Genomic DNA, 122,846 nt, shown 5'->3' with positions numbered 1-122,846 from the left:
TGTTTGACACTGGATTCAATGAGTTCAAACGGTTTGCTATGCAATGCTCCTCTTTGTCGGTATGTTTTACTTATCAAGTAAACAATGTTTCTGCTCATAACTTCATCCAGGAGCTCAAAGGTTGATATAATTCTTATTCTCGTGCCGCAAGCACATTCTTGATGTTGAAATGAAATCGCTAACTACGGTCATTCTGCCAAAAAAAAAACTGACTGAATTGTAATAAAGCCTATTTTATTTTAGTTAATTTATCTTTGTATTATAAATTTAATCCTTACATCTCAATCTTAATTTTATTAATAAAAGGTAATCTCCATTCCATCAACCTCAAAGTGTTTTTAAAGATTAAACCTATAATAGAGGTGTCGAATAATAAATACCGATAAATTTGATTTTTTTATTATTAATTTCCCTAAATATTGAAAAATTTTAGAATAATTCCAAAATAAATTGTATGTATGTATGCATTATTATTAATATTATCACTAATATATATTATGACATCACTATAATTTATTATTAATCTTGTCACTGTAGTTAGTTCTTTTTAATTATTATGAGGTTTGGTGATATTATTTTATTTTTATTCTCTCTCGGTTGCTATATATTTATTGTAGAAATTTCTCCATACCGGGGGAGCGGGTAATCTAGAGAGGAGAACATCATAAGTCTCTATTTACTTCTTTAGTCTTTATCCAGTGTCAGAATCCTCAAACTCTGAGATCTTTTTAGAAGATGTTCTTCTAGAATCTAGATGTCGACTATTTCTTCTCCTCTTAGATAGATTCAAGAATTATTTCTTCTTTTAATGCTTGAGGAACACTTTTATGTTATATATTAGAGCCTGGTCTCGTTTATCTCTATTTAATTTAACTATTTTTCTTATCTATTCTTCGGCCAAATGGTTGGTTAACAAAAACATAAGTAGATTAATCACAAATGATTCAAAGACGGAGTCCACAGTTCGAAGGATAAGGCTCGATTCTTAATTAATCCAAAAAGAAGTGTATAAAGTACTTAAAACATTTCTTTCCACCGGATTTTCTTTGGTTATTGTCAGTTCTTCATTTGCATGTTAAACAAGCATTAGCAAATTGCTATGACTATCAACAGAATTTTGAGATTGAAAAAATATAAAATAAAATTCTGATGATGGTAGAAGAACGTTGTCACAATACATCAAATAATTAATAGTATTTATATTCATAACAAAGTTTTTGGCAGTCATAAAAAACCCCAGTAGTTCTACATGTAAGATGCTACATTCTTTCCACATAACACTAATATACAAGTTATAGAAGCCATACCAGAGATGGGGCAATAAGCTAATATGCAAGGTATGAGCTTTTTATAAGCATTTGAAGGGAGGCAATCTGGAATTGTTAATCAGAACGTATCCCTCCCATGAAGGTCCGGGGATCTGGGCAGGTTCCAGTAAATTGCGCCTGGGAGAAGTCAAAACCTGGGTTCTGCAAATAAAATGAAAATTGTCGTCACAAGAAGGCGAGGGGGAAAAAAAGCTTTGAAAAATAAAACAAATAGGATAGTTGCCAAATGGCCCGTGAAAGAAAATGTCCTAAGACTCGATAAAAATAAAAGAAGTTGCGCTCGAGATGATATAGTAATAGAAGAAAAAGATCTAGTCTTCTAGAATGAAATAACATAAACAAACAATCTGTAAATTTAATGATTTTCGTGGTCACAGGGTTTAAGTTTGATAGGAATTTTCTCAACCTCCCATGGTCCGGTAAAAGCTTGTCCTCTCACAAATTTACCAACTTCTAGCAACTGCAAATTCAAAATCAGCCATTGAAACCATTATTCATTATTCATTATCAATATTGGACTAAGCGTGAGATTCTTATGAACCATTACATCTTGAATCCTTGTTACTAAATATATGCTACCCTTGGAATCACCTCCCACAGTGAAATGACATTTAATTGGATAATAGGTACATTCCATATCATACAATGCACTTCATTTAGAGCTACACTTCAAGGAGTAAACATGGAGAGCAAATTTACCCATTTAAGCATCCCAAAAGATTTAACTATCCCAAGTTTGGAGGAAGTTCCCACAAAAATTTAGCTTAGCATTCCATCAATGGGCTAAACTACTACTATATTTAATAACTTAGTTAATAGAAAAAATCTCGACACAACTTGATTGATAGGAAAATAAATAATAAAATACTTCAAATTCCTAAAGGATGTTGTCATGCTTCTTTTCATGCAAAGCTCATTTTCAAATCTCATTTGGTGCATCCAAAAGTGTTCAGAAGTATACTTATCTCTTAGTAAAATTTAAAATGCATCAGAAGTATTCAGTATTCAGAACTCAGAAGTACACAAAAAGAAAAGGCAATGACATTATCAATTTATTTGATTTGATATCATAATTTTTCAGCTTAAAAGGGAGCTTGTTCATCCGGAACATGAATGAGTAAAAATTTTCCATGCAAAGAACTTGAGACAAGAGCCTGCTAAAATCACTTTACTCTATTTGACATATATAATAATTCAACTTCTGAAGACATGGTAAACAAAAGATTGCATCCCTTATACCAGTTTATTGGATAAATGCAGGACTGGTTGTTAATGCAAAAGAAATATAATCATGATGTAAATTGATGAGCTACACGCGGAGGTCATAACTAATAATGTTTAGTAGAGAAGTAGACCACACCTCTTCTTGGAACCTTTGAAGCATAAGACGCTTCTGTTCAAGATCTGTTGCATAAGGATCCAAAACACCCTGGCCAAGAATTGGAGATGACCAAGTATTCCCTTTATCTCTTTTCTGAAGTGTAACATGCATTATCCCATCCTCTGTGATGCTTGAGAAAAGAAAATCTCAGATACCGCCAGTAATAATGACAGCACAGGAGGGGAATGAAACCCAAACTACTAAAAAAATATGTAAGACATATTCAATCTGCTGCGCTTCTTTCACATAAGATGAATCAATAAGAGATACCTAGTTACCTACATGATCTTCCTTTCAATGTTTGAAAAATTAGCAATTTCACTGGTTATTTTTTATCATATTTTTTGAATCATATGAGATAAACGGTTGATCTACACAAACTACCTTGAATAATCACCAACTTTATTAATTTTTTCTGATTTCTTTTGGTTATTTAAAATTTTGTTATATGTGAAAAGAACTAGAGCATAATGGCTAAATTGAGATGTATCTATAGTCTGTTGTAGTGTTGTTCACTTGTTTGATCATCATAATGCCCTTAAATAGCAATAATCCAACTTCATGCCTGTGATATCATTGGGGCATTAAACCACCAAAGTGGAATTCAACATGCCATGCCTATTTTTCTTTACCAATATAAATCAAATCTGTTTATCATACAAACAGGAAAGACAAAAGTAGCAAGCTGGGCTGGACCCTCAAGGATTTCAAACTTTTGTTTACTTCTCTATCTACAGTATGATGGCAACAATCTCTGTAGTTCCGTGACAAAATATAAATAAAATCTAGTCTAACAGATCTATTTCATGAAGATAATAATTTAACAAGAAATCATCTGAATATCCTGAAATAACAACATAAACCTAAAGACTGTTTGGGTTTGAAACTCATGAAAAGTTTGATCTTATCATCTCAGATCCACATTTGATGTCCCACAATAACCAATTATATATCTTCTTTTATCTATCATAGCATAGTTTAATGTTTATCTATTGATAACATTCCTTAGAAAAAAGTCATGAAAAGACTCAATGAAATGCAACAACAAGATCAAATTCCAATACTTCTCCCAGTTTTTTTCTTACAAAGATGCATGCAAAGATCTTACCAAATATGTTCACCATAAATGCAACTCACCCAGCTTATTTTAACGTTCTCAAATAGATATCATGAGTACCAAACTTATCACTATAAGATACAATTTGATACCTATAAACGCTCCCAAAATCCAAATATCTATTTCTTTTGGTTATGTCCTACCGTCCGTAAGATATCAAAAATTCCACATTAATCCCGAAGCTCAAGCTTCATAAACCAGAAGAAGAAGCATTACCAAGAGTCCAGAACGATGAATCGGTCTTCACAGGGGACGCAAGCTCATGCTGAGGAAGCAAAATGAATTTGAGAATAATAAGATGAACAATTCAATAACCAAACACGGAAACACAAAGAGACTCCAAGAAAGGGATCAGGATTACCGACGTTGAGATAAGGGGGGTTGCCTTTGATGCCAACTTCGATGTGCTTGGATTGGATCTTACAGTTGAAGAGTTTGGTGGGAACATTGGGTGGGAGATCGATGTAGAAGTTGACTTCCTCCAAGGTCTGATCCCATTCAAATACCTTCTGACCTACGAATTCGAACAAATTCCCAATCGAGAGAAGAGATCGAAGTCGGTCAGAGATTTGGAGATCCGAAACCGTATAAATTAAACAGGGGCACAAAGGATCTGAGAGTTACCGTTGTGGACGAAGCTATGTCGCTTTTCGGGTGCCAACTTCTCCGCCATCTCTTCCTAGGATTTCCTTCAAGCACCTTCAGGGCTTCTATTTTCTTCGAGAAGCTTTGCTCCGAAACTTAATAGTATGAAAAAGGGGGCTTTTTGTAAATAATCACAAACCTTTTTTTACATATATTTATAAATAACACCCTACATATAAGATAAATTCGCGGTTTTGCCCTTCTTTTTAACCACATAGATTTGCTTAAACCCAAACACCCGAATGCTCACTGCACTCCACAAGACATCTATCAAACACCTTCTCTCCACATGCAGATCTCCTCAAGCCCTATCCCAAATCCATGCCCTCATGCTCTTAAACGGATCCCTCTCCCACCCCAACTCCCCTGGCCGCCTGATCGCCGCCTACGCTCGCTTAAACGACATCGCCGCCGCGGAATCCGTGTTCCGGACGTCAGACAACCCAAACATCTCCGCTTGGAATGCCCTCATCATTGCCCACTCCAAGTGCAACTCCCCGGCCCATGTTCTCCGCCTCTACCGCCTCCTTACAGCTTCCGGTGGCCCTGCACGACCCGATAGCTCTACCTTCACGGTGGCCTTGAGAGCTTGCGCTCATTCTTCGGACCTCGAAGCAGGGGAGAAGATCAAGAACCATGCTTTACAAGTTGGGTATGGTCGTGATGTCTTCGTTTGCTCGTCGGTGCTCAATTTGTATGCGAAATGTGGGAAGATGGATGATGCGGCGGAGATGTTTGATGAAATGCCAATAAGGGACCTTGTTTCTTGGACAACGATGATCACGGGGTTTTTGAGTGCCGGGAAGCCATTAGAGGCCATTGGGGTTTATAGGAAAATGCAGTTGGAAGGAGTGGAGGGGGACGGAGTTGTGATGGTCGGATTGATACAGGCATGTGCGGGGATGGGGGATGTGGGGATGGGGCGTTCGGTTCATGGGTATGTTTTGCGGCATTGGGTGGAAATGGATGTTGTAGTCAAGACTAGCCTTGTCGACATGTACGCCAAGAATGGGTTCTTGGATGTTGCCCTTATTGTCTTTGAGAGGATGTCTAATAAGAATGTCGTGACATGGAGTGCCTTGATTTCTGGCTATGCTCAAAATGGGTATGCAAGCAATGCTTTATGGATGTTGATCAAGATGCAGAATTTTGGGGTGCAACCTGATTTGGTTGCACTTGTTAGTGCTATCTTAGCTTGCTCTCAGATTGGATTTCTGAAATTGGGTAAATCAATACATGGTTTCATTGAAAGGAGGCTTGAATTTGATCGTATCTCAGGTACTGCAGTTATTGATATGTATTCCAAGTGTGGTTCCCTTTCAAGTGCTCGTGCCCTATTTGATAGGATTAATTCAAGAGATTTGATCTCTTGGAATGCGATGATTGCTAGTTATGGTGCTCATGGTCGTGGCGGGGAAGCTCTTGCTCTTTTCGAAGAAATGAATGGAACTGAAATGAGACCTGATCATGCCACATTTGCTTCTCTTTTATCAGCTTTCAGTCATTCTGGTCTCGTTGAAGAAGGGCGACACTGGTTTGATCTTATGGTTAGAAAATTTGGGATCAAGCCAAGTGAGAGGCACTATGTTTGTATGGTTGATCTTTTTGCACGTGCAGGTCATGTCGAAGAAGCCCATGAACTAATTAAGTCGATGGAGGTTGAGCCAGGGATTGCAGTTTGGGTTGCTCTCCTTTCTGGTTGCCATAATCACAAGAAGTTGGAGCTTGGACAGTATGTTGCGGGAAAGGTTCTTGAGTTGAATCCAGATGACCTAGGGATACATGCATTGGTCTCTAATGTCTATGCAGCAGCAAAGAACTGGGACAAAGTAGTGGATGTAAGAAAAGTAATGAAAAACATTGGTATGAGGAAGGTTCCTGGCTATAGTTTGGTGGAAGTGCATGGTAAGCTTCATGCATTCTTAATGGAGGATAAGAGCCATCCCCAGTATGAAAAGATTGCCGACATGCTTGTGAAGCTGGATTGTGAGATGAGGAAAATGGGTTATGTTCCTAAAACAGAATTTGTATTCCATGACCTTGAGGAGGAGGTGAAGGAACGAATGCTGTGCAGCCACAGTGAAAGGTTGGCCATTGCCTTTGGGTTGTTGAACACCAGCCCAGGGACAAGAATTGTGATTATAAAGAACCTAAGGGTCTGTGGGGACTGTCACGAGGCAACCAAGTACATCTCGAGAATTGTGAACCGAGAGATTATAGTGAGAGATGTGAAACGATTCCACCATTTCAAAGATGGAATCTGCTCCTGTCAAGATTACTGGTAAAGATGTATGTTTCTAGCTCTTGAAATGATCAGACGAACCTCTCTAATCCTCGAACATGGCAAGCTCCGGTGGTAGAGCAGGTGGAAGCAGCTTCATGAAGGAGATACAATGGTCTTGAGGTGCTCGTTTATTTTCCTTTTAAGTATAAAGCTTGCCGGATTTAAATATTGATGCGGGATGCGACATAGCAGTAGTGGTCAACTTAGTAGAAACCAAATTTTTGGACCAAAATGCAACTGGAAGCTTGATTTTGACAAATACTGTAACTTAACAGATGGAAGGATTTTATTTTCTTGATGAGCTCTACACTAATAGAAAGCAGTAAAAAAGATGTTTCTTTATTGATATTTTCTTTATGTTTAGTGTGATGTTCTAAAACACAAGTATTCCCCCTCCAGATTCTCTGTATTTGGTTTCACATTGGTAGTGGATATTACCAGAGGCTACTTTAATACTTCCTTATGAAGGCTGTTCAGTTGATTAAAATTTATCTGGTACTAAACTATTATGCAATTGCATATTTTCTTTTTCCTTGAATAAAACAAAATATTTTTTCATTGTTTAATACTGAATGCTTTATCGATATCTCTCAGAGGAAAGATTGCTGTTCTGGCTGGAGCACTCTAGACTGATCTTGCTACAGCAATCTGCCGGTAGCTGAAGGTGAATATCAGTTCTTGCTGAAGGATGGGGGAAGCATTTCAGGGTTGGTGAGACACTTTCTAGGATTATGATTCAGATCAGACACATATGCCTTGCATGAGGAACATCATGGAATCTGGTGATTGGCATCAACGACATGGTAAGAGAGGGAGCTCAAATAGCTGGCTTCATGTTCTTTCTTCTTATTCTTGGAGATTAAAATGTAGATATCTGCTTTACTTCTGCTTTAAACAGGTGAAGAAACCATATTGTGGATAGTAATTCAAATGGTATTCCTATCAGAATTAGAATTAAACTTCAAATGGGAAAGAAAATGTTTCTGTCAAATGTAGGTGAATTTAAAAACTGTTAGCCCTGAAAAGTGGATAGTAATTCTTTCCCTGCTCTTTTAAGAACATTGTCTCTATTTTAGAGTGTCAATTGGGCGAATATATTATCTTAATTATTAGCATGAGGAGTAACCCTGCAACTTCACATTAAATTTCTTCATGAAAGGAAACCATGATTAGGTTTATATAATGTGATGTATCACTTGCAAAAGACATAATCTCTGTACATCCAGAAACGAAGGATGACAAGAGAAAATTAATGAAATGGCAAAAGGCAATCATGGCCCCAAATATCATTAGTCATTACCACTTTGCAAGGCCTTTAATTACATTCCATTAGCTACTTGGTAACTTAAAGGCTACTAGAACAACATTATACTCTTCCTTACTAGCACTTCTGAGGAAGTCAGGTGCACAGAACTAATATCAGGCAAATATAGGCTAGTCTTTATTAGATGCAGCGAAAGGGATCTCATGCAATAAAATGTTTCTTTCAATCACGATTAGTAGGGAAAGAATTAATAAGGCAAAACTGGAAAAGTCCGAGAACGAAGAGTTACTTGGATATACATATAGATCACTTGATCGGTTGATCATTTCGCATACGAAGCCTTGCTCGCCTCTTGGATTGCATTCATGATCTCTTCTGAATCAAATCCATTGCCAGTGTAGACAATGAAGGGGCTGTCTGCAGGAAAGGTATCTTCCTTCTTGTAGCTACCTGATGTCCTAAGTAAATCCTCTGAACCTTTTTCAACGACGCCTTTTAAGATTATCTTCTTGTGGAATCCTGATAAGAGTTCTTCATAATCTGTATCTCCCTTTTCTCCAGCAATCAGATAAATGTTTGCTAAACTTAGACCCCAACGAACAAACAAGTACCTTAATTCAGTAAAATAAAACTGTCAGTTGATTGTATCAATTTTCTGCTGGGGGAATTAACATCTACCTATTTATAGAGAGCAACAAAAGCTGGTAAAAAGCAAGCTATGGTTGAAGTTTTATTTTAATCATGTTTGTTAGCCGATAAGCTACTCATAATATGCTGATGGAAAGCAAAGAATAAGATGACACCATTTTACATGTCTAGGATAGAAGAAGCAAATCGATACATTGCAGTTATTGTAGTGCTCTTTTTCCTCGATGTGTTTTCAGTTTCTCGCGAGCATGAATAGTCAAGTACAAATATCTGTTAGATGACTGAATATTATCAATGCTATCTTTCAGGAGAATAACCTAGTATTCTGATATTGAATCATAAACCAGAGATTGAAATGAAAATTTACAATGAATTTTTTCCATACCTGAGTGCCTGAGACCTAGATGCTAAAAGAGGTATGACTTGTAGCCTTGTTGAATTCCTGCAATACATCAGATGGCAGCGAAGTCCACGCATTCTAAGCTTCTGCCTTAGATTGTCTACTGGCATTGCCTGAAGTTGATGTCAGAGAGAAAACTTCTTAAACATGAGCTTTTACTGGAGAAAATACTTATGTGGAAGTATTACCTCGGTTTGATCTTTAACCAAAAATGAGACACAATGTTCATTGTTTGATGTCATATCTTCCTCAACCACTCTTGAAGAATTCTCTGAATGATGTTCACCTTGACCTTCTTGATACTTCATTAATTTTGTTATTGTCCTTCTCACACCATCATGACCCCATCTATACTCGATGTGTTTGGCATAGTCGGAATCTAGACAGACATCCTCTTCAGAGCCCTGATAACTAACCGGGTAGTACATCTCACCGCCACTGCTACAGATCATAACATCAAAATCTTTGGCCTGGATATTTCCAGATTTCAATAGTTCTAAGGTCTCAGACACCGGCATGGCTGTCGAGAGCGCAAATCCTGAGACATTCGATATCTGAGAGTCTGATCTTACGGCTTTAAAGGTCTCTTGTATAACCTGCAGCCAAGTCACTTCAGGATCTCCCTGATCATTGTAGCAGTCAAGAGCTATGACAAACAATCGTCGTCGCTTTCTAAGAATCGGGTACTTGTTAGAAGAGCTCGATGAACTCTCAGTGACTTTGCTGCTATTAGCTGCATCTCGCGCTTCTGGCACTTGTCTCTTGATCTTGTGCATAATGTGCTCCACTTGATCATGTACCTGGGTATCACCCTTTGCTAGAGGATTCTTCTCTCCATCAATCGATAACCTGAGGGACGATTCCTGCACATCCTTTAGCGAGTCTCCAAGTGACTCCTCAGCGACCATGTCATCATCCATCACATTGTCCATCTGCCACTGAGGGTGCCTCATTCTGCATGCAGCTACCTTAGTAAGATATGTCCTGCAGTGCTCTGGCCAAGAGAAGAGATGTATGTTTCGCCACCCGTTTTTCCTGCAATCACTCCATAAGTTCTTGTCTCCGAGTAGGTTCAGCAGCGCATCAGCTATGGCGTTTTGGTCATGCGGATCTACAAGCAGTCCATTGTTCAGAGCCTGAAATATTGAAACAATGTCGAAAAGTAAGGAAAACTATCTAGCCATGAGAAAAGCTTGTCTTGATTTTAATCATACTAACAGGTCAAGTGATGGTACCCTATGAATGTCAACTGGTCCTCCATTCTTGGTAGCTACAGTTGGTAAGCCGTGTGCAGCTGCCTATGATGTTATCAAACTAGTAAGTTAGTTTCTTGATAAGGGTAATAGTTATGTGAGTAGGGATTTGTTGTAAGAAATTGAACCTCTATCAAAGTAAGACCAAAAGGTTCAACTAGAGCTGGATTTATGAAGACTCCCTGCCAGAAATGAGGAAATTAGGTGAAATGTTAGTTGCTTATCAAGAACATGAACAATTTACAATAAAAGTTTGAAGAAGAAGCAAGAGTTTATTAGACCTTTGTTTTAGCTGCAAGCCTGTATATATCTGGAACATCAGACTGCTTATGATGCTTTGGGTAGGCCACAAATCCATAGAGATCATACTTATCGATAAGCTTTAGAACCATCGTGAGAACATTCGCATTTCCAGAAGACATTTCATCGATGTTGTCTCTGTTCCCCATGATCAGTGTCTGCCAGAAGTAAAAGCATATTAAGCTACTGAATACTTCTCCCAAAGAATCGTTACCTACTAGATGAAGAGCAATTTATTACAAGATTTGCTAGCTCTCTTAGTGGGCGGCATTCTCCGAATGCCTTCAGAAGGGTGGTGATGTTCTTCTTGGGGTCTGGTCTTGATAAGGCCAAGATCATTGGCTTGTGAGGATTAGTGAAAAATCTCATCACCTGCAGGAATGACTCATTGTGTTAGAGAGAGTCATTAAATTTAAAACAAGGGATCAGAGACAGTGATTTCAGAAGTTTCTTACATCAGAACATATGGGGGAAACTGCCTTTGGAGAAATACCATCAGTAGTTGTTTCTCCATCCATATCCATCGTCTCGTCCTGGACAACGACACTGCTAAAATCCATACCAGGAGGAATAACCTGCAAATTTCATAGCTAGATTAAGATGTACAGAGAGAAACCTTTGTGCCTAATTCCTGGCCATCGATACTCAATAGTTATACATCAAAAATTACGGTACAAAACTGAGTGCAACATTGGCATGCATTAAAAGATAAAAAACCTCCATTCTCATACATGAAAGAAGCAAAATTATTAGTAGTTTTAGCAAATTCAAACTCACCGCCATCCTTGGCATATAACGGCCATGGCAGTTGACCCCCCTCCGGTTCCGTGCTCGCAAGACCCTCTCAAGCTTGACATCAAAACCATCATACAATCCCCATTGCTCTACAATCTCCTGCTGTGTGCTTGTAATTATAAGCTCAGCAGCATCCAGAGACAGCTCCTCCGCCTCGATACGCCTCATGATCTTATACGTGGCGTCAATGTCTTCCTTAGACTGGCGACCTTGCTTAAGAAGCTGTTCCAATTTGTTCCTCCCTAAGGAATGGCCTGTGAGAACCATAGGGACATTCAGAGCACCAGAAAGAAGAGCAGCAGCATCTCCTGCATCTGCGTAGTGTCCATGGATGACATAAGGCCAAACTGGACAACCCTCGCCGATCTGTTCTCCTAAAACTCTTGACATGTTAAGGATGTGAGCTAGAGCTCCATCGACGAATTCTTGGATGTAAGGCCACAGCATCTCCTTGCGAAAGTATTTGTCCCTTGGCCCACAGGGTATACGTATGATATAAGCTCCTGCGCTTTCACCAACTACTTCTTCTCTATCTGCTTCATTTGAACCTGAGGTTAACATCTCCGTCGGCTCTCCGTAGCTCCAGTCGATGTCGGAAGACGATATCTGACGTGTGAACAGATCGACCCTGTACACTCCTGGCATCATGGCTAATGCCCGAGAAAGTTCCACGACGTATTTCACCTGTTTATTAATCCATAATTCATGTCCTATTGCTTCGTTGATTGTGTTACATGTACAGAAAGAGTTAGATCAGGATAATTACCTGACCCCCAGTATCTGAATCACGGCCAAGCTCCATGTTTTCTCCACGAACAAGACCATGAAGGCTGGACAATAAGATGAAAAAGCACATCTCAGATCTAATGTTTTTCTACTTAACTGTTTATTAGCAAGCAAATCGATAATCATAGTAGCAATTCATATATCCTCAAGCTTACAAGTAAAAGAGCTAGAGGATAAGTTTTTGTTTACACTAAGTAGTACTTAAACGTAAAGATAGTTCATATAGCAAATTGCATGCCTTACCGTAGGTCCTATGATCATATACTTACCTCATTAAATAAAGCAAAGAAGAAATCAAATTTCTGTTCTCATATCAGCAGCTTTTCATTGAAATCATCTAAGAAAATTTGCATCTAACACCCTATCATTTAATGAAATTATGGTTTACACCCTATATTTTTATTATTTACAAATCCAACTCTATGATTTAGCGTATATGTGCAGAAAACACTCTGTCGTTAGATCGATTAGTTAAACTTAATTAAATATCTGAGCTAAGTTAATTATACTAAAAAAATTATGAAAGTACCCTCAACTAAGTCATACTAAGGGTATTTAAGTCATTTTAGACACAGGCATCTAAGTTATTTTGGAAATAAGGGAATTTAAGTCATTTTAGAAATAAGGGCATTTAAGTCATTTTAAAAATAAGGGCATTTAAGTAATTTTAGAAATAAGGGTATTTTAGTCATTTTAGAAATAAAATATCTCTATTTAATGGAATATTCTTAGGATGTTAGTTCAAATCTAACTCAGAATATTTTTTTACACATATTTGTTAAATCATAAGGTTGGATTTATAAATAGTAAAATTGTAGGGTGTGAACTACAATTATGTTACAAGCATGGCGTTATATATAATTTTTCCAAAAAGATCTATTCTTGATTGCATTCAATTTTTATTGAGAGAAAAGAGCAGCATCATTTGCCTGATAAGAACAATGTAGAGCTTCTTTCCCTTGTTATCATCAGACCAGGCTTGATCTGCTTGGAGATCGGAGAAGTTCCTCTGGAAGCTCTTCCGCGGCATCTGCACCAATTCTCCAAGCATGTCTCCCTTCTCTCCCTCCGACAAGTCTTCCGACATGTCCTCCGTCGCATCCCGCCTTCCCTGCTCTCGTTCCCACCTACGGTTCACCATCCTTTGAGCATCTTCTAGTTCCAACTGCTCATTTGTCAACACGATTTTTTTTCAATTTTAAATGTGTAAACTTTAACATTGCAGGATAACTATGGCTTCAATCAATATGAAGAAACGTAACACACAAGAAAAAGATATAAATCTAAACAATGACAAGTAATATCACAATCTCTTGAAATACCGACGTGTGATGATAATTTATAAACAATACCCAGAAGATCAAATCGTGATGCAGATAATATGAGAAAATAAACTATATTAATCCAGAATAAACCAACCTGCTTCTTCTTGCGAGTGAGGTGCCAAATCCTCCAGCACATGTTCTCAAGCCTAGTGCTCCTCTCCCGTGAGTTCCTCGTCGCGACCACCTTGATCCACGTTCGATAGAGGTCGCTCTCGTCAACCGTCATCACCACCTCCTCGACAAAATACTTGGTCGGATTGAAATGCCCCCTCTCCCCGAGATCGAGCTGCTGCTTCTGCTCGTCGGCGATCGCCGTGCCGCTATCTAGAATGGCCTCCAAGTATCCATTGATCCATTCGTTCCCAGCCATATCTGAAACGATTCAAATCAGCAAATGGGCAGTTGGGTCGATGGGATTTGCACTGTTTGCGAAACAAAAGTGGGATTTTTATGGGAATGATAGCAATATATAGTTCGTTGAAGAGGTCGGAGTGGGTAACTGGAATGGTGTTTTGGATCGAAATGGGTGATGGATTTGTCCATATTTTGGTACGTGAAGAAGTAATCGAAGGATGGAAGGCGGAGTCAAAAAAGGAATCCGAATTTTGCTGCTTTCATTTAGTTTATATCGTTAGGAATTAATGCCACTTGTCCATAGTGTTTGAAAGTGTTCATGAGAGGAGATCATCCGCAGAGCTGGATGTAGGAATTTGCTACAATAGACTTTTTTTAGCTTCTCATTGGGCCAAAACATGCATGTTAAAAGAAAGTGGCAGCCAATCATGTGATGACAAGTATCCCAACTAGAAAAAACTTTAGTTAGAGTTTGCTGCCCACTGTGACAAGGAACTCGGGATCCTTATTAAGTAATTGAAATCCAATTATCGACAGTAAATTAACAATTTGATATGAAATTATTTAATTAAGTATAAAATTTTAAAAGAGGCATTTTAGTGTCTTAAGCTTTTTTAAATTCTTTAAATTTAGAGTTTGGCTATTTTCTTAATTTAGAAAACCTCTTAGTTATTGTAATTCATATCAAATTCTTTATCCTATTTCCTTATATCATTTACATATTATTTATTATCATATTTATTATTTTAAAGTTTAGTAATCGAAAGCATCATAATTACCAAGTTAACGAGGAGAGAGAAAATAACTTTCCGAGACTATCTGAGCTTTTAGTTTAAATTGTTGGGGAAACTGCTGTGGGATACTTTTATTATTTTTATTATTTATTCTCTAAATTTTAGAGTAAAGATATGATAAAAAATCTTATTCTCTTAATTCTATATCTCAAAGTCCGTAAGTACTTTGGTGATAGAGTTGGGTCTACCATCATACTAAGTGGAACTCTTATTGAATATTTATAAATTTAATAACTAGTGAAAAAAAAATCCAAGAAAGAGGAGAGTGAATAGCAATAGTTTAGACTCTTTTCTCCCCTCTTAAGAGCCTCCTCGACTCCTCGTCGCTGCCATAGGCGGCAACTTGTCTCCTCTCCCTCTCTCCTCACCTAGTGGCTAGTGAGAGAGGAGATGTTTTTCCCTCCAATACTCTCTCTCTCTCCTCTCTCTTTTCTTCTCATCTCTCTTCCCTTCTTTGTCATCATCCCAGCTTGCCATCCTTGCTAGTATCTTTGTTGGATATGTGCATCTTTCTATACAAACCATTTTGCCACCATTGTCCTTTCATTTCTCGGCGTTGTCGGTTTTGACCCCTCCTTCCTTCGATTCCTTCTTCGCCAGTTCAATGTTGCTTTAGGCATTGTCATCTTTCTTTTACTGCCATATCATCGTCAATGTTCTTTCCTTTTGTCACAATCACTTCGGTCCCCTCCTTTCTTCTATCACATCCATCTCGGGGTTCTTTCTTTCTTCTTTTTTTTGTTGTAGGTGGGTAATCTTTGATTTTTCTACCTTTGGGGATTCATAACGCTATATCTTAGACCTATCAGATTGACAAAATTCACAGGCTAACTTAAGGCTATTTGCATGCTAAGGTTATTTTTTCTTATTTGTTTCTTTTGTACCCTTAGGTTTGATGCTTTATTTTTTTTTTATAGTGATGTATATTATTAGTCAAATTTGGAGCTTATGTTAAAAAGTCATTGCTCTATTCCCTCTCAATTGTACGTACGTATCTAACTATATTATTATAATTTCTAAATATTAATAAATTATTCTATCGCATGACTTTCCTTTAAAAGAAAAAGGAATCTATAGATTCACATTGGCTAAAAATAGTTAGCTATTTTCAATAAAAGGGACAACTAAACTCATACTTGTGTCGAGTTGTATAGTCAATTCTCTCTCTTAAAAAGAGTCGTAAATAGGTCAAATTTATAACGCATACATAATATTTTTTCTCATGCATTTTTCATCAATTTTTAAATTGATGACCTCTTGATCATCCGGTAGCTATTTTCAATAAAAGGGACAACTATACTCATACTTGTGTCGAGTTGTATAGTCAATTCTCTCTCTTAAAAAGAGTCGTAAATAGGTCAAATTTATAACGCATACATAATATTTTTTTCTCATACATTTTTCATCAAATTTTAAATTGATGACCTCTTGATCATCCGGTAAGAATATCTAACTATTTTATTTAAGAGATTCACTGTTATCATATTTTGAATGGGAGGGTGACATTTAGAAGACATGGGGTGGAAACCTCTTAACTTATTGTTGTTTTCTTGTCCAGGTTTTCTCATCCAATAGTTTTTATTTATTTATTTTAAAAAAGGTTCAACTTATTTGTACCCGATCCGTTTACTTACCTGAAGATTGGCGGGTCGGGTCAAAGATATCCAGCCCTAAATCTCGATAACTAAACCCTCCCCGCCGGCTAAGCCCTGGAGAAGAGAGAAAGGGAGGAGAGCAATGGCGAAGAGCAAAGCTAGAGAAGCGACGGAGGAGATCCTAGAAACCCTAGGCGACTTCACGAGCAAGGAGAACTGGGACAAGTTCTTCACCCTCCGCGGGGCCGGCGACTCGTTTGAGTGGTACGCCGAGTGGCCTGAACTCCGAGACACCCTCTTCTCTCAACTCCCTTCTTCCTCCTCCACCTCGCCGATCCAAATCCTTGTCCCCGGATGCGGCAGCTCACGCCTCTCAGAGCACGTATACGACGCCGGGTTCAAGCACATCACCAACGTTGACTTCTCCAAGGTCATCGTCTCCGACATGCTCCGCCGCTATGTCCGTTCTCGGCCCGAGATGCGGTGGAGGGTCATGGACATGACCGAGCTCCAGGTAAGCGAATTTTTAGTGGTTGGGTCTTGAGTTGATGGGTTCGCCGATTTGCTGGAAAAGAGGAAACTTTGTGTGCGTTGTGTAGTGGGGAATTTGTGTGGTTAACAAAATGTGCATTAGGTGGAAATGTGAGGGATAAGCATTATTAATGTTTCGATCAAAATTAGAAATTTTGAGGTGGATAGGAAGCAGTTGCTTCTGAACTCGTTGTTTTGTAATTTAAGGAAAAAGTTGAGAATTTTTTTGGGTTGCTAGTTATCACTTTGTTTCATTTAAATGTTGATAGCTGTTGACTAGCAGAAGTATACCGAGTTTCTGCTCCCATATTTTGTGGTTGTACTGTTTGTTCTTGAGTAGATGGGATTTTGTGGAAGGTGAGAACTTTCATGTGGGTGGACGTGTCCATTGAACACTCGTGATTGATAGAAGTGCTATGATTGGAGTTAAGCATCGATGCTGTTATTTTTATGAGTTTTTGACCAAACTACTCCTATAAGAATTCTTTTTAAGAAACTACTACATTGCTCAAACTTATTCCAAAACTACTACAACTTTTGCCAATTCCGCGCCACATGGAAAATCATTGTCCCGGACAACGATTCTTGTACTACCCTTTCTTTTCCTACATTCTAAAAATCATTCATTTTCATAAATATAAACTTCTGTAACATAGAGCAATTTACTTTATATATAAACCACAGTGGAGCTATTTACTTTATATATAAACCGTTGTCTTAGAGAGTGATTTATTTTATATATAAACCGCTGTTTGAGGTAGTGATTTACTTTATATATAAACCGCTGTTTGAGAGAGTGATTTATACAGGAAGCAACTCCATTATCTTGACAAATTGATAAATCTATTAAGAATTATTGTCTCAGATAATGATTTATCACATTGTACTAAGCTGACAAAAAGTGTAGTTGTTTTGGAATAAGTTTGAATAGTGTAATAGTTCAACAAATATGTTTCCTTGTAGCAGTAATTTGGTCGAAAACTCTTATTTTTATGCTCAAAATTTTAACTTATCAAATAGGTAGAAAGCATTTGAAATAATTTGCTGGCTGCTAGATTTCTCCATTTAGGAAATTATAACTTTGGCATGTTGCAAATTAGAACCTTGTTTTTTTTTTCTTTTTTGCCTTTAGATAACTGTTGGAAGCAGAATTAAGTGTTTATAGAATAGTATCATGGACATGACTGAGGTCTTGATTTAGTGGGATTTTGGAATTGTTGGAATATTTAAGTTTTAATGGGTTGTGCTCCAAGTAATCATGCTTCTGCCTCCAATAAAGTCTGCACAGCCTTGCCACCATTAAGGGATAGGTATTTGGAAGATAAGAGGTATCAGCAAAGTAAATTGATCGTGGAAATAAGTACAACTGTAAATATGTTAAAAGGAATTATCTAATATTGCTACTCACTCTCTATCTCTTTTTTTTTTGTATAATATTTTGTTCATAGCTTGATACTGTAAGGTGCAGTCCAAGTAGCCCAATGTTACGATTCCTTATGAGAGATTTACCCTTTGATGTTGCTATTATGCTTCTCGTAGGATGTTGCTAAGAATGTTGCCTGCATTCATGAATTTATAACTTAATCTACTCTATCGAATTAACCAGTTTGCAGATGAGTCTTTTGATGTCATTCTTGATAAGGGGGGATTGGATGCTCTAATGGAGCCAGAACTTGGGCCACAGTTGGGGAGTAAGTACCTGAAGGAGGTACAATCTTCAGTTCTCTTGCCTGGTTATCAAATCAAATTGTAAATAGATAAGTTACTTCATTTCCTATATACTTATGTTGAGTGTTAATGAACTAAGTCACACATGTTCCAGGTGAAGAGGGTTCTGAAATCAGGAGGAAAGTTCCTATGTCTTACCCTGGCTGAATCTCATGTTTTAGGTGAGTTTAGAGCAAACAGTAGAAATGAAGTCTCTTTATAATTGTTTATCTTGTCAAAATGAAAATAAAAGCATGAGCAGTTGTCTATTGTTATTGGTTATTCTTTTTCTAGGAATAATCACTTGTATACTTCTTCTTCTTGCATTGTTCCTTTTCTTTTTATATTTAAAATATCCAACCTGAACACATCTACATCTTTCGTAGGTTTACTTTTCTCTGAGTTCAGGTTTGGATGGGAAAGTAGTGTTCATGCTATACCCCACAAACCTTCTAATAACTCTTCCTTTCAAACCTTCATGGTGTCTATGGTAAAACAGAAGTTGGGAGCTATAAATTCAATCAAGGCATCATTTGATTGCTCTTCTGTAAATTGTAATGCAAAGCAGGTAATGGACTTGTGTCCTATGACAATCTTAAGACATTTTAGATCTTGGAAATTCTAAATCTAAGTTTCTCTATGTTCCTGTAGGTTTATGCCACTGTCAAGGCAGTTGAGAATGAGAATAACATCCGAAATCAATACTCTTCCGGTGATGATATATTGTACTCTTTGCAAGATCTACAGCTAGGGGCTGTAGGAAGTGTAAAGGAACTCCTTCCAGGACGTCGCTGTCATCTTATACTTGGTGAAGAAGGGACTTCAGTTTATGGCTATAAAGCTGTATTATTGGACGCCCGGCAGCAATCTGAACCATATTTGTATCATTGCGGCATTTTCCTTGTACCTAAGGTGGGTTGGCTTAATATTGTTTTTCTTCCATATCTCTTCTTCGTCCTCTCTCTTGAGTTATTGTTTATATTGCTATACACCTTGATTGTTTGGTTAGTGTAGAAGCTCCTGGTTAGACCTAAAGTATAAAATCATGGTACATATTGTTGGAATGATCTGGTGAAGTTGGCTCCTTTTTCAAAATAACATATTGATATTCAAAAGGCTAACTAGTTCACAAAATACTTGTGTTACTCTTCTAGGCAATGTCCTTTATTAATTATATGAAAATTTGTACCAGACAGTAGGAGTGTAAGAATATCTTGAAATAAGTCATCTCATCTTGCAAAGTCATGAATTTTGCCAATGAACAAGTGAAAAATTCTTTTCAATGAACTACTGATAATTTATTTTTATATTTATTTGTTTGGCAACACTTTCTAATTGTTACACGGGTACAATTGTGCATCTATTTTTCTTGGTTTTGGACCTTGGCTGACTTTTTTGTTGTTGTTGTTGTCGATGAATTTAACTGAGTAGAAATGGTTGTGCTGCTATGGAACATGTACACTTCATTGGGGTGCCATACACATCACTGTATCTGATACATATCAATAACGAATATGGTTCGATACAACACTGATGCATATTGGATATGGCTGAAAGAGTCTCAAAGTAAAAATTACTTTAATTGTTGAAATACGACATGGATACATCCCGATACCAACTGATACGGCGGGATTCAACTAAGTTACGTTTTTAAGTTAACTTTGGGTTTTTTAGGTCAGATTCAAAGTATAAATTGGTCTGCAACCATTAATCTATTTAACTACCCATTAAGGATTAAATAGAATAGAATTGTAGAGCCTTCCTTTCTCTCTTTCCCCTTTAGTATTCTCCCTTGCCTCTCTCTCTCTCTCTCTCTCTCTCTCTCTTGTTCTACAAGTCCTCTCCCCTTCGGCTGTGTTTGACAGCGGTTTTCTGCAAATATATATTTTTATTAATTTATTTATTGATGTATCCTTGTCGTATCCGTATCTTGTTTTTTAAGGATTTGTTGTATCCTCGTATCTATATCCTAATGTATCCATATCCCGTAGCCATATCCGTGCTTCACAATTGTGCTGTCAGACTTCTTTCTTCATGTACCTCCAATCTTGAGGTTTCTACATTCTTATAGACTCTTACGAGATAGTATGCTGGGCTCCTCAAGGTGGTTTGTAACTTTGGACCTAAATTATGGCACCAATACCACAATACTCTGCATGATATATGAATGAACGTTCTCCTTGAGATATATAACTTGTTTTAATATTGCAGACTCGAGCTCATGAATGGCTATTTACTTCAGAAGAAGGACAATGGTGTATTGTTGAAAGTTCAAAGGCAGCTCGTCTTATCCTGGTACCACCACTAGGGGATGATGATCTGGTTTAGATTTGTTTTATCACTCTAGGATAGAGAACTTTTAATTTGGTATTAATTCATAGTATTGTGTTAGGTATTCTTGGACTCGAGTCATGCCCTCGCTAGCATGGATGTTATCCAGGTAAATTTTCTATAAATAATGTAACTGCATGCAAGCTATATAAACTTGTTTGTTTTCATTTTCTGATGATTTTACTATTTTAATTTTTTCTTTCTCCCAGAAAGACCTTTCTCCACTTGTTAAGAATTTGGCACCCGGAGAAACTGAAGACACAGCTCAAATTCCGTATGTCCCTAATATTTTTCTTCTTGAAATAACCTCAAGCCCAATGGCTCATCATTATATGCTAGATATTAGGCTGTTAGATGCCTATATCATTTAGGGCTGTTTTGTTACTATCTTGATATAGCGAAGTTAAGAAACTTAGCTGCATAACATTAGAACATGATATAACAACTGTAGGCAGGTATGGGATTTTAGTAAGGAAGTTGGATGGACCCTAGGTTGAGATAGTTGCATTTGTTATGGCCTTTGGTTGGATGTATTTATATATGAACTGCTGATTAAAAAAATGCCAAGATTCATTTATAGTGGTGAAAATACCCTGTTGTTGGTGTAATCTTCTTTCCATGTCATTTTTCTAGCATTTCAGTCTTTCAGCTGAATTTAATGATATGAGCTATTATATATATATGCTATATACATCACCTAGAGAACATATTAGTGATATTGTGATATTTGGTTCTTGCAAGTGATTTAGGAACGTGGTAAGATGTTTGTTTCAGGCTTTCAGCTGATGTTTCTCCAATGTATTAAACTTCATGGAGATATGATTTCTTGCTTTGCTTCGTTGCATCTTTATTCACTTGCTTCTTATCTTGTTATGGCAAACTTCCATGATATTTGGTTTGAACATGGTTTTCTGTTGGCATCTTGCTGAAGTAGGAAAATGTTATAGCCTATTTGAACCTTTTCCAGAGTGGTATATTATTCATTTCCTTTCTCTCCTTTTCGATTCTTTTGTTGTAGTAGGTGTACTCTGTTTATACATACCTTATAGTTATTATGCAAGTTCTTAATTGGAGATTCATAAGTTAAATGTTTCATATGACTGCAGATTCATGATGGCTAATGATGGTATCAAGGAGAGAAACATCGTGCGAAAGGTATAGTATCTTATATTCAATTGCACCATTTTCTGCAATGTTATAGCCTTGGCTCTTTTAGACTCAATCTTCCAAGATCCATAGTTGGTCTTGAGCATACTATGAACCCCTAAAGAAGGTACTTGCCCACAATAGCCTAGCCATTGACTATTGTAGGCAATCTTCTCTCTTTTCCTCAGTTACAATGTAAACATTGAACATGTATAGAATAGTATGTTCGTTTAAGAGAGTAATAATAACTACTAGGGAGATGATCAAATCCTAGTATGATGTGGAAGCATTTATTGGTTTACTTTTTCATATATTTCAAAAAATCAGCTTACATCTGCCATGATATTCTAAGCAAAGATATACACTAGACTATACATTTTGTCTTAATATATGTCTTGAATATGGAATTAACAAGCTGTAAACATATGCAACATACATTTTCATAAACTAATCACATGCTTATTCAACACTTAAAGTTCTATAAAAAGAAGGGAACAACTAGTTAAAAATGACTCAAACGAGTCACAGTTTAATCCAAGAAGAACCTTGGAGCAGAAGGAAGTTACAGTTCCTATCCAACAGAAAGGAGAAGGACGCTACTATGATTTCCTCCATTATCTTTTTTTCTTTTCTTTTCTTTTCTTTTGTGGCTGCATCGTGATTAAAGGGGCTGGTGTGTGCGTGAGGGAAAGAGAACAAGAGGGATTCTTTTGCGGTTATAAGCCAATTAGGAAAGCATCCTAATAAATTAGGATCTTACTTGGAGGAAAGAGAGAGATTCAAGGGGTTATAACCCAATAGAAAACAAATGATGTTAATTAATTAGGAGATAGACCTGAAGGGTTTTAAAACCGTAAGGAAACCTATTAATTAGGACTTGCAATTTGGTGATATGCATTTTGATGTGAGTGTAAGGAAACCTATTAATTAGGATTTTAATTTGGTGATATGCATTTTGATGTGAGTGGGGACCAACGTGAGTTAGTTTCTAGGTTTTGGGTTGTTACATTGACCTTGAGTCAGTACTGTTATTTATATCCAAGTCTTTTCCCAACCAAATGGGTGCCAGCTAGAGAAAGTATAAAGGGATCCTTGAAACAGTTGAGCACTTCTGTAATCGGCTACGAAGCTGATTGAAACCCTCTCAGAGTCTGTCTCATGTTCCTGTTTGAAGCAAATAAGGCCACAGAGAAAGAAAGATCTCCAAATAGAAGTCCATTTGAGGTTCTGCTGGTTGGGTCAGTTGCTTAATATTGAATTAAAAGGTTATTCCTGTAAAGATGTGAGTGGGGATGGCAAATAAGTTGACCATTTAAAGTAGAATCTTGTGTTCGGATCAAAACTCATTTTGGACATGGGATACATGCACATATATATATAGTGTTTAGTGTATCAGTATATAGGGTATTAGGGTGGATAATTTATACGACCATAAGCCAAAGGTGCACATATGTTAAAGATATGGAATATAGTAAAATATTAATTCATTCATTTGGTTTAAGGGTTAATTACGTCTACACCCCTTAACTATATTCGATTTTCATGGGAACACCCTAAACGTTTTTAAGTTATAATATTCTCCATAAACTTTGGGGCAAAGTGAAACAGCTAACGACTATGACAAAAAATGTCAAATGATAATTATAAACCTAATAAATAATTGAGCTTATCACTTAGCTAGCAAAATTAAATGAAATTAGTAAATTATTGAAATAGCCTCAACTAATTTGTTAACACCTGATTGTTCCTCCTCTCAGACGCACTCAAACCAGAATCCCCTCACACCGTCAAAGAAGGCCAGTGCCTGAGCACGCCGCCATATTTCGTCAGGCGCCTCCATGCGGCCTCGAGCCGTTGGTTTGGTCTACCTTCCCATAGCTTCAATTCAAGTTCTACCATTTCGACCCAAACTAAGTCCGGAACCTCATCTCCACCTCGGTTTGTCATGTCGATTGGTAGATGTGCTACTTCAACACGAGGGTGATGGCGGCAGCGGTCTGGGTAGACCCGGCAGATTGAGTGGTGGATGGAGATCTAGAAGGCCGTACTACTCCCCCGTTTCTCCTACTTCGCAGCTGCTCCCATCACTCGACCTCGGGCTTCGCTATGGTGGGACGAAGGATCTGATTACCGCATTGGAGAAGTGGGCCGTTGATCGCCGCCGCAGGTTGGTGATGGACTAGTTTTGGATTCATTGTCGACTGGCGATGGATCGGTCTTCAAGGCGGCGGTCGACTCCGCCATTGCCCTTATTGCCTGTGGCCAATCTCGTTGGAGTTATGCCATCCTCGGTTGCTACAGATGGAAGCTCCTCCTCAAGGCTGGCGGAGGGATCCGCTACTTGCCCCTTGAGTTCCACACAACTGTCGATGCTGTCAACAATGAAGCCGGGAAAGGAGGGGAGTGTGGGGGGAGTCGGTGATGATGAAGGGGAGTAAATCATGATGGTGTGCAACGATTGAAGATGATAATAAGCAGTGTATTAAATGGCGGAAAAGACGGCCGCCATGGCAGGGCGACACATCGGCCGCCCCACTAAGCTGAAATGCGTCGGTGAATGGCGAGGGGGGACGCCTTGGTCAGGGTCGGCCCGAGAAGGCGGGCCAACACTTTAGCTTGCCAATAATTTAAGCGGATAGTTTAGTGGGTCGGATTTTTTAGTGGTTCGGGTTTAAAAACTAACCTATATATAAAAAAACCCAACACAATCACTCCTCTCTCTCTCTCTCAATAGCACATCGGTGAACCCTAAAAAAATTCCTTCCAGAGTCGGCGGCAACGAAGGCGGCGACCAGTCTCTCCTACAGCGAAGTCGCGAGCGGCTCTCTCTCTCTCTCTCAGTTTCTCTCCCACAACGGATGGTACTTCATTGTTCTTCTCTCTCTCTTTCACTCTCTTGCAAGTCTCTCTCACTCTCTTTCATTCTCTTTCAAGTCTCTCACTCCCTCTCTCATAATCTTTCTTTATTAGTCTCACATCAAATTATTTTTTTAATTTTTATTTTCCATTGATCAATTCTCTCTTAATATGTTAGTTTTTAACTTATTTCCTAATTGAAGTTGGTCACTATCTGTTGAAGTAATTATTTGTTGAAATAATTAATTGAAGTAATTATCTGTTGAAATAATTAATTGAAGTAATTATTTGTTGAAGTAATTAATTGAAGTAATTATCTGTTGAAGAAATTAATTGAAGTAAATCAGTAATTATCTATTAATCTGTATTATATATGTTTATTTATTATTTTTATATTAAAATGCTACACCGCCTTGTCACCTGCGGCGGTTGGGTGACCGCCTGTTACTTGCGGTCGCCTTTCAGAACATTGATAATAAAAAAAATTAAATTAAATTAATATATATCTGTTTACCCTAATTTAATTAAAGGGTCAAATGACATTAAATTTCCCTCCTATGAGGGCACCTATGTCATTTCAGATTAATTATGTCTAATATAATTGCTACATAAGTTGACTCACTTAATATTTTTGACAGTATAATAACAGACAGGTGACATTGAAACTTTTTTAAAGTTTAGGGAGAACATTATAATCTAAAAAAGTTTAGGGGGTCCTCATAAAAATCGGGTATAGTTCAGGGGGTGTAGACGTAATTAATCCGTGGTTTAATTATACCCCCACATTATGATTAATGAAGAATGTCTTGATGTAGGCCAGATTAGCAATGAGAGTTAAAGGTGTATGTGTATAAACCTTGGGGACCACATATATAGTTTATAGGGATCTTATAGAAGAGTGTTTCTCAGCAACTTTGAGTTCAAGTTGAGAAATAACAAGGCTTGAGCTAAGTAAGCTTGATAGTAGGAGCAAGATTTAGCTTGGCATGACATGGTGTGCTTATATTCGGGCTGTATAAACCTCTTGATTGGAGATATGATGCCTATCTATGATGTAAGTGAATACTTCATTTTGATTTTTAAACTAATATCAGGTGCTGCTAGACTATTAAACATATAATCATTTTGGTAGAAGGATTTTCCAGTTTTAATAAATTATTTTTCTATCTTAGTACTGCTAGGCATTTGTTTTTTATTTTATTTTCTTGTAAAGCATTGACAAGCACATTTACATAGTATACTATTTATATGTAGAGGTGATTAAATGACCCGATCCAACCAAGTCCGTTCCAAACCTCCTCAAATGGAATTGGGCTAAACTTGACTCCAGCCTGACTTGGGCCCAGCCCAACCCTAGCCCGATTTATTGATGGGTGATATGGGCTAGGCTTTTGCCCGCCTGGCCTAGCCTGAGAATCTGACCTATTTGAATAGCTTGCAGCCTGGCTAGACCAACCTGCAGCTGCCTGCAGCCCGACCCATGAGATATAACAAAGAATCAACAAAACCTAAGGCAATTCAAAGATCAACTGGTTACTAGAAAAGCTTCTCCTTCTCTTCGAAAATAAAACCAATAAATAACACTTAAAAAAAAACAAAACGCAACAGTAATAGTTCTCAGGCACAGTCCCAGATACCTTTAGAGATCTTTAGTTCCTCATGGAGCTAGACCTTAGTAATAACCTTTTCTCAAGGCCTTTTCCCATCACTGCACTCATCCCAAAACTCAAGTACCTTGACCTCAGGTTCAATGGCTTCTTTGGTGAGGTCCCAGAGGAGGTCTTTGAGAAGGAATTAAGCCTGATATGTCCTGGGCCTTGTGGGCAGTAATGGGCTGGAATTTTCTAGCCTGATCTGAATCTGGCCCAGCCCGACAAACTCGTGAGCATGCTGGCAAAATAGAGGCCTGCTTGGGCCAGCTTGAAAAGCTCGGCCCGAACCCAGCTTGGCTGGCCCAATCACCTCTTTATCTGAGATTGAGATCTCATATGCATGTATTAATAGTAGATCATCATCAGTCGTAATCAAAATATGTGTCATAATATATCTGGTTTTCCTTGATCTACACCTGATTGATTGCCATTACCATCTTATTGACTAGTTGTTTTTCTTTATCAGTTTCTCTCACAACTCTTCGATGTATATTTTGCACATTCTCATAGGTTACATCTCCAGTAATAGGATCAGTTATTGTTTTTTTTTCATCAGTTTCTCTTACAGCTTTTTTGTGTATGTGTTGCACATTCTCATAGGTTACATCTCCAGTAACAGGACCAATAGTTGTGGAAGATGTGATCTATGAAAATGCTAGTGGAGACGAAGCTAGCCTTGCACCATCAGACATTAAGATTTTTCGACGCCTTACTTTTGAGAGAAGTCTGGGCTTGGTACAATCGGAAGCATTGCTAACTAGAGATTCTGCCAGCAGTCCTAATAAAGACAAAAAGAAAAATAGCTCACTTCCAAAATCTAGTAAAAAGAGGGGCAAGAAAAAAAATGATTCCGGCACATTGCTTGATGGTAATCTATATCTTAACTGCTTTCTTGACCTTTATTTCTGGCATTACACATCATATTTTACCGCAGATTTATTATGCTTAGTTTCATTCCCTGCATGTCCTGATTATGATGATTTGACTTGTTCTGAAATCTATATTTCACTCTAGATGTGTCCTCTACTGCAAATTTACATTTTAGTTTGCAATCTAAGCAATACTAAAATGCATACTGTGGCTTCTCTTTTGTTATTACTTATTAGTAATTACTGTTGCCTTTTAAAGGTTAACCTAGTTATGGTAAATTTCCATGATACTGTCATGCAGCCAATGGTTTCTAGTAAAGAATGGTTTGATATGTTGCATCAGAAAAGAATCTTTCTCATCACATTCTCTGTACATGTATCTTTCGCAATCTTGAAGGATCATGCACAATATCTATCTGGATCAAAACTCGTTCAGGTCAATAGCTTCCTTACATGATTAACGCCTAATTTATGGATGGGGATTTTTGTAGTACCATTCTTGTAGGAAGAAGAAAGTCACTCTTGCTGTTATGTTATTATCCTCTTCTTACTTAATCTTATTCATCCTATATGAATTTCTTTTTCCTTGATTTGTGAATGTCTAAAAGATACACGATCCCTAAGTGTTCTAATTCTTCTAGAGGATTAGAAGCAGTATATTGAAAGGTGGCCACGGATTGCAGGCGATCACTTCATATACTATCGCATAGGCTGCCAAGGACGCCGAGATGGTCTAGAAATTTTAATATGTAAAAAATTATAAATAATTTTATATAATTTTATATAATTCTATATGATATATATATATACACTAATATAGCATTTATAAAATTTTAATAGTGCAATTCACAACCATTAAAATAATAGATTACAAATTTATAATTCACAAATATGTTACATATTTCATTAACATCTTAATAATATTTAATCAAAAAAATCTTAATAATAAATTACCATGATTCGAAATTAAATGAATTAATAGTTGGTGGTTGCCAATGTTGACATGAGCACATGGCCTCTCTTTTTCTCACTACTCTCTTTCCCACGTGACCTCTCTCTTTCCCACTAGGTTAACATTGGAAGAACATGGCCTCTCTCTTCCCCACTACTCTCTTTCCCACGTGGTCTCTCTCTTTCTCAACACTCTCTTTCCTACTAGTTAAAGCCCAAAGAAAGAAGACAAAACAAAAAGTTAGTGGTTTCCAATGTTAGAGAGAAAGAAAAGAAGAGGAGGAGATGAGGCAATCAACAATCCACGTGTCGCAACTCAAAATTGGAATCATAACCGGTTATATATTTCAATACACTTAGAGATACACAAAGCCTAATAATTTTTGAAATCCACAATGACAAGAATTTATATGAATATTTGACTACAACGAACACAATTCTAATAATAATAAAAATAACCAATGTCAATATTAACATGTCTCTGACCAAATTTAATTGACAGATAGTTTAAAATATACAAACTAATAGAATTGGAAGATATATAAAATGGGTAGATCCTAAGTAGAGGTAGATTTATGGTGCATCTTGCTCAGTCGCTACGTTGGTCATTATCTGAAATATTAGAAAAAGATTTCATGAGCTAACGACTATAGCTCAGTGAGTAGAATCTACTCGAAACCCAAATAAATTCGAATCCATAAGTATAACTTTGAATAAATCTAAGTCCAACAATATAAAAGACAATTTCACTAAGCATGCTTGTATTAACAATAAAAATACAGAACCTCTAAAAATAGTGAAAATCATATCTTATAACATACTTGGTACCAGTAACTAAATTTTTCTCAATAATGCCATTTGTCTCAATTGGATCAATGCCCTATAAATTCACATCAACTAAAAACCACCTTGATATGATGCTCAGATCTTTTCCTTATAGCTGATCTGGTTAGAGTCACCAGGGAGTGTCATTAGGTGATAAATGCACCCTGTCTATTCTCGTAAGGGTTACCAGAAGGTGTCACTATGTGATAAATGCACTCTGTTTCTTTCATTAATCATTGAGAGAGATTAGAGTCACCTTAAAAAATCATTCGATCTAACCTGATACTGTTTCCTAACCTCATTAGAGTCATCACAGTGATCTTAAATAAATTTTTTTCCCTAGACTTTCAAGTAGACTTGAGTCACCACGGAAAGTCGCAATCGATTTATGCCTAGACTGTTTTCTAAGTTATGCCCAATATTCATGATCATTAAAAATTGCTATTTGCACTCAGTATAGCAATGCACTAAGTTATATATTTCGCACATTGAATTATAATATTAAATTTGCACATAGAAATATAATGTTTAATTTGCACACAGAAATATGATGTTTAATTTGCACACAAAAATTTGATGTTTAATTTGCACAGAGGAAGATACATAATCATATTAATAAATATAAAATACAAGATGGATAAAATGTGAGTGAACTCACTCACTTGAGTTTAGGTGAAATGACTGAAATTTCTAGTCTACGTATTAAAATTCACCATCTTTAGTAATGAAAAAATAACAAAATTTTAATCTAACCAATATTATAGTTTCTAAAATTTAAACTAATTAATTTGTTGAAATAGGTTAATTTAAGCCCAAAGGTTTGGGTCGGCTGTGATTGGCCCGTAGCCAACATTTTCATAATAATCAGGCTAGGCCAAGGCCCAACCCAATACCAAATAAAGGATCGGGAGCCCACAACTTAACAAATATGGATTGCATCAGGTCCTTGGGTCCAAAACTAGATTCGAACCCGAGAGAAGAAAAAGATTGGCTCGGGTTGATCTTGACAAGAACGACGAGGGAGAAAATAAAAGAGAGAGGAAAGGGGAGGGAGAGAAACGAAGATCGTCAGCAATCATTGTTGCCAACAGTTCATTGATCGCGCCAACAGTACCCCTCGCAACCTCGACTACCTGAACGAGGGAAAGGAAGATTAGCCATGTGACTGGCGGTGGAAGATCTTCCATCCATGGCTGATCACGATCTGAGCCGCGAGTTCTCCAAAGGAGAACACCTATGACACGAGGCTAATGACGTGAAGTTTTCGATGACAAAGTGGCAACGATTCGAAATCGCCGGCTTGCATGATTTGCTAACGAAGCTGCAATCCAAAAATTAGGTATTTCTCTTCTAACCTATTAAACTTTAATTAACTTTAAGGGATGGGAGAGGACTGACCGAAGAAAGAAGTGGTGGTCTCTAATTGCTCCAGCGGTCTGATCCCACAGTGGGTGCTCCGATGGGTTTAGGAAAGAGAGAGAGAGAGAGATATCGACGTAGGGTGTGAAAAATAGGGTTAGAGTTTATATTTAGAGAGAGATCAAAATTTGATTTCGATTTGGATTCGGTCGAAAAGCTGGCATACCACTGTGTTGCGTATCGGTAAGGGAGAACGTGTACTCGCTTGTTGCCCTCGGAGATGATCAAAAGAGGGAAATGATTGAGCCTGCTTGTCCCGCTACTCGACTTGGTAGCTCGCCAAGTTCGCCTAGGCAGTTTGGACGCCAATGGGTGGCCGCCATTCGTGTTGGAGGGGTGACCAGCGTGCCGCCTCACATACAATTTTGCCTATTTTGTGATTCGTACCTCGTTTTTGGAGATTTTATAACGCAACTCCTTTTTCTTATCATGTTCATTTAATACCCTGTGTTAACTTAACCTAACCATAATCAAACAGAACAATACTAGAAAGAGAATATTTTGTTATAATCCACTATGTAATTTATAACATTCCTAAATTACTTTTGTACTCATCTCTAATTTTATTCATAACTTGAACTTCCATAACTTATTGCTTTTTTCCAAACCATGAGAACATCTCTTAAATGCTAAGCTAACCTGAGAGCTTCCAAACTCCAAACCGTGGAGATCTCAGAGCTTTCCAAACGCTAAGCCGACTTTGCTGCTTGCGACTTCAAAGACAGGGAAGAAGATTAAGAAAATTTGAGGAAAGATAGAAAAAAAAATTGGGTTTGAGCCGGAGAAATGGAGACAAATGGGTGAAGTTGGGGGAGCTTCTAAAGCTTGTATGTCGTAGGGATTTTGAGAGATTCGTATGGTTTTGTGGGAGTAGGGTTTAGTTTTAGAAAAAAAGATTTAGATTTTGTTGGATAGGGTTTAGTTTGGGAAAAATGATTTTGTGGGGATTTAGGTTAGGTCAGGAGGATCTTTTAAGAGTATTTTAGTAATCTTTAAACTAGAGTCTTATAAACCATATAACATAGTTAGCTAGAGTAATGTTAGGGTATTAAAATGAATATTATAGGAAAAATGAGGGGTCGCATTATAAAATTTCCCAAGACGGGTGCAAATCACAAAACAGGCAAAATAAATAGAATGTGATTTGTAAAAATCCTTATAAAATACGAGACAGATTAAATGTGAGCAAACCACTCACCTGAGTCTAGGTGAAAATGACTGAAAACTCTAGTCCACGTGCTAAAAGTCACCATCTTTAATAATAAATAAATAACAAAAATTTAATTTAACCCATATCATAATTTTTTAAATGGGTCAATATAAGCCCAAAAGGATTGGGCTGAGTTGCAGTTGGCCCGCAACTCACCTAGAAATCCACTTAAATGGATTGGGCTAAAGGCCTAATCCCCTAACACTAATTGGGTTTGGTCTGCTGGATCCGAAATTCAGACTTGAACCCAAATTTAAATTGATTGGCTCGGGCTTACTCGAGCTAGACTTCATCTATCTCAGAGGTCCCCTTCGCCACCGCCACGACCTTGCGACCTCACGTGGTGGAGCAAGATTGTTGGGGTAGCCACTCCTGATAGCCTTTCTCTCTCTATGGCTGGGGGCGATCCGAGCCATGAGAGCTCGAAAGAGAGTATCCACACATGAGGTTGGCGATGTGAAGGTTCCAGTGAAGGAGCAATAGTGACCCGAAGCCGCTGGTCAGCGCAATTCGTCGACAAAGCCACGAGCACCAATTTTAGGTATCTTCAAGCTACCTTATTAAATTTAAATTTAATTTGTAGGTTGAGAGAGGGCTCATCGACAAGTCACATGGTGATCTCCAATTGCTCCGGCAGTGCTCTGGTGGTTTGATCCCACGGCAAAAACTCTGACGAGGGTTGGGAAGAAGAGAGAGACAGATAATAGTGTAGTGTGTGAAATAATATGGTTAAGGTTTATATTTATAGGTTAGGTTTAAATCTTAATCCAAATTTGGATTTGATTTAGAGTGGTCGGAAATCCCACGACCACTCCTACTGCGTGACAGAGAAGGAGAGGGAAGGGGGTTACACGAGCTATGCACGTGCGCCCTCTTCTCTTTTTTTTTTTTTTCTTCTAGTTCTTATAGTTAAAGTTAACTTAGGGTGTTTTTGAGGCAAAAAAAAAAAAAAACAAAATGTAGGAGTAGAATGATAAATATACATATGGTAGGGTATAAATGATAATGAAAACATAACATGAAGTGTTTTTGATTAATTTTCTTAAAAATAAAAAACTGAACTTTTGCCATAGCTGGTGGACATCCAAAGGTTTGCTTGAGAAACAGGAAGATTTGTGAAAATATTGTGGCAACTGTGAGTTGATCAGTTCTGATATGGTTTTGTCCAAACTATTTGAAAGATTTATGATCCTTTTTCGGTTCAGACTTGAGACCTTATAGCCATTGCTCCAGTTGTGTTAGCCCTTAAATGATAACAATAAATATTTACTTGATTGCAGCAAGTTATTTATCTAGACATATGGGCCTTCAGATGTAGAACAAATCTATGGACCGATGGAGTGTGCAGAATGGAGACTGTTTGGATTCAATATACATGAACTATTTAAAACAGTTTATTATGTAAAATCCAAGAAACCAATGTTAAGTTTCATTACTAGTAATTTGTTTTGGTAGCATAAAATTAGAAAGGCTTTAAGGAGTAAGGATCGGGGTGTAATGGATGAGGCTTAAGCAAGGTCTGAATGGGACATTAGGATGGATGGCGTTAAGACAGTGGGATATGGAGCATTGATAGGTCTAGGTCCTCAATCTTCTATGTACTATGGTTGACAGTTTGCCACCTTCCCCTTAACCATCAGTTAATGAAACTTACCTTCTAGATCAACTTCTAATGCATTTAGGAAAATAGAAGGTGAAAGTTCCTAAATAGCTTTGTGAACATTGAACAATGTGAAACTTTAGAATGTCTGAGTTACTAATATGGTCTTTTGCTGAATTTAATGTTGCGAGAAATGTCTATATCATTTCAAATGCCTCCATTTATATCGAGACTAAAAGGCCCCAAAGGTCTCTATATAATATTAGCTTTAATAGGTGGTCTGAAAACATTTTCATGTCCAAGAGAAACCATTATTACTATGTTCTCAGTGTCTTGGTTTTTTGTTTCGTCCAAGATTATGGTGACTGATTTTACTTGAGTGAATAGTAGGTTTTCTCTAATTTGAGACACAAATCAGTTTTTGAGATATTATTGTAGAAGGTATTTCTGGTCTAGTATTTGCAATATTAATATTTTATTTTCATTTCTTTGTTAATTGAGGACCCAAAGGAGATCTGAAGATTAATCATAGCTCCCTTGCTAGTTCTTATCATAGTGGTATTATTTCTGGCTTTGCCTTGGTGGCCTCTTCTTTAGACATTGCTTCATTATCTGGAGAGAAGGTGAGAACTATCGGTGACACTTCATGAAAGAAATCTCTGAGCACTTCTTTTTTCTGTCTAATGGTTTGATTTCCAAGTGTAATATTGTACTGCAGGTTAAAACAATTATAATTGGTCTTGGAGCTGGCCTTCTCCCTATGTTTCTTCATAAATGTCTTCCTTTTCTTGAAATTGAAGTAAGTTGCATAAGCTGACCAGCTCAAATATATAGTGCAAAGTGTAGAAATGCTTATAGTCTGTCATTCACACAGGTGGCAGAGTTGGATCCCATAATTTTAGATCTTGCAAGGGAATATTTCAACTTTGCGGAGGATAAACAGTTGAAGGTGACTAGCAGCTCCTGCTAAATAAATAAAATAAAATAAAGAATGCCATCTTTTATTTGTTTAGCTTTATTTGCTCTTATCAATCTCTGCGGATGAATTAGTTGTTTCACTAAGTTTGCATTTTTGTGCCATTTAGAGAGTTGGTATAATTTTATGATTATTAAGCTGGGTACCTGCTATTTACTTTCTGATTCCCTTCTTCCTATGTTTTTTGGAAATGTCTCTCTGTTAAAATGACACTATTATCTTTCATCAACTAGCTTCAGCCAACCACTTAATAGATGAGAATATGAGATAAAACTTGCTGCTTGCTGTTTATGATTAGACCCCTTTTCCTGCTTTGAAGATTGCCAGATTAATAAAAGTCACCATTTTAAATCTGGCATTGTTTTTCCATGCGTTTTGTTTGCCAACATAATCTGGTATCATTCCTAAACTTGTTTTATTTTGGGACTTATTATAGGAATTGTAGATTTTGTTCTAGCTGTTATTGGGTTCTCCTTGAGGATGTTCCTCCAAATATTGTATGGAAAATTTTAAGGATTTTGCATGATCACTGGCTTCCTCAAAATAATCTTCAATCTGCTTCCAAAGATTGAGGGCAAGTATTTGACTTATTATTTGTTACCCTAGTTTTATTTGGAAGTGGCAGATTTGTCATGCTAGCTGATGGATCAGGTGGTAGCAAAGCCAACTCTGCAATTCATTTGATTCAAGTTCTTTGAGAAAATTTGTTGCCAAGATTTGTTTAGAATGTACATCATGCCTCCGAAGGCCTCTCCAAGTCTCAGCTCACCTTCCCAACCATCAAAATGATAGATGGCTTATCCAAGGAATTAGTGACATGGAAAGTAGACGAAACGGAAGCTCTGATACCAACTAATGGTAGAAATTCAAAGGGAAAATGGTGGCTATCGATGAAGTGATGGGATACATGATCACCGCTCCATAACATGCGAGATATAGAATGACTTCTCGATCGCCACTAAATGAAGAACACAGAAAGAGGTACAAATTGTCACTACTTGGAATATGGATCATGACCGACGTATCCCAATAGACTTAAGATATATGAAGCCTTAACTAAGTATCCATAATATAATGAAACTCAAAATTAATTTAATAACTCTAATTCAAAAACCTTCAAAGGTATAAAATATCTAACATTTACAATCAATGTCTTCTAAACATTTCAAAGACAACATTTAGCTTTTCAATTTGAAACTAAGAACCATTATTTAAAAGTGTTAGGGCCAATATTCTAAGTGGAGGTATCTCGGTGCCTATGTTTATTCGCTACATTGACAAGCATATGAAATATTAAAAGAGTTGAATGAGCTAACAACTTTAGCTCAGTGAATGAATCCACTCAAAAATTAGAGAATCATTCCTTATCTAATATGAGATATTAATCAAAGCTCAATAATTAATAACAATACCTAGCAAACTCATAATATGAATAATAAATATAAGCTACAAAGATGCAATTAGCAAGCTAATATCATGCTCTATTTTATTATTTAAACCTCAATCTCAATAGTGCCAACTATCTCAACTTGGGATTGTGCTAGTAGATTCATACCAATTAGAAGTCACCTTGAGATGCGCTCGAGGTTTTTACTCAATTGATCCGGTTTGGTACACTAAGAGATGTCACTATGCGATAAATGTGATTTGTCTTTTTCATTAACCATAGAGAGAGATTAAAATCACTTGAGGAAGATTTTTGATCTAACTTGGAACTGTTTTCTAACCGCATTAGAGTCATTTAAAGTTTTGAAGGATCATGTACTGATTATGATAGGTTTGCCTTAGACTTCAAGGTAGACTTGAGTCACCACAGGGAGATGCACGAAGAATATCTAGCATGTGTCTAATCTCAAAATCCTACCAACCCGTAGCCAATATTTTACTATTTGCACGAATAATAGTAATGCATGAAGATCATGTTACGAATCAGATTGATGAGGGATAGGATGAGTATTTGGATTGAAGGGAGTTCTTGATAGTGATGGAAAGGGTGGAAGAAGATGATATGTGGATAGGGATATTTGCGATTAAAGAAGGGAATAGAATAAGGGGAGAGAAGAGGTCGCTCCTAGAAAAAGTAGGGCTGCGACAGACGAGGAGGAAGATCTAACCAATGAAGGTTAGGGAACGATGAGAAATTAGGGGAAGAAGAAGAAGAAGAGAAAAAGAGAGATAGAAGAAGAAAATATGATTTCATAACATAACTCAACTAGGGTGTACTCTACAATACTTAGAGGCTACCTCTTAGACTCAAACAATAGAAATAAAACCCTAAAAACAAAGTGTTCTCGCCATGGTGCGTTCGAACTCGCCCGAGGCTGTTCGAACACAAATTTTCCGTTCTCTATATTTGCGAACGTGTGCAGGCGTTCGAACGGGCGCGTTCGAAAGGCATCAGGCTGTTCGAACGCACAAATCTCGTTCTCTGTATTTGTGAATGCCTGCAGGCATTCGCATAGTGCGTTTAAACGCGATTCCTGGCTTTCGAACGTCCCCCGATAGAAAGCTTTATTTTCTTTCAAAACAAATTTATTTCTTTCAATACAACTTGATCTAGGTCCAGTTGTATCAGATCAATATTTTACGAACTAAATTATTGCATGAAATGGAGTATGACAAAATATAAAAAGATGATAATGTATGGAGTATAATACTGCACGAATAATAATACAGAGGAATTATAGTATGAAAGACGAGACGATAATTATGTGAGTGAATTCACTCACTTAAGATCCATGTGGAAAAGCTAAATTCAATAATCCAAGTAAAAATTCTTCATATGAGATTTGTTTGGTATTATTCGCTTACTCCGGCGACTCCTTGATGACCAACTTAGACAATAATAGCTCCAACGAGATAAGAATGTAATAAAAAAATTTAGATGAGGAAGTAGGAGATGATCGCTACAGTGCCCGCCCCATTTATAGAATGGTTCAATCCAGAATCATAGAATCATAATTTGACCCGACCTGAACGCACTAAAACAAACATAATCAAATTTATTGAATTTCGAGTTCTACACTAAAGATACCCTTTTCCAAATGGGTTCATCTAGAGTAGTGATCATGTATCCTGTCACTTTATCAACAGATCAACAGCTGTCCTTTTTTTCCTTTGAATTTCCAGCTTCAAATATTGCCTACTGTTAAAAAAAAAAAGAAAAAAAAGAAAAAAAAGAAAGAAAAGAAGACTCTTCCTCCTGCTGAGCATGCTTGATTGCTTGCCCTCTCTATTCCTCTTCTACCCACATGTAGAAAACATATGGATATTAACATTGTGCCACTTGTGCTTTTACAATAAATTCTTCCATTATATACTTGTCGGGAACTTCCATCAATTGATGTTAAGAAACCTTTTCATGTATGCCTGTTATGTTGATTTTGTTAGTAAGTTGATTCTGTCAATTCAATCTTAGTTCCTTCCCGTACTTCGACAGCATGTTTTTTTGCTGATCTTGTTCATATCTTCTCTGTTTTAATTAGGTACATGTTGGTGATGGTATTAAGTATATCCAAGACAATAATATGGTAGGATATTCTGAAGATACGAAGAATGAAGAAAATATTCCTAAATCAAATGAACTCACAGATGATGGAAGTAAAACCAACTGTGCTGCAAATGGGAGCAAGAGTAGTAGACTCAAAATTCTCATTATTGATGCAGATTCATCTGATCTTAGGTAAATATAGTTGTAATATAAGTACATACTTGTCAATAAAAGTTTGACGCTGATTCTGTCTCTTGCTGTGCAGCTCTGGATTAACTTGCCCTCCTGCAGATTTTGTAGAAGAAACATTTCTTCTATCTGCACGAGATTTCCTCTCACAAGGAGGCCTGTTCATCATTAATTTGGTCTCGCGATCCTCAACAATTAGGGAGATGGTTGTTTCACGGTTGAAAACAGTAAGATCCAATCAGAACATGCTATCTTTTGCCTTGGAAAATTTATGAATTATTGTTTTTGTCTTATAATGATCACTCTATATGCAGGTCTTCCATCATCTTTTTTCCCTTCAGCTTGAGGAAGATGTAAACGAGGTTCTCATCGCTTCCCCCATGGGAACATCTATTGACATTGATCGTTTCCCAGAATCTGTGGCCAAACTGCAGAACCTGATGAAATTTCCTGTAGCAGATACAGAAATAGATTTGAAAAGGCTCCAATGTTTGCAGTAGTATTTTGAGCTTCGCAATTTTGTTGCGCCATGTGTAAATTAGCGCATAACGATGCATGGAACTTTTATTTATATATATATGCACTATAATGGCAAAATGCCAACTTGACAGTTGCATATCTAGCAGGCGATGAACAATTTTCTTTTGTTAACATTTGCTATTTCTGTATAGACAAAGGATGAGCAGATCTCTCTAGAAAGTTTACAGGTGAGATAATGGAGTACGGAAGTGATTTAGAAGAGTTTATGAGCTCATATTAGTCTATGCAGTAAGATTAGGTTAGCTGCATTTGTTGATGATTATATCAAATATCTTGGCAGATAATGGATAAGCATAGCTGGTCTTCTCCTTGATTGCACTTTATCATTGATTTCATGAAAGAGGCAAACTCTATTCCAAGCATAATAACACTATGCATCCAATTCATTTAGCCTGTTGATATCTCTACTTGGCTTTGTTCTTTTCAACTCGTTCTCATCATTAAATTTAAGCATAATAACACTATGCATCCAATTCATTGACATGTGGTAGGAGACAAGACATTGAAAGCTTGGTTTGATTCTAAATAAGCTGGAAAAAGACAACTTTAGACTGGCAAATTTTGCATACTATTTCAGCATAAATTCCAAGCTAGAAAATAGTCTAAATTATAAATATTCACACTGCAAGTAATTTTGATCATTAGATAGCTTCGATTAAGATTGCATACAACTTGAGTTGGCTTGGGGGTTTAAATCTACCTTTACATACTCCTAGTTTAGCCCACTAGTTTTGAAGCTCTTTGTGCCAGGCATTCATAGTTTGATTTAAAATATTACACGGGATGCTTCAATTGAACTAATTTTCTTTATTTCTACTGAATTCAGATCCATATCTCGGGCCTGATAAAAGTACCAACCAAACACAAGGGGGTGTGTTAAAATATAAAGAATATAATTACACCATTCGTTATCAGCATGTAATCTTTAAGCTCATCTTATCATACTAATCACACACACACACAAAAAGAAAAGCTTAGTTTAAGACTATAGAGGAACTAATGCCTAAATACTTTTAAGTTGAAAGTACATTGAGGTCTTTGTACTCAAAATAGAAATTTGCAAAACTAGTTAATGCTTCTCACATAGGGGTGGCAATCGAGTCAAATTGAGCTGTTTATTACATAAATTGAAATATTAAACTTAGAACGCGATCTCTTTATTACACAATTTATTTATATGGGTCTCGAGTCATAAACGAGTTAGTATGATCCAATCCATTTAACCTTGCAAGAATAAATTCAGATTAAATGTGTAAAAAGAGCAAACACAAAGACAGACTCCATTATGCTAAATCCGAACTCATTTAAAAGCCCTTTGGGTTAGTGTGTGACTACGTTGCATAATAAATTGCCAACCTTATAATATTATTTTTGCTGAGTAAAATAGTATCTTAGTATCATATGTACGTTAGTCATGAAGAAGACTTTCAAAACCATCGGATGGCGCACTTCAACTGCAATCTTCCGTCTTCTTATTTCTTTTTTCTCTCCTCCTCTCTACAAAGCAATCGAAGAAATCCTCGTTTTCTTCGATTAGGAGAAGATCCCTCGAGCACTGTGGTTTGTTATTCGAGGATTTGAAGAGGCTAATGGCGGTGAGTTCTTCTTGTACCTTTTTTTTTTTTTTCCTCTTGAGAGTTAGTATCTATCATCCTACAAATTGAGGAGCTTATCGTTTTTTCTTGAAATGATAAATAAATTGTTGGGTTTCATCCTTAGATTGATGGTGTCCATCAAAAGGCTTTGGCTGTGAACATGGTATATGATAGACATTTAACTACATATTGTGTTGTAGCTTCTCAGTTTATTTTGTTGCAGAATCTTATTTATCATATGCATAAAGTACTTCATTACTTTATATATGTAGATCTTTTGATTCTTTAGTGCTAGATTTGGGAGCAAGAATTTCAAATGTAAACCATGTTATCCAAAGACATTCAATTTTAATATGCTGTAAATCTACTGTTCTTTTAAATCTTTCAATTTTTACTGATGCTAGATATGTTGTAGCCTTTTCTGATCCCTTCTTTTCCATTCTATTTTTAAGAGGTTTGTACTTCTCCTTTCAGCTTGGTATATTGGAAACCTGTCAAATATCATTATAAACGTTAATTAAGCAGAGTTAGCTGCTCCATTTAGCAACATCCAACTTCAACCTTTTCGTTCAATCTTTCATCCCAGTATCCTTCTCTCGTTAGATCCTTATTTCTGGTGGATTTGATCTCCCACATTATAACTCCAACAAAGTTGAAAGCTGACATGCCAAGTAACAAGAGCAGAATTGCTGTTTTCAGTAGAAGATTGTATAAAAAAGTCAGGATTTTGCAGGCAATAATTGAGGTAATCGATGAAGAAAAAGATATGGATATGTATTAAATGGAAACTCTACATGACAAAAAGTTACAGCAGAACTGTTTTACTAATTGTGACATAGGATAGACTTGGATGGAACATGGAAGTGCAGAGGAAATTGAAGAATCAGATTGATCTTACGAAGAAGAGTCTTCAGAATGCTTATCGCCTAAACAAATATGAAGAAATCAATGAAAACTTGTCATGGATGCCTTTCAAGTCTTCTTTATTTATTGCATTGATTGTCTCAGTATATGAACTGCTTAAGTTTTCTTTCAAGAATGACTTCATTATTTTCCTTGCATCTAATTTCACGACAAGCTGTTTAATTGTAACTGCAGCAAAAATACCATGTTCCTGCGTTCCCGGACGGTCAAACTTCTGGAGATGATTCTTATACACTTATTTTTGATGATCTGCGAAAAATAAAGCCAGGGCCAATGACAATGCCAACTGATCCTAATCCAAATCCAGAAGCTATTCACAAAAATGCACCACCTGCTCATGCCTCTTCTAACAAAATTAGGCCACAGGCTCCAAAATTGAAGGGTCCTTTGCATCATAATTCTGCTGCTCAGAGACCACCTCATCAGAACTATATGGAGCAAGGGAGATACGGTAATTCTCAAGCCAAACCAGTAACAGTACATGGATCAGGTTCTTCTTTGCGAGATAGAAAAGTTACATCTAAAGGCCATAGACAGAATCCTTCCACAGGAGGATCCAGGGGGAGCTCTTGCCGTCGAGACTATGAAACTGTAAACTCTCATGTTCTCTCACTTTCTCTATACGCTCCTGCATAAAAACACAGTAAAGTCAATAATATCTTTTTCTGTTATGTGGAGTAATAAGATGCAATTTCTTTCTGAATCAACAGGGAGAAGAAGTGACAGTGCCACCTTTTCCTAATGGCAATGAATCTAATATACATTATACTGACATCTTCAAGAAAGTGAGTGATGATTTAAAATCACCTTCACCAAAGCCTACTACTTCTGTAAGAGATAAAAGTCGTGGATTCAAGGTATATTGATTTTTATCATCTCAAATTTAATCAAGGGAATAATGAATGCCTAGACATGCTTATAATATAGTATCCATTTATTATCTAGTTGGACCCTATAAGAGTCGTGGATTCAAGGTACATTGATTTTTATCATCTCAGATTTAATCAAGGGAGAAATGAATGCCTAGACATGCTTATAATATAGTATCCATTTATTGTCTAGTTGGACCTCTGACCTACAAGAGTTTTGCCTTGTAAAACTATCCTCCTTTGCAGCTTTGATTAATTTTTTTGAATTCTCCCTTTACACCTGCAAAAGAGAATTCTGATCGTAAAGAAAAGAGCAAAGACATTTTTACTACAGTTAATACAGGATTTGAATCCACAGCCTCTTGCTTTGGTACCATATTAACTCACTGATTACTCTAAAAACTTTAACTGTTAGAGAACGGTATTTTTTTTTTCTTTTATATTCTAATAAAATATGCATGCTATTGCAGCGTTATAAGGTTATCAGGAGATGCATCAGCTGGTTTTCAAAGTGGGGGGCAAAGTCTCAACCTGTAAACACCTACAAGAAAGTCTAGTTTTGCAGAGACTTGCTTCCTGAAAAGTTCTCTCTCTATGCTGGTGTTATTTTTTTTGTTGATGTTATGATTGCTTCTATTTGCAGGTGAATGGATTTTCTTCTGTTAGCCACAATGCAATATCTTTCTGTTGGTATATGTTATTATGCAAAAAAAAAAAAAAAAGTATTGCAGCTTCGTAAAGGATGAAGAAAGACTATTATTATGTTTGTCTGATATTATTCTTAAATACTGGAATACTGTGAGGAATTTATGATGCAGACATAATCATGGGATAGGCCGTATTCGTTAAATTTGATTCCACATTCATGTAAATATTAATTGAGCAAGTTGTTTGAGATTTTTTGAGCACTCAAGTGATCTTTTTAATTTTATGTAATAGATTCAGTAACAATCCATTGCATCCAAAATCATCTTGAAATTGTAATATTAATTCCTCTGGATCAAGCATCTGAAATGGTACTGGTGAAAATGAACAAACAGAAGTGATTAAAAATTGAATTAAAAATTGATTTAATATTACAATATCCTACATTATCATGCCCATAAAACAAAGGTAACACAATAAGTAGATTCCAGTTACGGTTGAAATATAATTAGATATGTGTTTTGGCACGGTCATATATATTAATCCATGCAGCAAAATCATTTGAAAATAGTTCAAATATGTAACACATCATATGAGATTCGATATCCAATAGGGTTTGCATAAAATACGGCTGAATTATACTTTGGCACATCACCTAAACATTACTGATGAATGAAGTTTAGTTTTGCAAACACTGGTGGAATAGCATTTTTTAACACTCATAACATCCGAACTAGTAGTCAGATGGCTTGAAACTTTTTCGCTTATAAAGAGTATTAACATTAAAGATTGCTCAATGCTGAAATAGACTAAAATATGTCACTTAATATTTTGGCATGCTGCGCAAGGAATTTTGCTGAATAATGGCAAGTGTTGAAAGTGCATGACATTTTTATCTTTTGGCATGCAAATATGTTTTAATCTACTTATCTGAATCACCTGAAACTTAATGCACATATAACTACGATGAGTTGATACATGATGATATTGATAAAGGATGTTGAATATTTTCCATAAACTAGATGTCAAATTGGAAAAAGAAAGAAAATCAGAATAGAGAGGTTGTATCAGGATATGATTGATACAGTAGTGTTTCATAACACTCATAACTTTTGATACCTTATTCTAAATCACTGAAAATATTTTACCTGAAATTACATCCTGATAGAATGGAAAGTTGATTATAAATAGAGTCGTTTTTTATATTGAAAAGCAGACCGAAGAATGCAACTATGCAAGTGCTTTATATTCTATTGGCAAAATATCGTTACAACTGAATTTTAAGATCATATCTCTCAATTTATTCATCCCAATCATCTGAAATTTTACACAAATACAGAGGATCACCTAGAAGGATCAGTCTTCAAATTACTACTTAGAAATATTAGTGGACGAAAATTTCATGAACAGTTTGAACATTCAGTTGAAACTTTAGGAAAAATTAAGATGGCCATTTCTTTTGACTCATAGGTCAAAATCATTTGAAACTTCATCTCAATACGGAGAATGTTCTGAGAAAAAAAAAATACTAAGACTTATACTGCTCATTATATAAGTCTACATAAAATCAGAATAAAAATACTTTAAAAATAAAAAAAATCAAAATACATATCCAATATTTTTTATTCCAATTGGTATGAACTCCTCATATTATTCTACATAAATCCTGCATATAATACCATTTTCATAATTATCTGCACTTTCGTCTTTCTAGCATTACTAAATTAATGAAATATTATCTAATGGAGATTACCAACCAAGTCAATCAAAGGTTGTCTCCTTATGAGGCGTAATTAACTGTAGGCTCCAGTGAACAGGGAACCAACAATTTCCTGATCTTTCATCTATTGCAGATTGGTTTTCAAGGTTTAACATAGCAGCCAGATATCACAACTAGAAAAGAAAATAAACAACTTGGATAGATTAGTTATTAAGAGTTATTTGAAAGCACTAAGAAGTATTACAGGAACAATATAAACAGAACAATGATTAAAGAATAATATAAACAAAATAAAAAGACCTCAAAGCTGAAAACTAAAGCAAAGTATCACCTTTTCCAAAGTGCTGGAAGAAAATGAGCAGAACTGAAGCCCCGAACTGGAGCCATTTATTTCGTCTGCACGAGAAAAACAAAAAACCACCTCAATTTAGAGCAAGTGTATAAACTATCTCCAGCCTAATCAAGTGTTCACATGTTTAGAAAGCATGAAAGAGTCAAAACTAATAGAAATGAGTATCAAATGAAATAATCAGAAATTGCAAACTGAAACATGAGGATGTTGCTTGGTGATGAAAGAGTTGAAGACTATGTTGGATTGACTATAATAGTCAAATTTAGTGGTTGTTATCTTTGACTAAGTGCTTCTCTAAACTTCAAATATCTGAGTAGCAATAGATGTAAAATCATATATTAGTACATTTTCATATTCCAGAAAGATTAATGCAATCTAGAGCACTTAGATTTCTCATAAAATAACATGATACACTAATTCTAATGAAATACCACAAAATAAGAAAGAATTTATAGATCCTCTGCAAAATTTTGAAAATGAAATACGAGAAAAAAATAATTACAACAATATGAGCATGGATGCATCCTATAACAAGATTGATCTGCATGCATCTAGGCGTAAATCAAAAGAAAGCAACAAAAAATGAGGATGATAGGGCAACGCATATAGGGAAAAAAAAGAAGCACAGAAATGGAGAATCAAATGGAAAAGCAAAATCACTTACCATGGAAAAGGAAAAGCACAAATAATCACCCCAAATTACCGCAACATATTGGCTTGATGAGTTTGGACTAAACCCACAAGCTAATTATGTGTCAAGACCAAAACAAAGTTCTTGATGTCATCCTTATTCCAGGGTAGTTTGCTTGAAATGATCAAAGTGATAAGCATCATAAAACATAAGCTAACTATATTTGTTGATAAATAGAGAAGCTATGAGCCAATAGAAATATTTTTCTCTTAATTTTACAGCACAGCAAAGAACTATTTGCAACATGCATCATGTAAAGAAAGCAAGAGGATTAGGTTCAATAACCTTTGGAAGGCCAGGACATTTGATACTTACGTGTAGCATCAACCCTGAAGACAAAATCATGAATGTTTATAAAATATATGTGTTCCAAATATAGGACACAAGCCCACTTCTTCTTCTTCTTATTCTTATACTTTCAAAATATTTTGCGTCAGAAAGTTTTCAAGGTCCGCAATTGATGAAAGCTCTTCCAACCCCAAATTTGTAACGTTTTCAGTTGTGTGGACTGTTGCAACCCCTGGGGAAAAGGAAATGGTACTTATACATAAGAGATTGAGTATTAACAATTCCTTCGAGACACTTTGACATTATCTTTTGAAAATATGGGAGGTTAAGAATAGTATAAAATAAGATATATTACCATAATGTGCTAGGAACGAAGAATATTAGTTATTATAATACTTATCATAATCTAAATGATAATGGAAGATTTTTACTATATATCATTATGATAATACTTACAATTATGACAGTAAGCTTCGAACAATTAGATACTTCCAATGTTTCAAGAGAAGGGAGGGCTTCAAGGCCGGCAAGTGACGAAAGTTCTTCACAACTCGAAACATGTAATTCTTTCAGCCGTGTTAACTGTTGCAACCCTTGGGGAAAAGAAATGATCGTTATATCCGAGAGATTGAATAATTCCAATTTGCAAAGAGAGGAAAGGCCTCGAAGACACTTTGACATTATGTTGTCAACAACAGAGCAATGTTCAAGGCTAAGCTTTTTTAGGGAAGGAGGTAGGAGTCCTCTATCCTCCTCTATGTCTGATGTCACAAAAATGTTGGAGTCCCCGATATTCAAACTTTCAAGCCCAATGAGTTCACTAAAGCCATTCAGTATCAGAAGTTCCCTAGGCTCATCCAAAGAATCTTCAGAATGATCGATGTTGACCTCCACTAAGTGCCTTAAATTATTATGCTGCTGTAGAAACCATTCACCTAGGACAAACTTCAGACCAGTGCACCGAAAGAGAGTCAAAGTTTTTAAAGATGAAGATAAGGAGGAGGTAGAAGAGGACGACAAAGAATTCGATGGACATGATGCCATTTGGAATTTGGGTAGGATGGTTAGCCCTACATCGTCAATTTCAAATTTCTGGAGTGTAGGTGGGAGGGGTGGAATTGCTTTTAGTCTTGGACAACCTCTGATTTCAAAGCTTTGGAGGCGGGGAAACATAGCAACCTCCTCACTTGCAGACCACTCTTCCCATTGTGGAAAGTCTTCCAGTAGCAACTCCTCCAATGATAAAAACCCCTTTTCTCCATGAAACTCAGCACCAATTTCTTTTACTGCATCCATACCACTTAGTTTAAGATCCTTCAACCATGGAAGCTGTCCAAGAGGTGGAAGGTCCTTCCATGCGCTACACTTGTATAGGTGAAGTCTTACTAGGTTGGTGAATGAATGACTAAGAACCATCCAACTAGGAGACAGGGTACCTCTATAACCAACTATGACTAGCTTTTTGAGATTTGGATGTGGACGGAGGCCTTCTAATATTCCATTCTCCACCTCATCTGCCTCCATATTCCTTTCGTCATACCACCTTAACCTTAATTCATCAAGGTTCGCTTTGTCACACAACCTAGCTTCTTTGGCTTCTTCCTTACTTCCCACACAATCAAGATTCTCAATGCTAAGGCATCCACGAAGCTCTCTTAGATATTTCAACTGTACAATTTGGAATCCAGGAGTCTTTTGCACACGAAACATGCTTAATTCTTGAAGACAAGTCAATTTCCCTATCCCTGCTACCATTGATTCTTTTTCTGCAGAACAAATCAAGTGCCGCAAATTAATCAGCTTGTTCATGCCTGCAGGTACACCCAACAATTTCAGTTCATCAAGATTTAATGTCTGTAGATGGTAAATCTTACATAATTCTTCCGGCACTTTTTTCAATCTATCATTCCTAGAGAGATCTAGGTAGCGCAGATGTATAAGACTACTTAGATTGCCAGGACACTGTTCTATGTTGCAATTACTCAAATCAAGCAGACGAATCTTTCTCAGCTGTATAAGCACATCTTGAAGATCAGCATCTTGAGGAGGGAAATTTCTATCTCCATACAAAATCAATGTGCACAACTTATTCAACATGAGTGTGTTCTCCTTTAGTGTAGCCAGATGTTTTGTCTTTAGATATAAATGGCGAATGGTGGTTGGCATTGTCCTGAATTCGTCAGATTCAATTCTGAAGCAGTCATCCTTTGAAACAGATTCTGCCAAATCATGCAGTAGATCATGTATAGTATAGCAATTGGACCAAGCACCTGGTTGAAAGAATGACTTTGATAGCAATTCATTAAAGTAGCTCTCGCCAACATCCTCAATTCTCTTCCTCCTGCTATCATAACGAATCAGACCTTGTGCCATCCACATTTGTATCACAAGTCCACGAACGAAACTCTTATCTTTTGGATATATGCTTAAGTATGCAAAGCACTGCTGTAAATGGGCAGGTAAGTGCAGGTAACTCAGTTTGAGAGCTGCCATTATGCCATCCTGACCCTTCTCTAGTTCCCATATGTTACTGTTTGAAATGCTCTCCCAGCGATCAACATCTAAATTATCTTTTAGCATTGCACCCACGGTCTTTGCAGCCAAAGGTGATCCCTTGAGCTTTGAAGCAATTTTCTTTGCAATGACTGCTAATCTCGGATGCTCCTCTGGATTGGCACCATTAAATGTGTAGTTGTTGAAGAAGGACCAATACTCGTCCTCTGGTAATCCCTGCAGTTCAAGTGGGTCCATTGTTCCCATCAGTCTTGCAACCTTTAGTAGTCTGCTGGTCAACAAGATTTTGCTTCCATCTTTCCCATAGCACAGTGGAGCTTTAAGTGTATCCCATGCTTGCCTCTGAGTCTCATTCCATATGTCATCGAGGATAAGAAGAAATTTCTCTAAGCGAAGCTTATCCTTGAGAAGTTCTTGTAATTTGTTGAAACTTGTGACACCTGCATAGCTGCTGGCATGCCGACCTGATTGATCTAACATTTCTCTTGTAAGCCTGTCCACATCAAAGCTCTCAGAGACGCAGACCCACATCTTGAGGGAGAAGTGGCTCTGCACCCTCTCATCATTATACACGACCTGGGCCAGAGTAGTCTTCCCGACACCACCCATGCCGATTAATGGAAGGACGGGAACATTTCCGTTGGCACCGTAAGTCTCTGTCCTCAGTAGAACGTTGATGATCTCTTCCTTCTCCTTCACACGACCGACAAAACTATGTTCAAGAGCCAGCAAACCACCGGTGATACGCTGCCCGGCGACGTCTGCAGGCTTCTTAGACCGCCCTTCTGAACTTAACAGCTGAATAAAGTTCCCAACATTAGAAGCAATCCTTTCTAACCTCTCCACAAGGTTGCTCAGCTCTTCGATGTCATCATCAGGTGAAAAAAGGCTCCTGACAGTATCACATACACATATGAAGACGCGAGAGGAAGAGGAGTTGGTCGAACTCACCTCGCCTTCGGCTATCTGTTGAAGGCGTCGGTACTCGAAGGTGTCGAGCAAGTCGTCCGCCTGGTAGGCTACGTTCTTGAGGTTGATCAACCATCGTTTTAATGATTGATTTTGGATCTGCTGCATCTTCTCCGCTGCTTCGACTACGCTGTGGACCTCTATGAGCAGTTCTTCGAGCCTTTCCAGCTTGCTTTTTACACAGGAGTGCAGCTCGTACTTCCTCTGTAAGAACGTACTGGTTTTATCCAGCAACACTTGCAAAGTAGGAGACCCGAAAATCCCTGCAGTTGTGGACAGAGCCATCTCTCCCCAAATCCTCCTCGCGAGCACCAAGTGATCCACAGAGAGATGAGAAAGATAGAGAGAGATCAGAAGAAGAAAGCCTTGGTGATGGACTGCAACTAAGTCAATTCCTTTTTCTTTTTCTTTTTTTGTCTTATAAAGAAAATAGTATAATGTCCCTAATTAACATCTTAAGTGGAGCCATATCTAAATCTAAGAAGAGCTTACGACCAAATATGGAGCACTGGTACACTCAATGCATTCTGACTATATATGGTTAGAAAACTCAATAAAACTAACGTTGAATAGTTTTTTTTAATTAATTTAAGGTACTTAATTTTTTAATAAAATAAAGGGTAATAAAATTTTTTAAGTATAATAAATAAGAAAAATATTAGAAACAACAAGCTTATATTACGTCAGATAAAAATAAGTATCAAAATAAGCATATAACAGCCTACTAAGTTATTCTTGTATCCACTAGTTTTATATTCCCCTCTTCTATATTGATCTTCTGATGAATCTTTGATTTAAAAATTACTATTATTTATATTAATAATTTCATGTCATTTCCTATGAAAAAAATGTGCATTCACCCAAATTGACAATCTTTTTCAGTAATATTAACGATTCCACACAACCTCCCATCACTAAAGAAATGAAAATCGACGATGATAAACGATTTCAATAATTTCTTGCTCGATAGTAGATAATCCTAAATAGTGAGGCTCACTTTGAGTTTAGAACATGTTTATTGAACACTTATTGTAACAGAAAGAGATCGAAGGAATATGATTTTTTATGTATTTTTTATTTAATATATTTTATGTTTGATATTTATAGTTATAACTTCGACACACTCTTGATTCTAAATAATTAAAAAAATATTTATTATATAATTTAAAAATTAAAAATATTTTAAATATTTTAATATTAGAGTCATTTTGAATGCCTCATTGATACCTTTCTAATATTACTAGTTTTGTTAAAAATCAATTAGAAAAACTAATTATATACTAAATTTAAATAATTAATGCATAAAACAAAGAATACAGATAAAACATAAAATGATGGCTCAAACATATAGATAGTTTTTAGAGCTGCAAGGCTCTACAAATCCCTTCAGAGCTCCAAATTTGGAGCTACAATATGCATTGTGGTAGGCTCCAGAGCCAATTGGGCTCTAAATTTAGATATTTGGAGCCTAGTTGGAGATGCTAAAAGAGGAACTCATGGGTTTAAGCAATTCATGCATAAATTTATTTATAAAAGAAGTTAAAATGAATTGTGCATTTGTTCACTTGTTTTGGCTTGTTGTGACTTATGATTTGATCCTATAGCATGTGTTTTAAGAGAGTTGGCTAGTATATTCAACTTATGTATCAAGGGACACTAGATCTTATATCTAGACTGTGTTTGAAAAAACTCTCTGCTATTGCTTATTTGATCTTGAAACTTTAAAATCCTAGGAAATCAAACTACCACACGGCTATCACAAATATAATGAAACTGAAGAAATAAGAACAAAGAACAATCAGAAGACAAGCAATTTTTTACGTGAAAAAACCTCTAGTAAACGCAGGGTAGAAAGCTATGGATCCTATCTTAAGATCGAACCAAACATTCTGTTAAAAATGCAGCAGTTACAAGAACCTATAAACGATTCATTGATACTCATAACTATATCTGTAGCTATCTTGCTTAACTTCTCCTCGATGTACTATTTTTTATATTTAATCTTCAATCTCTATGATGCTGGTTGTATCGTATTGTTCATCTTAGTAACTCTCAAGACGAAACCGGTAGAGATGTGAAGTTTGAGGAATCTGTAAATCACTTTTTAGCACCTCTGTCGTGGAATATCTCTAAGCTGCAATGATGATCTCCAAAACCTCAATAAAATGTCATAGAAGAGATTACCAAAGTTTAGGTTAAAAACTCCTTAAATATCTCTAACATGAAATGTCGAAACTTCACTGATAAGTGCCCAAATCAGCCTAAAAAAAACCATCTTACCGCCCGATCGTTCGAACACTCATGAGCACACATGACTGGAAGAAGGTTGTTCTGAAAAGAACCATTCTCAAATGATTTTAATCCTATTTCTGCTTTCTGCATTCAGAGTTCTATCAAAGACTGTTCTAACAGGGGTTTGAACCCAATTTATGCATTCTGACTTCTGTCACATCTGTTCTTACATGGGTTCTAATCCAATTTCAGGAATTTGCAGAAGAAACCAAGTGATTTGCAGATCAGTAGTAGTGATTATAAATTGAATTAACATTAAAGCATCCTAAATTATCATGCCTATAAAACAGAGGTAGCACAATATGATTGGATACACATTTTGGCACGGTTTTTTCTATTAATCCATTCAGCTAAATCATTTGAAATCAGTTCACATATGTAAAACATCATATGAGAGTTGATATTCAATCAGGTTTGTATAAAATACAGCTGAATAATACTTTGGCACATCACCTAAACATTACTAATGAATAATTGTGAACATTCTGGAATAGCATTTTGTAGCACTTGTAACATCTGAACTAGTAGTCCAAATGGCTTGAAACTTTTCACTTATAAAGAGTATAAGTTTGCCGATAAGATCGTTAAAAAATTTCGGCACACTGCCTGAAAAGTTTTGCTGAATAATGGTTAGTGCTGGAGTACTTATTCAAATCACCTGAAACAACTTTGTACAGATATAGAGTAAATTGTTATGATTTGATACATGATGATATTGACAAAGAACTTGAATATTTTCTTTAAATTGGATGTGAAATAAAAAAAAAAAATTCAGAATAGAGGACCTGTATCAGGATACGACTGTTAGCATTTCAAAACACTTATAATTCTAGATCAGTTAAAACAATTTCCTAACAGAGAAGCACATCCTGATTAACTGATAGAATGGAAACCTGATTACAAATAGAGTCGCTTTCTATATTGAAACGCAGACTGAAGAAGGCTAGTGAATAATATTCTAATGGTGAAATATGATTACAACTGAATCTTAAGAAGATCGTATCTCTCAATTTATTCACCCCAATCATCTGAAATTTTACACAAATACAGGAGGATCACCTTAAGGATCAGTCTTCAAATTACTAATTAGAAATACTAGTGGCCGAAAATTTAATTGACAATTTAAACATTCAATTGAAACTTCAGGAAATTTGTGCAGCTGAAATTAAGATGGCCATTTCTTTTGAATCCAGAGGGTCAAAATCATTTGATACTTCATCTACACACAGAGGAGGTGATGAGGAAAAGATAGAAATCTAATTTTAATGATTCAATTGGAATGAGCTCCTTGAATTATCCTATATAAATGTTGCAGATAATACCGTTATCATGAATATTTGTACTTCCTAGCATTATTAAATTAATGAAATATATCTAATGGAGAGCACAACCCAGGTCAATCAGAAGTTATCTCTTGACGTAATTAACTATAATCTTCATGCGCAGAACTGAAGCCCTCGAGCTGGAGCCATTAAATTCCTCTGCATGAGGAAAACAAAAAACCACCTCAATATAGAGTAAGTGTATAAGCTATCTCTAGCCTAATCATGTGTTCACATGTTTTCGGAAGTATGAATGAATCAAAACTAACAGTAATGAGTATGAAACTAAATTAAGAAAACACGAGGATGTTGCTTAGTGAATCAAAGGAAGTTGAAGACTATGTTGAATTGACTATAATAGGAAAATTAAAGGAAGTGCTTCTTTAAACTTCAAATATCTGAGTAGTAATAGAAGTAAAACTATATAACAGTATGTTTTTGTATTCCAGAAAGATTAGTTCTCACATCTAAATGAAGAGATATTGCACTTAGGATATATTTATATCATACTTCACTTTTTCGAACTGAAACAATGAGCAGTTTAGCCTTGCAAATCACAGGAAGTTAAAGACTAGCTTATCAGATTCATGTACGTCAAGTAAACTTCCTGTTGAAGTGTTTGCATTAAATGTTCTAGAACTAGATGTGCCATCAATAATTACTTGACATTTTTAAGGTTTATACCTTGACTAAATGAAGAGGACTTTTTAATGATTGTGACTCCATGAAAATAAGCAGAATGAACAGAAATAAGGAGTAAGAGAAAAGCTAAGACTTGATGGAATTATTCATACATTTCATGTACTTTCTAAGTTTCTATATAAATCTAAGATGAGAGGTCAAATTTAGTGGTTGTTGTCTTTGACTAAGTGTTCTCCAAACTTCAAATATTTGAGTAGCAACACCTTATAAAACCACAAAACAATACATTTTTGTTTACTCAGAACAGATGGGTATCATCTAGAGCACTTAGATATCTCACAAAATAATATCATTGTGACATCTAAACAAAAATATACTTTTTATTGCCGATTAATTTCTCTATGTGCTCATGCATAAATACACTGCTAAAACATGAAGATCTACCAGTAAATAAGCAGAATGAACAGAAACAAGGAATAAGAGACAAGCCAAGACTTGATGGAATTATTTATACATGTAAAGCTAAGATGAGAAAACAAATTTAGAGGTTGCTATCTTTGGCTGTGTGTTCTCCAAAGTTCAAATATTTGAACTTAAACAAAAATTAGCCCCATCACTGTTGCAGTACCGCTGCTTAAACAAAGGGTGGCATCCAACTAGTAATAAGCTTTGCTAGGCAGTGACTCAAAATTGGTACTCAGGCAATGCTTGGAGGCTTCTATAATTTTCAATTCTTAACATTTGAAGGGAGGTGAGATGTTGAAACACATCCTCATCCTCCTACAATTCATTAGAAAAACTGATATGTAAAATTCTTTTATGTAGGAAAGCCTTTTTTTTTTCCTACGCAGCACTTAATTTGAGGAATAAGCTGCAGTCGATCCGAAGTTAGGACACAAGCCCACTTCTTCATCTTCCTATTTTTCTTCTTATTTTTCCTCCTACTCTTCTTCTTCCTCCTCCTCCTCCTCCTCCCCCTCATCCTCTTCTTCTTCTTGACATCCATATACTTCCAACATATTATGCATACGGAGGCCGGCAACTGATGAAAGCTCTTCACAATCCTTAATATATAACATGTTCAGTTGTGTTAAGTGTTGCAACCCCTGCAAGCTTTCGACATCCATCTACTTCCAAAATATTTTGTGTACAGAGGGCTTCATATCTAGCTGTTTAGTCGTGTCAAGTGTTGCAACTGGTGGGGAAAAAAATGATCGTTATACCTAAGAGATTTAGTATCAATAATTTCTCGGAGACACTTTGACATTATGTTTTGAGAATACGAAAAGTTAATTCTAGTATAAAATAAGAGGTATTATCATAATATGCTAGCAACAAAAAGTATCAATTACTATAATACTTATATTTATGACAGTAAGCTTTGGAAATTGATCTACACTCAATATTTTGAACGACGAGAGGACTTCAAGGCTGGCACGTAATTAAAGTTCTTTACAATTCGTAATATCTAACTTTCTTAGTAGTGTCAAATGTTGAAACCCCTTGGGAAAAGAAATAATCAGTGTTCTTAAGAGATTGACTACTAACAATTTCTCGGGATATATTTTGACACCATATTTTGAGAACATGGGAGAATAAGTATAATATAAAATAATAATACATACATTTGTGATAGTAAGCTTTGGACATTGATAGATATTCAACGTTTCAAGCAAAGAGAGGACTTCAAAGCCGACAAGTGATGAAAGCCCTTCACAATTCCTAATAAATAATTGTTTCAGTCGTGTCAAGTATTGCAACCGATGGAAATAAAATGGTCATTATACATGAGAGATTGACTATTAACAATTCCTCATAAACATATTTTAACATTATATTTTGAGAATATGAGAGGATAATTATAGTATAAAATAAGAGGTATTATCGTAATATATAGAGGGGCTGAGCTGCTTTGCTTAGTCATCCGGGCATTAAAAAATTATTAAGTATAACAATTTTTTATTATCATATTTATTATTTTATTGTAGTTGTTAGATCGTCTTTATCTTTATAAGAATAAATATTAACTATAAAATTCTTCCAAGCTTTTAAACCGTAGCCACTGTCCTCCACCACGAGCCACCCTACTATATGGTTGTCTGCGACTCTTCAACAACCTCCACAATATTGGATATTTGCCAATCTGTTCAATTCAGACCTTTCTCCACTATTTCATTTTTTCATCCCAACCTCTAATTTACGTGAAACAAAGCCATTACAGCCCTAACTTTCAACGATATCACCACAAAAATCTCATAATTTTCCTATGTCTAGATCATTCTAGATATAGTCCGTGACATAATGCTCAACAATCTCGAGGATGAAACTACGACAATCGTGGGAGCTCGTTCCAAACTCCTAGACATGGTCGAGGCTCAGGATGCTCTAATGGAGGTCGTTACCACCACCGGACTCCTCCAGCTACATGTCAGATTTGTAATAAATATGTAGATAGTGCATTAGCTTGCTGTAGAAGGTTTGATTCATCTCTTCAAGTTTCCAAGAATGCACCACAAGCTCGCGACTGACACCCAGATAGTGGTGCTACCTACCACCATACTACTGTCATGAACAATCTAAATATTAGGAGTCATGTGTACTCTAGTTTGGATCAAATCCAAGTTGGTAACAGATTCCATAATTTCAAATTCCAAAATTTTTTGTTGCCTCAATAATGTTCTTCTTGTTCCTAACATAAAGAAGAATTTGTTATTTGTTCAACATTTTACCTCTGACAACAATTGCTTTTTGAATTCTATGGCTCTTACTTCATCATAAAGGACTATGTGGGGGAATGTGATGGTCTCTACTCTATGTCTCTTCCTCCATGGTTCTCTACTGCTTGGGCTTTTGTTGGCATCCATGTTGGTTTATTGGCTGGCATCATTGTCTTAGACATGCTTCTTTTTTTGTGGTCAGTCGTGTTCTCTCTACCTTCGGGATTCCTGTATTTGCTAGTACACATCCTCTCGTATGCTCTAATTGTCAACTAGCGAGGAGTCATTGTCTTCCTTTCTTTAACTTCTCATAATAATTCTGTTGCTCCTTTAGATCTTGTATATATTGATGTTTGTGGACCCTCCTAAGAACTTTCAGTATATGGACTCTCCTAGACCTTCGAATGCCATCATAGTTTTGAGTCTGATTTGATTTATTTTTAAAAGTTTGTTTTAGTTTAAGAGGCACAATGTAACTCTATCCTATCACGACCTAAAATCAGAATCATGGTCGGCCATACATCTTAATATGCTTGAGATATACGAAGCTTTACTAATACTTCCTAAGTGTACAATAACAAAAGTAAATAAAAGAAGAGAATCTACTTTATTTGATTTAAACTACTTGCAATGAAAATAAAACAATGTCATTATTATTGTGTCTCTCAACAAAATTAAATTAACAATTAATCTAAAACATAAGATCAAAATAACAGAAAGGTAAATAAGTAGGTCCTAAGTGAAGGTAGGGTCTCAGTATATCTCGCTCAGTTGCCACGCTGACTACTACCTGAAATAACAGAAGAGAGAAAAATAAATCTATGAGCTAATAACTATAGCTCAGTGAGTGGAATCCACTCGAAAACCAAATAATTTAAAATTTTTATAGTGTTAAATAAAACGCAAGTTCAACAATATAAATGACAATTTCCAATAAGCATGCTCTTAGAAGAATGACAATAATAATAATAATAAAGAGTCATAACTAGTAACCTTGCTTAGTTTCAACATATTAATATCTTTCTCAAAAATAATAATATCATTTGTCTCAATGGGTCTATACCCTCTGGATCCACATCAACTAGAAGTCACATCGAGATGGCACTCAGGTCTTTTACTCATAGCTGATCCAGTTAGGGTCATCAGGAGGTGTCACTATATGATCAACACACCCTATCTTTTCTACTAACCATTGAGAAATGTTAGAGTCTTTCTCAGAAAGTTTTTGATCTATCATGGGACTATTCCCTAACCCAATCAGAATCACTTAAGAAAGTCACAACAGTGATCTAAAATAGGATTTTTTCCTAGACTAGTTAAAGTTGACTCACCACAAAAAGCCGTAAGTGATCTATACTAGGATTATTCTCTAAGTCATATCAATATTAATTTTATTTTTTCCTACTAAAATTTGTAATTTCCACAAAGTATGGCGATGCACTGGGTATAATAATTAAATGAACATAAAAATATAATAAATAAATTTGCATATAAGAATAAAATAAATAAATTTGCACACAATAAATTATATGATCTAATAAAGATACGAAACATAATATAAATAAATATGTGAGTGAACCCACTCACCTAAGTTTACGCAAGACAACTAAAATCTCTAATATAGCTCACATAGTAAAAATCATCACCTTTAATAATAAATACTAATACAATTTTTAAATTAAATAATATTAAGATTTTCTATAATTTAAAACCAAAAAATTACCTATTTGGGCCAAAACAAGCCCAATCGGTTAGGCTAGGCTGGATTGGGCTAAAGGCCCAATCTAATTAAGTTAACTGAATCGGGTTAGGTCCCTTGGATTCAAATCTAGCCCAACCCGAATCCAACACTTAAGGGATGAAGATGTGACTCGAGTTACTCGAGTCTGCCTTTTTCACCCCGAAGGGACTAACGAGAGAGAAAGAGAGAGGGAGAGAGAGAAATGCAGGCGGTCTCTGTCGTCGACAGTACGTAGGCCATGCTTGTGTCTTCCTCGCACCCTCGACAATTTAAAAGAGGAGAGAAAATCGGCTATGGCGACCAACGGGGAGGTCTCCATCCATAGTCGACGGCGACTGGAGCCATGAGGGCTCCAACGGTGAACGTCCACGGCATGAGGCCAATGACATGAAGCTTCCAATGGTGGAGTAGCAACAATCTGAAGCCGTCGGCCGGCGTGACCCACCGACGAAACCGAAACCTCACAAATTAGGTATTTCTATTTTAACCTATTAAACTTAAATTAAATTTGAGGGGTGGGAGAGGGCTTACCGAGGAGTCACATGGCGGTCTCCAATTGCTCCGACGGCACTCCAACAGTCTGATTCCACGGTGACGACTCTGTCGATAAGGAATAAAGAAGAAGAAGATAGGGAAAGAAAAAAGGGGGGGAGAGGGGGGCTAAGGTAAATTCAATAGTGAGGGCTTTGGAGTTTAATTTATAAAGAAAAATTCAAATCCAAAATAGATTTGGATTCGGCCGAAAAAATCGCGACTACTCCATCGCGTGCCGGTGAGGGAGAGAGAAAAGGGTGCGCACGTGCGCTCCAAGAAAGTTTTTTTTTTCAGTGCTCACACATCCCATCTGAATGGACGATATTTTGACGTGCCATTCAGATCGTGTTGTGCACAATTCACATGCGACGATGCACTAGAAATTCAATTTGAACATTTCTCAAATCCATCCAAATGCCTAATAGGGCTTCACTATGTCGTTGTTACATTCTTTTCGGCGGTCGAATGTCTATCACAATTTTGAGTCTAGTTTGATTTATTTTTAAAAGTTCTTTTATTAGGTTTAGTTTCTCCCCTAATTTGATTAGCACAATGGAATTCTACCTCATTTGAATGGACAACATTTCAACCTGGTCGTACAAACATGTTTCACATGATTCACATAGGAAGTATTAGAAATTCAAATGGGTTTCATTGTGAAGTTCAAATGTTCTCAAAGCAGTTCAAATGCCCTTTGGGTTTGATCGTGCCATTTGAATACATTTCCTAGTCTCTCGGACGCCTTTCCTAGCAGTTATAAGAACGTACAGACGACTCGTTGATGCCCATAACTATGTCTACTATGGATCCTATCTTAGGATCGAATCAAACACTGTACTAAAAGTGTAGCAGTTATAAGAACCTACTAATGACTCGTTGATGCCCATAACTATATTAGCTGTGGATCCTATCTTAGGATCGAATCAAACACTGTACTAAAAGTGTAGCAATTATAAGAACCAACAGACGACTAGTTGATGCCCATAACTATATCTGTAGCTATCTTGCTCAACTTCCCCTTGATGTACTATTTTTTGTATTTGATTTTCATTCTCTATGACTCTCGAGGTTGTATCGTTCATCATAATAACTCTCAAGATGTAATTGGTAGAGATTTTCAAGCTGCAACGATGATCTCCAACGCCTCAATAAAATGTCAGAGAAAGAGATGACCTAAGTTTAGGTTAAAAGCTCCTTAGATACCTCTAACACGAAATGTCGAAACTGCACTCAAAAGTGCTCAAATCAACTAAGAAAAATTGGAAGAAGGTTGTTCTGAAAAGAACAGTGGTCAAATGATTTTAATCATATTTCTTCTTTCTGCCATTCAGAGTTCTAACAGGGGTTTTAATCCAATTTATGCATTCTGAGTTCTGTCATATCCGTTCTTATAAAAATTGAATTAACATTAACATATCCTAAATTATCATGCCCATAAAACAGAGGTAGCACAATATGACTGGATATACGCATGGTTGTTTCTATTAATCCATTCAGCAAAATCGTTTGAAATAGGACAACATAATCAGCACAAAATTTCACTTAATTCTCTTCTTGGAAAATATGAGTCCACATTGGAAAGATATCTCTGCGATCTTTGCTTCCTCTAAGTGCCAAAATTACAGAATCTCTTGAAAATAAATTACAAGAGTTAACAAGCGAAGTGTTTTCTGTAAACATAACAAAAAGACTCAGAGATGAAGCACTAAAGCAAACCGTCACCATTTCCAGACTGCTGTAAGAAAATGTGCGGGATTGAAGCCCCAAACTGGAGCCATTTATTTCCTCTGCACGACAACAACAAAAAACCACCTCAATTTAGTGCAAGTGTATAAGCTATCTCTAGCCTAGTCAAGTGTTCACATGTTTAGAAAGCATGAAAGAATCAAGAGTAGTAGAAATAGAAATGAATATCAAATGAAATAATCAGAAACTGCAAACTGAAACATGAGGATGTTGCTTGGTGATGAAAGAAAGTTGAAGACTTGACTATAGTAGTCAAATTTGGTGTTGCTATCTTTGACTAAGTGTTTCTCTAAACTTCAAATATCTGAGTAGCAATATATGTAAAATCATATAACAGTACATATTTGTATTCCAGAGAGATTGGTGCAATCTAGAGCACTTGGATTTCTCACAAAATAACATGATATACTAATTGTAATGAAATACCACAAAATAAGACCAGAATTTATAGATCCTCTGCAAAGATTTGAAAATGAAATGAGAAAAACAATAATTACAACAATATAAGCATGGATGCGTCCTACAACAAGATTGATCTGCATGCATCTGGGTGTAGATCAAAAGACAACAACAAGAAATGAGGATGATAAGGAAAGGCATATAGGAAAAAAAGAGAAGCATATAAATGGAGAATCAAATGGAAAAACAAAATCATTTACCATGGAAAAGGAAAAGCACAGATAATCACCCCAAATTACCCCAACATATTGGCTTGATGATTGAGTTTGGACTAAACCCACAAGCTGATTATCTGTCAAGACCAAAACAAAGTTCTTGGATGTCACCCTCATTCCAGGGTAGTTTGCTTGAAATGATCAAAGTGATAAGCATCATAAAACAGAAGCCAACTATATTTGCCAATAAATAGAGAAGCTATGAGCCAATAGAAATATTCTCCTCTTAATTTTACAGCGCAGCAAAGAAGTATTTGCAGTATGCATCATGTAAAGAAAGCAAGAGAATTTAGGGTCAATCCCTAACCTCTAGAAGGCTAGGACATTTGATACTTACATGTAGTAGCAACTCTGAAGATAAAATAATGAATGTTTGTCAAATATATGTGCACCAAGGAGAGTTGCTCCCGTTCTTTCATGCAAAATCAATATCTCAAAGTAAGACCAGAATTTATAGATCCTCTGCAAAAATGTGAAAATAAAATTAAGAAAAATAATAATTATAAAAATATGAGCACGGATGCATCATATAACAGGATTGATCTGCATGCATCTAGGTGCAAATTGAAAGACAGCAACAAAAAATGAGGGTGATATAGCAAACGCATATAGGAAAAAAAAAGCTCAGAAATGGAGAATCAAATGGAAAAGGAAGCGTGCTTGCCATGATAGCTCATGAATCATATGAAAATGATAACAATTTGAAGTTCTTCCACCATTCCAAATTTAGGACACAAGCATCATCTTCCTATTTTTCTTCTTATTTTTCCTCCTCCTCTTCCTCCTCCTCCTCTTCTTCCTCCTGCTCTGATTCTTCTTCTAGCTTTGGACATTCATATATTTCTACAATAGTTTGCCTATGGAGGGCTTCAAGACCGGGAACTGATGAAAGCTCTTTACAATAATAAATAAGTAACTCTTTCAGTCCTGTCAAGTGTTGCAATCCCTGAGAAAATGAAATGACTGTTATACCTAAGAGATTGACAATTCAGAGACACTTTGACTTAATATTTTGAGAACATGAGATGATACATATAGTATAAAAATAAGAGGTACTACCGTAATGTCTAGGAACAAATAATATTAATTATTATAATACTTACATTTATGACGGTAAGCTTCGAACAGCGAGATACGTCAAATTTATGGAGTGACGAGAGGGCTTCAACGTCAATTGATGAAAGTTCTTCACAATACGAAATTTCTAAACTTTCCAATCGTGTTAACTGTCGCAACCCCTGGGGAAAAAAGTAATAGTCGTTATACATGAGAGCCTGAGTATATTAATAATTCTTCGAAAATACTTTGACATTATATTTTAAGAATATGGGAAGGTACGTATAATATAAAAATAAGAGGTATTACCATAATATGCTAGGAACAAATAATATCAATTATTTTAATACTTACCATAATCTAAATAATTATAGAAGATTTTAACTATATATTATGATAATACTTACAATTATGACGGTAAGCTTCGGACAATTATATACTTCCAATTTTTCGAGCGAATAGAGAGCTTCAAGGCCGACGAGTGATGAAAGATCGTCACAATCCAAAATTTAACTTTTTCAGTTGCGTTAACTGTTTCAACCCTTGGGAAAAAGAAATGATCTTTATATCTGAGAGATCGCCTAATTCCAATCGGCAAAGAGAGGAAAGGCCTCGGAGACACTTTGACATTATGTTGTCAACAATAGAGCAATTGATAAGCATGAAGTCTGTTAGTGAAGGAGGTAGGAGTCCTCTATCCTCCTCTGCGTCCGATGTCACAAAAAGGTTGGAGTTTCCAATACACAAACTTTCAAGCCCAATGAGTTCACTAAAGCCATTCAGTGACAGAGGTTCCCGCTGATCCCTAGGCTCAAACGAAGAATATTCAGAATGATCGATGTTGACCTCCACTAAGTGCCTTAAATTATTATGCTCCTGTAGAAACCATTCACCTAGTACAAGTTTCAGATCAGTGCACCTATCGATAATCAAAGTTGTTAAAGATGATGATAAGGAGGAGGTGGAAGAGGAGGAAGAATTCGATGGATATGAGAATTTGGGTAGGATAGTCAGCCCTACTTCCTCAATTTTCAATTCCTGGAGTGTAGATGGGAGGGATGGAATTGCTTTTAGTCTTGGACAACCAATGATTTCAAAGCTTTGGAGGCGGGGAAACAAGGTAACCTCCTCATCTGCAGACCACTCTTCCCATTGTGGAAAGTCTTCCAATAGCAACTCCTCCAATGATGGAAACCCCTTTTTTCCATAAAACCCAGCACCAATTTCTTTTACTGCATTCATCCCCCGTAGTGTAAGATCCTTTAGCCACGGAAGCTGTCCAAGAGGTGGAAGGTCCTTCCATGCGCTACACTTGTCTAGGTGAAGTCGTACTAGTTTGGTGAATGAGTGATTAAGAACCATCCAACTAGGAGACATGGTACCTCTATCACCATTTATGACTAGCTTTTTGAGATTTGTATGTGGACGGAGGCCTTCTAGTATTCCATTCTGCACCTCATCAGGCTCCATATCACTTTTAGTATCCCACTCTAAATATAACTCATCAAGGTTCGCTTTGTCGCACAACCTAGCTTCTTTGGCTTCTTCCTCGCTTCCCACACAATCAAGATTCTCAATTCTAAGGCATCCACGAAGCTCTCTTAGGTATTTCAACTGTACGATTTGAAATTCAGGAACCTTTTGCACACAAAACTTGCTTAATTTTTGAAGACAAGTCAATTTTCCTATCCCTGCTACCATTGATACTACTTCATCAGAACAAATCAAGTGCCGCAAATTAATCAGTTTGTTCATGCCTGCAGGTACACCGAACAATTCCAGGTAATCAAGATTTAATATCCGTAGATGGTAAAGCTTACTTAATTCTTTCGGCAATTCCTTAAAACCATCATTCTGAGAGAGATCTAGGTAGCGCAGATGTATAAGACAACTTAGATAGTCAGGACACTTTTCTATGTTGCAATTACTCAAATCAAGCAGACGAATCTTTCTCAGCTGTATAAGCACATCTTGAAGATCAGCATCATTAACAGAGGGATATCTATCAGTAAACAAAATCAACGAGCGCAACTTATTCAACACGAATCTGCTCTTATTTAGTGTAGCCAGATGTTTTGTGTTTAGATATAAATGACGAATGGTGGTTGGCACTGTCCTGAATTCCTTGCCTTCAATTCTGAAGCAGTCATCCTTTGAAACAGATTCTGCCAAATCATGTAGTAGATCATGTATAGCGTAGTAACCGTACCAAGTACTTGGTTGAAAGAATGACTTGGATATCAATTCATTAAAGTAGCTCTCTCCAACATCCTCAATTCTCTTCATCCTACTATCATAACGAATCAGACCTTGTGCCATCCACATTTGTATCACGTGACCACGATCGAATCTCTTATCTTTAGGATATACACTTAAGTAAGCAAAGCACTGCTGTAAATGGGTAGGTAAGTGCAGGTAACTCAGTTTGAGAGCAGCCATTATGCGCTGATCACATTCCTCTATTTCCCATATCTTGCTCTTGGAAATGCTCTCCCAGTAATCAGCATCTAATTTATCACTGAGCAGTTTTCCCATGGTCTTTGCTGCTAAAGGTGATCCCTTCAGCTTTGAAGCTATTTTCTTCCCAATAGCTACTAATCTCGGATGCTCCTCTGAATTGACACCACCAAATGCGTGCTCCTTGAAGAAGGGCCAGTACTCGTCCTCTGGCAATCCCTCCAGTTCAATCGGATCCATTGTTCCCATCAACTTTGCAACATTTGGCAATCTGCTGGTCAACAAAATCGTGCTTCCATCTTTCCCATGGAGCAGAGCTTTGAGTGTTTCCCATACTTCGTTCTCAGTTTCATTCCATACGTCATCGAGGACAAGAAGAAATTTATTTGAGCTAAGTTTCCCCGTTAGAATTTCTTGTAACCTGTTGAAATTGGTGACACCAGTATAACTGCTTGGTTCAGAACCTGATTGATCTAAGATCTCTCTTGTGAGCCTGATCACATCAAAGCTCTCAGAGACGCAGACCCACATCTTGAGGGAGAAGTGGTTCTGCACCCTCTCGTCATGATAGATGACTTGGGCTAGAGTAGTCTTCCCTACCCCTCCGATGCCGAGTATTGGAAGGACAGGAACAAATCCAGCACCACTTAACTCTGTTCCCAGCAAAATGTCGATGATCTCTTCCTTCTCCTTCACACGTCCAGCAAATGAATGTTGCAAAGTAGGCAAAGCACCGGTGATACGCTGCCCGATGACGCCTGCAGGCTTCTTAGATTGGCCGTCCAAACATAACAAGGTAAGGAAATTTCCAACCTTGGAAGCCATCCTCTCCGACCTCTCCAAAAGAGTGTTCAACTCGTTGACGTCGACATCACGTAAAAGCAAGGTGTAATGTGCAGCAGCAGTACAAATACGCTTGAATGCGTTAGAAGAAGAGGGGGCGAAGGAACTCACCTCCTTGTCCTCGTTGGCCTTCTTTTCCAGCAATCGGTATTCAAATGTGTCGAGGACGTCGTCCGCCTCGTACGCCACGTCCTTGAGCTCCATCAACCAATCCACCAACCTCTTGTTCTTGATCTCCTTCCCCGCCGCTGCTTCGACGACGCTCTCGACCTCTAAAAGTAGTTCCTTTAGCCTTTGGAGCTTTCCTTCAACATCGGATTGCAGCTTGTACTGCCCTCCCAAGAAGGAGGTGACTCTGCTTACCAACTCACCCACAACAGCAGATCCAAACATCGCTCCTACTGAATTGGCGAAGGCAGCCATCTCGATCTCCAACGCTGCGGGAACAAAAGTGAAATCACGAGCAAAATGAAAAAGAGAGATCCGAAGAGGGACAAGAGACTTGTAAATTAGAGCAAGTTGGCAGCCATCGCACATGATAGCATCAAGTCAAGTCGTCGGATTTGTAAATGATTTCACTTGCCATGTTGCTCTAACTTTGTATTAATTATCGTGTTGATCTTTCCGACTTAAATAATCGAGCTAATCATCTGACTATATAGGAAATTACTGCAGTCAGGATATTTTGTAGTCCTTAATGGACATTTAAAGCACAAGCTTTGCATGATGGTCTGCGTAGATGTAGTCGGCTATGTGCAGTTAATCGTCTTTAAGTCATTTCACACTCATTGCACGCCATAGTTGACCCTGAACAATATCAGTGGAAGTCGTGGATTAAAACTGACAACTTATCTAACCCCAAACTATCTATGTGTGTCCTGGAGTCTAGAGGTCCAGTAATATACTATTAATATCAAATATAAGAGTACATACTGAAAGGAAGATACAACGATAGGGTAACATATCACCTCATAAAATATAGTACAACACAATGGGAAAAAAATAAGATAGGTCTAACACCCTAATAGATAATGCTCTATCGAGCTCCCATCTATGATGACTATCAATTTGCATTACATATTAAAATAAATGAGCCTAATGCTTAGCAAGTGGCCCTATTACTAACAGAATAACATGAGTATATATATACACACCGTCATAGAAAGTGTATGAATATGTAAATAATTGATCATCATAAAACACGGGCTAAATCTATCCACCCTCCTTATGACTACTTAATAAACCCTAGCGGTAAAACAACTCGCCCCTCACCGTTAGACATATTCTAGTCCTTTTTTTATTATTTTTTGAAGACTTCAAAGTCTGTTCTTTTATTGTAGACTAGTAATCCGCTAGAAGTCAATAAACGACAAAGACTTTGAAGTCTTTGAAAACAATAAAAAAAAGGACTAGAAGTTTTTGAAAGACTTCAAAGTCATCTTCTTTTATTGTGGATCATTCCCAATATTACTGAAGACATTCATAGAAATTTCCTTTCTTCGTATTTATAAGGAAGCTAACTAATCAGCCTTTGCCGACAAACCTAACCAACATCTCCAGGTCAAGGTCAAGGAGTTTTTGGCGAGAGAGTTTCCTAATGGCTCCTTAGCTATCTTTTAATAAAAAATTTGGAGACATATTGATTGATTAAATATATTTAATGTCGGTCGTTTTGGATGAAAACAACTCAATCCCTCTTAACTTTTATCTCTTGTCACTGTACCCTTTCAATTTTTAACTAAATTATTAGCTACATACGCATTAGCAAAGATGGTGAAATAATTTAAATAATACAAAGTTTGTTAAGAAATATAAATTACGGGATAGTTATATGGTGGCTTGATGATTAACTAATCTCTGGGCATTATTGCATTTAATTAGTTAACTAATTATTGCATTGGTGGGGTCCACTAAAAAAGATAATAAAAGTTTTTTCCTTTAATCAATTAGTTATTGGCTATGTAAACGAGGTATCACTCTATAACATGTCGATTGGATAATTGAATCAATTTTTTTAAGTAGCAAGCTACAATAAGTCTAAATCATATACATATAACATTTCAATAGAACATTCATCAAATAATAGGGTATCAAACCCATAATCTTCAACATATATTAGTAAGACCTGGCACAGAACTACAATGGTAGCTTATACTAAAAGATTTTAATAGATTTATTCTCCCATTTTTTGTGGGGTCTACATCTATTAATAGCATTCTAACTTAGTTTGGATGCAATCCGACCACAAGAGTCTGAGTCAGTTAAATTGAGTCTAATTAGTTGCTTTCAAATTTGAATTAAAGCTGATAATCTGCATATGCATGCCCCGTAGGTCGAGTTGAATATGACTCACTATATCTCTACTCCTTTAAATATGAGTTGTCATTATTTCTCTGAGATGATGAAAGGAGATTATGGAATGAATATTAGTTTAGCTATTTTATTATCTCGCATTTACTCTTTCAACTGTACTCATTTGCTTATTTCGGAGTAGTTCTAATCTAAAAACCCTAATTTTACTTTCAAATTCTAATCATTATTTATCTTCACGAGTCATCATATAGTCGCCCTCCATCACCTCACGGTCGTCTGACACTCTTCGGCGACCGTTGCAACATTAGTATTCTTGTCTCTGTCCGATTTCGAACTTTCTTGAAGCATAAAAATTTAAGAATTTTTCTAGAAAAGAATCATTCTAAAACTAATTCATAATAAATTTAACGTAATTTCCTGTCTATATTAGTTGAAGTAGAAACAATTCAAACTTCCTTAAAAAATTATAAGGAACGAGGGCAACAGAGCGAAAGTGAATCTTCATCATTTCACGGTAAGTATTTTATTTCTTTTGATGGGTATTAAAGTTGTTACTTGATTATTATATTAGTTGTTAAAAACTTTGTTTAATTGATTATTTGATTATTATATCATTTCATGGTAAGGATTTTGTTTCAACTATGGATGAGTAGATAGAAAATTAGTGATATTGAAACACACTACACACTACACACACATCAAAATGATTTTGAAGTCATTAAAATATTAATATAAAAATTCGTTCATCGGATCTTGAATTAAAAACTATAATATACGACTATTCATTACTATATAGATGAAATTATAAGAGAGCATTTAGAGCATCTCCAACTGATCCAATATGGAGCAAGAGGCCATGCATTCCAACTCATCGGGCTCCATATTTATTAAGATAATAATATAATATATATATATATATATATATATTAGTTATTTTAAATTAGTTAAATGGTCCTCTTAGTATTATTTTTTTCGAGATCTTTAAAATAAGACTAATATCTAATAGTTTCAGAAGTAATTTTAAATTATTAATTTTTTAATTAAACACATAGAAATTATATTGTACGAAATAAATATCAAAATAAGCATTACATATTATTAATTAAAAATATCAAAATTACATTACATAAAATAAACAGAAATTAACATTTCATAATAAAAACAATAAATATTTAATAGTCTGGTAAGTCATCTCCATAGCCACCGGTTCCATAGCCACTCTTTATTAACTATATCCATCTCTTCTATATTGATATAATTTTTATTTGATGTATTTCATATCTAATGTATTTTATATTTAATATTTATATTAGTAATTATATTTTAAGACACATTGATTTTAAATAATAATAAACATATTTATTTTATAAATAATAATATATTAGACTTATCTTTATAAATAATAGAAATTTTAAAATTTAAATTAACTCAAAAATAATTTAATATTAAACTAATTTTAAAGGTATTGATCTTTCCGATGGTACTATTTTTGTCAAAAATTAATTAGTAAAATTAATTATATACTTAGTTTAATTACCTAAATTATTTAATAAATGATACCGATAAAATTAAAATTATTGAATACAATAATTATTGGGCAAATTTAGAATTTTTAAAAAGCTTAAAAGAAAACGGAGCCGAGCTCTATGTTTTTGGTGGGGATTAGAGACCAACTGTTGCTAGCTCTAATTTTAGAGTTAGGAGTCCAATTGGAATTGCTTTAACGATAATAATAATAATAAATGTATGTGTAAACTATAAATTTTCTAAAAATAATATTTTGGAGCACACCTAAGTGCCCGTTCTCATCTCCACCTCGCCATCTTGAATCCGATTTGCTAAGAGGAGCTTAGTAGATGTCTCCTTGGTTTCCTGGCTTCAAATGGTTATGTGGTGAACGGGTGATCGATCCAAATCTATTTCAGCTAAGCAGGTAAGATTTTGTTCCTTTGCATATTTATTCGCCTAGATAGATGAGAAATGAAGATTAAACTATCGAAGTTGTTTCTTTGTTACTTTGTTACTTCTTGCTCTTGATACTATCTTTTGAGTGATCTGTGGACTGTTTGACATCTTCTGAGATTGATAGTTATCATAGACATTGCATTACCCGATTAAATCCAATCAATGGCATTTTGGATCCACCTTATTGTATCATCTTGTGATTAGTGGCCCCATAAATCCTACAAGGAATGGCTGCAAATTTAGGAAGCTCTCTGTGGGAGTAGATAAGCTGGGCATTTGCTTAAGGGTTAATTAGAGTTTTACCGAAGATATTGTTGGAACATGGGAAGAACCCTAACTCTGTTGTACTTTTAGATAAGATGAAATGTGGATGAAACCTTTCTTACACCTACAAATAGTTGTCTGTCTCCATCTAATCTAAGAAAAGACTCTTGCGGAATACCCGTCCATTGCTTTGCTAAAGTCACGCAGACAGTGAGTTTTAGCATAAAGTTTAATGCATGATGTTAATATGGATTAATATTTTCGTAGATTAAAAGTAGAGTATTTCATGAAACCCCAAAATAGCATCACCACATTATTAGAAAGATGAGACATAAGATTAAAGATGTATGGTGGAAGATACGGATGACTGCAGATACACAAAGAGGTAATTAGTATATAGAAACCCTTCCCTCTGTACATCGACAACAAGAGAGAAGGAAAATGGCATATAAGCAGAAGTCTACACTGAGAAATAATGTGAAAAGGTTAGCAACAATTTATGTAGTGAATGTATTCATGATCGGCTTAGTTAAAAGATAAAACGTTTCAGTCGGTTTCGGTTCTAGTTTCATCATATTGGTTTTTGACTTCTTTTGATATTTAGTCTTCTTTATCTTATTTCTCGATGCATCACACAAAATCTAATAGCATTTAACCAATGAGGTTGATATTGAGTTAGGTATGAGTTAGATTCAAGTCAAATTCAATTTAGAATTAAATACCATACATTAAAAAAATTATTGTTAGGGTTGTTTCGGTTGGATGGTAATTTCGGATCATAGAGAACCGAAATGAAAAAAATTTCGATGAAATGTTTCGGTTTCGAATAAAACTTCAAACCATGTTCATGATGAATGTAAAATTAAAGAGTTTCTTCCTTTTCTTCACAGTTCACCCATTTGATAAAGGCTTTTGATTGTAAAACTTCGTATAGCTTGAGCAGGGGAGATTGTTACGGAGTTCATGGTTGGCATGCCTTTAGCATGACTTTGGCATACCTTCGGCATACTTTTGGCATACTTTTGGCATACCTTGGTATATTGTGATACATTCTTACTACATTATTTGGGAAGTTATGAGTGTTTGGGAAAAATGTAAGGCCCCACAACATCTTTGAACCTCTTGGTTTGCAGATTGATGGATGCCTCGCTATAGTAGTGAGGCTCTGAGGTTTTAATAGGAGCTCTCACAAAAAAAGAAGAAAGAAAGCTTTAGTCTAGACTCATGTTATATGATCCTATGTCTTCTTGGGGCATACAACTATCAAATTCATTGACTACATTTGTGAAGAAGAACTATGAAGATTAACTAAGAAATTTTGCCAGAAAGCATAGCATGGAAAGAACAAGAGGATTATGGAAACTCTCTACCCTTTGGAATGCTAGGGGCATCATTTGCACCTTTCAACCAAATCACAACTGTTTGCTCAAGTGATACAAGTAGTATCACCACTGAAGCTGCAATCCAGAAGAGTGATCAACCATGCAACAAAGAGGGTTGATCCTGTTTTTTGCATGCCAAGCATATCTGAAAGGAAAATTATATATACTAACCTCTCTAGAATTCCTGGCTTCTCCTAGCCAGCTTTGATATAACGCAAAATTTGAAAAGGAAACAAGAAAAAAGAGAGATTGTAAAGGTGTTAGCCCATTCACCTTACAAATTTGTATGACAGGCACTAGAAATGCTAGACACAATGGAAAATGGAAATAGATCAATGAAATTGTTACTTCAGATCACCTAACATTGGGCATAAACGGAAGCCAAGCAGTGAAAAACTGCAGTGATAATGTGAGGAATATCAGCAAAAATTGAAACAAAGCAATTGAAATCCAGTTTGAGAAGAGATTGTGCATATGTTGATATCTCATGAGCTGTATAAAATGATGAAGACAAGGACTCAGTCTAGTCTAGACTTCTTTCACTAAAGTGCTTTTGCTACCTACTATGATAGAAACACCATAACAGGAAGGATGTATATTTATAAGATTGTGTTAATGCTGATGGCATTAGCCGCATTACCAATCTGTTAAATAAAAAAAAAAGAGACAAGTTATACAGATCCTATATAATCTCTGATTAAGTCTTTCCAATCCTTGTGTTGCAGATCATTTATTAATAGCAGAGAATCTTGGCCAGAGGTGCTTTCCATAGTTACGCATTCATCTGCCATGCTGAATTACCTGATTTCTACAAAAGGAATGTGAGCAATGGTAGGCCAATCAGGTCCATCGCCCTTGTGGTATCGCTCCTCAAATACAGGGTTGCATCGACGTACGGATAAGTGTTTCAGCATGGGTGGTAAGCTCTCCTTACTAGGCAGTGACTTGATGTTCCGGCAAAACCACATCTCCAGTTTCTTCAGCGAGTGCAGATTCTTCAACTCAGGCAAGGTCTGAAGATTGGGGCAACGCTCAAGATGTAACAATTGGAGGGAGCTGAGATTGTGAAACACCTCTGTGCTGGTTTCCCATTCATAAGAACAAACAATTTCCAATTTTTCAAGGGAGGCAAGACCTTTTCTGCTGAGCAACACTTGGAGCAGCAAGGTGTTGTCAATGTGGAGGGTTGAAAGTGATGACAAACCAACTTCTTTTGGGCGAGAGCATGGCACTGAAGTTAGCTTTGGGCATCCAACAACTTCCAGTTCTTCAAGGGAACAGAGGGCTTCAAGGCCTGCAAGTGACATAAGCTCCTCACAGTAAGTAACTTTCATTCGACGTAGTCCTGTCAATTGTTGCATCCCCATGACAAAGGGAATGGTCGTTATAGCTGAGCATCTTCCTATGTGCAACGACTGTAAAGAGGAAAGGCCTTTGAGACAATTTGAGAGTACGTTGTCAATGACAGCACAGTAGAAGACAGTGAGTTCATCTAGTGATGGTGGCAGAAGGCCGCCATCTTCCCTTTCTTCCAGGTCTTGTGATGCGAATGGTATGGAGCACCTAATATACAAATTTTTCAGCCCAATGAGTTTGTTAATGCCATTCAGCATTAGAGATTTATGCTCATCCCAGGGATCAAACCTCAACCTTTCTAGATACCTTAAGTTATCATGTTGTTGCAGCAACCATTTACCCGGTGATTGTAGGTCTAGACACCCTTCGATTGACAAAGATCTCAAAGATGATGATAACGAGGAGGAGGAAGAAGATGAAGAAGTCAACTGACATGATGCTGTTAGTAATTCAGGGAGAACAATTAAACCTACACTCCTAATTACCAATTTTTGGATAAAAGGAGGGAGGGGAGGAATTGTTGTTAGTTGTGGGCACCGTGAAATCCGGAGGATCCGAAGGTGAGGAAAAAAATGGACCTTCTCATATGAAGTCCACACTTCCCATTCTGGAAAGTCATCGAATATCAACTCTTGCAATGATGGAAAACCCTCTACTGGGCCAAAGCCATAGAACCTACGGCCAACTTCTTTTACTGCATGCATCTGTCTCAGTTCAAGAACCTTAAGCCAGGGAAGTTGTCCTAGAGGTGGGAGGCCCTCCCATGCTGTGCAATCAATTAGTTTGAGAACTACTAGATTTGTGGATGAATTGTGAACCATCCAATAGGGGGACTGGGTGCCTTTATAGCCAATGATACAGAGCTCTTTCAGATGTGGATGTGGTTTGAGGGCTTCCAATACTCCATTCTCCACCTCAATCTTGGCATTCCTTTCAGCAGATTCCCAACATAAGTGCAACTTAACAAGATTCTCTTTATCAAACAACTTGGCTTCTTCTGCTTCTTCCTTACTGTCCACGTTCTCAAGATTCCTAATGCTAAGGTATCCTCTAAGCTCCTTTAGGTGTTTTAACTGTCCAAGCTCAAACCCAGGAACATTTTGCACGAAGAAAGGGCATGTTAATTCCTGAAGAGAAGTCATTTTCCCTATCCCTGCTACCTTTGATAATAATATGCTAGAACACATTAAGTATCGCAAGTTAATTAGTCTGTTCATACTAGCAGGTACATGATTCAACTCTTGCCATGTGAGATCCAATGTCTGTAGATGGTAAAGCTTGGTTAACTCATTCGGTAGTTCTCTGATACCAGTTTTAGAGAGATCCAAGAATCGCAGATGTATGAGATTACACAGATTGATGGGCAACATTTCCATGTGGCAATTGGCCAATCTAAGCATTCTTATTCTCTTTAGCTGTCTAAACACATATTGAAGATCAGCAACATCAAGAAAGACTTCCTTGTTATAGAAGAAGAAAAAGGTACGCAGATTATTCAGCACAAATGCATTCTCTTTAAGTTTAGCCAGATTGTTAGTCAGTACAGATAAATGTCGAACAGTGGTCGGGATTGTCTTCACCTCATCATCTTCAATTCTATAGCACTCATCCTTGGAAACAGATTCTGCTAAGTCATGTAATAGATCATGTATAATGTATTGATCATCAAAAATATATGGCTGAAAGAATGACTTTGATATCAGTTCATTAAAGTAGTCTTCTCCAATATCCTCGATTCTCTTTTTCCCACCATCTTGATAAATCAAACTCTGTGCCATCCACATGCGTATCACATCTTCACGTTTGAAGCTCCAATTTTTAGGAGTTACACTTAGGTATGAAAAACATTGTTGTAATTGGACAGGTAAGTGCAAGTAACTTAGTTTGAGAGCTGACATTATGCCATCTTGATCATGCTCTAATTCCCATATATCACTCTTGCAAATACTCTCCCAGTGAGCATCTTCTAGCTTACCTTTCAACAAAGCTCCCACAGTTTTTGCAGCCAAAGGTGATCCCTTCAGTTTCTTGGCTATTTTTTCACCTATTGCTGCTAATCTTGGTTGCTCCTCGGGCTTCGCACCACCAAATGCACACTCCTTAAAAAAAGACAAGTACTCCTGCTCTGGTAAACCCTCTAGTTTAATTGGGTCCATTGTTCCCATCAACTTTGCTACCTTCTCTAGTCTACTGGTTAACAAGATCTTGCTTCCTTCTTTCCCATAGCACAATGGAGCTTTAAGTATATCCCATATCTCCCTCTCTGTCTCATTCCACACATCATCGAGAACAAGTAGAAATATCTCTGAGCTTACTATCTCCCTGAGGATTAGTTGTAATCTGTTGAAATTTTCAGCATCATTATAATTGTGATGACAGGTTGCTTGTTCTAAAATCTCTCTTGTAAGTTTGGCCACATCAAAGCTCTGGGAGACACAGACCCACATGGTGAGAGAGAAGTGGTTCCTCACTCTTTCATCGCGGTACACTATCTGAGCAAGAGTAGTCTTCCCTACACCTCCAATGCCAAGTACCGGGAGGACCGACACCTTTCCGGCCTCGTGGGACTCCGTTTTCAGTAGTATGTCAATTATCTCTTTCTTTTCCTTTTCACGCCCAACAAAACTATGTAAGTTTGCCGGCAAAGCACCAGTCAGGCGCTGCCCGGTGACTCCAGGCTTCTTTGACTGCCCATCCAAGCTCAACAATGTAAGGAAGTCCCCCACATCAGCAGCAATCTTTTCTAACCTCTTTACAAGATTGCTCAGCTCATTGACATCCTCTTTGGAGAACATCGTGCTCTTACCAACCTTACGAATACGTTTGCTTGTATTGGAAGAAGAGGTGGCAGAGAAACTCACCTCGCCTTCAGTTTTCCTCTGAAGCTCTCGGTAGGTGAAAGTGTCAAGGACATCATCAGCCTCGTACGCCAAGTTCTTGAACTCCTTCAACCATTGAACCAGTGCGGGGTTGTTGATTTGCTTCCCCTCAGTTGCTTGGATGACGCTTTGAACTTTTATGAGCAGTTGCCTTAACCTTTCTAGTTTGTTTTTGACACCAGATTGCAGCTCATATTGCCTTTCAAGGAAGGAGCTGGCTCTGCTCACCAATTCACCCACAACAGCAGATCCGAACATGCTAATTGCCATTGCCAAAAGAGAGGAGAGAAGAGAGAGAAGGAGGAGGAAGAGACTCAAGAGATGAGACCAAAAGACTTTTTTGTGGCACAGCAGGTGACTACCCAACCAAATTGATGCGATACATAATATCTTTTTTGACACTGATTGGAGAGCAAAGATTCTTTAGTCCATCTAGTCTATGAAAATGGTAATTTGGTACCATGCTAGGTGATAGTTATCAAGTCAGTTGTGCTACCAACTTGCCATTATTTTGAAGACTTGCCATGTCAGAGTCCAGGCAGAGAATAAATCTTCTGTGACCCCAACTGCAGGAATCTCTGATTTTTTTTCACTGTATAGATGTTTCTATTTTTTGTTAGAAAGGTATTCTTTGATTTAAATATGATTGTTATAATTTTTCTTTGTTACTTTCTTTATTACAAGAATAAAGTAATTCATAGATAGTGTTATACTTATTTTTATCCATGGTTCAGAGGTGAATTATCCTTATTCATATTTTCTGTGTTTGGTTGCAATACTAAGCCAGAGGGTATACTCTTTTCTAACTAAGCTGATCATTTGTGCCTCATTTTCGCTCCTCTGACCTAACGAAAACCATATATAACACACAAAAAATTATAAAAAAATCATTTTAAGTGATTAATAGTTTCTTTCTATTTCACACATTATGTGTTCTACTTCAATATTTGGAACTCTCATATATCATTTTCTCACAATTTCTTGGTACCAAGAAGCCTGAGAGAAAATAAAAGTGTAAATTTCTTTACACCTTCTGCTTCAATGAGTGGGCTAAATAGGTAAGTAGTTGGGAAAGTGCATACGAGAAGATGCAACCTGATCACAAATTGGTATAAGACGACTAAACTAATAAAAGTTGTTTCAATCCTGTTGAAATAATCAACAACCCTTCTCCTCCACGAGTATATTCTAAGTCAAACTCAGGACAGTTTACATCGGTAGAACTATCGTTCAAATTTTATATCATATCAATTGTAACTATTATATATTATACTAGTGTACAACTAAATATTAGAACAGTTTATATTGGTATATACTCTTTTAAGCTACTATAAAAAATTAAAATAACTATACTTTTTTTTTTATATATTAAGTTAGAATTGGCTCTCCCCTACTAGACAAAGATCGAGCTAGAGACAAGGCTCATCCAGCCCCAATATAGAATTACATATAGCAATCCGATCCTAATTTGATGCCCAGTTAGCAACTCGATTGCCCTCTCTTGGTATCCTATACACATGAAATGCTTAGAAGCAGTTAGCTAGTTCCAAACATTGCACTACCATATTCCTAAACCTCCACGGACTCGTTACTTCGCCCTTAGGGATTCTAGCAGCTTCAAGCGAATCGATCTCCAATATCAGTTTGTAATCCTTGTCGGCCAATTGAAGACATATCCGAATGGCCCAGGTTTCTATAGCAAGGACTGAGTCATTAGGGGCAAGGCTCTCATGTCAGAGGCTTCCCATGCTCATCCCTTATAACTATTTCGGCCTCCATCCACATATGCACCATCTAAGTTTAGTTCCACCCAATTAGTATCCACCTTGCACTCCTCTTACAAGATTTCATTCGGAGCTGCCACCTTGTTGTATTCTACCACCATCATGGTAGTTCTACACGCCACCACCTTTGGGCTAGCCATTTTAGCACTGAACACCACCAGGTTTCTCTACTTCCAAATCTGCATGATTGACTTCTCGTTGAACTACACAAGGATGAGATAAAGACAAGAATCAATTTATGCATTTTATTCATTCCATCGGTATGCTTCCAGGTACCTATAATTGACGATTGCTATGGAAACATCCACGAGCAATCGTCGTTCATTTGATGTCCGATCATCTTGGCAGGAATTCCTTCAAAATTGGGAACCCACAGCTCTCTCCTGGTGGGTGCCCGAGTGGCCATTTTTCCTCTTTGTTTTTTGACATGGGATCATACCCAAGCTACGTAAATTCTTCTATAATAACTCACTGTAATCCTCTCTCTCTCTCTCTCTCTCTCTCTCTCTCTCTCTCTATATATATATATATATAAAAGAAAAATCTAATGTAGGATTCAATTCATGATAATCTAATAGAGATATGAAAGGAAGACACGAGACTTGTGTTTTAGGCTAAGACGTCCACAAATAGGAAATTGGAGAATGTCCATAAGCATGTTGCAATGCTAGTTGTGTGCGCAGTCACATGAAAATCTTGCCTTCATTTATTTGTTTGTAGTTTAGAAGTTTCTTAATTCACATTATATTCTCTATTTAATCTAATCAAAGGGTTTTATAAAAAAATGAGTTTTTCTTACATGGGCTAAACAAATGGCCAATCTTTTTTAAATACATCGGTATTTTAAGCCCCACTAAACTCGGGCCAATATATTAATCCGTCTAATCTAAATTTTAAATCACCAAGTAAATTTCTACTAAATAATTACTTGGGTTGGTTACTAACTTTACTAAAGTTGGTTGGTATAAAAAATAAGTTCTTAAATAGAAGAATACCCCCTCTTTTAAGCTCAATGCTGTAGATCTTCTGTAATCCTGGTTAGAGGATAAGAAGCGATAAGCCATTCATAGGCTTATCCCCAAAATAATAACATCTTCTGGGATGAGTAATCTCGTATTCTAATTTTAGTCTATTATTAGATTTATATAGGATGGAATAACTAAATAAAATAATATTATCATCCTCATTAAATAGAAACTAATAAGATGAAATATTTGATCTTATTCAAAGTGATATATTTAAAAATTTAAGTTATCCTCATCAATGCTTGCACATATGGAACGATTTTTAAGAAAATATTTTGTTAATCTTTAACCTAAAATTATGATTATCTCTCTAGTTTATTTTCTAGAACAAAATAATAAAAAGTGAAACAGTTTTCCAATGTTGTCATTTTATTAAATTATCCATAATTATCACTCATACTAATAAATTAGATGTAATTTAAATATTCTTATGAAATAAAAACGAACATTTGCATTAAAAAAAGACCTCTTTAGTTTTTAAAATAGATTTTCTGTGTATCACTTATGTAAATTATATATATTTATTATAAAAAAATAAATGCATTCAGTTTGGAGAGCTCAATCTTGCTATTACTAAACCCTAAGAGTTTTTTTAATTTATTTTTTTGGTAAATAGCTCGGAAAAAATGGCAAATTAATGATATTTGAATATGTGATGGAATTTCTAAATTAGATCACACACAGTTTCCTAGGTTGTATATAATTCCTACAACCTGGATTGTAGAAAGCCGGCATCCATCATTCCTCTGGTTTCACAGAATTCGGCAATCCTTATGTGCAAATGCCGTCTCCAAGGTTGGTTGAGAGCCATTTAGTTAGGAGAATGGGAGCTGCAAAAATAGGTCCAAGATAATAATTAATGCTAACCACTTGTTTGTAAATTAGGTTTTTTTAATGGGAAATTTGCATATAACACTCTGACTTTTAACGAAATTATAGTTTACACCCTATTTTTACACCCTATTATAGTTTACACGAAATTATAGTTTACTATATTAGTTAAACTTAATCAAACTTCTCGATTGAATTAACTATACCAAAAAATTACGAAACTACTCTCAATTAAGTTCTACTGTGAGCAGTTTAGTCATTTTAGAAATAAGGGTATTTTAGTTGTTTTAGAAATAAAACATCTCTATTTAATAGAATATTTTTACGGTGTTAGTTCAAATCTAACCCAGGGTGTTTTCTATACATATTTATTTAATCACATAGCTCGATTTACAAATAGTAAAAATATAAAGTGTATTCATTAAAAAAAGTAGGGTGTTATGTGCAAATTTCACCCGTTGTTAATGAATTTTGTACTATTTAGAGGGAAAATGTATGAATTTGTCACGCATTTTGCACCGAATCTTCTCGAATTCTCTCAAACGGTGCTCCCACGTTATAGGTATATTTTGTACGAATCTAAACTTATAGTTTTGATGTCACGCTAACTCATTAATTCTCTAAAAATTGTATAGTTTTCTTTACGACATTACAATTAAATTATAAATTATAAAACTCAACCCTTGGAATATTAGTCGAGAGACTCTCTAAATAGTTAGCCTCAAATACTATTTTTTAAGCACCAAACAAATAAAAAATTACTCCTACAAATAATTATACTTCAATTTTTTTTCTAAATAGAAAAAAGAGAAAAAAAATTCTGAGTTAGAGGAGAACAAAGGGAGTGAAAAAAGAGAAGTAACATCCAAACCCTAGAAAAAAAAAAGGGTGGGGGGGGATAAAGGAAGATAGAGAAGTAGAAAGTGTTAAAACCCATGCACAAGCCAAGTGGAGCAGCCTTCCTAATTGCAGTGTAACCGTAAATGGCAGCACTTCAAAGTCTGCTGCCATTTGGTACTCCAGCCATTAAAGTCGATCGGTGCCTCCCAAAGCCATTGTTTCAAAGCTTGGCCCAACACTAGGAAGTCTTTTCTCTTTTACCAAACTACCCCTCCTAAATATTTTATTTTATGTGTTTAATATATTTTAAATTTTAAATACAGCAGTGAGTGTGTTTGAAAATCGCTGTCTCGGTCAGCGATTTCTAAATATAATGAGAGAAATTTGGAAATTTCTGTAAAAGTTGCTGATTGAAGTAAATTATTTAGAATATTTAAACTTCTATATACGTCGCTGACTTGATTAGCGACTTGTATTTAAAAATTATCATGAGAGCCGGCGCTTTCTAAACCCACATAGTTTTATATTTAGGTTTCAAAATAAATTAGGTATGTGAAAAACTTAGAGGTCTCTGTGCACATCTTTCTCATTTAGCCTCCTCCTATTTCCAAAATTATCTTAAAAATATATATTTACAAAAAATAGATATACTAATATTAAGTTTAGATAAATATATAGATGCATAAATAAAATCTTGTCAAAATTGTTTGGCGAAATAAGTTTCGATTTATATTACAATCCTAGAATAAATATCTAAGAATACTTCCCACCGACGGGTACGTTAAAAGAGAATTATCTATTTTTTAAATAAATTTGATAAACAAATTAGATTTGTAAGCCTTGTTCTCCACCTAGATAGATATGATATATATTCTTCTCCTTCATCTTCTAATTTCTTCTATGGCAAGGCAAGTTAGATCTTTTTTTTAACAAATAGCATGAAAAAAAAATGTAAATATTTGCTAAAAAAAAAAAAACTTTGAGTGTGGGCATTTGTTTCTTTCTATACTTGATGAATTTCTCTACCACTCTAGGGTTAATGGGCTTATGCTAGTGCTGTTTGGTATAACCACAATGGGGACTTTGCATTCATAGTTGTTAGAATGCTAGAAGATAGAGAGAAGAATGCAATATATTACTTGTAAGCTTTGCCAAAAGCCATATATTTTAGCATAGATGAAAACTAAGATGATAGAAGCATAATATTCCTTAAAAACATTGGTGGCAAAGTTGATGTGTTTTAAAAGTTTTAAATTGGACAAAATTTGGATGGGTAATTAAGTAAAGAAATAATTAGTAAGTATAAAATATATATAATTTGAAGGGCAATTAGGTAAATTTAAATAAAAGCTTTACATTGTCCTTCCCCTCCCCTCTATTTGAGGAAGTATTAATAGAGGAGGAGAGCCTCCTCCCCTGGCCATCTCAGAGGCATTGAGAGTGGGAGATACAGAGCTGAGAGCAGCTTGAAAGAGAGGAGAGAATTGAAGAAAAGGAGGCTCCTTTACAAGTAAAAATCCAAAAAGGCGATGGCTTTGAGATCGATCCTTCCTCCTGAGACGTCTCTCCTCTTCTCCACCCCAAAAGCAAATGGCAGATCCCCCAGGATTTCCATGGCTTCCACGGTTCATTCATCTAGAAAGTGAGCTCCTTTGTTCTTTAGATCTTTGCCGCATTCGGAATCTAAGAGTTCTTTCGGTTGCATGCGTGAATCGTGATGTTGGTTCGTTTTGATGATCTTGGTTGGTGCCCTCTTGCATTGGGACTGCACGGTTTCGATGATCCCAATGAATTGGATCATCTGAGTTCGTGGGATTTGTGATGTTGGTTTTGTTCATTCTCTAATCGTTGCATTTGTTGGTCAATTTTTTCGGGTGGTTTTACGAATTTATGTCGTCTTCCTTGATGATCGTTTGGTGGTTGATGGGTTCGTATTTTATTTTACTTTTTTCATTATTTTTTTATTTTTTTTACAATGCTCAACATTTGAATTGCTTTTCTCGTGCTCTTGGTTATTTTATTTGGTTGTGTTTACTTTTACTTGACCATGAGCAAAATTAGTTGGAGTTAAGACATGCTATTTCTCTTGCGTGATTGATTTCATGCATGCCAGATTACGGGCATACAGAGGATCCCCGGAAATGCAACAGTCGACTGAGTAGCTTCATGGTTAATCTATGTGTCAGCAGCATATTGGTCTTCTTTCTTGCCTTGTTGTATTTTAAGTAGGTCTCCACTTATTATTACACCATGTGGTACCATGAGGACAAGATTCTTAGTACAATCTATCTAGAAACAAACTTCCAGAGGAGGTAGAAACGAATTCTTAGTATTATTGTTGAGTTGGGCTTGACCTTTATGTGCGAGAATAATTGTGAATGATCCGTGTGCAGCTTTCTCATTATAAGTATGGTTCCAAATTATTAACATGCAGATCGTTCCTTTTGATGTCAGGTTTAGCTTAACTGAATATACGGTAAGAATGGTTGGCAAAAGTCTATTTAGGTTTAGCTCTTTCCTACCATAGCCACCTTGTGCCTTCTAATGGCAGGTTCTTGTGACATGCTGTGGAAGGTCATATGAAGAAAGAAAGATATCACTTACAAGTCAATCTTATATTTGTTAGCAGACATTAGCAAATCTTATATAAAATAAGTCTTTGAGCCAGCCCTTACAAAATCTAGAGAGTGAGAATGAATAAAAAATAAATTAGTATGAAAAGCGAGTTTGCTGTCCAAGGTATCTTTGTTAGTGATATGGTATTATTTTTTGGACTAAAAGTGTTATGATATATTGACTAGTAATATGCTACATATTCTGTCTAAAAGGTCCGACAAATTGATCAATATTCCAGTAAAATTGACTTGCACACTAGGTTACTAAGTTTAATAAATAAAGAACTACCAATCTTTTTAGACAATTCATACTCTGCTTCTGGATTGAAAACGCATCCACGTAGCACCTACTGTGTTTTCTTTTCTATAAAATTGTGACATGTTGCAATCCTTTTACTTTTTAACCTCATGAAGACGACTCTCTTTTCACCAATTATTCTTTATTATGAGTTATGAGTTATGAGCATACACAATCCAATATTGATGTTTAATGCAGATCATTTCCTTTATTTGAATCTTTAACAAATATCTAACTCAGCTCAATTTATTTAGGTATCTACGAAAATTCCACGTCTATTATGATGAGAAACAATAATTTTCTTCAATTAACGAGGTTGCAATACTTAATGGGTCTTATACCTACTGATACTCAGCTAGTGCATGCATGCATTATTGCAGATGGAGACATGCATAAGAGTTTATGTCCGTTTGCAGTAGGTCATGTTAGCTTCTTAACTAATAGGGTAAGCACATAAATTTTGGCCATAGATTTGGTATTTGTTCTCTTGTCAAAAGTCATAAGTTTTCGTATCACTCCAAGTTCTTGATATTTCCTCGTGATAGAATTGCTTGGTCAATCTTTTAGAGTCCCTTAGCATCTCTAGCCATACTTCTTCTTTACTTGTGGCTGGGGGGGAGGGGGGGGCCTAGAAGATGCATCAACTTCTCTCTTGTTTGCTCATAGCTGAGCAGAAAGGTTAAGCTCTTCCTAGGAGAAGCATCAATTGACAATGTGGATGTCCGCTGGCCGTCAACATTCTAAAGAGCTCTATATTCGGAGAAAGAAGTCCTTGCCATGGTTATCCTTATTTGAGTTTTACGAGCAATAAAGGTTAACAATGACATGATTCAATTACCTCATCAAGCTCAACTCTAGTGTAACTTTAGAGGACACAATCTTCCTACCACACAATTACATAGATCACGTGAATGAAGGCCAGTACGGAATTTCAGTGAGATATGAAAGTGACCCAAATGGACTTGCTTAGATCAAAAGTCAAATAATCTTTTTCAGAATAAAGGTCTAAATTTCATAAATTTCTATGACAATAATTTTGCGTAACGAAAAGGGTACAGATCATGGGTTCGATAGGAAACCTGCATACGTCAAGTTACTATAGAGATAGTTGTCAAGAGATTGAACTTCATAAACCATCTGCAGACTATGTTACCTGGTCATGCTTCAATAAGTTAATTATAAACTTGAACAAGTTGGAAAGTTATTTTGTGGGGTGCATCTGGTACAAAGTCATATGCTCATGAATCTACTAAGCATTACACATCAGTTCAGAAAGACCAATTGTTTGTCAAAACTTGAGCATGTACTTCTATAAATGTTTCTTTGGTGAATGAAGAATCATTACTTGTCAACATCATTTAGTATGAATGTATGATGTCAGTTTGAGTGATGCTAGCTAAAATTATTGAAGAGGAAACTTTAGAGGAAATTAATTAGAACTGTGCAAAGAGATGTTTGGCAAAAGATAATAATAATCAGCATAATCAATACACTGGTAAAATGTATCTATTCCATTCTCATATCTCATGGAATGAGTGACATTTCTAGTCCAAAGTTCTACGATGTGCACTGTGCTTATCCTAGTTATTGTTATTATTTTTTTTACTCCCTTTTCTATATTATATAGCTTTTGAACAGTACAAAAAGTAATTGTTTGTCCTTTTTACTCATAATTATCATCAAATGACGGACTTCTATTCTGTTCAAATGTCAAAATCTGGAAAAGAGGTTATCTTTCCAACAAGATTCTTGTACTCTATTCTTGCTGCAAACATGTTTTACGAAGTGGTCAGTAGTAAAAGTACATGTTTCATTAGCTTTTGTAATGTTAATATTTATATTGTTTGGTATTTTGGTTGTTCAGCCAATGCATATCCAGCTGTAACTTCATACGTATTAGAAAATGTTTTCTAAACAGTGATTCTTATGTGACATTTTCCTATGAAAGATTATCTTAATAGCAAAACTCAAGAAAAATGTCAAGTTTCCTATTCGTTGTACGATCTCTGCAGATATAAGCTCCTGCTTGAGTAAAATTTGAAATTGTCTGATACTATTTGATGCAGAGTTGAGAATCTAAGAAAGCCCTTCAGCCCTCCTCATGAGGTACATTCCCAAGTGACTCATTCCTTGCTGCCTCAGAAGATTGAGATCTTCAAGTCATTAGAGGAGTGGGCAGAGAATAACATCTTAGTTCATTTGAAGCCAGTAGAGAAGTGTTGGCAGCCGCAGGATTTCCTGCCTGACTCTTCATCAGAGGGATTTCATGAAGAAGTTAAAGAACTTAGAGAGCGGTCAAAGGAGATCCCTGATGATTATTATGTTTGCTTGGTTGGAGATATGATCACAGAAGAAGCCCTTCCTACATACCAAACAATGCTTAATACCCTTGATGGTGTCCGTGATGAAACAGGGGCAAGTCTTACCTCCTGGGCTGTTTGGACAAGAGCATGGACTGCTGAAGAGAATAGACATGGAGACCTTCTTAATAAATATCTATACCTTACTGGACGAGTGGACATGAAGCAAATTGAGAAAACAATTCAGTATTTGATCGGTTCCGGAATGGTATAGTTCCTCCAAGTTTCTTGTATCTGCTTTTCCTTCGTTTAGGCAGTATATTATATGTTCAAACCTTACAATCGTTCGGTTGATTATTAATTTGATTGACGGTTGGACTTTCTGTTGTTATTATTTTCATGATTTCGCATGATATCAACAAATGATTTGTCTCCTTTTTTTGTCTGTAGGATCCTCGAACGGAGAACAACCCATACCTTGGCTTTATTTACACCTCATTTCAGGAAAGGGCAACCTTCATTTCTCATGGAAACACTGCTAGGCATGCGAAGGAACATGGGGATCTGAAACTGGCTCAGATTTGTGGCATCATTGCGGCAGATGAGAAGCGTCATGAAACCGCATACACCAAGATAGTGGAGAAGCTCTTTGAGATTGACCCTGATGGTACTGTGCTTGCATTTGCTGACATGATGAAGAAGAAGATCTCAATGCCTGCCCATCTGATGTATGATGGACGCGATGATAATCTGTTCGAGCACTTCTCTTCTGTGGCTCAGCGGTTGGGTGTCTACACTGCCAAGGACTATGCCGATATTCTTGAGTTCCTTGTAAGAAGGTGGGAGGTGGAGAAGCTTACCGGGCTTTCTGGGGAAGGAAGAAGGGCTCAGGACTACGTTTGCACCTTGGCTCCAAGGATCAAGAAACTGGAAGAAAGGGCACAGGCAAGGGCTAAGCAAGCTCTGGCTATTCCATTCAGCTGGATTTATGACAGGGAAGTGCAACTTTGATCAGTTGAATGATCTTCGAGCCAGCATAAATTTCTATAGAATGTCCGAATCTACTTTATATCAACAGGCTTTAAAGCGTCAAATAGCTGTTTCATGTCTTTCTAGCAGTGTATCAGGTGTCGACCAATGTCTTTCAATGTGAGTTTGGGTTCCTTCCTTATGCTAATAACCATGGAATATCACCTGAAGCTTGTGAGGACTGTTTTGTGGTCATGCTGTCTCTTATGTAATCTATGGTATGTTGAGTTTGTTCGCACTTTGAATTTTGGTGTTCAATAGTTTTAAGAGCTACAAAAATCTGCACTTATCACTATGTTTCAATTTGTTTTTGAAGAATATCACTAACTGTATTTCCTACTTTAGATTACAACAAAAGTGCTATTTATTACTGCATTATTTGGTATAAAATTATAAATTTTGTCAGCGTTTAATATGTGCAAATGCCTCATTAAAGTTAGGAAAATTTCTAGAGGAATTTCAGCATGTAGGAATTGAAAACTGCAACTAAAGGATCCCATAGAGTTATTTTCCTTAGGATTGGTTAAATTATCATGTTTGGATAGTTTAGAAATTTCTGAAGGAAAAAAAATAGGAAAGAAGAGAGATGAAAGCAGGAGTGGTGGTGGTTGTGGTTAGGTTTGTTGGTGGGAGGAGAAAGATGAGGGGGTAAGAGGTAGTTGGTAGAGGAGAATGAGGAGGAAGAGGTGGTGATGGTCGACGGAGGAGAACAAGGAAAAGTTGGCTATGGGCGGAGGAGAATGATGAGTACCAGTTAGTGGTGATGGTGGCGGCGGTGGTGGGTAGACAAGGTGGATGAGATGGTGGTGGTGAATAGTGAAGGAGGAGGTCGTGGTGGTGGGCGAAGCCGCGGAGGAGAGGAGAATGATGATAGGAAAGTGAGGGAAAGAGTGGGGGGGAAAAAATCTCCTATGAAAGGGTTATATTCTCCGAAAATATTTCCTTTGAAGAACTCATCCAAACACCCGCACATGGAAATTTTCCTATTAATGTATTAAATTAGGCCTTTTTAAAACTGAAAAAATAATAACTAAACAGCCTATTATATTAAGATAAATATTTTTTTATGTTTTCTAAGATATAAACTTATTAATTAAGTTTTTGTATTCAAACTTGTTAATAAATTTCTGTTATTTTCCTTAAGTATCTCCTAATTAGAAACATAACTTTCTAATGCACAAGTTCCGGGCACAAAATTTAATTTATTTATCATGTTAATATCTCACATGATAAAGAAAAAATAAATAAATAAATAACCAACTTTAAAAAGTAAAAAAAAAAAACGTATTTAATGTACCTTTTGCATTTGGTCTCTAATCTAACTGTAAGATTTTATCCCATGCAATGGAACCAACCTTGTTCAAATCTCAAACATTTTATTTATTTAAATTGTTTATCATCAATGGGGATGTAGCTCAGATGGTAGAGCGCTCGCTTAGCATGCGAGAGGTACGGGGATCGATACCCCGCATCTCCACAATGGCAAATTAGATTTTGCTTTTTAGAATAAGCAAAAATAACATGTCAAAATATGGCATAATTTAATTCATGAGAAGCTCTGTAAACTATATTTAAACAATATAAAGAGAGATTTTTAATATTTAGGGTGATGCCCTGACGAGTACTTTTTGAATTTATAACTGATCCATTTAAAATCACAAAAAAGAAAAAGAACCATGAATATTATGATTTAATATGAGCCCATATTCGACAATTCTAATTTAATGTGGTCTGGCCCAATTGAGTCACTTCACAGAGGGTATTAGATTTGCTACGTCGAACCAAGTTATCATTAGAATTTATTTTCAACAGTAGTAGTCTCGGGCTATGGCGTTTGAATGTCAAAATCTCGTCAAAAAATAAGGCTCCTAGATTTTAGTGTTCTAATGGCTACAGCACGATATTCAAAAGTTATATCCCGTTGATTGTTTTTGAATTTTAGTATTTAAAAGCCATCCAATGGCATTCGAACGCCCTAACCCAAGATTGTAGCTCGTCTAACGGTGTTCAAACGTCCGACATTGAGGTCATCGTGTAAAGTTAATTTAAATTATTTTATACTTTGGTTAGCCTCGAAAAGTGTAGAAGGCAACAATTTGAAAAATTATTAAAGGGTATTACCATTTTTTCTATCTTCTTTCTCCTTTAGCCTCCTTTCCCTGCCACTTATCTCTCTCAATCTTCTCCTTCTATCCAAGCTGATATCATTAAGCCGATGCAAGCCCGTTCTACCTAATTTACCAATCCTTCTAGTCTAGTATGGCTAATTACCAATCCTTCTAGTCTAGTATGGCTAATCATCTTCTTCCTCCTCCCTCAAATCCTAACTCCTCCATTCTCATTCCTTGATCTCCCTTCTTTTTTAGGACCAACCTTCTTCTCTTCTTTTTCCTTTTAAATCACAAATTTACTCCCACTCTATCATCATCTCAATTATTCATTCGCTCCTATCATCTACATCTCATCATTTTCATCACCGTCATCATTATCTCTACAAATGAATCCACTGTAGTCCGGTACACAACGTAATTAAACGTCATCTAATCTTATACTCTCATATATTTGATTTAAGTTGAAATTAAAATCTAACGATATTCCTGAATAAACCCAAATAGTCGACAATCATTAGATCGTCACCATATTTCTTATTATAGTAACATGTACTTTTGATTACATAAGATGAATGAAATAGAAAACAAAAGAATATATATATCTACATGAAAATATTATTTAGAACCTGTCACATAGTCAAAAAACCAAACAGCCTGAATAGTTAGTGGCTCACTCTATCAAAAAAGGATATAATATATATAAATTCTATGACCAGGTGGCCATCCATAGACAAAGTTAGATACGGCATTTCACTAGTAGATACGCTCAAATAGAACGTGACAGTGGAGATATCCAGCTTTAATTATTGGGTTTTTTTTTCTATTTAATTTAGGGTTAAATGCATTTTATCCCTTTATATTTATGTCTAAATTCACTTTATCTCTCTGTATTTTACAAAATTTTAAACTAGTCCCTATGCTTATAATTAAAATAAAGCTGTTAATTTTTTCGTTAAACTTAACTAAATAATATCAAATAACTAAAATGCTCTCATTGTCTTGGTTAGAAAAGACATACAGATTTTAATATAATACAGTAAATTATTAAAATAGCTATAGTAATTATTAAATTTAATAGAAAAATTAATAATTTTACTTTAATGATAAGCACAAAGATTAGTTTGAGACTTTTTGAAGTATAAAATGGTAAAATGATTTTGAGTATAAATACAAGTGGATAAAATATATTTAACCTTTAATTTAATTGTGCCTCTTCTCTCATAAACCTTATTATTCTTTTCCGATTTCATCTCATAAATTGGCTATCAATAGATTACGGCTCTAAGTTTTGATTCCATGAAAGGAAAAAAATATTTCGACCAACATAAAAATAAATCAGTTCTAATTGAATGGATGAAAAAATTATTTAAAATATGATACATATCTGGGACGGTCATAGAAGCATAGCTCCACAAATTTACTGATCGAAATGATGTGTGGTTTGTAAATAGTGAAAAATATAAGGTTGGAATCACAAATTTAAGAGAAAGAAAAAGAACATGCCCCGTTATTTTTGCAATTTGTAAGGTGTAAAATAGTAAATCCAAAGCAAACGTTCATACTATCTATATTAACACCTCCTCCCTGGTAACGTCTCCATTTATCCCGTTTCCCACTTCTTCCTCGTTCCCTTCACCTTCCAACTCCCACTGCCACATCAGCAGGCCCACGCTGTCAAACCAATCAGCTTTCACCAGCTTGCATATCTACACGTGGCGAAATTCGTTACGTCCTGTATTAGTCTCCCGTGTTCTACCTCTCTCGTCGAATCAAACTAAACCCCGCCAGCTTAAAACGCTCCCATCTTCTTCTCTCCCCTCCTCAGATCCCGATCTCCACCTTCTCCCACTCCCTCTCTTCTTTCTCTCTCTAATACCATTCCCTCTCTCTCTCTCTAGGCTCGATCCATGGCGTCTCCTCCCTCCGGCCCACCCAGGCCACGCGCCCCTTTCTTTTCTCCAAACCCTAACCCTAACCCTAACCCGAATCCTTCCTCCCTCCCCGATTCCTTCCACAACCTCCAGATCTCCCGCCCTCCTCCCCCCTCTGCCCGCCCCGTCGCCCCTCCTCCCCCTTCTCCGCCGCCGCTCCCGGCGCCCCCGTGTCCCGACCCGGTCCTCCTCCTCCCGCCGCAGCATTCGCCTCCCGTCCGCCGCCGCAGTCCGCCCCGATCGCCAGCAATGGGCCTGCGGCTATTGGCATCGCCGGACGTCCGGCTCCTCCCGTATCCGGATCGGCGATGGGATCGCCGGCACTGATCCGGGCTCCTCCGCCCTCTGCCGTGCCTCTGCAATCTCAGGGCATGCGGCCGTTTTCTGGGAGCCCGCCGGCTGGCGCTCCGTTTGCCGCACAGAGGTCGCAGCCGTTCTCGGGGTCGTCGATTCCGGCCTCCCAGCCGTTTGGTGGGCAGCCACCGGCCTCGGTACCACCACCCTCGCAGCCGACTATGGGATCACCTCCCTCACAGCTGATCAGGGGGCCGCCGTCTTCTCAGCCTCTCATGGGACCTCCGTCCTCGCAGCCGTCTATTGGCCAGCCATCCTCGCAGCCTTTCATGGGGCCGCCGTCCTCACAGCCATTCATGGGGCCGCCGTCCTCACAGCAGTTTACGGGGCCGCCGTCCTCACAGCAGTTCACTGGGCCACCGTCCTCACAGCAGTTCATGGGGCCACCGTCCTCACAGCAATTTATGGGTCCGCCGTCCTCGCAGCCGTTCATGGGGCCGCCGTCCTCCCAGCCGTTCATGGGGCCACCGTCCTCGCAGCCAATCAGGGGGGCTCAGTCCTCACAGCCATTTATGGGGCCGCCATCCTCGCAACCCTTTACAGGGCAGCAGTCCTCGCAACCGTTCATGGGGATGCCACCCTCGCAGCCGTTTATGGGGCCGCCACAATCTTTCTCAGGGCCTCCTGGTTCAAATGCTCCATTTGGAGCTCCAGCATGGCAGTCGCAGCCTCATCAGGTGAGTTGATCTGGGTTTGGTTTAATGTTTATTAAATTATTTTTGCCGTATGAATTCACTGGATGAGTAAAAACTGGATTTATAAGTGCTTGCAACACTAATTGAAAGTTCAAACTTAGTTCAGCTAGGGGACTCAAAATGCAAATAAAGCTTAGATCTATCTTGATCTTTTAGCTGATTTGAAAAATTGTTCTAGGGGGCTCCTCTTGGTACTTTGCCACCGCCAGTAAATATGGCTGGCATGCTCCCAAACACATTGACCCAAACTATGCCTCCGCCGCTATCCTCAATGGGCTACTCGCCGCATGCTGGGGCTATGGTATCAACACCGTCCAAAATTGATCCTAACCAGATTCCGCGGCCAATGCCTACTTCTTCAGTGGCTGTATTTGAGACTCGTGTGGGGAATCAAGCTTCAGTCCCCCCGGTATGTTCAACAGCTTGCCATTTTTATATTGGTAAATTCTTTTCTTAGGATATATCAAAATTCTTGGTTGAACAAGATAATCTTGTTTTCCCTTTTATGGAATTAGACTTATTCCACTTCATCTGACTGAACTATTCTTGTTCTGTTAGCCTGCTGCTAGTGAATTTGTTGTCAAGGATACTGGTAACTGCAGCCCTCGTTTGATGAGATGTACCATCAATCAGGTATGCAGCCCTTAATCATCTTCTTAGACTTCCTGCAATTGAGGTGTTATGAACTGATCTAAATTCTGCAATAGATACCATGTACTGGAGATCTTTTATCAACATCAAGTATGCCTTTGGCTTTAATGGTGCAACCATTTGCACTTCCACATCCTTCTGATGATCCTATTCAGGTAAATAGCGCCTATTTTCTTGGTACCTGATAGGCCACTACCCACCAATTTGTTACAATATTTTGATAATAGCCTACTTGATGCAGCAGTCAAGCCTCCACATCATATATGGGCTGCAAGCAGCTGCATATGCTATCTAGTCATTGATTTTTTTTTCTTTTAGGGACTTGATTATTCTTTTCTTCCTTATTGTTCCTAACATGGCTTTACTTTTATTCTTCTTGTAATTTTCAAATGTAGCTTGTAGACTTTGGAGAAATTGGGCCTCTTCGATGTTCACGTTGCAAAGGGTACATAAATCCTTTCATGAGATTTGTTGACCAAGGGAGGCGTTTCATTTGTAATTTATGTGGTGAGTGGCAGACTTCTTATTCATATATAGATGATATTACAAGTCCTCATAGATTTCAAGGTTCTACGTGATTATACCTTTGGTATTCCTCTTGCTGCTTCCTACTTACTTTCAGCTTTGGGTAATGTTAGGAAAGAACAATTTTGACAGAGAAATTATAACCCATTTAAAATTAAATGATAAGGTTACTCTATATTTTTACACTCCCCTTAGTTGAAAACCTCTTTTTATGTGTATTTGCATTGTATAGGAAAGTTCTGTCAATAGTGTTAATTTTTGCTCTTACCACCCATTTATTTTCTTTTCAAAATTTTAAGTTTGTTATTGCAGCACTAGTAAATTCATTTTCTGGGAGCATTTATGACAACCATGAATTGTCGTGCCGGTCGGCACGGATTGATACGTATCGTGCTAGGGAATTAGACACTTATTGATATGTGCCACTAGAATTAAAAGTATCTTACTTTAAAGAAATCTAATTTGGGGTCTTTTTGCATTTTAATGCTTGATCTACATACATTATACTTCAAAATTTGCAAACTAAACAAAAATTTAGTTTTCTTACCGAAAATATTTGCCCCAACAAAGAGGATCCAAGAAAGATTGGGGGAAACATGAGATTAGAATCTAATTGTGCCTATGCTACAATAATATTTAGTGTTGAAGATATTTAATTTATTCTAAAACCTATTTTAAGGCCTTCGAAAGGTTTAGAGATGTGTCAAGAATATTCGGTGTGCCAAGGGAAAACCGGCTTGGCACGACACATGCTAGTAATATGTACTGTGCCAAGCCAAGGTTGGCATGTCTCGTGCCACTGACACAACAATCCTTGATGACTACTCACATTGCAATAACAATGCGGAGTACATTTTTTTTCTTCATATAATTACACTATTTATTCCTCTACTTTCCAGAGCATATAACTAGTATTTCACATTCTCTTATGTCTATCCTTCAATTCATTTGCTTGTCATATATGGATTTTGCAGGATTTAGCAATGAGACTCCTCGCGACTACATGTGCAATTTAGGGCCTGATGGCAGACGACGCGATGCTGATGAAAGGCCTGAGTTATGTAGAGGAACAATTGAATTTGTTGCTACGAAGGAATTTATGGTATGTCTACTTGTCTGATATACTAATAGTTGTCTACATTCGGTCTGAATTTCACATCCACATTACTCTTTATCAAACTCCTATATCTTACTGAAAAACATGGTCGAATAAAATTTGGTTTGACAATATTAGATTGTACTGCCTTTTATTTTTGGCATGTTGACTTACTGTTAATGTACTAGTTTCTCTATTTATGTACTTGAATACGAGAAAATTCTGTTTTGAACTACTCAAAATTTTTACATTTTCTTTTCTTATTCATTCATAACCACTTAGAGCATGATTAATGTTCCAACTGCTAGCTCGCTTGCTAGATTATTGCAGCTTTGGGACCATGATGTTAATCGGAGGTAAACATTATAAGTTGTAATAAAGGAATACTAGAAAAAAGGGCTATGGTTGTTCTTGGCTCCTTTGTTTTCCTTTCGTGATCTTCTGTTTTGTTTGTTGGTGTTAGTAAATATTGTAAATCTACTGTGTAGTTATGAGGACTATTTTTATTGTGATTTTATCCATTTTTCTCAATTGCCAATCAGTTCCTCTGTAAATGTTTTCATGTATGAACTTGTATATACATCTAAATCTTGTTGCATGTGATTTTCTTCATGGGCAATACATGTATTCTTTTACACACAGGATTTTGCTGTCCTGTCTTAATGCAATGATCTGATTTAGATGTAAATACAGTCAAGTGAACTATGACTTGACTCACTTAAATGCCAATTTACTCTTTCTCTTCTTGAATTCAAGCATACAGATGTTGCACTTGAGCAATACAATATTTGTACATATATGGTAGTGGCAAACTTTCTTGCCTGTACTTGGGAACCTGGAATTAAGTTGCTAGTAATGGGATAGCAGTTGCTATTTAGTTGTAGGTGTCATGGCTTATGATTGAGTTTGTTATGCATAAGAGGCAATCAAGCAAGACAGTTTTTGCGCATACATGGTGGTTGCGGAATTTCATGCTTGTAGTTGGAAACCTGGAACCAAGTTGCTAATTATGGGATAGCAGTTGGTGTGATGGCGCCTTCCCTTTCTCATGATGAATGCTAATACATCCTATACTGTTGCAGGTTCGTGATCCAATGCCTGCTGTGTATTTCTTTCTTATAGATGTCTCCATGAATGCTATACAGACCGGTGCAACTGCAGCAGCTTGCAGTGCAATTAGCCAGGCTCTTTCGGACCTTCCTGTAAGTTTTTAATTTTTTCTTATGTTTTGTTTTATTATTCTGTTTGTTAGTAATTTATCTGCATGGATACCTGAATCATCTTACAGGAATATCTTATTGTAGTTAAGCTGCAATTCACAATTTACCTTGATTACGAGCAACCTAGATGTTTATTCCTTTGCCCTGTAGGTAGTTGGTACCATTTGCTATATTTAGAGATTCACATATGTCATTAATCATGACCTGTAGCATTCCAATTGCAGATCAAGGGTTATAGAGATTCTTATTGTTGTTATTGGCATGTGTATACCTATCATGATTTATGATTAAGGGTTTTTTATAGTCTACCCATCTTATTCTAAACAACATTGGTGGTTTTGTATCCTGGATTTGCATGTCATACCCTATATTTAGAATAACGGAAACATCACCAAACCATAATTACATAAGCTACTAGGACTTCAATCACAGAGATGCTATTTCCTCTTTTTATCTTTTCATCAGCATATATCATGGTTCGCATAAAATAAGAAATAGTTTATGTGTTGTTGTGATCTTCCACAATATTGCATGTTTAGTCTTTTTGTCTCCCCATCCTCCTTCTTTCCCTCCCTTTTGTCATTCATCATATCATCCTCATCACCCGAACTTTCGCAACTGAAATGATATTAGCCTTGACCCTAGATTGGGTTGACGAAAAAGAGAGAAGAGTTTTGTGAAAAATGTTATGTATTTGCTTGAGATGAAAGAGGCGGCTTAGCCCTATTTATACAAAGTCACCATGGAACAAGATAAATTAATAATATATTAATCTAATAACTCTAAAAACAACTATATAGAGTTTGCTAGAGCGGAACTCAAATTTGAGAGCATTTTAGAAAAAAATGACTAGTTTTATGACCAGTTATATGCCTCATCTCAATCTCCTAAAAGTAAAATCAATGAGGGGATTGTCATGAAAGCCAAAAGGAAGCATGCAAAATTGACTATTCTGTCTGGTTCCAAGATGCAACAGCAACCTGCTAAAATTTTTTGTACTTGGAAATAGAGGAGGTGAAGATGCCACACGAGTTTTTCTTTTTGGAGATATTTCAACTTGAAGAAAAACATGCTAAAGAGAAAAAAGAAGCAGAATACCTTGTATCTTTCCATTTCTATGTTGGAACATTTACTAAAGCAGAAATGCACGTATCTGTTGCACGAATCTGTTGCAAATAAAGTGAAACATCGGTAGGCTTTATTATCTTAAAGCTCAATAGGAAGTACAAAGTGCTAGGTGCAAAAATTATTTCATAAATCTTTTGTTATAGACTTCGTCCACAATTATCATTTGATATATACTTCTGAAACTAGCTAGTTGACCCTGAGTTTTGACCCTGTTACTATTCTGCTGATAGTATTGTACTTTTCATCCTATGGTTTGTTCAGTTTTTCTTTTGTGAATTTGACAAAATAATGTTAACCTTGCACAATTGTGCTAGTCACTTGAATGAGATTGATCATTCACTTGGATTTCATTTCTCTGTGATTTTGTTTAAAGTTGGAACGTGCAACTAAGTTGAGCAACAAAATTAGGTAGCCATCCCAAAAGAACAATTTAAGAGGTCATCTTTTTCGGAAATACTGAAAGAGTAGTTGTGTTTGACATTTTAACCTGCATTTGTTCCATTATTCTGCTGTATTTTCTTCTTCAGGTTGTTAAATCTTATATCCTCTTTTCTAACTATCTTCCACAATTGGGTTGCCTATTTTCTTACTTACTGCATTTGTTTTTGTGAGAATGAGGTTATTGATTTATTTTGTGGAATCCTTTTGTAGGAAGGTCCTCGGACTATGGTGGGGATTGCTACTTTTGACTCCAATATTCATTTCTATAACCTTAAACGTGGTTTACAACAGGTATGCACTATGCAATTTATGTAATATCTTGTTGCGCTGGAGAAATTTAATGGTTATATAAAAAATGAGTTATATTGAATGAGCTTTTGTTAATTTGATCACACATTCTTTAGAATTTTAATCTAGCTCATACTTCTTCTGGAACAATACTGTTACCAGTTTGTCTCCATAGCTTCGGAAAGAAGAGAACACCTCTTGTAATTTATAAACTGAATGTTTAAGTTGTAGAAAGAACCAAGGGGAGGAAAATTAGAAAACTATAATTAAAAGATGCATTTTGTTGGATTTCTGATTCTCTTAGTGAACAACAATGAAAATAAGAATTTTCTGATTTAAAGTTTTGGTTATGTACATCAAAGATGCTGATGTAATGCAATATGAGTTCTAAGGTCTGTAAGGCTTTTATTGGTAAACAAGAGATTTATCTGGACATCCTCTTCCTTTTTCCCCATTATACTAGAACAAGTTATAAAATGTGCAGAAATTGTTCATGAGTCTGTTCTTTCAAGCAGACAAGTCTTTCTGTTTTCTGAACTCCTTAATGCTGTTATGGAAACTTAATTCAGTTGTTTGAATGATTATTCATAGAAGTTGTTGTCAATAAGTTGGCCAATGCATGCACATGTAGCTATCTGTGCAGATTAAACATATGAGATCATGATTGCAATCTTACACTCTTATTAATATACAGCCTTTGATGCTCATAGTCCCTGATGTTCAAGATGTATATACCCCCTTGCAAGCAGATCTAGTTGTTCAACTTACTGAGGTATGCAATTCTAGTAACTTTCTAATCACTTCCACCTCTGTATAACCATCATGTTGTTGTCTTATGTTTGAAACTTTGAATAGCAATGCTTGTGCTAGTCTTGCTTAGAGAATCTTCATTGTCTTTTTTCTGAGGTTTTAGTGTCGCCAAAATTTGGAGCAACTTCTGGAAAGCATCCCAAACATGTTTGAAAACAACAAAGTTGCAGATTCTGCTTTTGGGGCAGCTATCAAGGTGTGCATATTGATAAATATATTGTATCTTTTTCTTTGAAATGTTGCTGCTATTTTGTGTTAAAAGCAGAGCTGTACGGTTTTGCTTATTCCTGAAAAGTAAGCATCTATTTTAAGATTTAAGAACCTTCGTTTTAGAACAAATTATTCAGGAAGTTACTATATTCATCTATCTCAATAGCTTGGATAGTGATCTCTACAAATAAAATAGAATACAGTTTTCTAGTTATGCTGATTATAGTTTGTATTATTGCAGGCTGTGTTCTTGGCAATGAAGTCTACCGGTGGAAAACTTCTTGTATTTCAGTCAGGTAGTCCTTATAATATCTCTTTCTTACATTGGTGGAAATGAAACAATCCCATATATTTCTCTCCTTCTAAGTTATCTGCACATTCTTGTAACTGATTCTAAATGCCTCGGCGTTGGATATCTGCTGCATATTCACTGAGATACATGTTCAATTATTGTTTATGATATGTAGTCGCTTTAAGAACATATACATACTCCAGTAACTTAGTGCTTTACAAAGTTCCTAATGTTTTTGGATGTCATTACTTGTATACTCTATTTGGGAACTTTTCATTCCTGTGTGACTGCTAAATGCTTGCATCCTGATGTGGCTTACGCATGATAAATTGGATTTAAGATGAGCTGCTTAGAAATTGGAACTGGAATTAGCCAAGAGAAAAATAGAGGATAAACAACATTTTATTGCAATCTTCTTGGTTTTGGTATGTCATTTACATGTCTATCTGGAAGTTCTCATGGGAAAGATGGGTCAACTAGAATTCTGAAGTGATCCCTCTTATCCTATTTTGTCAGACATTCTTGAATTTTCCATATCAATGCATGGAATTTACAAAACAAACTAATTCTATTTTGTCCATAATTTGAAGTTTTGGTTTATGTTGGTTTTGGTCTTAACCCTAGAAAAATACTGAAAATTTCGGGCAAAATTGAGTCATTTTCAGTCCATAGTGGATGGTACTAAGATCAAAATCAACAATATTGCAAGTTTAGGCTTTAGTTTCTACTTCCTGACAAATTTCAGCTGGTACTGTTCCTTCTCATGGTGTAATTTTGAACCATGGTTTTGGCATACCATATATAATTGGAGGTACTTTAATTTGGATATTTATAAATTGTGTGGCATGGCATTGAGCTGTTATGTTGTGTGAGTTGGAAATTTGGAATTGTTGCTTGTGAATAGAGACTATGAGTTCATGAAAGATGTGCTCAAGGGAAATTGGTACATACTGTTCAAGTTATTCTGGAAATATTTGACTGCCTTTCTAAGAACTGGTTTGATCAAGTCTGAAGAACACAAGAAATGAATGAGTGAGTAAACATATAAAAATGTAAATGAATAATTAATGGCCACTCCATTACGCTGAGGAATTATGGGTTTCGTGTTTATGGTTTGCTGATATTTATCAAGTACTTTCACATTAGTTGATGTGCCTATGCAATAAGTATACCAAGTACTTGTTTTCGTATCCACAAACATATTCGAACCAGCGGTACATTTATGCTTTGCTGAGTTTACATTTGGAAAAAAAACCTCTCGATGATCTTGAGAGCATCCGTTGGTCTTCTTTAATAGCAACTAGAATCTTCTTTGAACTGTGAAGATACTTGGGTTTGTCCTCAGTCATTAGGCACTTCTTATATATCATTCCTGTTGTTCAGAGTCCAGACAGATTTTGTAAGATTTTAGTGTTGTACTTCTCTGAGAGTTAATTTTTAACATATTGGTAAGCAATTATGTTTTGCTTTCTTATATGTCCATGTGCCTATATTCCTACATCTTTCTGGTTATGATCCTGTAATACTTCTGACATATTTTTTTTGTTTTTCTTCTTCTTGAGATCTTTGTGAAATTATGTATATATGGATTTTATACATAATGGACTAGGCTTTGACAATGTAGTGTTTTCTTCGCAGTCTTGCCATCAGTTGGCATTGGATCTCTTTCTTCTAGAGAAGCAGAGGGTCGAGCAAATATTTCTACTGGAGATAAGGTTTCTATGATTTTCTTGTAAAGTCATTCTTATAAGATTATTATATTATTATTCGTCTTGCTGTCTGGTTTCTCGTATTCGTTAAGGAAAATGATATCTTGGCACCAGCTTCTTTCTTAAACATATACAATATCTACCAGTCAGAATTTGATCTGTTGTCTTTTGCCCAAAGCTTAACATCTGTCCTGCCATCACATCATCATCATCATCCAGTACATTCCATATTATCAGTTAGAGCATGATTCAAAGTTGAGGTGGCTCCAATAGAGGATTGCCTTCATCTCACTGATATAAAATGTTCTGAAGTGGTAAGAAGAAAATCTCTTAAGTCGTAGGAAGAAAAATCACTCAAATGGTAAGAAGAAAAATCACTTACTCCAGTCATCCATTAGGTTATCTAGTATTTAAGCATGCTGCAACATGACCATTGTAGCTTTTAATAATAGTAACTATCTATCGAGAAAGTATTTTCTAAAGTATTGAGATCGCTCTCTTTGTCAAGCTGCTTCACAAGTGTTTATCTAGTACTTAGTTTACTGCTCTTACTACATGCTAGCAGAAGCCTTTTCCCAGTGCGCGGAGCCCCAACGAGGAAGGTGTTAGTGCTTGATCATGGGGTCAATAATGCTAATCCCTCTTTTTGTGCTACTCCTACGGGAAGAAGATAAGAAAAGGCGAAGCCTTCTCTTGGTTTCCCAACCTGTTGCTTCTAAAGGCTTCCAAACATGGTGACCTTGTCATCATGGCACTAACTATAAGAGTTTCTTAGTCTCATCACAAGATACAACTTCAATAGGAGTTACTTGACGGTACATGCTGATACTTTCTAGGAAGCCCACAAATTACTTGTCATCTGACAAGGGCTGCATAACTACTACAATTCTTGCTGTTTGACTCAAAGCAACAAAATAGCAACGGTCAATAGAACATCTAGACATGGAAAGAATGTAGGTGAAGGGATAAGATGACAGCTTGTAATTTAGAGAGTTGTCTTCATCTTGGGGGCATAAAACCTTAATAGCTTAGAGGAAAGTGCCTCAATATTAAAACCTTTCAACACTGCACGGCGATTCGAAAATTTCAATCATTCAATAGACTACCAAGTGCTTGTTAGTGTACTGCTGTGGTACCAAATAACATTTGGTTACAGTAATTTAAGTTGATTCTAGAAATTTAAGATTTTGGCCTGTACTGTGATATGATTGTGCTCCGCATTGTCAAATTGTCAATTAAGCTGCAGCAAAAAAGATAAGCCCTCAGTAATACTATCTTAAAATACCTGTAGTTAGTGAGTGTATTAACTTAATATTTTTGAAACTGAGCCACCAAGCTGAGCGGAAGCCATCTTGTTGGTAGAGCGAGCCAAGCTGGAAGGGGACCCTTCAACTGCTCACTTTGAGCTCAATCTGAGCTGGGCTTTTGCTCGTGGCTTGGCTTCATTAAGCATAAACTGTCTCATAATTATCTTTGTAATGATTGATTTTATTGCTTCTGACATATATTAATAAAAGGCTTTTGTCTTTTTATTAAGGGCTTGAAATATTTTATTATAGCTTCATTGTTAACCAGAAGTTAAAATAATTACAATGTAGTATATTTTGCCGAATTTCAGGAAGCCCATAAATTGCTCCAGCCAGCTGACAAAACTCTCAAAACAATGGCAATAGAGTTTGCTGAGTATCAAGTGAGAAGCATAATACTTCTGTACACATTAAAGAGCTGAATTGTTGTATAGCAATTTAATTGGAACTATTAGCTAATTAACTTTCAATAATTTGCAGGTTTGTGTGGATATATTTCTCACTACCCAGGTCTATGTAGACATTGCTTCCATTTCTGTTGTTCCAAGAACTACTGGGGGGCAGGTATACCTTATGCTTTATTAGGAACTCTGGTACAAATGTGTCTAATGATTTTCAAACATGATACTTGAATAGTCTCCAAGTGTGTCATTTCTCTGTTGGTGATCTTCCAATTTCTAAGTGTTTTATAGTTTTTATTACTCAGTAATGTGTGCAAGAAATGGAAACAAAGTCAAACCTCCTAAGCCTCCTGTGATAAGCTCAACATAACACTTTAATAGGCTATGTCTGATAAAATTAGGTAAAAATATATGCCCTGACCCTCCTAAGCCAAAAGCGTGGTTGCAATTCGTGTACAATAACAATGTAAAAGATCATTATTTTTTGGAAGATTGGGCTCAATAGATCTAGTGCAGGACAGCTCTCCAATCTCTAGTGCCTTAAAGCTGGGTTGGGAAGATTGTTTCACAACAACTGACAACAAGCACATGGATAAATACTTAATCGTAAATCGGTTGATGTCCTCAAATGATAATGATGCATATTATTACATGTTTTTGTCGTGAATTATCATTCGGTTTTAGGCATACTGTCATCAAAAGTAAAGTAAGCCTCCATTTTTGGCAATATTCTGTTTAACCTTCAACTTTCCCTTCCTGTCAATTATACAATCCTTCTCTCTCTCTCTATCTATTATATATATGCATGCTTGCTCTCCACTCCCAAAATCATAATTATTTGGCAAATGGATATGGAAAAAGGATGGAATGGGTACAATCAAGGTTCGAAAAATTTGGTTTGAGATTGACCTAAAAAAACGATATGTATTGGCCGTATCGGCCGTCCGGATCAAACCGAACTATTTTTAATTATATAAAATTATAAATATTATTTAAAAATGCAGGAATATTTATATATTTTTTAAAAATGGCAAAAATAGAAAATAATAGTTACTCACATATAAAGTATAAAGAAATACTAATTCAAACCTACTTTGACGAAGGAGAGAGAGAGAGAGAGTGTGGAAGAAACAAAAAGGTAAAAAAAGAAAGAAAAAAAACTCCAATAGTGAAAGAGAGAGGAAAGAAACTACACTGAAGAAACAAGAGAAGAGAGAGAGAGAGAAAAAAGATCACATAGCCGAGGTCATCGGAGTTGGATCTGCATGGTGGAGTTTGCTAGAGCTGGATTTTTACGTCGGAGAAGTAATAACTATGGTAGGGAGAAAGAGAAATAGTGAAACAGAGTAAAATAGAGAATAGTAAAAGAGTGAAGCAGTGAAAGAGAGAAATGGTGAAAGTGAAAGATGAGGAATTTAAATTGGGATCAGCTTGGATCGGTTGATCCTTCAAACCATGGGTACAATTGTATCTTGCTCGAGTCCTTTCGGGTGAAAAGTTTAGTTGACTGATGTGTTTGAATTAAGTTCATCATGGTGTACATTATCAACATTTTGTGTGTCGTCTATTGTACAAATCGTACAGATTATAACATACAGTAGTGTGAATATTTAATTGTGTGTGCACCTCCAAAAACCACACAACTTATGTACTAATGCATATTATATGTATGACTTTTAACACCAAAGTAAGAACACTTTTTAAATTATTAGCCTTTATTTCTTTCATACTCAAATAATTGTAGCATTATGTTTGGATGGGAAGAATTGGTGAGACAAGAAGATAGAAGAAGAAAAAAAAAGAAGGGGAGAAAATGACTTTCTGTTTGGCTAATTAAGAGAAAAGAAGGAAAGTAAGAGAAAACTCTCAACTTTTTGAGAGAGAAAAGAGCAATCGATAGTTAGAAAAGCTTTTTTTCTTTCCCCTTCTCTTATTTCTCCTGTTTATTCAATCCAAATAGGAGTCATTCTGCTCCTAACTTGTGTTCTCTTTAATTATATCTGGTCAAATAAGGTGTAGATATTTATATTTGAGACAAGGTTTGTTGTGCTAGTGGGATGTTCTTCATCTTCCTAAAGTAGCAAAAGACATGAAAGTCACTAAACTAATCAGCACACCTTAGTGTGCCAATGGCATATTGGTATGCAGTAATACAAATATTAGGATTTTTATACAAATTTTTTGTTTTAATATGTATGAATTACTATGAAAGCCTATGCCAGTTTCTTTTATTTCCTAGATAATGTTGTAAATGACCCATTTTGTTAAGGCGTCGTTCACATGTAGAATATGGTTGAAATAGGAATAACAATTTCTATTTGTTACTACCAAAATGAGAATTATTCTAGGAATAACTATTCCTATTTTCATTATTATTCTGGAATAAGTGTGTTATAATTACATTTGGTGTGATATAAAATGGAGAAAAAGATGAAAAAAATATTTTATTTTTTATACAATTATGATAAATATCTTTTGATTTGATATAAAGTAGATTAATGGGATAAATATTAAGTGTAAATTGGTAATTGAGTTAGTGTGTGGTATAAGATATAATTTTGATGAATAGTGTTTATATTTTAGAATATGGCTATTATAATCTTTAGTTGTTATTCTGGATCGAGGGATAAAAATATAAAAATAGTCAATTATAAGTACAATTCAACACATAATATTAAATGAATGCATTCATTAATTGACAATAGTCTAGTATAATAACCAAAACTATAGTAAATATTTAATTGTACGTAAAATGACGGGGAAGATTAATGACTTCATAAGTCGACATAAGAATAACATAAGAATGTTATATTGAATACTGTCAATAATCCTCAAAACTTATCCATTGTTAGTAATGCTCGTTATAATACCTCACATACTCCATATCTATCTGGCCTTTGCAATTCTCATAAAGTCATATATCTTGATAATCATATTGAACACGCACAAGAATGATCGGCACTAGGATAGGCCTAGGCACCTGCACACTATAGCTCTATGTAGACTGTGGAGATGGAACATAATTTTACCTTTCGATGGGATTTGAAGGAAAAAAAATCTTAAATCCCTCTTAGATCTCTCTTTCTCATCCTTTTCTTCTTTCTTAACTCCACTTTCTGTTTGGGAAAGTAGCTACCACATAGACCCATTTTACTTTATGCTTTATGGGTTTTGAGTAGCACATAATAGGTGCCGCCTGGTATTGTAACCATATTGCATGTATCGAGTGATACGGGAGTGCTAGGTACCGGTAACCCATCAGTATGACAAGTATTAATCAGCACGACAATTCTTGGTTTGAGAAGTCATAAATGACTCATTATTGCTTGCATTTGTAAAAGAATACTTTGCTTGCCAGTAACCTCTCTCTCTCTCTCTCTCTCTCTCTCTCTCTCTCTCTCTTAGTTAGACACAAATTGACTAAATAGTCTAAACATTCTCGAGGTTAACATATTGTCTAAACAGCCTAAGCATGTATTGACTTAGTTGACTGTACACCACCTGCTTAGATGAAACATTATACTTGTTGATAACTGACATCTGTGTTCTTTCAGATCTATTACTACTTTCCGTTTTCTGCACTTTCTGATCCTGCCAAACTCTACAACGATCTTAGATGGAACATTAGTAGGCCCCAAGGTTTTGAGGCTGTGATGCGTGTAAGATGCAGCCAGGTGAGCCTGATGTAAGATATAATTGTTGCAATAATTTCTTTGGTATTATAATAGTTGAAGATACTGTCTTTGCACCTATATGCAATTTTCTTCTTAATTTTACCAGGGTCTTCAAGTTCAGGAGTATTCAGGAAACTTTTGCAAGCGTGTTCCCACTGATATAGATCTTCCTGGGGTAAGTGTGTTGATACACTTTGTTTTCTGTTTGTGGTTTTCAATAATGTTGAATTGAAGCTTGGTTCTTCATTGTTTCACTTTGGCAACAAAGTTGTTTTGCTCATGCTAACCAGCCCAATGTAGATAAAGCAGCAACATTCCAGGAGTAACCTCATGGATTCATGACATGACATTTCATTATGTTGCAACTTAACTGAAAAACTTCCTCATATTGTTGGAACCTAGGCATTCAGAATTTGTTCTACATTTGGCTCTACCAGCTATAATTTCATTAGTTATGTTGTAGTTTATAAGTTTCGTGATAATTTTAACAATCAGTAGAACTGGTGAGCAAGAATTTCTCTTGCCTTTTATATGTTTATTTAGAGAGCTGAATAATCAACGGGAATTCTAGACTGCACCAATTTTGAAAAGTAATTGTAGATGTATCATTAAGGCCTTCCTTTTCTTGAGATTTTGTGTACCTGTTCCTACTGTTTGTAGCCTTGTGTTTTCCACCTATGGTAATTTTATTCATATCAGTGTAACTATGAAATATGGACATGAATAGAGATATAGATACGATATGATATAGATAAGATGATACGAACAAATCTTAAAAAATAAGGATACAATATGCTTATGATACATAGCTCATATATGTATATATTTATGTTTACACACACATATTAGTGAAGTTGTACTACTATACTTGCATTTTCTTAATTTGAGGAATTATATAGTATTGTTATGTATGATAGCTTATACAAGGGGACCTTCAATTTGTCTATTAAAAGAAATACCATTAATAGCAAAGGCTCAGTATATTGAGTAGTATATTACTAACTAAGATGTAAAATAAACAAGTGAATTCAATCTATAAATAATAAGAAATTAACCATTGTAACATAATTTCCTAAATTATAAAATAAACAAGCAAACCAATCTTTATACAAAAGGTAACCCTCTAGATCTGGTAAGAAATAAAAGGTAGTGGTCTCCTTCAATTTGACACTTTGTATAAGAATCTCGAAAGTATCCAAAAAGTATAAAACAGTATCCCCAATAATACACTATTAATTTTATTTATTAAAAAGATGGGATTCTTTAAGGGTCACAATACATGTTTGGAAGTATCCAACGACTATCATGTCCAAAATGGCAAAACTTCGGAAGTATCTGTGTTACTGTTTCCTAGCAACATAATAACAACAATAAAGTTCCTGTCAGTATAAAAAAGAAGTCCTTATATTCTTTTTTACTTATGAGTGATTGAATGGTACTTGATTATGTGGTCTTGTTGATATATCTTATAACTCTCTCTTGATTGTCATGTGAAACTAAATTTACGATTAAGAGGTTCCTAATTTTTATTCATCACGTTTCGATATGTCCTATCTGATAGATCATGACTCACCTTGCATTCTTACTTGTGAATGGCCATCCAACATGGTTCATATGCTCATCAAATAAAATGCCTGTAACAGTCTGTTATGTTGCTTCTGTCCAATCCTTTGCTTAACCCCTCTTGGAGTGGCCATACAACAAGGTTCCTATGTTTATTGGATAAAATGTTCAGTATATTGATTCTGTCCAATACTTTGCTTAGTCCCCCTTAGAAGTTGGAACATGAAAATGTTGTCTATTATTTCATTTTTGAAACATTTATGTGATCAAATTTGTAAGAGGCCAATAATGAATAATATTTTTTACATCCTATGCGACGCTTCATTCCTTGCTCCTAAAGACGTTTGCTTAATGCAGATTGATTCTGACAAAACGATAATGGTCACCTTCAAACATGACGATAAATTTCAGGAGGGCTCAGAATGTGCTTTTCAGGTATGTGGATAGATTTGAAGTAACTGCTGTTTTTGTATTGTCCAGTTCCAGTTCCCATGCATGCTACCCAATTTTGACTTACCAGTTGCTATATGCTAAATTTTGTAATTGATGTCATAACTAGCAAACATTTCATAAATTTGATATGGATTAAGCAGAACCTTCTATTAATTGAGAGTGGAGAACTTAATCTACTTAATTAGTGGGTTAGATTGGATATGGAAGACAGAACATGATAAGAACTATTAAAATACATAACTTTTGCCTCTCTTTGACTTGTTTCTGTCACATACCACATAGATGTTACCTGTGAGTGCAGTATTGTCACCTGCTTGACTAAGACAATCCTATTTGATGACGGGTTATCCTCAACAAATATAAGGATTGTGAAATGATATTATGCTGTGATCTTGCTGGCATGAGACTGCTCTAGTGCCACAACAATTCAGCTCGGTGCAGGCGCTATGTTGCAGCAGAGACTCAAGGCAAAGAGTGTGGGAGGGTGAGGAAGAGAGCTGTGAGAGTTGGATTCACCTTGTGCCTCCACAACCTGCCATATGAGGCAATTGTATAAACTGTTGGGAGCATGACTCTGTGAGTGGGGTTCCAGTTTGAAGATGAAAAACAATCAGGAATATGATTTAAATTTAAGTTGTTTTATCTCTCCAATTTTCACCACCCTAAGCTGCATCCTTCCACCCCATCCAGTGGTTTGCAGCACTTTCAGTGCCCTCAGACTTGCATTGCAGCAGACAACGAAGGGCTGTCTTTGACCATGATCTGTCATCTCTTTTTGTTAACAATTTGTATGTGCTGCACCGCATTCACAATTGTAAGTGGTACTTAAATAGTACTTATGCTGCTAACTGTTCATGTTATTTTGCCTCTTGATGGGCTTGTCCGGTTTTCAAGTTCTTGGTCAGTTATTATATATGTTAGCTATTTGTTTGGGCTTCTCTTCCAGTAAATGTCTTTCAATCCTGACTTTTAACCAGACTTATCCAACTCACTACCATGCCTTCTGCAAATAAGTAACATTTATTATAAGTTCCGATTGCAAATTTATTTCGTATTAAATTTATTTCGTATTAAATTTTGTTAATACATTACATTGTGCTGCCTTTTCCAGTGTGCACTTCTTTACACTACAGTATATGGGCAAAGAAGAATACGAGTCATAAATCTCTCACTTCCATGCACAAATACGCTCAGCAGTCTGTTCAGATTAGCTGATTTAGATACTCAGTTTGCTTGCCTTCTAAAGCAAGGTAATATATTCTTGTTATGTTGTTTTCCCTTGTATTATATTTTCTACTATTATGTGTTGAATTTCTGTTAGCGTTTACTTGCTTAATGAAAACTTGATTAAAAAAGGATACTCTTGTTATATTGGTAAGTTCTGACAATAAGTTGAGTAGAAATTTTCGTTTTATTTTTGTAGTCATGTTCTTATAATGTGTTATCTATTCTGCTTTGTGCAGCTGCAAATGGCATTCCTAGCAGCCCTCTTGTTCAAGTTCGTGAACAAATAACAAACCTCTGCATCAATATCTTACATTCATACCGTAAATATTGCGCTTCTGTATCATCCGCTGGACAGCTAATTCTTCCTGAGGCTCTTAAGCTTTTGCCTCTATATACTCTAGGTATGATGACTTCCATTGACGCTAATTGATCCTTACACTGCTGTAGTTTGACTTGGTTAATGTGGCTGGTTCCTGACCCATATTTTTTACAATTCTTAATGTCATCTTTGTGTTGCGCATTGTGCGCGTAATATGGTAAAGAAGAATGAAGAGAAAATTAATATTTTAAGGTTTTTATATATTCATTTCATTCGGCATGGAATTGCCATCTTGATAAATTCGCTCATCAGAGTTAGACTAGTATGCTAAATTGATACCCTCTTATCCTTTTTTTCAGCTCTGATTAAAAGTACTGGATTGAGAAGTGATGGTCGGTTAGATGATCGGTCCTATTGGGTCAGCCATGCTGCTTCACTTTCTATATTGTTGGCTGTTCCTGTAGTATATCCAAGGATGATCTCTATCCATGATCTCATTTCGAAGGTATGAATGATTGATGATCAGTTCAATTAAATTTGCTTCTATCTCTATTTCTTTTTTATATAGGTGACATATTTGAATTTCTTTTTATGCAGGAAGATGATTCTCTTATATCTGCTACTCTTCCTCTATCCAGTGAGCATGTAAATGATGATGGAATTTATCTCTTGGAAAATGGTGAGGAGGGTTTAATTTATGTAGGAAATATGGTGAGCCCAGATATTCTCCAACAATTGTTCGGAGTTTCTACTTTGGACGGAGTTCCAAACCAGGTACATATTATTCTCTTAGCTGCTTCTTTGTATCTTATCAGTATTCTGCTTTGTTGCATGTATACCTGATTATGATAGTCAAATTGATTAGCCTTCAGTTGGATCCATAAGGATCTAAATAGTTTTAAGAATAAAATTTTAATTGTTGGCCCGGATCTCCAGTGTGAAAGATAGAAGTGCCTGAATTAAGGAGTGATCTGCAAAGCGAATTTGCTACCTGGATATTCTCTTTGCAATTCTCTCCATATTTTGAAACTTTTGACTTTCAATCCTTAGACATGTTATTCATCAGAAAGAATCGATTGTATATTTTGGAACCTTGATATCATCACAGACCATGCTTCTGACAAGCATGACTTAATTTTACACCAAGATATTGAAGAATGTGATCAGATTCCTTTGTTACATAGAGAATGATAAGTTATTGTATGTTGGTTGGCATACAATGTTGGTAAACAAGTGAAGAAGATGAATATAAGGTTGCTCTGGGATACCTATGAATTAAGATCTGATCCTTTGACAATAAGAAACAGAGTTAATCTTAAGGTATTTTATATGATATATATCGGTGTTTTTTTTAAAAAATTTCTTTTTCTAATGGTTCACATATTTAACTATCTGTTAGAAAGTACTTTGAGCAAAGTTACATGTAAAGGAACCCTACTTAGATTGCCTAATTCTGATATCTGGAAACTCTAAATGTGTTCTGCTTACATGCTACTATTGACAAAAAAAATTGAGGACTTTAAACTATGTTCGGCTGTTCGGCTGTCATATCCCTCTAATTTCACAGAGGAAATTGGTATTAATTAAGTTCTTTTTTCCATTAAAACTCAACCAAAGATGCTAAATTGTGAATTTATTCAAATGATAGCTCAATGACAGACTTAAATATTGGTGGAACTCATTGGTGAGACATCAAAAACCAATATTCTTAAAACTTGCTCTTTGTTTTTACTTACTGCAGTTATGCACTTTTGAGGAACACTTGATTATATTACATGAGCAACCAAAGGTTCAATTCACTAATATAGAAACAAAGAATAAGTGCTCTTTGCTTTCGTTATGTGCAACACGTCCCTGTAGTTAGCTCAACTGTTTTTAGTAATTCAGGATTGTATCTTCTGCTGCTGGTCTTTTTTGATACCTCATCTCAAAGCTGTACTTATATCTGAAATGAGATCTTGTTTCTTGCAGTTGGTACTGCAGCAATTTGATAATGATCTATCGAAGAAAGTAAATGATGCAGTTAATGAGATAAGACGCCAGAGATGTTCATACTTGCGGTATTGTAGATTTCTCTCTACCTTTTGTTTTCCTCAATTTCTTTTATGATGAAAATAATGAAGTTATGAAATTTGTTGCAGCTTGCGTCTCTGCAGAAAGGGTGACCCATCAGGTTTGTTCATTGGTACTCATTTGAAAGAAAACTTGTTTATCCACTGAACCAATCCCCAAAATGTTTTGCTTCTTAACTAAGCTTGGCAAGTTGGGAAAACTTTGTTTATTCTTTGTTGAAATCAAGGGTACTGTTCTTTTAATAATTACCCTATTTTTTTATCTTCTGCAGGCATGTTTTTCCTTTCATATATGGTTGAAGACAAGACCCCTGGAGGCCTCTCTTATGTTGAGTTTCTTGTACATGTCCATCGGCAAATCCAAACAAAAATGGCTTGAGCCAACATCTGTTGACGATTTTGCTTGTACAAGCCTGAGCAACTTGTCAAGGCAATCGAGATTGGAGATGGCTAGAGAAGCACAGGGATTCTTCAAATTCCCCTTGTCTATCGCGGTTAATGACATAAGGCCCTCCACTTTAATGGTAATAGTGCTCAAGGATATAATGCTTGCAATTTTTTGCGACTGTAGATTCTTAAAATAGGCAATACATGTTGCTATGGACAAAGTTGAGCTGTTGAGCACAGTGGCTTTTTCCTTCTACATCTTGAGTTAATTTTTATTTCTTGTGAAAGATAGGTTGTATCTTAGGGAAAGAAATGTTGGGTGTTCAGGAATAAATATATATTTGGTGATTAATCATTACATATGGTCGATCCTGTTGCTTCTTGTTTATGAAATTTATTGCAGATCTTTGTGTTTCTTCTCTTTTCAGGTTTATATTCTTGAGCTCGTGGATGAATTGCACTTCATAAATTTTCATTTTCTCTTGTGCAGTACTTAATTCACGGAAGCAACATATGTTTGCCTTTTAGCTTCTTATTGCTGTAACGCCAGATGGGAAACAAGTTCACATCAGCCACTACAGATCATGTTTTTAAGGGAACATTTTTAATGACACCCTATATATATATATATATATATATATATATTTATTTATTAACATTCTGATGTGAATTGGGTCAGATCGAATCAAAGGGAGATTGGGTTATTTGGATTGAGTCTAATTATTTTATTCGGTTATTTAGTTTAGTTAGAGTTTTAGTAAGTTAGAATTTTATTTAATTAGCTAATTCTAGCTCTACACAGTTTTAGAAAAATATTCGCAAAATATTTTACAGATATTTGAGTAATATTAAGCCAGTTGGATAAGATTGTTAATCTCCCGATTTACAATTTTGATATTCACTTTTGTAAGTTCGGAATCTATTTGCAGTGAAATAAAAGATTAATTCGAGAAAATAAGGAAGTGTTTTAATTTAGTTGTTTGGGTCTTTAGGGTGAGCCTCTATAAATATGTGGAGGAAATCCTAATTGGAGTGAAATTTGATAATTAAAAACGGCATTGTGCTTTTAACCTTCTTCTCTACTTGTTCTAGCCATTGGCGTCCTCTTCCACCTTTCTTTTATCGTCCAAGTCTTTAGTTGGCTTCTGCTAACTTCTACAACTTCTTTCCTTTCTTACCCTAGCATCTAACTAGCCATTGAAAGGTTATTAAGCTAGGGTTTATATGACCTTTGGTCATTGTTTAGTCGATATCTTAAGATTTAGCTATTTAAACCTTGCAATTTTGAATTCGTTGGAAAGCTTTTTTCAAGGGTGATAATATATCTAAAATTCAGGAATATCCAACAGTTAGATTATTTGCAGCTTTTTTTGAAAGTCACGTCCTTAATCTAGTCCAGAATCTTTCAAGCCAGTTCGTAACATACACAAGTTATCTGGATTTTATAACCCTTAATCTTCCTATTACTCTATAATTTTCATATAACACTTGAGTTAACTAAACAGTTTTCAAACAGAAAGGTATTACCTACAATTCTGTTAGAATATTAAAGGTAATTTTTAAAGTACCTCTAAATTATGTGGGATATGATCTCGTGATTAGATATAGGAAGATATTTTTAATTTGATGGAGTGAGCTAGGTGGGTTATGACTTTTAAAAAAAAAGGTTTAGTGAGTACGGTCTAGGTTAAAAAATTTCAAGAGTATTTAAGTAATTTGATCAGTAAATTACCAATAATTATAGAGTAGGACTGTCAAAATAATTGAGACGGCATTAAGGTTTATTCTTGATTAAGCACGAGCTCCGAAATGGAACCAATTCAAGCTCGATCAAGGAATTAGGCTTGAAATTAATTTTGCTCGATCAAGCTCAAAATAGTAATATAATATTATATAAGGTCGTAATATTTTTATATATTAGTTCCTAGGGTTCCTGCTGCTAGAAGTTAAAACTAATACAGGGATTTATATTACTTTATGTTTTTATAGTTGAATAAAGCTTGGTCAAGCCCCATTTAGGCTTGAATTGATTAAAGCTTGGAATCACATATTGATTGCTTGTTAAGCTCAAGCACAAGCTCGATGGTCGCTTGAATTAAAATAATTTTAATTCAAGCTTAATCTTAATTATAGGCTCAAAATTATTTTCAATTTAAGCTTGATAAGTATCGAGCTCGACTCATACTGTAGACCACAGTTAATGACAGTTAGTTAAAAGTAACAGTGGGGTTGATTGGATGGGTGTTAATCGAAAATATATGACAGTGAATGGTGTTATTTGAAAATTTCCTCATTTTATTTTTGTAATAGAGGATGGTGTTATAATAGTGCCGAAGGGTTTTTATTTCCTTTCTTAAGGGTTAAAATATATTTTACATTTCTGTATTTATGTCTAAAATTATTTTACCTTCTGTACTAAAAGTTATCTAAAATTAATCTCTATACTTATGACTAAAGTGAGATTGTTAAACTTTTCGTCCAACTTAACCGAACTTATCCAAATAATTTTCAGAATTAATTTTTCCTCAATTTTTTATGTTTTATAAACTAAAATACCCTTAAGCTTCTTCCTTACCCCAAAATGACAATAAAGAAAAAGATCAATCTTCTTTCTCACCTCTCCACTCTTCTTCTCACTACTTTTCTCCTTCCTCCCCCTAGAAGGTAGAGAAGAATACGATGGAGAGGGAGAGAGCAGCGACGGTGATTTCCGGTAGTGGTGTAGATGATAAGAAGAGTTGAAGTGAATTGAGTTATGAGTATTTTAATAATTTGAATATTTTTAGTTAAGTTGGATAAAAAAGTTAATGATATCACTTTAGTTATACGTATAAAAATTAATTAAAACTTTTTAGTATATGGAGGACAAAGTGATTTTAAGCACAACTATATGAGTGGAAAATGTATTTACCCGTTTCTTTCATTAGTTCTTTAGGTGAAAGGTTTAGAAGTAGAGTAGATTGTGTGCGGCAATTTTGTTCGAGTGTTCAAAATAAAATAAGCTTAAGCTTATTCTAGTACAAGCATAATTATACTAGTATAGTAATTAAACAACAGTTTATCTCAATATTAGTTTACTGATACCTACTTCTCTATCCTCCCTTCCATCCAATGTTGCTATATTTATCGATTACTATTTTATCCTTGAAAATGTATCAATTCAATCATTCTCTCCTCTCTTCTCTCTTCATCCATCTATTATAAAATATACGATTTACAATTGAACATCATAAGCTCTCTTATGTAAGTGAACGCCTCATAAATGAACTAAGCCTTAATATTACTGGACACTATCAAAGTTTTCTCTTCTCAAAAGCTAAAAATAATATCTCCATTTGCAGATTAGTTTGCACCAATAAAATATTAACTAACCTCTTCAAGTTCAAGAGCGATATTCTGAAATTTCTAAAATGTCTGGGTTAGTGATACTGAAATTTGACTAGCATTGTAGAAGTTGGCCTGCGTTATTTTTCAGGCTATGCTAGATGAATTAACACAGGGATGTTAGAAGGATTCTGCACTGGAAGTAATCTATTCATTTGTAATTGTTACTCTGCAATCATGCTACGTAAGCTGAAGTAATATTCTTACCCGCCTTTCTTTACAAAGATTGAAACAATCCGCATAAATGTAGAGAAAGAAGTACAACTTGAACCTCAAAAAGCTGGAAAGAAGAGCAAGATATCTATTTGTTTTGAGGGAGATTACCTAAACCATGAGCATTTTCGTCATGACTCCACCTTATCAGGTTTCTGTTCTTCCTCACCGTTATGTTCTCGTGGAGAGAGAAGATTGATGAAAGCCTTTTTGGCCTGGCCAACCACACGAGAAGTTCTTCTTGCTGCGCCCGCAACCACAGGTTGTATTGAGATATTTGGTAAGCTTGCTCTTTCCTGTATCATTGCTGTAAGTAAACACATTGGCAAGATCAATTTAAACAAATAAATAAGGTGGAATATACAAATAAAATGAGAGAGTTGATAACATACAGATAGTCTGCTGCCGAGCCATAGTTCCCATCTGTCTGATTCCAGCCTCTGCAGCTTGAACTGCTTGAGCTGATTTGCTGACACCATCTGCTATCTCCTGGCTGAAAAGTAATGGCAATACAAGGAGTGTGTGAACTAGCTACTTTAAAGGGAAAGCCAGCCACTTTGGTGTGACCAGCATGCAGTGTCTGCAATCTCTCTCCTTTAATGACCAAAAAAGTTTAGGTGGTGTTTGTTTTGTGCAAGATATTTATTTATGAATTAGATTTTTTTAAAATATATTTTAATCAAACGTTGCATAAAGTAAATTATGTGGTAAGTTATGTATAAAATTTTATCACAGGTGACACGCTTTATAAGTAAGATTTTAATTACAATTAAAATCTTATTTAAGATTATTATTACATTTTACAACTAAACAAAATGTGAATAAAATTATAGATGCATATAATTTACATTTAAAGAATGTGCATAAAGTTATCTTTAAAAAACTTCATGCATGAACCAGACGAGGCCTTAGTTTCTTTTACCTCAAATCACTCAATTCCAAAGTGAGATCACTGATCTCCATGCCAGAGAGTCTTATTGCTGCCATAGTACTTGGTAGTTCTTCACGAGCAGTATCAGCTAGCTTTGCAAAAGATGTTGCCGCTCTTTTCATGGCCTAAAGAAGAAACAAGGGTTTAATATCATTATGCTGCGTGGAGGCATGTAACAGGAAAAAAAAGGTGAAAAGAGCAACGGACTTGCACATTGAACTGACTGCTGAACAGGAACAATGAGAAGATAAACTCTAACAGAGATTGAGTATGCAGCCCTTTTCGGTTTCAACTCAAATGTGTCATGAAAAGCTTAAAAAGCTGAAAATAGGCAGGATAACATACACAATGAAGAGAAACTAGCTTGTGATACGAAAAGATTTTGTAACCTTTGTATTCTGAAACAAGAAATACTATTAAAAAATTATAAGAGCAAAAGCTCAAAGTTCAAAATGAAAAGAAAACATAAATTGAGAAATTTATTCCAGATATTCAAGAAGCATTGGAAGATTAAAAGATGCAAGATTTATGAGGTCTCTGGTCCCCCAAGAAGATAAGTTGATCGAGCTCAAGTTACAGGATGTCAAGAAATTGAACATGCTTAGTAGAGATTAGCTCAGCATGAATTTTACAGGCAGCAGACAAGCAAACTTGTGTCCTAAGGAAAGAGTTAAGCTGACATTTCTGGCCCATCTAGCAAACTTTTTTTTTGGCCCAGCTGTTTGGATTGGTTTACCGCATACTAATACAGTTACTAAACTATTATTAATATAGTTATCAAATTACTTCACGAAAGCCATAACCTTCCACTGAACCATAATGTATGAAAATAATGAACTGTACAAATTAAATGATAAGAAGAACTTACAAACAGTGTAGGAATAACTGCAACCACCAGGCTGGTAAATGCTACAGAGGTCTGCAATATATAGAAATAAACATAGTGTTACCATTATTATTTTCCTGAAAAATTCTAATTGAAAAAAAAAATTTCATAGGTCAGCGTAATTCTTGAGGCATACAAGGTCGAATTTGGAAATAAATAAAATTATATCCTTGACTTGGTTAGAACCCATAACAACAACCTAAGTATGCTGAAATCTTAAAATGATGCTATATGTTCTAATTCATCTCCTTCGCAATCAGCTTTATTAAAATGTGAAGTCCAGACTCCATATAATCAAATTATAGAACTAATAAGTGATAACAAATTTCCATAGAAAAATAAAAAATTAATTATGTAATTTCTTAGTCTAAGCAAGCAACAGTTAGTTAATGTAGCAAAAATTAATTCCCATATGTTTCTAATGAAGTACTAAGTTGTTGTAAATATAGATATACAACGAGTTTGCATGTTATCCAACAATTCTATTATCTGCCTAAATTAAGTAGCTAGCTATCAGATATATCAAATGAACTGCCACGATGAACGGAAGAAATTTAATGCGATAGCTCATATTGCCCTAGAAGAAGTGACTATAAGGTTCGCGTAGTGTAAAGTCCTACACAATAAGTTGGTGTTAATGCTCTACACTTACCACTAAAGGAACCTTCCATGAGAATTATAAGGCCAATTAGAGGATAAAGTTATCTGTTATCCTGTCTAGACTTTAGGATCAGTCACCTCTGGAAAAAACTTTCATGAATTCCTTCAGAATAGCAGTCTAGACAAAGTTTAATGATAGACAGCTTGTATTTAGAGATTTGTTTTCATCTCCAAGGCACAGACAGCTAAAGATCCAAATGAAGCACAATCTCATTCTTAAGGCCACTTTAACTGTAAGATTTAATTATCAAGGTCTATAAACAACAACCCATACTAACCCAAGCACACATATATGGCAACATAAGATTATCTGAGGACGATATTTGCATTCATAGATCAAATCAACTATAAATAGATGTGCATAACAAATTGGTGTTCAGAAAGTGCATTAAAAAAACTATTGTATAAAGAAATTTAGAAATATAAGATGCCTACAGAAGCAACTCCAAACCTGATGACTAAACTCTAAAGACATATTTAAGGTTGGGATTCATCCTTTTGGTTCCTTTTCGACCACATAACACTTGAAGAAATTGAATAATAACTGTTTCATAAAAAGAACAAGGAATAAAACTTAAAATGTCCAAAATTAACACCTTCTGCCAATGTATTACGGCTAAACCAACCGCTAAATTACCCACACCAAGATAGTAAGAAGCACCAAATCTTCACCCTGTTGCAAATTTATTAACAATCCTCAAAAGAAGAAATAAGAAAGCCATCTCCATTTCATCCCCATCCCATCTAATAAAATCGACATCTCCCCACTCAATAAACAAACGAGATCGAACAAAAGATTACATTTTGGTAAGAAGTCAACTCATTTTAGACGTTCACAACTCCTAAATCCACACAAATCCAAAACCCAAAACAAAAGAGAAGCCAAATTACAAAGAAATACGCACCGTGACAGCAATGAAGGCCAAGAGGAAGAACGCCTGATCTCCCAAACTCATCTTCCAACTCTCAACACGCACCGGAAAGCTCGGCTCTCCAACCCCCACGCTAATCCGATCCCCTTCATCTTTCACTCTCTCCTCCTCCACCTCCTCGACCTCCACCAGGTCCGCAACCACAACCTCGGACTCCTCCAGCCGCTTCGCAGATCGACAAGAGAGCACGCGGTGCGACGCAAAGGCGCGAGAAGGGAGGGGAAGATATCGGAGAGAGAGGGATTCGATAGAAGATTTAGGGGCGAAATTAGGGTTTCTTTGGTGACGAGGGAGAGAGGAGGAAGAGGGGTAGGAGAGGAGATGGAGGCGATTGGCGGAGGAGACGAGGGTGGAGGGGCGAAGCATCTCACTCCGTTCCTTGCTCCGGAGTTCTCCGGTGAGAGGAAACGCTGCTATTTATTTATTAGTTATTTATACTAGATTTTGTTTAACGGTCTTGCTTTCTTTGCAATATAGATATTTGATTCCTTAGAAATTTATACTCTACGCCCTATACTTTGATTTTATTATCATTCAAACCCTACCATATAGTTATTTATAATTAAGTTTAGGACTAAACTAGTTTTATTTTAAAATTTATTTATCAAAATAGACAGCACCTAAACTTAAATACCAAAAGATGTCACTTAACTGTTAATTATTTTTCTAAATAAAAATTTAGTGTTTTATTTATTATTATAGTAAAATAATTTTTTTTGATATTTAAGTTTGAGTGTTGTCAATTTGATAGATAAATTAGAAAACAGTGCAAATTTGTCTATCTTATATATGGTTATTGCCGCTGTTATATAAGGGTGTAAACGAGCCGAGCTTGATCAAGCTTGGCTCTAATCAAGCTTGGATTGAAATTAATTTTGAGCCTGTCTTTGTGATCAAGCTTAAATTGAAATAATTTCAATCCGAGCCAATTTCGAGCTTAAACGAGCTTAAATGAGCTGCTCATTTAGTAATTTTAAGCCTTATCAATTTTAAACCATTTTCGAGCATGAGTAAGCTTGAATTAATTTATACTTGAATCAAACTTGAAATAAAACCTAATTCAACTACAAAGATATAAATATTACTAAAATATAAATTACAAGCAATAAAGATAAATTGGTTACAAAACTATAAGCAAACAATAAAGATAATTGTGTCAGAAAATAATAGCTGAAATTCGTAAGGGGTGAAAGGGTTTTGATCTGATAGTTCATATTAGATTGATATTACTCATATATATATATATTCGAGCCTTATTGAGCCGGCTCGAGATCAAGCTTGGCTCAAAATTAAATTCGAGCCAAGCTTTAATGATCAAGCTCGACTCAGCCTATTTTCGAGCCGAGCTTGAGCATTATCAAGCCGAGCTTGAGCCGGCTTGATTATTTTGACAGTGTTGTTGTTATATGATCAATGGTTAATTTACCTTATTTATATAATAACTATTAGTTAAGTAACCAACGTTAGGATAATTTTTTGAGATAATTAAAATAATATGGAGAAATCGAATGATAAAATATAAATACGAGGTTTGTAGGTAAATGGATGGTGGCGTTATGGCGAGAGGATTCGGATGACATGGCACAAGCATAGATTCATAATAACTTGCTATCATTATTTTGTATAATAAATTTCTTACATAATTACTATTGAAAACAAAATATTATAATTGTCATTATTTTTAAAGTTATAAGTGCTCTCAAAATTATTGAGCTCTTTCAAAAATTTATTTTGTTAGTTAAATTTAATTAATCACAATAAAACAAAATTTTTATCAATAAATTACTAAATAATTTCCGGATTTATCTAATTTTATCTGATACAAAAGAATATTTTAAGAATTTTTTTAAATTTTTGCAAGAAAATAAAAATCAATGATAAATTTGACACTCTAAACTATCAGAAAGAATGGCACTTTTATTTATTTACCTACATTTGCTAATTTTTTATCAACCGTGAGGAATATCCTATAAATATTTGGTTAAAAACTAACCATAATAATAATTTAAGACCCTAAATAAAATAATGGTAGTTTATGGCGGGGAAGTCATCAAGGCAGCTCTAATAAGTTCTTATATTGCAGGTCAACTGGGATGCAGATTCAAGCTATAGAAACAGTCTCTTATACTCCAGAAGGTGATAAGATTGTGTACATCTTGCTTTCAGCACTCAACCGTTCTATGTAAGATATACGAGAATGCAGAACATCTATTCATACAAATTATAGAGTAACAGAAATTTCTCTTCACTTCACTTACCTGCAATACATAAGATGATCAAATGAATCAAATACATCTTCATTATATAGAGTGCCCATATAAAATTTCGAGACATCTCTTATTTAGATAGCTGTTGTACAAAAGATGTAGAACTAAAACATGGTTTCATCACACAAAACTGATGCTTCTGGACCCAACTGCAGCAATGAACTGAAGAGGAAAAGGAGTAATCAATCTGAGTTACTCTGTTGATTTATTGTAGGAAGATATACTCTATGGAAATTGTTCTTGTTAAGTTTCCTCCGACAGGTAGGGCATTTCTTTTGTGCTTTGATTGAAGCCTTAATACAACTCTGACAGAAAATATGGCCGCAAATAGTCGAGCATGGTTCGTCCAGCTGGTTCAAGCAAACAGGGCAGCTGAATGCCGGTTCCTGTGGAGACACCTTTACAGGCTCTGGTTGTGGATTCTTTGATTTATTTTTCTGCAGCACATATTAAACCAACCATAAAGTGAGAAAAAGAATTCAAAGAATTCAAAAAATAAAAAGAGATTCCAAGGATAATGAAAATAACAGAGCATGAATTTGTCGCTGTAGAAGCTGAACACTGTTACAAGTATGTTTAATAACAGATACTCCATATGGAAGATCTACTTATTGAACTCAAGCCTACAAACTTCAGTACACACCTAAATAACAAACAGCATGACCAAAAGCCAGAAGGATAAAAAATACAAACACAAAGAAAAAGAAAAGAAAAAGAAAAAGACAAAGAAAAACAAAAGAAAAAGAAAAAGACAAAGAAAAAGAGAAGATATAGATGCATTGTAGCATAGGACATATCTAAAATGGTGATACACTCAGATTGCCTTAAGACAAAACGGCTATTACGAAACTCGTACTAAAAACGAAGTATGTTGGTTAGCTATTTATCTCAAGAGTTGTTGACCCTCTATTTGCTCCAGGAAAATGAGCACATACATTAGCTCATAATCATGTAAAGCACAATGACTCCTTATATGCCAACATTCCGTTACACCTCACTATAGAAAACAGATTGTCGATCACCAACACATCAACGTGTAAAAGATTAATAGCATTATATTAGGCAAGACAAAGAAAGGGCGGGGCCGCATAGACTCCCTCACCCTCTCTGCACCACAGTACCAGAGTGGCGTGCCACATGTCTTCTCTTCTTTCGACCTTTTCCCTACTAAATTCTCATCTCCCATTTTCACTGAAACCTCCCTTACCCTCTCTCCTGTTTGTGCCACTGTCGCGGGTCAGAACTTTGTGCTGACACTGCCGATGAGATCCCCGATAAGCCCTCTAGCTCTTCCCTCCTTTAATTTGGGCTTGGTCTGGTCTGTACAATACCGGTTCCTCTCCTCCTCTACAACTTCTCCAAAAAATTAATTGGTTGGCGGTCAGGGGGGCTTTCCATTACCCAAAGCTTCCTCCTAGCGAGAGATTTTGTTTGGGCCATCCTGTTACACGTGGCTTGTCCCTGCCACTATGGGACCTCCATCACCGCAGTGCAACCTCACCTATCTCAACCCATAGCCTAAACCACCACCTTTCCCTATTGCCTCCTTTGGCAAGACTTTGGCCTACCTCATCAGAAATCTGGGTCGTGGCTCACCTCCACCTAACGACTGACTAAGGGTCGTGGAAAGCCTCTCTGTGTTGGGTTTCTCTCCTTTGTGGGTTAGGTGACTTAGGCTCAAACTAAACAAGGCCTAGCTAAGCCCTAGCACTAGGGGTTGTGTAGGCTTGATCGAAAATCCCAAAGGTTGGATCAAGCTTGGCTCAAGCAAGGTTCGGGTTGGGCTAGCAATGGGAGGCAAACTTGGATCGATCTATTAGGCTGAGCCTATGAAAAGAGTTTTGGCCAGTCACTGTTTTTAAAGGTGATCAATGCTCATCAAGATAGTGGCGGGGCCGCTAGCCAGCTGCCCCACCATGCACCTAGGCGGCCTACTAATGGCAGGTAGGCCGCCATTCCTCCTCTTTTTTCTTCTGCTTCTTCTTCTTCTTTTTCTCTCTTTCTGCCTTAGGAACCTATTTATCTTTTTCTCTTTCTCTGCTTTGGGAACTCACAACTTCTCTTCTCAAAGTATTATGGATTCCTAATGTAGATAGGAGTCTTTTTCTGCCTAGGGAACTCATTTTTCTTTTTCTCGCTCTATCTGCTTTCGGAATCCACCACTTCTATTTTCAAAATATTGTGGGTTCTCAATCCCAATATAGAGAGGATAAACCGTGAGATAAGTTGTCATGCTCCACACATATATATATATATATATATGGATAAAAATATATACATATTTATATATAAACTTTGATAATATATATATCTATATGTATGTTAGAGTTGTAAATTACCATTAAAAATATTTAAATATCCTATATTAACATATAACATATATTAAAAATGCTAGACCATCTTGGCACCCACCTTTCATCTAGAACCTAGGCAGTGGGGTGATCGCCTATTAAATGCGGCCGCCTTTCAATACATTGGGACTAGTCTTTTTGGGCTAATTTATTTACCTTAGTTATTCCTTTAATGTGGCTCTAATATAACATTTTTCATAGGTCTTCCATCAACTGACATGACTCCTAAAGCTGATTGTGACCTACAAGGAACCCTAATCGTTGCCAAGAACTCAGCGATAGTAGGCAAATGGACTATCTCCCCTTACTAATACTTGATGTTTAT

General features: G+C 36.1%; 11 protein-coding genes, 1 long non-coding RNA gene and 1 other non-coding gene across 27 annotated transcripts in view; 6 read left to right on the top strand and 7 right to left on the bottom strand.

Moving 5' to 3' along the window:
* Positions 1-1,153: 1,153 nt before the first annotated feature.
* Positions 1,154-4,572, bottom strand: LOC140802434 (uncharacterized). The gene is made up of 5 exons (XM_073157965.1): positions 4,451-4,572; positions 4,192-4,340; positions 4,043-4,091; positions 2,689-2,831; positions 1,154-1,469 (listed from the first exon to the last, which is right to left on the bottom strand). The coding sequence occupies exons 1-5, from the start codon at positions 4,497-4,499 to the stop codon at positions 1,383-1,385; spliced, it is 477 nt and encodes a 158-aa protein (XP_073014066.1). The 5' UTR covers positions 4,500-4,572; the 3' UTR covers positions 1,154-1,382.
* Positions 4,573-4,709: 137 nt separating this feature from the next.
* LOC140801588 (putative pentatricopeptide repeat-containing protein At3g25060, mitochondrial) lies at positions 4,710-7,714 on the top strand. 2 transcript variants are annotated; one of them, XM_073156763.1, is made up of 3 exons: positions 4,710-6,875; positions 7,155-7,250; positions 7,350-7,714. In XM_073156763.1, the coding sequence occupies exon 1, from the start codon at positions 4,714-4,716 to the stop codon at positions 6,754-6,756; it is 2,043 nt and encodes a 680-aa protein (XP_073012864.1). In that variant the 5' UTR covers positions 4,710-4,713; the 3' UTR covers positions 6,757-6,875; positions 7,155-7,250; positions 7,350-7,714. The 2 variants fall into 2 exon arrangements, with proteins under 2 accessions (XP_073012864.1, XP_073012863.1); XM_073156762.1 differs by lacking the exon at positions 7,155-7,250.
* Positions 7,715-8,341: 627 nt separating this feature from the next.
* On the bottom strand, positions 8,342-13,896 carry LOC140802141 (probable sucrose-phosphate synthase 2). Its single transcript, XM_073157579.1, has 12 exons — positions 13,621-13,896; positions 13,131-13,366; positions 12,182-12,245; positions 11,398-12,099; positions 11,076-11,195; positions 10,861-10,992; positions 10,602-10,778; positions 10,449-10,502; positions 10,303-10,365; positions 9,256-10,203; positions 9,053-9,180; positions 8,342-8,630 (listed from the first exon to the last, which is right to left on the bottom strand). The coding sequence occupies exons 1-12, from the start codon at positions 13,894-13,896 to the stop codon at positions 8,342-8,344; spliced, it is 3,189 nt and encodes a 1,062-aa protein (XP_073013680.1).
* Positions 13,897-16,341: 2,445 nt separating this feature from the next.
* LOC140801919 (uncharacterized) lies at positions 16,342-38,760 on the top strand. 2 transcript variants are annotated; one of them, XM_073157291.1, is made up of 16 exons: positions 16,342-16,783; positions 18,407-18,508; positions 18,623-18,689; positions 18,894-19,075; positions 19,159-19,419; positions 20,719-20,802; positions 20,900-20,947; positions 21,048-21,112; positions 21,945-21,993; positions 27,093-27,360; positions 33,877-33,989; positions 34,085-34,165; positions 34,241-34,315; positions 37,828-38,024; positions 38,098-38,248; positions 38,336-38,760. In XM_073157291.1, the coding sequence occupies exons 1-16, from the start codon at positions 16,412-16,414 to the stop codon at positions 38,519-38,521; spliced, it is 2,301 nt and encodes a 766-aa protein (XP_073013392.1). In that variant the 5' UTR covers positions 16,342-16,411; the 3' UTR covers positions 38,522-38,760. The 2 variants fall into 2 exon arrangements, with proteins under 2 accessions (XP_073013392.1, XP_073013391.1); XM_073157290.1 differs by having other exon boundaries at positions 33,868-33,989.
* A 2,149-nt stretch (positions 38,761-40,909) lies between these two features.
* On the bottom strand, positions 40,910-49,566 carry LOC140801685 (putative disease resistance protein RGA3). Of its 7 annotated transcripts, XM_073156918.1 has the most exons (6): positions 49,111-49,500; positions 46,102-48,957; positions 45,673-45,877; positions 44,646-44,710; positions 42,156-42,229; positions 40,910-41,708 (listed from the first exon to the last, which is right to left on the bottom strand). In XM_073156918.1, exons 1-3 carry the CDS (start codon positions 49,411-49,413, stop codon positions 45,791-45,793), a joined length of 3,246 nt encoding a protein of 1,081 aa, XP_073013019.1. In that variant the 5' UTR covers positions 49,414-49,500; the 3' UTR covers positions 40,910-41,708; positions 42,156-42,229; positions 44,646-44,710; positions 45,673-45,790. The 7 variants fall into 7 exon arrangements, with proteins under 7 accessions (XP_073013019.1, XP_073013015.1, XP_073013013.1 ...); XM_073156914.1 differs by having other exon boundaries at positions 45,643-45,877; positions 46,102-49,566; XM_073156912.1 differs by having other exon boundaries at positions 46,102-49,566.
* LOC140801686 (uncharacterized) lies at positions 41,791-42,809 on the top strand. Its single transcript, XR_012111498.1, has 2 exons — positions 41,791-41,937; positions 42,420-42,809. It is a non-coding gene; the product is annotated as an uncharacterized lncRNA (long non-coding RNA).
* A 10,335-nt stretch (positions 49,567-59,901) lies between the features above and the next one.
* Positions 59,902-65,859, bottom strand: LOC140802140 (putative disease resistance protein RGA1). Of its 3 annotated transcripts, none has more exons than XM_073157576.1 (6): positions 62,260-65,859; positions 61,900-62,034; positions 61,461-61,742; positions 61,134-61,258; positions 60,782-60,873; positions 59,902-60,163 (listed from the first exon to the last, which is right to left on the bottom strand). In XM_073157576.1, exon 1 carries the CDS (start codon positions 65,687-65,689, stop codon positions 62,348-62,350), a length of 3,342 nt encoding a protein of 1,113 aa, XP_073013677.1. In that variant the 5' UTR covers positions 65,690-65,859; the 3' UTR covers positions 59,902-60,163; positions 60,782-60,873; positions 61,134-61,258; positions 61,461-61,742; positions 61,900-62,034; positions 62,260-62,347. The 3 variants fall into 3 exon arrangements, with proteins under 3 accessions (XP_073013677.1, XP_073013678.1, XP_073013679.1); XM_073157577.1 differs by having other exon boundaries at positions 60,811-60,873; XM_073157578.1 differs by lacking the exon at positions 60,782-60,873.
* A 5,907-nt stretch (positions 65,860-71,766) lies between these two features.
* Positions 71,767-75,581, bottom strand: LOC140802139 (putative disease resistance protein RGA3). The gene has a single exon (XM_073157575.1). It carries the CDS (start codon positions 75,579-75,581, stop codon positions 71,874-71,876), a length of 3,708 nt encoding a protein of 1,235 aa, XP_073013676.1. The 3' UTR covers positions 71,767-71,873.
* A 5,591-nt stretch (positions 75,582-81,172) lies between these two features.
* LOC140801926 (stearoyl-[acyl-carrier-protein] 9-desaturase, chloroplastic) lies at positions 81,173-86,322 on the top strand. Its single transcript, XM_073157312.1, has 3 exons — positions 81,173-81,433; positions 84,771-85,272; positions 85,455-86,322. Exons 1-3 carry the CDS (start codon positions 81,321-81,323, stop codon positions 86,013-86,015), a joined length of 1,176 nt encoding a protein of 391 aa, XP_073013413.1. The 5' UTR covers positions 81,173-81,320; the 3' UTR covers positions 86,016-86,322.
* A 1,115-nt stretch (positions 86,323-87,437) lies between these two features.
* Positions 87,438-87,510, top strand: TRNAA-AGC (transfer RNA alanine (anticodon AGC)). The gene has a single exon. It is a non-coding gene; the product is annotated as a tRNA-Ala (tRNA).
* A 2,463-nt stretch (positions 87,511-89,973) lies between these two features.
* Positions 89,974-111,611, top strand: LOC140801684 (protein transport protein SEC24 C-like). 3 transcript variants are annotated; one of them, XR_012111496.1, is made up of 25 exons: positions 89,974-91,106; positions 91,303-91,533; positions 91,683-91,757; positions 91,832-91,930; positions 92,171-92,282; positions 93,275-93,402; positions 94,479-94,598; positions 96,396-96,476; positions 97,168-97,245; positions 97,387-97,479; positions 97,735-97,789; positions 99,424-99,500; positions 101,113-101,184; positions 101,282-101,365; positions 104,757-104,876; positions 104,983-105,051; positions 106,797-106,874; positions 108,004-108,142; positions 108,356-108,520; positions 108,798-108,943; positions 109,036-109,212; positions 110,410-110,498; positions 110,580-110,611; positions 110,783-111,034; positions 111,388-111,611. XR_012111496.1 is itself a non-coding variant. In XM_073156911.1 (24 exons), the coding sequence occupies exons 1-24, from the start codon at positions 90,384-90,386 to the stop codon at positions 110,887-110,889; spliced, it is 3,150 nt and encodes a 1,049-aa protein (XP_073013012.1). In that variant the 5' UTR covers positions 89,974-90,383; the 3' UTR covers positions 110,890-111,290. The 3 variants fall into 3 exon arrangements, 1 of the variants encoding a protein (XP_073013012.1); XR_012111497.1 differs by having other exon boundaries at positions 111,326-111,611; XM_073156911.1 differs by lacking the exon at positions 111,388-111,611 and having other exon boundaries at positions 110,783-111,290.
* Positions 111,612-114,401: 2,790 nt separating this feature from the next.
* Positions 114,402-118,360, bottom strand: LOC140802450 (uncharacterized). Its single transcript, XM_073157991.1, has 5 exons — positions 117,877-118,360; positions 116,294-116,344; positions 115,417-115,550; positions 114,887-114,987; positions 114,402-114,801 (listed from the first exon to the last, which is right to left on the bottom strand). The coding sequence occupies exons 1-5, from the start codon at positions 118,267-118,269 to the stop codon at positions 114,626-114,628; spliced, it is 855 nt and encodes a 284-aa protein (XP_073014092.1). The 5' UTR covers positions 118,270-118,360; the 3' UTR covers positions 114,402-114,625.
* A 1,816-nt stretch (positions 118,361-120,176) lies between these two features.
* Positions 120,177-122,846, bottom strand: part of LOC140802029 (uncharacterized) — an 8,052-nt gene continuing 5,382 nt past the window's right edge. For all 3 annotated transcript variants that reach the window (XM_073157437.1, XM_073157438.1, XM_073157436.1), the window contains one exon: positions 120,177-120,607. In XM_073157437.1, coding sequence (XP_073013538.1) covers positions 120,353-120,607 — 255 coding nt within the window. In that variant the 3' untranslated portion in view covers positions 120,177-120,352. The remainder of the gene's footprint in view (positions 120,608-122,846) is intronic.

This window comes from Typha latifolia, chromosome 15 (assembly GCF_019914945.1).
Source record: "Typha latifolia isolate L0001 chromosome 15, TyphaL0001v2, whole genome shotgun sequence".
NCBI classification, from domain to species: domain Eukaryota; kingdom Viridiplantae; phylum Streptophyta; class Magnoliopsida; order Poales; family Typhaceae; genus Typha; species Typha latifolia.
This window is presented reverse-complemented; position numbering and strand designations above follow the sequence as displayed.

Excerpts from the sequence above, each read along its gene's own strand:
- LOC140802434 (XM_073157965.1), bottom strand. The coding sequence starts at position 4,499 with ATGGCGGAGAAGTTGGCACCCGAAAAGCGACATAGCTTCGTCCACAAC. Across the intron at positions 4,341-4,450 it reads ACATAGCTTCGTCCACAACG|GTCAGAAGGTATTTGAATGG; the intron begins GTAACTCTCAGA and ends TCGAATTCGTAG. Across the intron at positions 2,832-4,042 it reads TTCATCGTTCTGGACTCTTG|AGGATGGGATAATGCATGTT; the intron begins GTAATGCTTCTT and ends CAAGCATCACAG.
- LOC140801588 (XM_073156762.1), top strand. The coding sequence starts at position 4,714 with ATGCTCACTGCACTCCACAAGACATCTATCAAACACCTTCTCTCCACA.
- LOC140802141 (XM_073157579.1), bottom strand. The coding sequence starts at position 13,896 with ATGGCTGGGAACGAATGGATCAATGGATACTTGGAGGCCATTCTAGAT. Across the intron at positions 13,367-13,620 it reads TCACTCGCAAGAAGAAGCAG|TTGGAACTAGAAGATGCTCA; the intron begins GTTGGTTTATTC and ends ACAAATGAGCAG. Across the intron at positions 8,631-9,052 it reads TCTAGGTCTCAGGCACTCAG|GTACTTGTTTGTTCGTTGGG; the intron begins GTATGGAAAAAA and ends TACTGAATTAAG.
- LOC140801919 (XM_073157290.1), top strand. The coding sequence starts at position 16,412 with ATGGCGAAGAGCAAAGCTAGAGAAGCGACGGAGGAGATCCTAGAAACC. Across the intron at positions 19,420-20,718 it reads GCATTTTCCTTGTACCTAAG|ACTCGAGCTCATGAATGGCT; the intron begins GTGGGTTGGCTT and ends TTAATATTGCAG. Across the intron at positions 38,025-38,097 it reads GCAGATTCATCTGATCTTAG|CTCTGGATTAACTTGCCCTC; the intron begins GTAAATATAGTT and ends CTTGCTGTGCAG.
- LOC140801685 (XM_073156914.1), bottom strand. The coding sequence starts at position 49,413 with ATGGCTCTGTCCACAACTGCAGGGATTTTCGGGTCTCCTACTTTGCAA. Across the intron at positions 45,878-46,101 it reads CGAAGCTTACTGTCATAATT|GGGTTGCAACAGTCCACACA; the intron begins GTAAGTATTATC and ends CCTTTTCCCCAG.
- LOC140802140 (XM_073157576.1), bottom strand. The coding sequence starts at position 65,689 with ATGTGCGATGGCTGCCAACTTGCTCTAATTTACAAGTCTCTTGTCCCT.
- LOC140802139 (XM_073157575.1), bottom strand. The coding sequence starts at position 75,581 with ATGGCAATTAGCATGTTCGGATCTGCTGTTGTGGGTGAATTGGTGAGC.
- LOC140801926 (XM_073157312.1), top strand. The coding sequence starts at position 81,321 with ATGGCTTTGAGATCGATCCTTCCTCCTGAGACGTCTCTCCTCTTCTCC. Across the intron at positions 81,434-84,770 it reads ACGGTTCATTCATCTAGAAA|AGTTGAGAATCTAAGAAAGC; the intron begins GTGAGCTCCTTT and ends TATTTGATGCAG. Across the intron at positions 85,273-85,454 it reads ATTTGATCGGTTCCGGAATG|GATCCTCGAACGGAGAACAA; the intron begins GTATAGTTCCTC and ends TTTTGTCTGTAG.
- LOC140801684 (XM_073156911.1), top strand. The coding sequence starts at position 90,384 with ATGGGATCGCCGGCACTGATCCGGGCTCCTCCGCCCTCTGCCGTGCCT. Across the intron at positions 101,185-101,281 it reads TAGAGTTTGCTGAGTATCAA|GTTTGTGTGGATATATTTCT; the intron begins GTGAGAAGCATA and ends AATAATTTGCAG. Across the intron at positions 108,944-109,035 it reads TCCATGATCTCATTTCGAAG|GAAGATGATTCTCTTATATC; the intron begins GTATGAATGATT and ends CTTTTTATGCAG.
- LOC140802450 (XM_073157991.1), bottom strand. The coding sequence starts at position 118,269 with ATGCTTCGCCCCTCCACCCTCGTCTCCTCCGCCAATCGCCTCCATCTC. Across the intron at positions 115,551-116,293 it reads CAGTTATTCCTACACTGTTT|GCCATGAAAAGAGCGGCAAC; the intron begins GTAAGTTCTTCT and ends TTTCTTCTTTAG. Across the intron at positions 114,802-114,886 it reads GGCTCGGCAGCAGACTATCT|CAATGATACAGGAAAGAGCA; the intron begins GTATGTTATCAA and ends GTTTACTTACAG.